This window comes from Protomyctophum bolini (genome assembly GCF_963924005.1).
Source record: "Protomyctophum bolini genome assembly, chromosome: 9".
NCBI lineage: Eukaryota > Metazoa > Chordata > Actinopteri > Myctophiformes > Myctophidae > Protomyctophum > Protomyctophum bolini.
The window spans coordinates 7,612,894-7,757,072 of record NC_137870.1 but is presented as its reverse complement, the minus strand read 5'-3'; the positions used below and the strand labels follow the sequence as shown (position 1 = coordinate 7,757,072).

The 144,179-nt window shown below is 43.3% G+C and overlaps 8 protein-coding genes and 1 long non-coding RNA gene across 10 annotated transcripts; 3 read left to right on the top strand and 6 right to left on the bottom strand.

Annotated features, from left to right (window-relative positions):
- Positions 1-5,976: 5,976 nt before the first annotated feature.
- Positions 5,977-20,272, top strand: LOC308321297 (uncharacterized protein). The gene is made up of 9 exons (XM_080772138.1): positions 5,977-6,105; positions 6,485-6,630; positions 7,520-7,638; positions 7,763-7,976; positions 8,252-8,376; positions 9,844-9,955; positions 10,149-10,350; positions 17,920-18,270; positions 19,247-20,272. Exons 1-9 carry the CDS (start codon positions 5,981-5,983, stop codon positions 19,392-19,394), a joined length of 1,542 nt encoding a protein of 513 aa, XP_080628264.1. The 5' UTR covers positions 5,977-5,980; the 3' UTR covers positions 19,395-20,272.
- On the bottom strand, positions 11,278-13,002 carry LOC308320841 (DNA polymerase lambda-like; the record flags this gene model as incomplete). Its single annotated transcript, XM_080771531.1, has 1 exon — positions 11,278-13,002. One exon carries the CDS (start codon positions 13,000-13,002, stop codon positions 11,278-11,280), a length of 1,725 nt encoding a protein of 574 aa, XP_080627657.1.
- Positions 20,273-38,251: 17,979 nt separating the features above from the next.
- Positions 38,252-40,765, top strand: LOC308321977. The gene is made up of 3 exons (XR_013964669.1): positions 38,252-38,356; positions 39,343-39,456; positions 40,630-40,765. It is a non-coding gene; the product is annotated as an uncharacterized lncRNA (long non-coding RNA).
- Positions 40,766-46,296: 5,531 nt separating this feature from the next.
- ints4 (integrator complex subunit 4) lies at positions 46,297-84,131 on the bottom strand. Of its 2 annotated transcripts, none has more exons than XM_080772173.1 (25): positions 83,983-84,131; positions 81,995-82,192; positions 81,316-81,436; positions 79,858-79,964; positions 78,439-78,544; positions 77,616-77,701; positions 77,007-77,057; positions 75,132-75,220; positions 74,217-74,337; positions 73,869-73,940; positions 72,993-73,167; positions 72,171-72,376; positions 71,355-71,497; positions 70,475-70,590; positions 68,942-69,075; positions 67,754-67,920; positions 56,311-56,404; positions 55,825-55,905; positions 54,898-55,028; positions 53,785-53,844; positions 51,969-52,128; positions 49,926-50,069; positions 49,060-49,180; positions 46,531-46,807; positions 46,297-46,468 (listed from the first exon to the last, which is right to left on the bottom strand). In XM_080772173.1, exons 1-24 carry the CDS (start codon positions 84,034-84,036, stop codon positions 46,620-46,622), a joined length of 2,925 nt encoding a protein of 974 aa, XP_080628299.1. In that variant the 5' UTR covers positions 84,037-84,131; the 3' UTR covers positions 46,297-46,468; positions 46,531-46,619. The 2 variants fall into 2 exon arrangements, with proteins under 2 accessions (XP_080628299.1, XP_080628300.1); XM_080772174.1 differs by having other exon boundaries at positions 46,297-46,463.
- Positions 61,947-63,507, bottom strand: LOC308321041 (ER lumen protein-retaining receptor 3-like). The gene has a single exon (XM_080771824.1). The coding sequence runs from the start codon at positions 63,079-63,081 to the stop codon at positions 62,422-62,424; it is 660 nt and encodes a 219-aa protein (XP_080627950.1). The 5' UTR covers positions 63,082-63,507; the 3' UTR covers positions 61,947-62,421.
- A 745-nt stretch (positions 84,132-84,876) lies between the features above and the next one.
- Positions 84,877-92,753, bottom strand: kctd14 (potassium channel tetramerization domain containing 14). The gene is made up of 4 exons (XM_080771690.1): positions 92,613-92,753; positions 89,102-89,326; positions 87,718-87,852; positions 84,877-86,559 (listed from the first exon to the last, which is right to left on the bottom strand). The coding sequence occupies exons 1-4, from the start codon at positions 92,664-92,666 to the stop codon at positions 86,239-86,241; spliced, it is 735 nt and encodes a 244-aa protein (XP_080627816.1). The 5' UTR covers positions 92,667-92,753; the 3' UTR covers positions 84,877-86,238.
- Positions 92,754-94,661: 1,908 nt separating this feature from the next.
- Positions 94,662-102,466, bottom strand: rps3 (ribosomal protein S3). The gene is made up of 7 exons (XM_080772180.1): positions 102,395-102,466; positions 100,559-100,689; positions 99,700-99,793; positions 98,562-98,656; positions 97,449-97,636; positions 95,917-96,117; positions 94,662-94,735 (listed from the first exon to the last, which is right to left on the bottom strand). Exons 1-6 carry the CDS (start codon positions 102,422-102,424, stop codon positions 95,921-95,923), a joined length of 735 nt encoding a protein of 244 aa, XP_080628306.1. The 5' UTR covers positions 102,425-102,466; the 3' UTR covers positions 94,662-94,735; positions 95,917-95,920.
- A 478-nt stretch (positions 102,467-102,944) lies between these two features.
- Positions 102,945-119,594, bottom strand: LOC308321296 (pregnancy zone protein-like; the record flags this gene model as incomplete). The annotated part of the gene is given in 27 exon segments (XM_080772137.1): positions 102,945-103,092; positions 105,525-105,594; positions 106,294-106,399; positions 107,043-107,111; positions 107,248-107,338; positions 107,536-107,657; positions 108,180-108,422; positions 108,922-109,103; positions 109,414-109,579; positions 111,298-111,369; positions 111,506-111,677; positions 111,796-111,871; positions 112,024-112,200; positions 112,406-112,489; positions 112,658-112,709; positions 113,010-113,131; positions 113,352-113,478; positions 113,770-113,995; positions 114,297-114,422; positions 114,424-114,575; positions 115,144-115,293; positions 115,467-115,612; positions 115,814-115,877; positions 116,348-116,569; positions 116,864-117,046; positions 119,332-119,352; positions 119,562-119,594. Coding segments are annotated over 27 exon segments (3,402 nt in total).
- A 1,881-nt stretch (positions 119,595-121,475) lies between these two features.
- Positions 121,476-133,001, top strand: LOC308321295 (pregnancy zone protein-like; the record flags this gene model as incomplete). The annotated part of the gene is given in 28 exon segments (XM_080772136.1): positions 121,476-121,649; positions 121,739-121,898; positions 122,072-122,124; positions 122,432-122,452; positions 122,616-122,781; positions 123,246-123,271; positions 124,051-124,230; positions 124,329-124,550; positions 124,855-124,921; positions 125,138-125,283; positions 125,470-125,619; positions 126,241-126,431; positions 126,433-126,522; positions 126,829-127,054; positions 127,393-127,528; positions 127,904-128,025; positions 128,322-128,373; positions 128,583-128,651; positions 128,856-129,032; positions 129,184-129,259; positions 129,378-129,549; positions 129,682-129,753; positions 130,762-130,927; positions 131,202-131,386; positions 131,952-132,173; positions 132,320-132,444; positions 132,650-132,740; positions 132,891-133,001. Coding segments are annotated over 28 exon segments (3,648 nt in total).
- Positions 133,002-144,179: the final 11,178 nt, after the last annotated feature.

The following is a 144,179-nucleotide window of genomic DNA, read 5'->3' as shown; positions in this document are numbered from 1 at the left end:
TACAGTACATTTCAAGCACAAACTCAATACAAAGACTGTTAACTGTGAGTGGACGACCCAATTAAGCCTTACACTTGTTTACAACAGGGTCCACATTGTTCAATTCATCAAAACATTTAGAGACAAACAAATAGACACTTCTATGTAGTTAAAGAACAGAACAGGAATTCATCATATAGGAAGCGAAAAGGGGAAAAAAGTATATATACAGTGAGGGGAACAGGGGGATAAAAGAAAAGAAAACGAAAGACAGAGTGTAGGGCGCCTGCACACAACACCATGCGTTGATGCCATGTGTGCATATGTGCAGGCACCCAACACCACGTCCATACAAAAACATAGTACAATCCATAGTACAAAGACAGAGTGTAGGGCGCCTGCACACAACACCATGCGTTGATGCCATGTGTGCATATGTGCAGGCACCCAACACCACGTCCATACAAAAACATAGTACAATCCAGATACAAATTCAGCTTTTACAGAGGCCAGTTTCGAATTGCAGCCATCCGTAGGTGCCCTTTGAGAGCAGTTTTGAAGGAGCCAAGGGATTCACATGTCTTAATGACTGTTGGTAGGGCGTTCCACATTTTGGTCGCATAGGAGCGAAAAGAATTTAGTCCCTTGTTTGTGCCGAATCTGGGTTGTACATGGTTTGTTGCACTCCCTCTGGTGTTGTGGGTGTGGACTTCGTTTACATTAAGGAAGTATTTAGACAGGTACATGGGTATCTTGGTGGTGTATCTAATCTTGTGGACCAGACCCATTGCAAGATGCTGTACTCTGTCGTCGACCCTAAGCCATCCCAGCCTGTCAAAGTGGGCAGGGGTGAGGTGGGTTCGGGGGGTGAGGCCAAGTAGGAGCCTGACCAGTTTGTTTTGGGAGGTCTGGAGCCTTGTTTTAAGGGCCTTTGAGGTGCTGTGGTACCAGGAGGTGGATGCATAGTCAAAGAAACCTTGTACAAGGGCTCCTGTTAAGGTCTTCAAGGTGTTTTTGTCGACCAGTGAGGAGATCCTGTAGAGGAATCTTGTTCTTTGATTTACTTTTTTGATTACGTTGGTGGCCATCTTATCACCGGAAAGATTGGCCTCCAGGATGGAACCTAGGTAGGTAATTTGATCCTTCCGTGTGATAATGTTGTCACCCACTCTAACCAAGAAGCCATCTGCCTTTTTGAGATTACTATTTGATCCGAAAAGAATGGATTCAGTTTTTCCCAGGTGTAAGGATAGTTTGTTATCAGTGAGCCAGGTGCAGATTCTACCGAGTTCAGAGCTGAGGGTCTTTTCAACCTGCAGTTTGTTCCTGTCCGAGACCAGCAGTGCTGAGTCGTCTGCGAACAGGAACAAGTTGCAGTCACAAGCTGAAGTCATGTCGTTTACATATATTAGGAACAGTAAAGGCCCTAGTATGCTTCCTTGTGGGACGCCACAGCTCACTGGGAGGGGGGGGGACAGTGTTCCGTTCACTTCCACCATCTGTTCTCTCCCCTCCAGGTAGGATTGCATCCAGCTCACTGATGTGCTATCAAAACCAATAGCTTTAAGCTTGTTAACCAGTATGGAGTGGTTCACGGTGTCAAAAGCCTTTTGGAGGTCCAGCATGACCATGCCGCAGTATTTTCCAGCATCCACCTCGTGTTTGATGTGGTCGCTCAAATAGAGAAGGCATGTGTCAGTGGAGTGGGATGTTCTGAAACCAGATTGGAACTCGTACAACAATTTATTAGTGGCAAGATACTTTTCAACCTGTTCATAGACTATTTTTTCCATCACTTTCGAGATGGAGCTTAGAATAGAAATAGGGCGGTAGTTGCCGGGTTCTAATTTGCTCCCTTTTTTGTACAGGGGGGTTACTTTGGCCAGTTTAAAATCTCTGGGGACCTGTCCTTGTTTGATGGAGAGGTTAACTATGTGGGTGATGACTGGAGCTATGGAAATGGCTGAGTCTCTGAGAAATTTGGAGGGAATATTGTCATGGCCAGTGGCCTTGTGGGGTTGGAGGGCACTCAGTTTCTTAAGTACCTCCTCAGTTGTTACCATTGACATTTTAAAATCATCTTTACAAACACCTAGGTTTTTGTAGAAGCCTTTGATGTGCTCTACACCAAAACGCCCAGAGTGGGAGGGCAGTTTGTTAACCAGCATTGTTGCAATGTTTGTAAAGAAGATGTTCAAGTGATTGGCTACATCAACCTTGTCAGTGATGAGGGTGTTATTTGATTTGATGTTTATGTTAGTAAACCTGGTTTTAAGTTTCTGACCACAGCCTAGTTGGTTGTTTAGTAGCTTCCAGAGCTCCCGAGGATTGTTTTTGATTTCCTCGGCTTTATCATTGATAAAGTTACTTTTGGCTGATTTGGTCATGGCAATTACACCGTTTCTTAGCTTGTTAATTCACATTTTCAAATGCTTTTAAACCTTAATGATATGGCTCAACAACCTACATTGGGATTAAACGGGTTATGGCTGCCTTGAAAACACATATTTTGTTTGTTTGTTGGTTGTTCATTTTGTAAAGCGCAGATATTTCATATTCCATCATAATTGGCTAACATTGGCTTTCACATTTTGCAGAATTGGCCCATTTTTAACAAAAAGCATGAACGCGGCATGCAATTTACGTGAAATCTTTCACAGACTTTCCTACTAGGCTGAGGAATATATCCCACCCATTTCACATTGGCCTGTTATAGCACCGCCAACAGGTGGCTTTTTGCTAAACACATTTTTGGAACAAAATGCCTCAAATCATCCAATTGCCAATAAATGGCACCCTTTTCACATTGGCCTATTATAGCGTCACCAGGAGGCCACAACCTGACTTGCCCTGGTGGAGACCTGTGTCCCGAGGGGCACTTTTTCTAGTTATTATTATTATTATTCCGAAAATAACATTGACAAGTTGGTACAGTTAAGGCTAAAAGGATAATTTTGTCTCAAAACCGGCTTCATTTATTTATAGGCTATCATCAGACGTCCATTGTGTGTGAAGATTTAACTCACATTGTCAAAGAACATTATAGGCACACACACACACACACACACACACACACACACACACACACAATACACAATACTACGAGAGTCTAAATCTTAGGCTATTTAATGTAAAATATAAATAAGATGCACTGCTTACCCTGATGCCCATGGTGTTAAACAGGCCCACAGGCCAGTGTGTGTGTGTGTGTGTGTGTGTGTGTGTGTGTGTGTGTGTGTGTATGTAAATCCGTAGTTTTCATTAAAGAAGTGATTTATAATGTTAGTCAGGCCTACGGCGTGTTTGTATAATGTAATAATCCGTAGTTTTCAATAAATCAGTGTTTTAAACCAGGTTGTGACCGAACGCCATCCGTTCCCTATGTTCGCTCCTCGTTTACTTGAATTACTTCCTGTTTACGTTGAGCGACGCGTAATTCCGGCTGTCACCGGATGCGCCCCCGACCTCACTACCGCCATCTATGGCCATATTTGGGAACTTTCGACAGCATTCCACAGACTTCAGTCTACTGGAATGTTCATGAACCCAGAAATGGTGAATAGTATAAACTTTTATGATTCAAATGTCATCTAGATTAATCTTGGTTGCTAAAAGTTGCACGAGTAATTAGCATAATATGTATGTAACCATAACATCCTGTATAAGGCAAAAACAGCCTATAGATGACATTTGAATCATAAAAGTGTATACCGGTAGCCTACTAGCCTAACCAACATTTCTGGGTCTAACATGGGATTTACATGAAAATTGTATTAACAGATTATTTTCTCTAATCGTGTTAATATTTGATGATGATTATATATATATATTTCTTTATTCATAGATGTGTATATTTGTATGTATTTAAATGTTCTGATGAATTGAAAATGGAGGACCATGATGTAAACAAGTTTTTGTGCTTTTTCTGGTTTTATCCTCTTTCTTTACCTTCCTTGAACTGTACTCATTCTACAAACGGTTAATACAATTTGCAATCAAATCAATCTGCCATTAAATATCTCTCTCTCTCTCTCTCTCTCTCTCTCTCTCTCTCCCCCCCCCCCCCCCCCCCCCTCCTCTCTCTCCCCTCCTCTCTCCTCCCCTCTCTCTCTTTCTCTCCCCCTCCTCTCTCTCTCTCTCTCTCTCTCTCTCTCCCCCCCCCTCCTCTCTCTCCCCTCCTCTCTCCTCACCTCTCTCTCTTTCTCTCCCCCTCCTCTCTCTCTCTCTCTCTCTCTCTATCTCTCCCTCCCTCGATTGAACACGCTGCAGGACGTTTTTGTGATTCATTCATCTGACATCAGATTTTCCAAATCTGAATTCATCTGATCATTAATATAGGGCTTGCCCATCAACCGAGCATCGCTTCACTTTACACTGCAAGTTACTGCCATGCCATGTTGGATAACTTTCATATTTAAGAGACAACTTTTTGAAATACCGGTAATTATTTACTATAGGCTATTATTATGAGGAGAAGCGAGAAACCGTTCGATCGAGGAGGGTTTTTTCTTTTTACACTTTGACATATGCGTCACTGTCACACACTCACCAATTGGGTTTCACTTCTCATCTGCACAGTTAACTCGACAACAACTATAACATCTGATCTGATCTGCAAGTGAAGGTAGGCTAATATGGAAATGATGATGTATCGATAACTCTCGATCTGTTACAAAACATATTAGGCTACTATAATTGATTCAGTCAACAGACTAAATACGCGTGTGTGTGTGTGTGTCAGTGTGTGTGTGTGTGTGTGTGTGTGTGTGTGTGCGTGCGCGCGCGCGTGTGTGAGTGCGTGCGTAAAGTGCGTAATGTGGCTTTTCATCGTCAATTTATTCTATTCCAATTTCCGAGAGAAAGGTTAGAATGTTACAGTATCAGTATGGACACGGACCCGACTGTGGTTCACGGACTCACAGGCGTGTAATTTCTCTAGTGTTTTTTGGGGGGCGGACCGGGGATCTGGAGCTAAAATGTTTGGGAACCAGGCAGTCACCTACTGCTCTATACATTGGCATGCCGCATGACTGCAGGGTCTTTCATGTGTCAACGTGTGTTACAGACAGTATAATGTGACATGATGATGGGAAACGTCATGTGTGTGTGTGTGTGTGTGTGTGTGTGTGTGTGTGTGTGTGCATGCGCACACACATTAATTTATTCATTCCATGATTCATTCCAGCATCCTTCACTGCAGCCTGTCTGTCTGTGATATGTGACATCACCATCGGACCTGTCTGTCTGTTATATGTGACATCACCATCGGACCTGTCTGTCTCATGTGATATGTGACATCACCATCGGACCTGTCTGTCTCATGTGATATGTGACATCACCATCGGACTGGGCAATGGAGAGCGTTCATTGAATGGAGAGCGCTCTTCGTCCCATAGGGGATGAAGAGGAGTAAGTACCATCGGAGATTCAGTCTTCATGGGAGCGGCGCAGGGACAACAGCTGTTTCTGTGGACATCATATATTCAGGGACAACAGCTGTTTCTGTGGACATCATAGGAGCAGTGCAGGGACAACAGCTGTTTCTGTGGACATCATATATTCAAGGACAACAGCTGTTTCTCTGGACATCATAGGAGCGGCGCAGGGACAACAGCTGTTTCTGTGGACATCATATATTCAGGGACAACAGCTGTTTCTGTGGACATCATATATTCCCTTCTTCAACACACCGAGGAGATGGAACTGAACTGAACTGAACTGAAGTGAGAGGCAAGTGACATTATATGGGTTTTCTATATTGTCTCTAAATGTTATGATTAATTGAAAACGGTGGACCCTCTTGTAAACAAGTGTAATGCTTTATGGTGTCGCCCACTCACAGTTAACAGTTTTTGTATTGAGTTGTGCTTGAAATGTACTGTAATTCTGCAAACATACTTCAATCAATCAATCAATCAATCAATCAATAAAACATTGGCTAACCTTCTTTTATGGCAGCAGTTGACAGATCTTGCTGCCACCGCCAGTCATGATGCCCTTAATGGCGGGACACCGTCAACACCCCCACCGCCACCGTCAGCCTAAACTGAGGAGACTGAAGCAGCTGACGTACCTCAGTCCTGTCCTCACTGTCCTGTCTCTCACCCTGCTGCTCTGGGTGTACACGTAAGGATGTAACACATCATTTAGCTGCGGGTACCCCTTGGAACTCCCTCAAGGACCCCCTGGGGGTCCCCGGACCCCACGTTGGGAACCACTGATTATTATATTATTGTGTAATCAGCACCAGGATAGTAACCTAATTTCTGTTCACACACACGCATGCACACACAGTATTGTATATGGGGGAAAACACTCCAAGGCTGAGCACACTCCGAGCTTTTAGCAAAGCCACTATTTGGGGATTTAGCATTGGGGAAGGGGTGTTCCCCCACTAATGTTGCTATTTTGGTCACCTGCCTAAATGCCTAAAGCAGGCTATCAGCCATGCTATAAGGAGATAATAAAATGAACTCAGATGTGTCCTCGTTAACCCAACGTACAGCCCTGCTAGATCGTCCCTGTTTTGGAGCCAGCACTACAGATCTACCCTCCAGAACCAGAACCCAGCGACGCAGTACTACAGATCCACTCTCCAGGGTCAGAACCCAGCGACGTCACCTCCGAAATCTGTCCCACGACAAAAAACAGGTGATGTCTGTCTAGTATTGCTTGTGTTTCTCAGCTGTCAGTTGTTTTCCAGTTGTTTTGTTTCCAGAGACACGTACGTTTGATGTATGTATTTAGTTTTGACTAAAAGTGGGGTCCATTTCGGTTGCCATTGTGGTGTGATGTGAAGTGGCTGGAGGTGTTTCATTTCATTAAGAGTGTAACATTTTGTGCAATTTGCTTTGTATTTATTTCAGCTGTATAGGATGTGAAAGCACACTCAAAACGAAACTGAATGCAAATTGCAAATAGATCCATAAAGTTCTACACTCAGATTACGGGCGGCTGTGGCTCAGGAGGTCCAATGATCCGTGTGTTGGCGGTTCGAATCCCGGCTCCTCCTCCTGTCCACATGTCGAATTGTCCTTGGGCAAGACACTGAACCCCGTGTTGCCTCCAATGAGTCGGTCGGTGTGAGTTCGCCACCGTCGGTGTGGGAATGTGGGAAGTGAGGACACTGCCGTCAACTGTTCGCCGCTTCACCTCCCAATGTATGAATGAATGAACCGTGGTAAAGCGCTTTAAGGCCCGGACGATTGGCTCAACCATCTGGGCACCTAGGCTGCCAAGCCAGCCTTATGGCGTGCCGTGGGTTCGACTCCCGAGCCCGGCGGCCTGTGTCACTCCCCATCTGTCTCCTCCTTTCCTGTCGGACTACTGTTTCCTATCAATAAAGGCATGAAAAGCCCTTTTCCAAGCGCTTTGAGCACTTGGAAAAGTGCTATAAAAATGCAATTCATTAGATACGTATGTGGCACATGTTGACGTGTATGAGAAAGAAAGGGCTGCACATTTATTTACTTAACTTTGTTTGCAGAAGGTCTATCATTTGTTCTATTTTGATAACCACGTCATGACAACTGTGTTATAGACACCCCTCTGCGGTTCAATGCCCACCCGCGTGCAGAAGGGCTGGCCCTAGTGGCCGTCAACGGGACACACACACTGCTGCTGTCGGCGTACGTGGAGCACCGAACACCCAGGCAAGAGGTCTGCACGCACGCACACGCACGCACACACACAAGCACACACGCGCAAGCACACTGGTACAAATCTACACAGAAACTAGTGGTGACTAACGTGGCATGTGATTGGACTTCTCTCGTGGCCTCAGGTCCGCGTCATCGCCGTGGCTCCGCGGACCGAAGCCGTGGCCTATTACTGCGTCCTGTCGTGCCGAGGAGGACAGCGGAGGATCTCCGTGGGCGACAGCGTCTTCCACTCGGACCACTTCGGCTTCGACTACGGGACGGTGGACATCCTGTGCCCCGTCCCCGTGGGGTGCCGGGCCCCGTCTCACGTCGCCGTGACTTCTATTGGGGCAGACGGTAGGTTAAGCAATATCACACCAGAGGGTGTGCAACACCGCCATTAGCCCATTTAGACCTGAGGGCGATTCTAAATAAAGGCTTCTAAATCCTAACCGTTTTCTGAAAAACCTGTGTTTTTCTATGACATCAGTGGTAACGATAGTCTTAAAGTATCAAAGAGATGCCTTCAATTTGCCAATTCAAATCTCGCATGACATTTTGAACCAATTACGGGGACACTTTTACGCATTTCCGTAAAACATCCCCTGCCACATTGTTTGTTCCTCTTCCAGTGAAGGTTGAAGAACAGCATCCAGTGTTTCTGGAGGTGTTGAACCAGGAGATGAGAAGTGACTCCTTTCCTCACAACTTCACCGTCTGCTTCTCCACCATGTTTAACTTCACCAACGTGCTGCAGGTATAGTTGGAATTATACACTTTTCTATTTTTGTGAATTCTGAACATTTTGAGCACCTCCACCTCCACAGTTCCTATAAGTTGTTCGCGGGAGTCATATTAGCCGAATATTGTATACTTTTTCTCCACTACAATTATTTGAAAACATTAGGTACGTGTTACTTCGTAACTTTTGACCATTATTACAAAACATACATTAACCTATTCAGCCACATTTCGGCCATTTGAAAATTGCAGATCTACAAGCTCGGGGCTTGAAGATCTGCTATTTTCAAAAGATTTTTGTATACATTTGAAAACTGGTGAAATCAATACATACTGGATAATGGGTACTTTCTACTTTTGGTACTTCAACTACAATTTGATACCAATACTTTGGTACTTTTAATATGATACCAATACTTTGGTACTTTTATTCGAGTGAATTTAGAATTGCGGACTTTTACTTGTAACAGAGTAGTTCTACATTGCAGTATTGATACTTTTACTTAAGTAATTAAAAAACATAAAAAAACTGACATTACATTCCAGTAACTGCATTGTCAAAGAAAGCTGCAGGTGATGTGAGTGATTGACAGTGTGTGGTTTTGACCTTCCAGCTGGTGCAGACCATGGAGATGTTAATATGTTGAGATGTTGACTCATTGACAGGGTGTGGTTTCTTCCAGCTGGTGCAGACCATGGAGATGTTAATATGTTGACTCATTGACAGTGTGTGGTTTCTTCCAGCTGGTGCAGACCATGGAGATGTTAATATGTTGAGATGTTGACTCATTGACAGGGTGTGGTTTCTTCCAGCTGGTGCAGACCATGGAGATGTTAATATGTTGAGATGTTGACAGTGTGTGGTTTTGACCTTCCAGCTGGTGCAGACCATGGAGATGTTAATATGTTGAGATGTTGACTCATTGACAGTGTGTGGTTTCTTCCAGCTGGTGCAGACCATGGAGATGTTAATATGTTGAGATGTTGACTCATTGACAGTGTGTGGTTTCTTCCAGCTGGTGCAGACCATGGAGATGTTAATATGTTGAGATGTTGACTCATTGACAGTGTGTGGTTTCTTCCAGCTGGTGCAGACCATGGAGATGTTAATATGTTGAGATGTTGACTCATTGACAGGGTGTGGTTTCTTCCAGCTGGTGCAGACCATGGAGATGTTAATATGTTGACTCATTGACAGTGTGTGGTTTCTTCCAGCTGGTGCAGACCATGGAGATGTTAATATGTTGAGATGTTGACTCATTGACAGTGTGTGGTTTCTTCCAGCTGGTGCAGACCATGGAGATGTTAATATGTTGACTCATTGACAGTGTGTGGTTTCTTCCAGCTGGTGCAGACCATGGAGATGTTAATATGTTGAGATGTTGACTCATTGACAGGGTGTGGTTTCTTCCAGCTGGTGCAGACCATGGAGATGTTAATATGTTGAGATGTTGACTCATTGACAGTGTGTGGTTTCTTCCAGCTGGTGCAGAGCGTTGAGATGTTGAGACTACTGGGGGTGAGCAGAGTGGTGATCTACAAGACCAGCTGTAGTCCACAGGCACAGAGGATTCTGGACTACTACACACACACAGGTATAGCGTGGTCATCACGCACGCACGCACTCACTCACGCACGCACACACGCAGGACTACTACTACTACTACACACAATATGGGTACAGAATATGGTTTGTGTGAGGGTGTACATTTTTGAGGGGCGGTAGCATAGAGTTATATTATAATAGAGACGTCACCGGAAATGGTACGTACTTCTTTCTCCCCTAAGGTCTGGTGGAGGTGATTCCTTGGACCATGTCCAGCACTCTGAACGTGTCCTCCGGCTGGCAGCCCGAGGACAGTCCCGGCCAGATGCATTACTACGGCCAGATCCCTGCCCTGAACGACTGCGTCTACAGATACATGTACCAGACGCGCTACGTCGCCCTGCACGACATCGACGAGATCATCCTGCCTCAGCACGTGGACAGGTATGTCTGCGTGTGTAAATACGAGTAAGACGCGCAAACGCGGGAAGCGAACGCAGCTCGTACATTTTTGGGTTTTGGACGTATAGCTGCTTTGGGGACTCCTTATATGGTGCCCCTTTTGTGCCCATATATGGAGCTGAGTGGACCTGGCCCCTTTTGTGCCCATATATGGAGCTGAGTGATTGCTTATGCAACACACTCCATATTTGGATAGCGGGACAGACACACAGACAGACAGACACACACACAGACAGACAGACATGATCTGCTAGGTCTCATAGTAAGTGCTCACTGCGTTCGCAATCATAGAGTAGAACCCATTCTGACCTGAGATAAGATTCTAAAAATGTCTGTTTGAAAATGACAGTTTTCAGAAAAAAGCTGTGTTTCTATGTCAGTCGTTGTTCGATTTTTCAAAAATAGCAGATCTATACAAGCTCGTAGCTCGAGCTCGAGCTTGTAGATTTTTCTGCAATTTTTCAATAGCTAAAGCATAACGTAATGCTAACACCAAAAGGGGTTCCTGCCCAAAAATGGGATAAAGAAGGATAGAGACGCTTTGGCATGGGTCAGATCAACATACTGTATGGAATGAATTCTGTACTGGCCATATATGGAGCGTGTCTTGAGTGTACAGGGTTTGATGAGGTCAGATCAACATATGGGATGTCAAAACATGAAGGAGAGGTGGGGATGGATCAACAAATGGAACGTCAGAGCAGGTCAGCTCCATATATGGAGATCTAAGGCTCCCCCAGAGTTAGTGTCAAACTAAACCCTTCTGAACCCCTAATTGCTCCCGATGTGCAGGTTGGTGCCTTGCATGGTTTCCTCCGCCATCGGTGTGTGAATGTAATGCACAGCTATTATGTAAAGTGCATGCCTTGGATAAAGGCGCTGTATAAATGCACCATTTATCATTTAAAATCACCAGTCCCTTTCTTGAGGTTCACGGAACGGAATGCCCAAAAGGCAGAAAACATCCTTCTCCGTAGACGTAGGAAGTGGAGTGCCGTCACATATCTTCACGGTACCTCGACGCAACACGTCTTTGTTGAGCGAGCGCTCCGATAGGCTCATGGACTTGGTCTTGGCCAGGGCCCTCATGGAGCGGTTGAAGTGCGCCGAGCCGGTGAAAGACACGAGCGAACACGCCAGCTGGTCGTAGGGCACCGCGATGATGTCGATCCTGCGATGGCGGCGGTCGTCGGCTCCCCCCGGCAGGCGGCACACGCCCATGTACTTCCTCCGATCCCCGCCGTTCTCCTCGCCACTCGCCAGATCGTCCGTCAGGAATCCGCTCTGACGGAGAGCGCGTAGCACTTTGCGCAAGATCCCCTCGTGTGACTCGCCGTCGGGGCGAGAGATGAGGACGTCGACGTCACCGCACGTGGCCTTCCCGCGGCGGTACGAACCGCACGCTACGACCAGCAGGCCCGGGTCCGCGGCCAGGGCAGCCTCCCTCACCACCGCCTCGATGGAGGCCGCTTCTTCCCGCGGCATGCGATCCAGAAAGTCGTCGTAGTGCTCGAGTCCGATCCTCTGAGCGTTGCTCGGGTTAGCCTTCGTGCGGACATCTTCCAAAGTCCGAAACCCCCGATGATACCACAGCCGCGCCGTCTCGGCTCCCGCACCCCAGACGTTGGTGAAAAGTTCAAGAACGGCCGCGGCTTCCCCGATGTGATCCAGCCTGCGGAGATGACCGCTCTCCGCGATCTCGGCGACTTTGTCGGCCATTTTCTTCCCGATTCCCGGGATTTGACGAGCCTCCCGACGTGACGCGATGAGCTTGGGATGAGTCTCGAGTGCGCTCACGGCTTTAGAGTATCCCAGCGCCCTCCACGTGTCCCCTCGGTTTGCGTAAGCTTTGGCCAATACTTCTAATTTATCTGTGATGTGCTTGTTGTGGTTATTGCTTTTGGACCGAGAGGAACGGCAGCAGACCCACTTGCCGCACACGGGCCTCGGCTGATGTCCAGTGCTTGGCCCGGGATGGAGACCGGGTCCGGGGGTCTCCTCTTTGGAGCGTTGGCCGGTCATCAGAGCAAGCAGGTCAACCTGCGAGACCGCGTCTTCTTCACTTAACTGCTCTTCGTCATCTGAGAACTGCAATGCCGTGCTTTCCTCTGGTTCCGCTCGATCCAACAGTGGCTCCGCTGCGTCCTGTGTGGCAGGAGAGTCGCTGAACAAGTCCTCTTCTCCATCCCTTCTGTGTGTGTCATGGTCATCCCTGCACGACGGAGAGATCAGACTGTAGTCCGCTACGCCGAGCAGCCGTTTCTCTGCGATGCACGCACTCAGCCAGGTGCACTTCACCAGTTGAACCGCGGGTGGCGCCGTCTTGTCCCATTTCAGTATGCGGAGGGCCCTGCCGCGGCCCATACCGTTGTCTACGATTACGTGAGTGACGCTAGAAGACGTCAAACTTTCAATACGTCCTCCGTTCTGCTGGATCAGTCTTTCAAAGATCTGGCATCTGGCGTTACCGATGCCGGCAGGGAGGATATGTACCGTCACACTGCTGAAAATGTTGCCCGTGACACGAGTTTCGTCTGATTTAGTCTTTGTTGGGGTCGCATCCTTATTCTCAGTCAGTCTGGCTCTTTTAACGTTAGGGAAAGCTTTCACCATCCCACCACGGCGAGGCTCCATTCCGTCAAACGGAAAGCCGTCTGTCCCACTCCCAAAAGAAAGTACAAAACCGTGAGTCCTACCTAAACACCCTAATCTCTATAACATACAAACGTGGTGTAGAAAAAGCGACACACTGTTTTAATGAGGCAGTCTCACTACACTGCACATGAAAATCTAACTCTCTAGCGGTGCATAAGGAAGGACTTGCAACAGAAAATACCGGGGAAATAATTCACCTGACTGTGCTTCGACTTCAGTTCCTTCCGGAAGCCTATACTTTGGTCCAAACAACAATCACTTTCGGACTTTTCAATCACTCCCCATAAGACAACAAAGCATGTACCTCGTTTGACATTGTGTACTTTAGACAACATGGGTGGCGGTGCATGGTCATTTGTTAAACTAGTAATCTATCTAAGGGTCCTTTCATGTGGCCAGTCTGTGATGTCAGTCATCTATGATGACGTCTACATGACATCACGTATTGGGCATGGTGTCAGCCTGACTCCACTGCCAACTATACGCCAACTATATATATGACGACTTCCCATTCTAAAGTTTATTGAAATGAAAATTCAAAAAATACATTGAGGTACTTCCTTCACCTACTTATCAGTGAAGCTAAGATTAGACACGCACGCACGCGTGCGCACACACACACACACACACATACACACACACACACACACACACACACACACACACACACACACACACACACACACACACACAGAGAGAGAGAGACCCTCTTCTCGGCACCTCTTACGAGCCACGCAGTAAAAAGAAAAAAAAATCACACTGAGGGAAGTGAGGGATGCAAACTGAATCTGAATTTGTATCAGCCCACATGACGTCTTGCGTCAACAAACATTAAAGTCCATAGACTCGGCTGGCAAACGATTTACGTAAGAGTGCTCTAAACAAACATTACAAATCCCATAGACTTGGCTTCAATAGCCATGCATTGCAGGGTCCTCAAAAAACGGTCCTGGTATGAAATGTCGTTTTTGAGAGGCGCTAGCCCCTCCTATGCCCAGCTTTGCACGACGGAAATTATTTGATTGGCTGAGCATGGAATGTGATGTATGATGATAAAGAGCGCCCCTCACTTCACACATGTGTGATTTTTCCTATTCCGCCTACTGGTGGTTGTGGTGCTTTGAATAATTTGCTTTTGCTTAAATGATTTAATGTGTAAAAAGTGTGATTTTGTTATGATGAAAGTAAATGGAATCCCTACTTCCAGTTTCTCAGTTAGGAGCACAACACCAGCAAGATGAGGTTGAACACAACATTTGGACCGCAATTACTGAATATAACCACTCGGTGTCGCCCTTGACTCAGGAGTGTAACATTATTGTGAAGAGGCAAAAATCTGACACAAGACTTTCTTTGAGTCCTTGTTTTTTGTGATTGATTGATTGATCGAAGTATTTAACAGTTTGCAGAATTACAGTACATTTCAAACACAACTCAATACCAAAACTGTCAACTGTGACTGAGTGGACGACCAATAAAGCACTACGCTTGTTTACAAGAGGGTCCACCATGTTCAATTCATCATAACATTTAGAGACATACAAATACACTTCTATATAGCCAAAAAACAGGAAAACATCATCATAAAGGAAAACATATAGGCCTACAGTGATGGAAAAAGGGGTGGGGGGGGATTCAGATTTTCCGGGGGGCAGTTTCAATTTGCAGCCGTCCGTATAGGTGCCCTTTGAGAGCAGTTTTGAAGGAGTCAAGGGATTCGCATGTCTTAATGACCGTTGGTTGGGCGTTCCACATTTTGGTGGCATATAGGAGCGAAATGTATTTAGTCCCCTGTTTGTGCCGAATCTGGGTTCCACATGGTTGGTTGAACTCCCTCTAGTGTTGTGGGTGTGGACTTCGTTGACATTAAGGAAGTATTTAGACAGACACAGATTTCTTGGTGGTGTATGTCTGTGAATTATGTGTGTTGAAATCTCAGAATGGAAAATCCCCAAAATTGTAATGAGTTCTATTTATGTTGAAATGAGTTATAATGGTCGGAATGTGTATAGGGCTGAAGTGGTTAACCCATTCTGAACGGGAACCCATTTTGGTGTTAGCATCATGTTATGCTTTAGCTATTGAAAAATAGCAGATCTACAAGCTCATAGCGCGCCACCGAGTGGCGCGCTACGAGCTTGTAGGTCTGCTATTTTTGAAAAATCGAAGAACGACTGACATTTTTAGAATCTGATCTCAGGTCAGAATGGGTTCATCAGACCAGTGTGTGTCCAGTGGAAACCTCGTATGAATCTGATCTCAGGTCAGAATGGGTTAATGTATGTTTTGTAATAATAATCCAAATATACCAAGTAGGCTGTAGTTAGTAAACTAAAGTTTTCAAATAATTGTAGTGAAGTAAAAGTACAATATTTGGATTCGAGATGTAGTGGAGTAGAAGTGAAAGTACTGGAAATTGGAAATACTCAAGTAAAGTACCTCAAGACTGTAATTAATACGGTACTAAAGTAGGCCTAAGTGATATTTTTTGGTTAAAACAAAACATATTTAATAAAAGGTTAAATCACTATATTGTGATAGTAATCATTGCTATAGAGTGTTTGTTCAGTAACATGGGTCTCCCTGTCTCTCCAGCTCTTTAATAAACAGAAAATACATTTTCAGGTAGGTGACAACATTTCAGCCAATCAGGAGAAAGTAGCCATGTATCATCTTAATTTTTATAGTGCTGCAGTTCCAAATTTGCCTGCTCGTTTCTTTGTGTCATCACTCACACAATTCCACTTGTTCAATCTGTATACTGACTGCATTCTCTATCCTGATTGGATAAAATTGGTATCCCGACCTGAGAATGCATTTTCTGTTTAATAAAGAGCTGGAGAGACATGGAGACTCCTGATACTGAACCAACACTCTATAGCAGGGGTGCCCACACCTGTTTGACTTGAGAGCTACTTTCAAAATGACCAGCTCAACAAGATCTACCCATTATAATAGCATTGCTGAAAATGTCTTTGGAATAGCAGCGCTGGCATTACATTTAAGACAAATGCACTTGGAATGGGAAATAGAGGGGGAGAAATGAAATAGAGTTTTTTAATTTGTAATTCTACCAACAATCGGTTCGGTAGTGTCATATCCCTAATATGTATGGCATGGTGTAGTACAGTTGAGTTTTGGTTTTGCACCCCATGCCTACTGACAGGAAATATGCTGAGCTGTGTATCGGACGGTTATTCTCTTGAAACCACATGGTTTCATGGAAATCATCCACCCACATTTCTTATCTCTTTACACAACTAACCAGAGGCGGAAACTCCGTGGGTTCAGAGGCGCGATTGAACCCCCTGGCATTTTGGCAAAGGCGCGACTGAACCCTGTACTGAACTGCAGTAAATTATGCACCCACCGACTGTCCACTGAAATTTCCCCTCCCCAGTGGTCATGTTGTCATGCACGTAGTCACATACCTTTACGAGGGGTTACAAGATGCCGCATTCAAATGCTAATAAGGTGGCTTTTGTTCTGCTGCCAGGTAGAGAGTACAAATGAGTACAAAACTCGTTTTTTTTCCACCGCTGGGGGGGGGGGGGGGGGGCGTGGCTGCTTGAACCCCCTGCCGTTATAAGAACTTTCCGCCACTGCAACTAACAGTAATAAAACAGGGGAGTAAATTATGCCTCTCAATCACACATCATGATGATATCAGATTATCTAATTGTGAAAGTACAACGTTATGCGATAACCAGCATTGCTGTGTCTACCTGTTATTACTTCATAAAAGATAACAAACACTTTCAGTTTCATGATATGGTGTCCTGACTCAGGAGCATCCATCCCATTTCGGTCACTGGAGGAAGACCAGGGTGTGGCAAGTGAGCTTGGTTCCAGACAAGAGCTTGATAATGGGAACTGTAATGACGATTTCCTGTATTAGCAGGTAGCTGTCAGTGGGCTGGTGTAAGTTTGGGGAGGGAGTCGAATGCTTGAGCCCAGTATATTTAGGGTACCTCTTTTTATATTGCTTGGAAGTATATTATTATATTACATTATTGAAAAAACAAACTGCAAAACAAACTGTAGAACATATGAAACACATCTATTCATACTGTACAGCAGGGGTTGCCCACACTTTTTTGATTTGCGAGCAACTTCAAAATGACCACCTCAACAAGATCTACCCACCAAAAGAAGTGGTGAAAATGTATAGCAGCGCATTTGGGATGGGAAATAGAGGGGAGGAAATGGAATTAGTAGGGTTTTTTTTAAAATATATAACTAACTTGATAATGCAACTGACGTCTGTGCTCAACACTCTTAACAAAGTATTGCATTGTGGGTTTGAGCTGACAGGCCCTTTTTTATGTCAATCAATCAAGTCACCTTAATTTAAGTGTCAGATGCCAATTCTTTTTTAAATTATATTTATATATTTTATAGGGGCATGCCATGTGGTCTACCTGCACAGCCTTTGTGATCTACTGGTAGATCACGATCTACCTTTTGGGCACCCCTGCTCTATAGCAACGAGTAGGCCTGCAGTAGGCCTACTATCACAATATAGAGCTTTCTAGCACTTATTTAAGTAAATGTAGCCTACTTAGTTATTCCACCACTGATCTCTTAACACGAAGCCCGCCAGAACCGTAGGCTACGTTTTCCAGGGTTTATATTCTGCATGTTTTGATCCGATCGAATCGTTAGCTGCCGCTCGTTAGCATAACAGTCAAAGTGGGACACTCAGGGTCGAGTTTTTTCACTACCGACCGAAAGAACAACAACCGGTCAAGACACCACACACAGCATTTTGTCATTGTAACATCCGGTTACGGATATTTGGCTCTTCAAAATAAGGGTCGTGCGCGATAAACCCTTGGCAATGCGCGATTAATTAATCCTGGAGGGCGGACGGTTAACTATGTTTATCACCACCAGCTGGCCAGAGCTCCTCCCACTGCTAGAGCTGCAGTACGGCACAGACGTCGGCTATATGTTCCAGAACTACGTGTTCTCCACGGCCGTCACCGTCGCCTCCTCATCGACTCCTCCTCCTCCTCCCACCTCCTCCTCCTCCCCACCTCCGCGTTGCTGCCCCCAGTGGCGGGGAGTGTCCGGGGTCAACATCCTGTCCCACCTGCTCTACGAGCCCAACGACCAGCCCTTCACCAACTTTAAGATCATCGTTGACCCACGGGCCGTGTTCAGCACCAGCGTCCACGGACTGCTGGACTCCAGGAAGGGCTGCGTCTGGGTCGACAACGCCCTTGCCAGGATGTACCACACCAGGTGAGGATGCACGATCACCAGGTGAGGATGCACCATCACCAGGTGAGGACTCTCCAGAGCTCCAGTGCAGAGACATTTAACAGCATGTTCTCTCTCTCCTCTCCTCTCCTCTCCTCTCCAGAGCTCCAGTGCAGAGACATTTAACAGCATGTTCTCTCTCTTCTCTCCTCTCCTCTCCAGAGCTCCAGTGCAGAGACATTTAACAGCATGTTCTCTCTCTCCTCTCCTCTCCAGAGCTCCAGTGCAGAGACATTTAACATTATGTTCTCTCTCTCCTCTCCAGAGCTCCAGTGCAGAGACATTTAACAGCATGTTCTCTCTCTCCTCTCCTCTCCTCTCCTCTCCAGAGCTCCAGTGCAGAGACATTTAACAGCATGTTCTCTCTCTTCTCTCCTCTCCTCTCCAGAGCTCCAGTGCAGAGACATTTAACAGCATGTTCTCTCTCTCCTCTCCTCTCCAGAGCTCCAGTGCAGAGACATTTAACATTATGTTCTCTCTCTCCTCTCCAGAGCTCCAGTGCAGAGACATTTAACAGCATGTTCTCTCTCTCCTCTCCTCTCCTCTCCTCTCCAGAGCTCCAGTGCAGAGACATTTAACAGCATGTTCTCTCTCTCCTCTCCTCTCCTCTCCAGAGCTCCAGTGCAGAGACATTTAACAGCATGTTCTCTCTCTCCTCTCCTCTCCTCTCCAGAGCTCCAGTGCAGAGACATTTAACAGCATGTTCTCTCTCTCCTCTCCAGAGCTCCATTGCAGAGACATTTAACAGCATGTTCTCTCTCTTCTCTCCTCTCCTCTCCAGAGCTCCAGTGCAGAGACATTTAACAGCATGTTCTCTCTCTTCTCTCCTCTCCTCTCCAGAGCTCCAGTGCAGAGACATTTAACAGCATGTTCTCTCTCTTCTCTCCTCTCCTCTCCAGAGCTCCAGTGCAGAGACATTTAACAGCATGTTCTCTCTCTTCTCTCCTCTCCTCTCCAGAGCTCCAGTGCAGAGACATTTAACAGCAGAGCAGCTGGTGTACGACGGCCGACTGCTGACCTACAGCACACGTCTCATCCCTGCCGTTAACGCTGTGCTCAGACACACTGGACTTGAACCACTGGACTATAGCCTGGTGCAGCCATAACAGCCTTCATCTGCCTTTGCAATGCATATTGCCCCATGAGGCAGATTGAGTCTCAATTGTGGGGGGAGACTTCACGGACGATGTGGTGACGAGCCAACCAGATTCGTCTGGAACCAGGCTAGAAGAACCAAACAACGTGATCCAGTATGAGAGTGACGACACTATAGCGTTGACTCCCGTTGTAACAATGCGGAAGTGCTCATTCTGTCTCAATGGGATAGTTCCAATGTTTGGAACTATAGCCCATAGCATAGCACCCCGCTTTGTGGCGAGATCAAAGCGTGTCGCGACTCTCTTCTACGGCTCTGGAACCAACCAGGGCCCAGTATGCAAAATTTGGGGACGGGACATTGCAGAAAAAAATCTAATACTGAGAGGGATGAGGCTAATATCCACGACAAATATTAGTATCGCTACGCGAGGCTCCCACTAGACCACACTGGACTGATAGCACTGCACCTCACCGAGTAGCAGAGAGAGAGAGTGTGAGTGCATGAGTGCGTGCGTGTCTGCGCGTGTGTGTGTGCGTGTTAAACTGTCCTCAGGGAACCCCGACTATCAGCTACTGTCACTTGCGAATGGATTTGAATCTTTCTCCCCGTTATACTGGTGCAAAAACAATACCTTTAAAATGGTAACGAAGTCTGAACGGTGCATGTCTAAACCAATACTTGGACCCTTGGTCAGAATTGATTGAAAGGATAGCCAGCCCCCCCCCCTCTCATTTTGGAGGAGGGCCTATACTGTATGTATACATACACATGCAAATAGAATATTGCACACAATACAAATACACCACTTAACAGTTTAAAGTGTATACTTCAGTATATAAATATGAATAAATACAAAAGCATCTATCCAGCATGAAATGAAATGATGAGTCAATAAATGTGGTAAATGGTGAATTTACATAGCGCTTTTATCCAAAGCGTTTACAAAGATTTGTAATTTTGTACATTACCTTCAGTCATTCACATACATTCACACACCGATGGCGGAGAAACCCATGCAAGGCACCAACCTGCACATCGGGAGCAATTAGGCGTTCAGAGACTTGCTCAAGGACACTTCGACACTATCCCACAGGGATCGAACAACCGGCTGCTCTACCGCTTATTCACTGCTGCCTCATATGTTAAACTTGTATCACAACAAAGTCCTTTATGTCAGAATCATAAATGGACATATAGTTGAACAGTTGACATTGGCCTGTGGCCATGCACGACCGTTTCTTTTCAATACAAAGTGTGTGGTATTGATGGTTGAAATGCAGGGTAGCTCAGTCGGTAGAGCCCTCGCCTTTGGACCGCAAGTTCATGGGTTTGATCCCGGGCACCATCAACTCAGCGAATGAGTAGCATGGCTTGGTGCAGCAAGTCGTGCGGGAAGTACTGGGAGCTGATTGAGCTGATTGTAACAGGGATCAGAGAAGAAAGCAGTAAGGAGGATGAAACTAGCTGGCCACTTCCACCAACACCAAGAACTCCCGGGCAAAAAGCTTGTACTGTTGGAACCAAGACACGGGGCATCGATCAAAGCACAAATGAGCTGGCCAGATGTATGGAGAACCGAGATGACTGGGGACGCCGATGGAGGGCTCGTCTGAGGACAACGTACAGTAGAGAGAGATGGACTCAAGATTATTCTCCCGTGGATCGGTACCGTCACAACTTTGACTTTGGCGTGCGTTTAAACTTTAAAGCATCCTCGTGCACAAGAAAATGGCACCAAGCGCTGAAATGTGCGTTGCGATCAGGTCAGGTATAGATCAACAGATTCATAATATGTTATCTCTGCATTAAATGCACCTTATCAACCGTTAATAAGACGTTGGAATAGGGCCACACTGGCCATATTGACGTTGTTTTCAGCGATGACGCTCGGCTGTGTTCACTTGGAACGCTCGCGGGCCGGTGCAGACATGTCGGGGGAACGGATAGTATAGGGGGGACTAATATTTACAATTCTGTGCTTATTGGTAAGCAACTCGAACAGCGCTGAGTCGGCTCTGGCGGCCGTCCCAACGCCTCCGTCATGGTCACAGTCACAACGAGCAGGCACTCCCTAACCTGTCAGACACTTTCCCAGTATGCTCCATTCCAAGGTCCTGATAACACACACCTTATACTCTTGATTATAGGCTGATAACATTCAAAGCGGGTGCGAAGATACTGGTCGTATCAGGAACCGGTGGCGCCAGTTGGCAGATTACAGGTTGCCTATACTGTTATATTATAATAAGGCTCCATTAATACAATAAATCTATTCTACATTATAGTATTGCTCAATTGCATCTCTCTCTCTCTCTCTCTCTCTCTCTCACACACACACATGCACACGCACGCACACACTACACAGCTATCATCACCCTATCTGCACTCAAAACATGAAAGTCAAAACATGACATTCTCAAGGTCGACCGAGGATAATGCGAATCAATTGAGTTCAGAGATGTTAACAGCTCGCACACATTCTGGTTGCACAATATGTCTACAGTTCATTTCAGCATGACGACACTTATATCGAAACCTAAGTGAAGCTCTGTCTGCACCTGGACATGTGCTTCCCCTATAAGTTCTGAGGAAATGGAAACCTAAAGCAGTGGTTGACAACGTAATTGTACATTTTCCGTGCCATTTGAGAAAAATAAATATTGACATGGTTTGGATAATCATTGTGGTGTTTTTTTTGTCTTACACAATTGCTATAGTAACCGTTACAAAGTCACTTTACTTATTAAAGGTCACAAAGTCATGCTATAGGGAATTATAGCATAACATCTTTCGCTCCCAATCTTCCTGCAGTCTGAAAACGCACCTCTTCAGACTCCATCTTAGCCCATAGCACTTGCCATAGCACTTGACCTAGCCTCGACCTCCTACAGGCGTATGAAAAGACTCAACTAGCATTTGTATGGACTTGGAGAGCAGTTTATGTAGACTTATAGCATTTTATGTAAACATAGCACTGTATAGTATATACATGCATAGGTTCATTATATAGATTTGCCACTGTTAGTTTCAAGATTGTATTAAAAAACTTCACACCCGTGTGAAGTGAGGGCCCCTATCTTGTCATTATACATCATCTCATTCCGGCCAATCACATTCTAATCCTAATTCCAGATGAAAAACTGGCCATTCATTATCAATGGCATTTAATGTTTATGTTTTAGGACAGTTTTGACAGTTTTTGTGTACATGTATACTAGGAGCTGGACATAGGAAGGGCTAGCGCCCCTCAATAATCACACCCCGTGTGAAGTGAGGGGCGCTCTTGTCATCATGCATCTTGTCATCCATCACATTCCGGCCAATCACAATTGTCGTCCTCACTTGGCGTGCTAAGCCAATCAAATCATCACTATGGGGTGCTCAGCCAATCAAATCATCGCCTTGGGGTGCTCAGCCTATCAAATCATCGCTATGGGGTGCATTCTGACCTGAGATCAGATTTTTTTAAATGTGTTCTATATCCTGACAGTTTTCTGAAAAAGCTATGTTTCTATGTCAGTCGTTCTTCGATTTTTCAAAAATAGCAGACCTACAAGCTCGTAGCGCTCCACTCGGTGGCACGCTATATGAGCTTGTAGATCTGCTATTTTTCAATAGCTAAAGCATAACATAATGCTAACACCAAAAGGGGTTCCCTCCCAAAATGGGTTAAAGAGGGTAAAGCACAACCCTCGACTGTACTTCAACCAAACAGATTGCTTCCTCGAAACGACCTGTAATTGAGCCAGCTATAGACATCTGCAGAGCCATAAATCTCAGCAATATTACACAGCAGAATTACGTTACCTGCAATACACACAACATATAACAGTGATATTATCGTGCCAAAGATTGGGAAAAAACTACGGAAGAGCGTGTACACGATGGGGAAAAGAGCAAATTGGCAGGAAATAGAACAAGAGTGGCAAAAACAAGGACAGGCAGAATAGTATAAAAGGCCTTGGAGTTTGAGACTCCATGCAGCCGAAGGCTCTGCTCCTATTTTACTCTGCACGATTATGAATAAACTCCTACTAATCAAACTTTCTATGTTGATCTGAGTTTCTCTATAAGCCTGTCCAAGTGTTCTCCATCTATCTAGTTGTAACCACACTACTTTTGTGTGACATAGACATTAATTATGAAAAAAGTTGCTTATGCACACTGAAGATTCTTGACGTTTCTTCACTTGAGATGACTGATTTAACCTTGATCAAGTCCATGCACAACAGGTGCACAGCCACACCCAGCTCTGAGTCCAGTTCTAGTTTGACTCAGGCCAGGTGTGACTGCTTAAATCAGTCATCCTCCCTCTCACACCAGTGTTATTACTCTGTGTATGTCCGAGCACGGAAAGCTGCAATACCTATAGTGGCCAGTACAGTACAGTACAGTACAGTACAGTACAGTACAGCACAGTTTAAAGTGGCCACAGTAGCCTACAGTACAGCAGAGTAAAGTGGCCAGTACAGTACACTACAGTACAGTACAGTACAGCAGAGTAAAGTGGACAGTACAGCAGAGTAAAGTGGCCAGTACAGTACAGTACAGTACAATAAAGTGGACAGTACAGTACAGTACAGTACAGCAGAGTAACGTGAATTAAGTTTAGAGACGTTAGCTCGCACACATCCGGGTTGCACAATAGCCTATTGTCTACCGTTTATTTCAGCATGACACTCGTATCGAAACTTAAGTGAAGCTCTGTCTCCACCTGGACATGTGCTTCACCTACAGTAGAAGTTCTGAGGAAATGGAAACCTAAAGCATTAACCCATTCTGACCTGAGATCAGATTCATACGAGGTTTCCACTGGACACACACTGGTCTGATGAACCCATTCTGACCTGAGATCAGATTCTAAAAATGTCAGTCGTTCTTCGAATTTTTCAAAAATAGCAGACCTACAAGCTCGTATCGCGCCACTCGGTGGCGCGATATGAGCTTGTAGATCTGCTATTTTTCAATAGGTAAAGCATAACATGATGCTAACACCAAAATGGGTGCCCGGTCAGAATGGGTTAACACACACACACACACACACACACACACACACACACACACACACACACACACACACACACACACACACACATGTACACACACACACACACACACACACACACACACACACACACACACACACACACACACACACACACACACACACGCCACACCCTTCAGGTTCAGGTTCATTTGTTTGTTTGTTCCCTTTGGTTTACAGCAAGGCATAACACAGGCAGGTAACATGAAACACAGTAAAAAGGCATGCAGTAGCCTACACATAGAACAATAAAACAGGATGGCAGTTCAAGGTACAGTATAGTGTAACATTGAAAATCATAACATTTGCCCGATAGGAGGAGGAGTTACAGGCAGGAAGGAGAACGTATTATTGCGTGTCTACCCCATCTGTAGACAGGTATTAAAAGCTGTACCGTTGCCCAGTTCTTCAGATGGACAGCAACATGCATCTAGTCACAGTTATCCTTGGGGTTCTGCTTTTCCCAAAAGGTAAGTGTTTTTTGGATGCTATGTTGGGGTTTAACTTTTTTCTTTTTTCATTCATTCATTCATTCATTCATTCATTCATTCCACCCACATTCTGTTCGATGTCTCCTCAAACAGCTTTCACAGCATATTTGTATCTTTTGAGAAATGTGTTCATGATTGTTAGAAATTGTTCAGAAAGTCCTAATTCCAATGTGTGTAAAGTTTACATTAGAGTTCAGTCGTAACCTCTATCCATGACGTCGCCCACATGTTGTCTTATAGCTCTCTCTGCCTTGAAATGCTACGAGTGCATCCCGGGGGGCACAGGAGCCTGCACTGAAACCCAGCGGGACTGTGCTGCTTCCCTGCAATGTGGTGCAGCCACAGCCAGGACATCTGCGGGTATGTGATTATAAGAAGAAGAGCTACAATGAATAGAACCTTCATTTAAAAGCCACTTTCTAGTACTATTAAGACATTATTTTGCAGTGGGTTTGATCGATTGATTGATTGATTGATTGAATTGATCACCTGTTAAAGGGATCATTTCTTCTCCCTTAAAAGGCCTGCTGGAAAATGGATTTTCAGGCCTGTTTTAAAAGATGCCGTAATCTGCATTTTTTTGAGGGAAGGGGTCAGGGCATTCCACGCTTGGGTGGCAGCCAGGGCCGGCTGTAGCCTGGCCCACTAGGGTGGGCAGGACGAATATATGGGGGTCCATCCCGCACGCACCGCATAGCGTAATAAACCCCCGAAATGGAGGGGCAGGTGCTCAAGTGAAGGGAAAAAAAGGGCACCTTGTGGAGCATGTGGAACCACCGGTTGCCTTAATAGTGTGTGAGATTTATAGATTTTGGGGCATAAATAATATATTGGAAGCTTTTAATCCAGAATTGATCAATGTCACCATGGGCCACATACTGTACAAAACAAAAATAACAAAAAACGAACATTCAAAAGGGCACATTGCTGTCCAGAGGGGAAAAGGGCAGGTGCTCTAGTACCACCCAGTGTCTTATGTGCACGCCACTTCCTGTCGGTTAACAGCACTTGGCAAACAGTGTTCAGATGGGTTCAATTTATCTAAAAATGCTGCCCACCCAATCAGAACTGATAAATGGTACTGATATTTTGTGGTATGTTTTATATTGGCTACAAATAAATATTCTCCATAACTTTTGATTGGGTGGGCACCGCACATTTCGGTGGGGTCTGCACACCCCTGTCCCCTCCAGAACCAACCCTGGTGGAGAGACTGGGAGGCCCCTGCTACTGAAATAAACACACTATGGCAATGATTACCGGAATATTGGAATACAGAGATATTTAGCATTGATTAAAAGTAAGAAATCATAAATGAATGGAGAAAAAAGAAGAAAAAGGAAAGAATATACTGTGTATAAATTGAATTGATAGTCTGTCCAGCGCTTCAGTGAGGTGGAAGTTAAAATGCGAGGCCAAAACAAATGTATTATGGAATACTGTAATCAAGAAATTGTTCATTTTTATTGACTGTCCACGTCAAACGGTGAATATAAAAGGGCTTTTATTGCAGATGATTAAAGTACAGTGTCCTTTGTCCTTTTGATAATCATGCTTTTATATTGTTCATGCAGTATAAATGAATCTGTCCAACAGCAACACAGTTCCCTAAAAGATGATCGTCCGTGCCAACTCCATTCACTGCAATAAAAGTCTTGCTTCACTGCCGTCCTTTGACCATGCACTGATATTCACAGTTTGACGTAGGACAGTTAATAAAATTAACAATTACTTCATTACAGTAGTTTGCACACACACACACACACACACACACACACACACACACACACACACACACACACACACACACACACACACACACACACACACACACACACACACACACACACACTCCATAATCTTTGATTGGGTGGGCAGGATGCACGTTTCCACCCTTGCCCCCTCTTAGAACCGGCCTTGGTGGCAGCACTGGTTACCGGTTGTGTGTTTCATAGCCTAACTAAGTGGTAATATGTAGGGCTAAATATGTTGTTTGTTTTTAGGTGGGATGGACGTGGATGTCAAAATGAAGTCTTGCATGCCGTCTGCCGAATGTGGTCTCAGTGGCTCTGTTGACTTTGGAATCAGTAGCACAACAGCTGTCAGCACGTGCTGCTCCACTGCCCTCTGCAATAACCAGTATCCCTCACGTAAGTACCTACAGCACACAGACGCCCGTCTGAAAAGATCTTGTGCCACAAACACCCAGAAGAGAATTACTTTTAATTTATTTCAAGATTGTATATATTTTTTTTAAATCACACCCGTGTGCATGATGATGATTAATTTAAGAGTACATCGTACATCATCAATCATGCATCATCTCATACTGGCCAATCAGAATGCCTTTTGCCTGTGATTGGTTAGCTGATTTGCTCGTTTACATTTCAATGTCAATGGCGTTTTAATGTTTTGATGTTTACATTTTAATTGACGTCATATCTCTCCGTTCATTGTCAATGGTAAATATTGAGACACGTGGGGAAAAAAATCTGCATATGGCCCCTCAAAAAAAATCACTCCCGTGTTTTAATTTTTTACACTATGATGTAAAACTGGCCATTCATTATCAGGCTTTTAATGTTTTTGTTTTATGACAAAGTTTGTGTTTCCACGCCCACTAGGAGCTGGACATAGCAAAGTCACACCCCGTGTGAAGTGAGGGGCGCTCATCATACATCGTCATACATCCATCACATTTCGGCCAATCATAATTGTTTTGTAAACGCCATTGACAATGAAGGGAAAATGTACGTCATAATGTGCCTCATTACGTCATATTGTCTTTTTTTATTGTTAATGGCGTTTAATGTTTGTGTTTGCACTGTTTGTTTTACATCACCTAGAGACATTGGTGTATGTGACCATTTTAAAATGTAAAACCTATACAGCTCCTGTATGTAATACAGTAATACTGTAATGTAAAACCTATACAGTTCCCAGCTCCGTACCCAACGGTAAGAAGTGCTACACCTGCCTAGACGGCAAAGACTGCTCCTCCATCCTGCCATGTTCTGGTGACGAGGATCGATGCGTCTCAGCCTCAGGTATTGATTGAGTGATTGATTGATTGATTGATTGATTGATTGATTGAGTGAGTGATTGAAGTATTTATTAACAGTTTGCAGAATGGGTACATTTCACATGAAAGCACAACTCAATACAGAGACTGTTACTGTGGACGACACACTGATAAAGCATTACACTTGTTTACAACAGGGTCCACCTTTTTCAATTCATCAGAACATTTAGAGACGTACAAATAGACACTTCTATATAAAAAAACAGGAACTCATGTAAGGAGGTAAAAAGGGAAAGGAAACATACACAGTGAGGGCGAAAAGGGGTGGGTGGGGGATTCAGATTTTACGGGGGCCAGTTTCGAATTGCAGCCGTCCGTAGGTGCCCTTTGAGAGCGGTTTTGAAGGAGTCAAGGGATTCGCATGTCTTAATAATGGCTGTACATGTGTTGGTAGGGCGTTCCACATATTTGGTGGCATAGGAGCGAAAACAATTTAGTCCCTTGTTTGTGCCGAATCTGGGTTGAACAACAGCAACTCTAGGGCTTCAGAGTTCAGATCCACTAGCCTGGCTAATAAGTTAGACCGAATTAGCCGTTGGCACAAGAAAATAATTGCCTACCACACGCTGACGCTTCTCCCGTCTAGCCGAATATTTCACATTATTCTTCAGCTCAGAAGAACGTTCAATAAAGCAATGTTACACGAGAGGGTGTGATTTACCGCCGTTAATGATACGCCGGCGTTGCTGCAGGAACGATAGGCGAGCCGACAGGCGCCTTCAGTAAGGAGCGCAGAAAAAGTGCCATTAATGACCTTAAAGCACTACAGTTATCCTTAAAAGGTTTCATGACATTAATTTAAATTATTTCTTCGTCTTTATTTTAGGTTTTATGACCTCAATTACACCCAAACAACCTGAACTTTGAGCATTCAGTGGATTTTCTCTGTGTCTGTGAAGCCTTTTGAGCTGCAATGAAAACAGGCAAAACTGTGAAAACAGTGACATCTGCTGGCAAATCCCATTGTCACATATGGGATTTGCTGGCTCTTACATCACACTTGTTTGAGCCAGAAAACCCCAGACCACAGAAAACCTACTGAATGTTAAAAGTTCAGGTTTTTTGGGTGCAATTGAGCTCAGAAAACCTAAAAGAATTACAGAAATTACAAAAACTTTTTTTATGTCACAATCCCTTCCTGAACTCAATTTCATTATAACTATAGATATTCGCTAATAGGTGCTCATTAACCAACACATAGGCACATAGGTGAACACGGACATTGCTGTTCCTTGGAGTGGTTGCACCACTCAAAAAACAAATCAGATTGCTTCCTCGAAACGACCTGTTGTATAATTACTCTGTTTCTCTAAGACATGGAGCGTTAAGAATACAGTTTGATTTATGTCTGTTCACAGTGAATGACGGAGGCAGTGAGATGACCTTGAAGGGCTGCGTCTCAAAGAACATGTGCGACGGCGTGTCGTCGGTGGCAAAACTTCCAGGCATGATGATGTCAACCTCAGTGAGCTGCTGTGAGGGTGACCTGTGCAACAGCGCTACAAGCACCGCCGTTAGCCTGTTGCTGCTGGCAGCACCACTGGTCTCTTTTGCGCTGTTCAACTGAGACGCGCTCCGATATATATATATATTTTTTTTTCTTTCCAAGGACCGAGCCCCGATCACCGTTTGTTTTTCTCACGATCGGGCAGAGTTCCGATCTTGTGCGTATAAGGGGAAAATTTGAATATTTCCAAAATTATTATAATTCCAAACCCACGTCAAAACTGTCCCCGTGTGAGTGTGGGGAGGAAGAGGAGAATAGGCCTGTCACAAAGATACAAGACTATGTCTATATTATACTATACATCGGATTGACTTTTATACCACTTAAAAAGTATTAAAGATCGGTTTCCCCAGTTCGGGTAAATTGACGATTACCGATCGTCAGTGAAAACTGTCCCGATCGATGGCCGATCGATAGGTGCACCTCTAGCCGTTTCACGGCTTCAGTTTGATGCTAATCTCCTAAAAATGACAAAAACTTTTTTTTAATGTCACAATCGCTTTCAATGTTTTTCAGTCCAATTAAGGGCCCCTTTGCTGAGAGAGAGAGAGAGAGATGAAGCATATAGGACACCCACTATACAAATCTGTGTTGCGGATTAAATTTAAACATTTTTGGAGGCAAACTTTGTGTGCTGAGTTAATAATGATTTAATTTGTGTTAAGTTTTTTTCTGTCTCACTTGATACTTAATGTTGTATGTAAAACACTTTGAATGGCCTTGTTGAAATGTGCTACACCAGGCGTGCCCACACTTTTTTTTACTTGATCTACCCACCAAAAATTATATTATCCCATTGCTGAAAATAGTTTAAAAATCTACCTGTGGGGGCTTTGGAGTGTGTCTGTGTGTGTGCTTGCGTGTGTGAGTGCACCTTAGACAGGCCCGAGTGCGTGTCAAATATGAACACAAAAATTGGTGTCCCCAAGTTTTTATGCTTAGGGTTAGGTTTAACATTAGACATCTTAGGCGGGTAAAAATATGGTTTGACCCTAAAAAAAATTGTAACAAAAGGTTTCTCAACTGATTTATGTAGTATTAGGTGTCCTAAATAACATACTAAAAGTTTACCAAAGTTTGACCACCCGAAATGTGTTTTTTCAAGATGGCCGCCGCCAGTTCTTAAAATACCATTACTCCTCCATTATTCATCCTAGAAAAGTAATGTTGGTTATGTTTTGGTTATCTAGGAATCCATATGAGGTTATAACAGTGTAATAGGACATTACCCTTTTCTATAATGCCGTAATGCCCAGGATTGGTGAATTCATCACCTATACAACATTCACATTCTGTTGAAGCTTTCAGGAGATTTATTTTGATACCATAACAATGAGGAATACATTCATTATTACTGGGCGGTACTGTCATATGATGTGACATTTGTAAAAGCATGGCTGCCAAGTGATAGACCCATTAGACTGGGAATATTACACAAATCATGGAAGAAATGTACAGAGAAATGTCTGCACTATTTTATTTGTAAAGGTGTCTGGCAATAATAATAATAAAAATATGTCCCCTATAGGGTAGTGGTTCCCAAACTGTGGGCCGGGACAAACATTGTGAAAATAGGCGATCTATAAAAGCTCACAACGCTGAGTGTCTTTGCACCAAACACACTCAGTAGGACCAATTGGCCACTTGTCTGGTCTATGGGGAAGATGGACTCCTCAGTGGGGATACAGTGGAGAGAAATGGCCCCTCAATGAGCCCTCATGGGCCTAGACTAGAGGGTGTGCAAGTCAGTCCAGAGCTATCACACATGTATCTTGGTAGGCAGGTGGTGGAGTGTGGCATGGATAGGGTTCAGTTATGCTTGTCACAGACATCTTCTTATTCCCGAGACTGTAGTAGTTGTGTGTGTAAAATTAATTTCACATTTACTTTGTGTTTGGTACTGCTGGCAATAACCTTGAGCCCTGGGCTCCAGTCTCGGTCTCCCCATAGAATCCCAATCTAACCTCCCTCCACGCTGTAGCCCTGCTGCTATCCAACAAACAAGCATTGCTGCCTTCCAATGCATGGCTTTTTAAGTCATGTGGCAGCCAAGACTATGGACTTTAATGTTTGTTTAGGGCACACTAAATGACAACATAGGATGCCATGTGGCCAATATAAATACAGTGGGCGCCCCTAATTTCGTGTTACACCTTTTGCATTTTCGTACTACAGTAGCTGTTCTAGAGGAGAGGGGAGAGGGTATTCTGCGCCATAATGATCAGTCACTGGGGGTAATATTAATGGTCAGACTCTCCTGTGAGCCAGTCCGACATAGGGACACCCCTGTCTGCCTGACAAACAATCATGCACCACGTGGAGGTCTTAGAACCACCACTATGTGGGTCTGACCCTTCTGTATACCTATGCCCACTCTAAGCGCCTATAGCTCAGACCTAGGAGCCAGCAGGAGGTCCATTTGGGACCAGCATGCATAAGAACACAGTTCTGACAGTCTTGCAACATGTGGAGGTCTTATAACCACCATCAGTGGAGACTGTCCTCACTACCTAGGCTAACTCAAGAGGTCCTATCTCGGGAGTAAGAGCCAGCATGGTCCACATGGGACCAGTGGGACTATAAGCCAGGCGACATATAGGAACACTCCTCCCAGCCTAAGCTAAGTTCCTTAGTTTCTACCTCCTCCACACTCCGTTCCCCAGCATGCCGTGACCCCCACCTACATGAGTGAGTAGATTAATCTTGTGACTCATGTAGGCGTATTTATTTTGAGATGTTTCCTCAATGTAGACATACAACTGGTGCAAGTTTCAACATCCTTTGCAGGAAACTATGGCATTGCATTTATTGCACTTTGCGTGCTCAGCCTCAAGAGTCATTTCCCTCTCTTTAACCACAGTGTTAACCACACTCGCAAAGTGCAATAAATGTGATGCTGTGGAGTAGGAAACTGCGAGACAGGAAACCCAGTTTGTGTAGAGGAGTTTACTGATCTTCCACATACAATACAGACACTCATGTAGTGAGAACAACAACAACACCGGAACCGGAAGCACTGAGTCCTCCATGTTTCCCCCGTGCTCTTAAAGGCACCATAGCCCTCGGGTGAATGTCTCTCGCAGTCTCTAGATGTGGGTCACCACAATGCCATAGTTTCCTGCAAAGGATGTTGCAACTTGCACCAGGAAACATCTCAAAATCAATACGCCTACACGAATAACGTTAGAAAATAAAAACTACTTTTCTACAGAGCTTTTTATTATGACTCGACGTCTTTCTGTCTGAATAACGTTAACTAAAAATCAATTTCTCTGCACTTATTTTTACAACTTATAACCAACTCAATTGCTTTTTTTAGGTGCATATACATATACCTCCATAGATTGATTACTTTATAAACAGTTTGCAGAAAAAAGCACAGGATCATAGCCTACAGTACAATAAAAAATTATATTAAATTAATTTGTCACCACAACAATCATTATTGCAATGTGTACTGTATATTTAATATACAGTACAAATTTCAACAATGATATTGTCGTGGCGGCTAGCTGGTGGTGGTGAAGTTTAAATAATAGTGCCAACTCATAATTGTAAAGTGCAAATACAATAATTTAATTTGTGTTTATTAAGTACTTGGTTAGGTTAGTTATAATATAAGCATAATATATGTCAGAAAAAAGGGAAAAAATAATATTAGGAACCGCTAGGAACCGGAACCGTTAAAGTCCTAACAAATCCCAACCCTAGTCCGGACCCCCCTTTACCTCTTCACCCAACCCCACCTATCATGCTCCCCTCTGCACCCGGTAGAGACTTAGGTTCTGACTACTCTGCACTAAGAGTAAATAATGCAATAGATTAGTTTTGGGTGGGTGTCAAAGATGAATTATTTAGTTTGAGCCTAATTTTATCCACAGATCCAAATATATATAATATTTCAATATTGCAATCAGGAGTAGGCTAATGTCTATCAACTGACAATATTCTCTGCCACAACCTTCTGAATTACTGCAAATTGTGACTATTAGTTTTGTTGTGTTTTGAGGATATCTTGAAACCTTATTCCAAAAATATATATAAATATTTAGATATTTATTAAATATTTAGTTTAGTTAACTTGAAATCGGTGACTATTTCAGAGGGTTTTAACCGTCACAAACACAATATTGGATTTCACAATTATCTTATTGTATCTCTGCAATTTGGACAAGTTCAATGGACTCCTAGACCCCAAAAACATAGGGTTAGACACAAAAAGTACTTGTCTAGGATGAATAATGAAGGAGTTAGGCTATTTTAATGGTTTTTAGGCCATCTTGGACGCCATCTTGAAAATAACACCTTTCGGGTGGTCAAATTTGGTAAACTTTTAGTATGTTATTAAGGACACCTAATACTACATAAATCAGTTGAGAAACCTTTTGTTACAATTTTTTTAGGGTAAGGTGCTTTTTTTTCATATATTTACCCGCCTATCTATCCATTAGGTTAGATCAGTTATAGTGTGTGTGTGTGTGTGTGTGTGTGTGTGTGTGTGTGTGTGTGTGTGTGAGTGTGTGCATGCATGCATGAATTGCATTATGCACCCTCTTTGAATATGCCACTCACGTTGAATAAAGATTTTAATAACGTACGTTTGCAAGACTGGAATGCTGTGTTATTCTGAATGATGCAGACAACACAACACCCATGTAATGGAATATTAATATTTGCATAGTTTCACTTCATGTGTCCTTCATTTCCTTCAATGCCGCTTTCTTGTTCTTCCATTTTGGATGACTGATGAATGTTGGTTTTTGCCGAATGTTCCCCTATTTTTAAGACATGCCAACAATAAAGATGCAAGGCTGCTGCGGTTAAACTAACAATCCAGATGTTATGGTGGTATACACTTTCAGCATGTGGCGTAAAAACAAAGTATTGCATTGTGGGTTTGAGGCAGGCCCCTTTTGATGTAAATCAATCAAGTCACCTTCATTCAAGTGGCATATGCCACTTGAACAATTTTTTATTTAATTTAAATTATTTATATTTTAGGCCAGGGGCATGTCATGTGGTCTACCTGCACAGCCTTTGTGATCTACTGGTAGATCACGATCTACCTTTTGGGCACCCCTGTGCTACACAAATACATTTGCCTCACCTTGTTTTTCTGCCATCGTCCAGTAAAATGAGGCCTAATGGCTACGTTTACATGGACAGTTAAATCTCCTTTTCATTCAGAATAAAAGTTAAATCCCATTAAAAGTTCTCATGTAAACACCTACAAAAACTTAAATCAGAATGAAAATGGTCAATCTGATTTAAACTTGGATCTAATCCTATTGAAACAATTGTGGACTCATGTAAACACTCATTCGGATTGAAGTTCATTCTGGTCTTTCTGTGCATGCTTGTTTCCATGTAATTGGTATGGCTATATTATGCTCTTGTTTTGCGATTAATTATATTAAGAAATTATATTAGAAACCTCTCATAGGCTACAGGATAAATCAAATATGAAGTAATACGGCATAAAAGTGTTTTTCTATTATTATTATTATTTTGTTTTACTGAAATGTAGTGTAGTAAAAAGTAAAACAATTGGAAAGTAAAGTAGAAATACCTAAAAATTGTACTTTAGTACTAAAGTAAATGTACTTTCCACCACTGGACGTAAACATATCCGCCCCGCCCCCTATCCAATCAGAAGCCTTCCCAGCCCCAAACCTGATGTGGAATGAAATAATGGGATTTAAAAGTATTGTCCATGATGTAAAACACTCATTCGGAATGACCTTTCCCATGTAAACACGCAGCAAAAAACATTACTTCTGAATTAATTCATTCTGAAGTTTTCATTCTGAATGAAAAAGCCCTCATGTAACCGCAGCCACTCAAATTAATGACTTGCGTGTTGCTCCATGGACCAGAATTAAACACCATCATTCAACCAATATGGCTTTTCAATGCAAAACTGTGTTCCTGACCTTAACATCATTGGACTGAAGCAATACTTCAGGTTGTTATTGTTGACACCACAACCACAATTAAACTAAAAAAATATTTTTTATTTAATTTTTTTACAAAACTGTCTATTCTCTCTAAATCTACGACACTCTCCGTGTTGTGTGTGTGTGTGTGTGTGTGTGTGTGTGTGTGTGTGTGTGTGTGTGTGTGTGTGTGTGACTGTGTGTGTGCTAAAATAGTGGTTTTGAGACCTGTCTAACTGTGCAATGTAGGCATAAGTAAATACAGTACGTTACTCAAGTACTGCACTTAAGTGTGTATGTAATGTATATGTACTTGTGATGTATTTTTAAGGTATTGTTTCGTTCAGTGTGAGAGGACCTCAGTGTCATTTTGTTTTAAACCCATCATGAATCTCAAGAGGTGTATGATGGGTATTTATCTGTAAAATACCCTAAAGACTATATCAAGGACTGTATAAATAACTAAAAAGATAAGACTTCGATAGCTCGAGAGCTCTGAGCTCCGAGCTGAAATAAATAGGAGAACACTGTTTGAAATGGCCAAATGCATGCTGATTGAAAGCAGTTTACCAAAAGAATTGTGGACATATGCAGTAATGACTGCTGCTGTTATTCGAAACAGGTGTTTCAACAAGCGTGTAGGACAGACCCCATATTATATGCTGACAGGAAAGAAGCCAAACCTTTCGAGAATGAGAACATTTGGGTCCCCATGCTATGCATACAAGCAAGACAAGAAAAGGTTGGATTCACAATGTGAAAAGGCTATCTTTGTAGGCTACGACAAATGCAGCCCAGCTTATTTGGTGTTTTATCCTGACACAGGGAAAGTACTTGTAGCTAAACACAGATTGGTAAAGTTCATTCAAAAGAGTGTCATTGTGAGTCAGACACAAACCGAGCAAGAAATGGAGGAGGATGGTGGTTGCAGTATAAGGGGGGCTGTAAACTATCTACCTAAAGTTAAGGAAACCATGGTAATCCCAAAAGAGACACAAAAACAAGATGCAGAGTCAGAGATGAGTGATCTGGTTGACATTCAGGCAGGTGAAAGTAGCCAGAGTAAAACTTATCCAAAAAGAGAAAGGAGACCACCTCAATATTTAAAGGATTACGAGTGTCGAGCAAAATCTGATGACCAGGGAAATGTAACCTTTGATTATTGTTATGGAGTGATGAGAGAAAAAGATAAATTTCTGAAAAGGGAACTCATTGTTGCAAAGCCAATGTTGGCCAATTTATGTTGTCCAAACGAAACAGACCTGGCCACTGTGTCTAAACACAGGAAGACATACGAGAAAGCATTTCCTGTGTTGCACAAGTTGTATGTGACAGCCCTTGTAATTGGTGTGTCTTCAGCTTCATGTGAGAGTTCCTTCTCCACACTGGCACGTGTCCTAACCCCATATACCGTTGCACCATGTTGCACGAAAGAAAAAATAACTTGGTCATCTTGGCAAATGAGAAATCTATAACAAATACATAGACATGGATGAACAACAACAACCAACCCCAGTACTTGAGTCAAAGTACGACTCAAGTGGAATATTATCTGTCAAATGTGTACGTGAGTTGAAGTACTGGAGTGCTTTATTTTACAATAATGTAAGTGCGCAGGCCTTTAAAACTCTGTCTATATTAAAATGTAGACGTTAAAAAAGAAACTGCGAGTTTGTTGATCTGCTAGTTTCACTATTTGAAATATAAGGCTTAGATAGGTAGTGGAGTCAAAAGTATGTCAATAGTATCATATCATATCATATCAAGCCTTGTACCCTATTCTGAGAGACTTCTAGACTCCACCTTGTTGGAGCCTTTGCATGCTCTTACTGGAACTGGGACAGACTACGCAACTCTGAAAAGGGAACTCATTGTTGCAAAGGCAAAGTTGGGTTGTAACTTATTATTGAGGGGCGTATACCTATTGTGTGTCTACCCCATTTGTAGACAGGTATAAAAGCTGTACCGTTGGCCAGTTCTTCACTTGGACAGCAACATGCATCTAGTCACAGTTATCCTTGGGGTTCTGCTTTTCCCAAAAGGTAAGTGTTTTTTGGATGCTATGTTGGGGTTTAACATTTTTCATTCATTCATTCATTCATTCATTCATTCATTCCACCCACATTCTGTTCGATGTCTCCTCAAACAGCTTTCACAGCATATTTGTATCTTTTGAGAAATGTGTTCATGATTGTTAGAAATTGTTCAGAAAGTCCTAATTCCAATGTGTGTAAAGTTTACATTAGAGTTCAGTCGTAACCTCTATCCATGACGTCGCCCACATGTTGTCTTATAGCTCTCTCTGCCTTGAACTGCTACGAGTGCATCTCGGGGGGCCCAGGAGCCTGCACTGAAACCCAGCGGGACTGTCCTGCTTCCCTGCAATGTGGTGCAGTCACAGCCAGGACATCTGTGGGTATGTGATTATAAGAAGAAGAGCTACAATGAATAGAACCTTCATTTAAAAGCCACTTTCTAGTACTATTAAGACATTATTTTGCAGTGGGTTTGATCGATTGATTGATTGATTGATTGAATTGATCACCTGTTTAAGGGATTTAAGGGATTTCTTCTCCCTTAAAAGGCCTGCTGGAAAATGGATTTTCAGGCCTGTTTTAAAAGATGCCGTAATCTTCATTTTTTTGAGGGAAGGGGTCAGGGCATTCCACGCTTGGGTGGCAGGCAGCACTGGTTACCGGTTGTGTGTTTCATAGCCTAACTAAGTGGTAATATGTAGGGCTAAATATGTTGTTTGTTTTTAGGTGGGATGGACGTGGATCTCAAAATGAAGTCTTGCATGCGGTCTGCCGCCTGTGGTCTCATTGGCTCTATGAACTTAGGAATCACTAGAGCAAAAACTGTCAGCACGTGCTGCTCCACTGCCCTCTGCAATGACCAGTATCCCTCACGTAAGTACCTACAGCACACAGACGCCCGTCTGAAAAGATATTGTGCCACAAACACCCAGAAGAGAATTACTTTTAATTTATTTCAAGATTGTATATATATTTTTTAAATCAAACCCGTGTGAAGGATGATGCATGATGATGATTAATTTAAGAGTACATCGTACATCATCAATCATGCATCATCTCATACTGTCCAATCAGAATGCCTGTGATTGGTTAGCTGATTTGCTCGTTTACATTTCAATGTCAATGGCGTTTTAATGTTTTGATGTTTACATTTTAATTGACGTCATATCTCTCCGTTCATTGTTAATGGTAAATATTGAGACACGTGGGGCAAAAAATCTGCATATGGCCCCTCAAAAAAAATCACTCCTGTGTGAAGTGAGGGGCCCTATCTTGAGATAAATCATCTCATTCCAGCCAATCACATCCAGCTTTTAATTTTACACTATGATGTAAAACTGGCCATTCATTATCAGGCTTTTAATGTTTTTGTTTTATGACAAAGTTTGTGTTTACACGCCCACTAGGAGCTGGACATAGAAAAGTCACACCCCGTGTGAAGTGAGGGGCGCTCTTGTCATCATACATCGTCATACATCCATCACATTACGGCCAATCATAATTGGTGTCCTCACTTTACTTGTCTGTCCTCACTTTTTGAGGGGTGCTAGCCCCTCCTATATACAGGTTTAATGTTTGTCTTTAGTTCAATGTTTGTTTTGTAAACGCCATTGACAATGAAGGGAAAATGTACGTCATAATGTGCCTCATTACGTCATATTGTCTTTTTTATTGTTAATGGCGTTTAATGTTTGTGTTTGCACTGTTTGTTTTACATCACCTAGAGACATTGGTGTATGTGACCATTTTAAAATGTAAAACCTATACAGCTCCTGTATGTAATACAGTAATACTGTAATGTAAAACCTATACAGCTCTTGTATGTAATACAGTAATACTGTAATGTAAAACCTATACAGCTCCTGCCCGCTCCTTCTTACCCAACGGTAAGAAGTGCTACACCTGCAACAGCAAAGACTGCTCCTCCATCGTGTCATGTTCTGGTGACGAGGATCGATGCGTCTCCACAAGAGGTATTGATTGATTGATTGATTGAGTGATTGAAGTATTTATTAACAGTTTGCAGAATGGGTACATTTCACATGAAAGCACAACTCAATACAGAGACTGTTACTGTGGACGACACACTGATAAAGCATTACACTTGTTTACAACAGGGTCCACCTTTTTCAATTCATCAGAACATTTAGAGACGTACAAATAGACACTTCTATATAAAAAAACAGGAACTCATGTAAGGAGGTAAAAAGGGAAAGGAAACATACACAGTGAGGGCGAAAAGGGGTGGGTGGGGGATTCAGATTTTACGGGGGCCAGTTTCGAATTGCAGCCGTCCGTAGGTGCCCTTTGAGAGCGGTTTTGAAGGAGTCAAGGGATTCGCATGTCTTCGCTGTGTGTTGGTAGGGCGTTCCACATATTTGGTGGCATAAGAGCGAAAACAATTTAGTCCATTGTTTGTGCCGAATCTGGGTTGAACAACAGCAACTCTAGGGCTTCAGAGTTCAGATCCACTAGCCTAGCTAATAAGCCAGACCGAATTAGCCGTTGGCACAAGAAAAAAATTGCCTACCACACGCTGACGCTTCTCCCGTCTAGCCGAATATTTCACATTATTCTTCAGCTCAGAAGAACGTTCAATAAAGCAATGTTACACGAGAGGGTGTGCTTTACCGCCGTTAATGATACGCCGGCGTTGCTGCAGGAACGTTAGGCGAGCCGACAGGCGCCTTCCGTAAGCAGCGCAGAAGAAGTGCCATTAATGACCGTAAAGCACAACCCTCGACTGTAACAGTTACCCTTAAAAGGTTTCATGACATTAATTTAAATTATTTCTTCGTCTTTATTTTAGGTTTTGTGACCTCAATTACTGAATGTTAAAAGTTCAGGTTTTTTGGGTGCAATTGAGCTCAGAAAACCTAAAAAAAAGAAATCAGAAATTACAAAAAAAATTATGTCACAATCCCTTCCTGAACTCAATTTCATTATAACTATAGATATTCGCTAATAGGTGCTCATTAACCAACACATAGGCACATAGGTGAACACGGACATTGCTGTTCCTTGGAGTGGTTGCACCACTCAAAAACAAATCAGATTGCTTCCTCGAAACGACCTGTTGTATAATTACTCTGTTTCTCTAAGACATGGAGCGTTAAGAATACAGTTTGATTTATGTCTGTTCACAGTGGAATACGGAGGCAATAAGATGACCATGAAGGGCTGCGTCTCAAAGAGCCTGTGCGTGTTGTCATCGGAAGAACTTCCAGGCATGTCAGCCTCTATGAGCTGCTGTGAGGGTGACCTGTGCAACAGCGCTACAAGCACCGCCGTTAGAGACATTGGTGTATGTGACCATTTTAAAATGTAAAACCTATACAGCTCCTGTATGTAATACAGTAATACTGTAATGTAAAACCTATACAGCTCTTGTATGTAATACAGTAATACTGTAATGTAAAACCTATACAGCTCCTGCCCGCTCCTTCTTACTTCAACGGTAAGAAGTGCTACACCTGCAACAGCAAAGACTGCTCCTCCATCGTGTCATGTTCTGGTGACGAGGATCGATGCGTCTCCACAAGAGGTATTGATTGATTGATTGATTGAGTGATTGAAGTATTTATTAACAGTTTGCAGAATGGGTACATTTCACATGAAAGCACAACTCAATACAGAGACTGTTACTGTGGACGACACACTGATAAAGCATTACACTTGTTTACAACAGGGTCCACCTTTTTCAATTCATCAGAACATTTAGAGACGTACAAATAGACACTTCTATATAAAAAAACAGGAACTCATGTAAGGAGGTAAAAAGGGAAAGGAAACATACACAGTGAGGGCGAAAAGGGGTGGGTGGGGGATTCAGATTTTACGGGGGCCAGTTTCGAATTGCAGCCGTCCGTAGGTGCCCTTTGAGAGCGGTTTTGAAGGAGTCAAGGGATTCGCATGTCTTCGCTGTGTGTTGGTAGGGCGTTCCACATATTTGGTGGCATAAGAGCGAAAACAATTTAGTCCATTGTTTGTGCCGAATCTGGGTTGAACAACAGCAACTCTAGGGCTTCAGAGTTCAGATCCACTAGCCTAGCTAATAAGCCAGACCGAATTAGCCGTTGGCACAAGAAAAAAATTGCCTACCACACGCTGACGCTTCTCCCGTCTAGCCGAATATTTCACATTATTCTTCAGCTCAGAAGAACGTTCAATAAAGCAATGTTACACGAGAGGGTGTGCTTTACCGCCGTTAATGATACGCCGGCGTTGCTGCAGGAACGTTAGGCGAGCCGACAGGCGCCTTCCGTAAGCAGCGCAGAAGAAGTGCCATTAATGACCGTAAAGCACAACCCTCGACTGTAACAGTTACCCTTAAAAGGTTTCATGACATTAATTTAAATTATTTCTTCGTCTTTATTTTAGGTTTTGTGACCTCAATTACTGAATGTTAAAAGTTCAGGTTTTTTGGGTGCAATTGAGCTCAGAAAACCTAAAAAAAAGAAATCAGAAATTACAAAAAAAATTATGTCACAATCCCTTCCTGAACTCAATTTCATTATAACTATAGATATTCGCTAATAGGTGCTCATTAACCAACACATAGGCACATAGGTGAACACGGACATTGCTGTTCCTTGGAGTGGTTGCACCACTCAAAAACAAATCAGATTGCTTCCTCGAAACGACCTGTTGTATAATTACTCTGTTTCTCTAAGACATGGAGCGTTAAGAATACAGTTTGATTTATGTCTGTTCACAGTGGAATACGGAGGCAATAAGATGACCATGAAGGGCTGCGTCTCAAAGAGCCTGTGCGTGTTGTCATCGGAAGAACTTCCAGGCATGTCAGCCTCTATGAGCTGCTGTGAGGGTGACCTGTGCAACAGCGCTACAAGCACCGCCGTTAGCCTGTTGCTGCTGGCAGCACCACTGGTCTCTGTTGCGCTGTTCAACTGAGACGTGCTCCGACCCACACCCCCCCCCCCCACACCTGCTGCCCGGCTGAACATATTTTTCCTGCTCTAAGGCAGCCCTTCAAAAGAAGCGTGGCGTTAGAATCAGTGTTTTTTATCTGTCTCAGACCCAAAACCAACCCCACCCCCACCCAAGTCATTTCGTGCCTGCACAATGCAACTGTAATGTGTGTGATGATCTGCCCCTACCCCCCCCCTCCCTCTCTGTCATTACCCCCCACCCCCCCTATCCCCTTTCTGAAGATGTCCTTTATAAGGCAGTAGGTTCGCAACTTAGGCTTGTACCATAGGTCCCTACACCAGTTTTCTTTGTACCTGGAGAACATTGTATTTCTAATTTGTTGGACATTACATTGTAATCTATTTTGAAAAATAAAAAACAAATCATTTGAATAAAGTAAACTTCTCAGTTCATTTGTCCAGGGGTGACCACCTCTAAGATCCCAGTTAAAGATCTTTTTGGTGAGTCTCTCCTCAGACATCTTCACAAGTCTATTCCATAGCCGTATCATTTCGCATTTGTGTCTGATGCTTGGAGGTTCCCATCCCATATCCCCGTTAATTGCTAGCAATGGAGTCAGTTTATGGACTCCCAGAAAGGATCTAATAGCTCTATGGTGCACGTTGTTACAGCTCGCATATTCTCGGCAACCCCAAACACCAGAAGCATAGTCAGACACCGGACATACGCCTGATTCGTAAAGTTGTGTGTAAGCATTGAATCCTAAACGTCCACAGTGTTTAACTTTGTTCATGACAGAGCCTAGTGCCCTGCCCGCTGACTGAGCTAGGATATTGACAGCATCATTAAATGTCATGTGCTCATCTAAGGTCAATCCAAGATACTTGTACTGATCAGTATAAGACTTCTGTGTATTGCTTTCTGTCTGAAGTGTACTATTTGGGTTTTGTCCTGGTTTGCTTCCAGTCTCCATTTCCAGCACCAGTCTGCGACAATATTCAGCATTAACTGCAGATCGTTCTCCTGTTCAGAAAGTAAGACTATGTCATCGGCATATAATAATATGCTCACTTTTTGATCGCCAACTGTAATTCCCAAGCCTGAATCTTTGATTTTGAGGGTGGGTTTTACCGTGCGTGGTTACACTAACTGGAAAGCGGCACTCGAAAATGGAAGGGGACTGCAGTAACAGAGTGCATGCCTTAGGTCCGATCCATTGGTCCCATCGACTACCTACCCCAAACCCTCACCCTAACCATAACCGCGAGCACGGGGCAGCACACCTAAACCTAACCCCAACCCTCGGACCAATGCGCGTCGGAGCATTGCTCCGTCGGATCATAGTATGCCTCCCGCAGAAACATGTATCCAGCCACAATCATATACAGGCTACAGCGACCTGGTCCAGAGAGGCGACCGGGGCGACAGTTGATAGTATGCCGGTAGGTACAGCACTTGAAAAGAACCGGCACTATGGTAAAAGCATTGGAGATGTTATTAAGTTTCTCTGTGTTAACGAGTTGGGGCTCCGTAGAACAAAAGAAACCTTACGTGACCACACTCACCACAGCGATGCTGATGATGATCATGATGACATTGCTTCTGGTCTTTTTTTAAATTATTTGAGTACACCTTAGCGAAGGATAAGAAGCTAGCTGCTATTGCTAAGAGCATGAATAACAATATAGAGTACATACACATCTAAGGGTATTCAAAATGAAGCCAGCATGGTTCTTGCAGAGATACAGACAAAATATTCAAAAGCTGACTCTGCAGGATTCTTTGTACTATATATATTGTACTTTTACTCACACTATTTATTTGAAAACTTTAGTTACTAGTTACTTTGTAGATTTAGATTATTATTACAAAACATACATTACCCACTTCAGCCCTATATACATTTTGGGCATTTGAAAATAGCCAATCTACAACCTCACCATGTGTCACGATGCGACGGATTGTGAGCTTGTAGATTTGCTATTTTCAAAAGATTATTATACATCTGGAAAGGGGACATTCTGCACAATGAGTACTTTTACTTTTGGTAGGCCTACTGTAAGTACATTTTGAATTCCACACTTTTAGTTCTAACAGAATATTTATATGTTGCAGTATTGCTACTTTTACTTAAAGCTGCTATAAGCAATAATATCCCCAGAGGTCCTTGAAGGGCTTCCAGCTATACAGATACTGATAACCCCACCATCACCCCCTCTCAGTCTCTCAAAAGATCCTTGCTCAGCATCCTCGACAGGGCCATTTCAGAAATGGAAAACAGATTCTCAAAGAAGAATTTAGACCTAATGACAGCCATATCAAGCCTTGTACCCTATTCTGAGAGATTTCTAGACTCCACCTAGTTGGAGCCTTTGCATGCTCTTACTGGAACTGGAACAGACTACGCAACTCTGAAAAGGGAACTCATTGTTGCAAAGCCAATGTTGGCCAAGTCATGTTGTCCAAAACGAAACTGACCTGGCCACTGTGTCTAAACACATGAAGACATACGAGAAAGCATTTCCTGTGTTGCACAAGTTGTATGTGACAGCCCTTGTAATTGGTGTCTTCAGCTTCATGTGAGAGTTCCTTCTCCACACTGGCACGTGTCCTAACCCCCTATACCGTTGCACCATGTTGCACGAAAGAAAAAATAACTTGGTCATCTTGGCAAATGAGAAATCTATAACAAATACATCGACATGGATGAACAACAACAAACCAACCCCAGTACTTGAGTCAAAGTACGACTCAAGTGGAATATTATCTGTCAAATGTGTACGTGAGTTGAAGTACTGGAGTGCTTTCTTTTACAATAATGTAAGTGCGCAGGCCTTTAAAACTCTGTCTATATTAAAATGTAGACGTTAAAAAAGAAACTGCGAGTTTGTTGATCTGCTAGTTTCACTATTGGAAATATAAGGCTTAGATAGGTAGTGGAGTCAAAAGTATGTCAATAGTATCATATCATATCATACCATATCAAGCCTTGTACCCTATTCTGAGAGATTTCTAGACTCCACCTTGTTGGAGCCTTTGCATGCTCTTACTGGAACTGGAACAGACTACGCAACTCTGAAAAGGGAACTCATTGTTGCAAAGCCAAAGTTGGCCAAGTTATGTTGTCCAAACGAAACAGACCTGACCACTGTGTCTAAACACATGAAGACATGTTCTGGGGTTTGACACCCCAAGTTATGTCTGCCCACCTTAGTGGGGCTGGCTAAATCCGGCCCTGAAACTCAGTGCAGTTTCTGCCGGCCGTTAATTGGGCCACATCAGCATCACGTTCTCATTCACATGATTCACTTCATCCAATCACACTCATCACATATTCATACTGGCAATTTAAACTGGAAGGTTGTACTGCTCAATCTGCTTGCTTACTTGGTGCTGCACACACTGATACTGCTGCGCTGCTGCCTGCTTAAACTGTTGCTGCTCACCCTCCTCCACCCTAGCTACCACCTGCCTCACCCTCCTCCACCCCAGCTACCACCTGCCTCACCCTCCTCCACCCCAGCTACCACCTGTCGTTTTGGATCTGCTGTTTAGGTACGGGGGATTCGGAATCCCTATGGTTGTGGCTGATGCGCTTGATCAGAGTACCTAAAAAGCAGATCCAATTCATCGCCAAACCATAATAAATATATTGCTCATTTTATATTCAATATATATATATATTCCATCCATTCTTGAGTTGTCCTGACTGAAGTATAGGAACCATTCATTCAAGGAGCTCTAGATACAAAACATCAAAGCAAGAAAAATAATGTCTCAAGTAAACGAAATTACTTGAATCCAAAACCATAGTTTAATAATACTGCACATACAAAGTGTGATCATTGTGTCTCAAAACATAACACGAACCAATTATATCTGGATTTTTTTATTGTTTCCCCTCCAAAAAAAAAAAAATGTTTCGCTCACACCTACTTTATAACTAAAAAACATGGCATGGATGCACCTGGGACGTATCCTCAGTGATTTATCCTGAGGTCAACGGGGTTTCAGGTCTCCCAACATCACACCCCTCACTCAGGCGACCCAGCCGGGAGTGACCAAGTCCCGACTTACATCCCAGTAGCTACCCTCAATCAGTCCCACTAGGGAAAAACCAGTGGGACTGATTGAGGGTAGCTACTGGGACACACCTAAATAACATAGGAACTCTGTCTACAGCGTCTAGACCAGGCAGACTGAGAAATGTAAAAAAGAAAATGTCTCGTTATGTAACAACTAACTAGCGTCTGGCGGGTTTGGGATGGATGAACACTTTGACCGGCTTGCTGAAGGGGATGGTGCCTTCTATGGTGCCCTCCGGTGGCGGGAGGCTGTCGGTGCTGTCGCCCCAGCCTGGTTTGGACGAGGAGGAGGAGGAGGAGGAGGTGCTGTAGGCCAGGAGGAGCCTCACCTCGATCTGACTCGGCTCTGAGAATGAAAGGACGAGAGAGAAGGAGGGAGGAGGTCACATGATGACAGATGAACCAAGAATATATCATGATAATGTGTGGCCAAATTTGACTGAGGGACTGCCATTGGATCTTTCATATGAAAGCAGGGAATCATAGCTTCAAATTGACATATAGGTCGTTCAGTTTGACCCACCAGTTTTTGAGATATGCCATATAGAGTAATGTCTTGCAGAGAAACAGCGATTTGACAAAACAGGCTTGACATTAAGGTTCACTTCTGTGGACTCACCTAACATTAACATTACACCTATAGCTACATGTTTAAGCATTTATTTCATATTTGCATGTCGATTTCAGCTCTGACACTTATTTCAGACATGAGTCTAGTATGTGAAGAGTCTGCCAGTGCTATAAACTCATTTTGGATTAAAAAAATTAATACATTAATTAATAATAAAGAATTGTCAGGTGAAAAGCTGGAGGTTGCGCGATGGCAGGCTCTCAGTCAAATCTGGTCACATATATTTGAAGTATTTGAAGAATCAACATTAGCCTGTTATGTCTCCTAGTGGTACCAACACCAATACAACATCTTATCCAGGACAACACATTTGTTTTGGGTCTGAGAGGCTGAATCTCATCAAAGAAATCTAATCTGATAAATAATGTTGACCCTAATTTATGTACCACTTGATATTGTACAGTATATGTTGTGATATTTATTGTACAGTATATGATATATGATATTGTACAGTATATGGTATACAGCTTTTACACCCCCCAAAAAATGTACCAATAATTGGGATTACCATTCTATGCCTAAATAACCGTTTAACACACCCAGTGCCAGTGACTCAATAACCGTTACATTCACCCAGTGCCAGACGTGATTTTCTGTTTTTTTGTCTTACCTTTTAAGTACCGGTAGTCACAAAATGTTTATGTCCACTACACGTCCAAAATTACAGTTCCTCTCACTGGGTGTCAACGAAAATAGAAACGCGACTCAAACGGCCGTGTCTATCCACCGTTGTTCCTCATTGAAACTTCCAAAAATGACCGACCAGGAAGTGAAGCTGTCCAGGAGGCGAATATTGTGTTCATAGGTGCAGAGTCCAAACATCGACTTGTGATTGGTTGTCAGTGATGGCGTAGGGAGCGCTCTGCTGTGTTCATCTTCACCGCACGCAAGTAAATGTAACCCTAACCTCACAAAAACTAGGCCTAAACCTAACCTTTAACCTCACGAAAACTAGGCCTAAACCTAACCTCACAAAATCTACCTTATTGTCCAAAAAAGTAGTTTGTGGTTGTTGGAAAAACAGTGGTAGCAGTGGGATTTGAACTTGTGAGGTATGGATTCAAAGTCTTATGCCTAGACCACTAGACCAGCGAGGCGGCTCTGTGTCTGTATTAAATACAGACACAGACACACATTAAATACAGATACAGACACGCTGTATTACAACGTGAGTAAGCCCGCGGGCGCTCATTACCAGCTACTACTAAGCAGAGCTGCTGAGCGCATGTGAAAGAACGCAGACCACCGCTATATATATTGTTTTAGCGATCACATGACACCCTAAACATTTTTCTCTCATCTTTCTCCCATGTTTTCTTCTCTCATGTTTGACCAACAATTTACGTTTATTGTTCATTTGGTGCTGGTCACCAAATGAACGGTTCATGTTGTGTTCACAACATGAACGGTCATTCAAATGACATGATGATGACGTAAATTACGGACATGACTGGAACATCACATGGCTGTATTTAGGTGTGACTGGGATCTTCCTGAAGAAGATCCCAGTGATTGAAATGTTGAATTAATAAACCAGTGGAGCTGAGTTATTCCTTACCAGTGTTGCGGACTATTATTTCTCTTGTACTGCCATTTGTCCTTATTGACATAATTGCCCAGACTCTGCTTCAACAAAGATGGCGAACCAAACCGCAAGCACGGGAGCAGCAAATCTTTGACCGCTTGTCCGACCGTTGTGTCCGCATAGCGGTCCGTTGGTGTGTCTAATCTGCGTGTGCATCTCTGACCGATTAGCCAAAATGTTAGATAGACCCTGACGAAGACCGTCTAGGTCGAAACACGACAACAATGTAATGTTTTTGTTCACATGACTCCCTGTTTTCATATACCTAGTTGTGTGCTGAAGTCGCACACCAGGAATGGCAGATCGACAATACAAGCTCAGAACATGTCACCACGCACGCGCGTGCATGTGTGTGTGTGTGTGTGTGTGTGTGTGTACAGACCTGTCCAAGCGGTGTGTGACAGGTACACCTGTGTGATCAGTCTGTGTCGGTTGGGTCCAGGCTTCCTGAAGTCTCCGGGTTTGGGTTGGATGACGTGAGACTGCCCGTCTGGATACAGAACCTACGGACACAGAGAGGTGTGTTTAAACATGCTACTGTAAATGTAGTCCAGATACAGAACCTAGGGACACAGAAGGGGTGTGTTTAAACATGCTACTGTAAATGTAGTCCAGATACAGAACCTACGGACACAGAAGGGGTGTGTTTAAACATGCTACTGTAAATGTAGTCCAGATACAGAACCTACGGACACAGAAGGGGTGTGTTTAAACATGCTACTGTAAATGTAGTCCAGATACAGAACCTACGGACACAGAAGGGGTGTGTTTAAACATGCTACTGTAAATGTAGTCCAGATACAGAACCTACGGACACAGAAGGGGTGTGTTTAAACATGCTACTGTAAATGTAGTCCAGATACAGAACCTAGGGACACAGAGAGGTGTGTTTAAACATGCTACTGTAAATGACAGACTAGTGCATTACGATGCAGGTTAATTTTAGATATAGAACACACACACTCACAGTATATCAAAAAATCAAAAATAACTAATTGCTTGTTCCCGGTTATAACTGGTTCATAACTTCATATGCAGACTGACCTGGACTTTAACAGTGTTCTGGGGGTTTATTAAAGGGTTAAAGGAACCTACCTGGACTTTAACAGTGTTCTGGGGGTTTATTAAAGGGTTAAAGGAACCTACCTGGACTTTAACAGTGTTCTGGGGGTTTATTAAAGGGTTAAATAAACCTACCTGGACTTTAACAGTGTTCTGGGGGTTTATTAAAGGGTTAAATAAACCTACCTGGACTTTAACAGTGTTCTGCGGGTCCTGCATGTGTTCCAGCGTTGCGTCGATGTCTAGCGCCACCACCAGGCCACTGATGAACTTCAGGGGGTTGTCAGACTCCCCCGTTGGCTCGATGATGGTCGCCGTCGCCCGCTGGATCTGTTGGCATTAAGACACAGTCTGTAAACTACACTGGATCTGTTGGCATTAGGACACAGTCTGTAAACTACACTGGATCTGTTGGCATTAGGACACAGTCTGTAAACTACACTGGATCTGTTGGCATTAGGACACAGTATGTAAACTACACTGGATCTGTTGGCATTAGGACACAGTGTGAACTACACTGGATCTGTTGGCATTAGGACACAGTCTGTAAACTACACTGGATCTGTTGGCATTAGGACACAGTATGTAAACTACACTGGATCTGTTGGCATTAGGACACAGTATGTAAACTACACTGGATCTGTTGGCATTAGGACACAGTGTAAACTACACTGGATCTGTTGGCATTAGGACACAGTCTGTAAACTACACTGGATCTGTCGGCATTAGGACACAGTCTGTAAACTACACTGGATCTGTTGGCATTAGGACACAGTCTGTAAACTACACTGGATCTGTTGGCATTAGGACACAGTCTGTAAACTACACTGGATCTGTTGGCATTAGGACACAGTCTGTAAACTACACTGGATCTGTTGGCATTAGGACACAGTCTGTAAACTACACTGGATCTGTTGGCATTAGGACACAGTCTGTAAACTACACTGGATCGGTCGGCATTAGGACACAGTCTGTAAACTACACTGGATCTGTTGGCATTAGGACACAGTCTGTAAACTACACTGGATCTGTTGGCATGAGGACACAGTCTGTAAACTACACTGGATCTGTCGGCATTAGGACACAGTCTGTAAACTACACTGGATCTGTCGGCATTAGGACACAGTGTGAACTACACTGGATCTGCTGGCATTAGGACACAGTGTGAACTACACTGGATCTGCTGGCATTAGGACACAGTCTGTAAACTACACTGGATCTGTTGACAATGCATTAGGACACAGTGTAAACTAAAGGATCTGGATCTGCTGGCATTAGGACAGCAGCTACAAACGTCAGATTTTCTTCGTACAGCTTCATGTTGCCGGCTCCCATTGGAAATGAATGGTAGACTGTATGCATTTGCATCTGCCTTAATCTGAACACAGCAACACGACTGACCTGTTGGTGCAGCAGAGCACTCTGTCTCAGTAACTGACCTGCTGGGGCAGCTGACCTCAGTAACTGACCTGCTGGGGCAGCTGACCTCAGTAACTGACCTGCTGGTGCAGCTGACCTCAGTAACTGACCTGCTGGTGCAGCTGACCTCAGTAACTGACCTGCTGGGGCAGTAACTGACCTGCTGGGGCAGCTGACCTCAGTAACTGACCTGCTGGGGCAGTAACTGACCTGCTGGGGCAGCTGACCTCAGTAACTGACCTGCTGGTGCAGCTGACCTCAGTAACTGACCTGCTGGGGCAGCTGACCTCAGTAACTGACCTGCTGGTGCAGCTGACCTCAGTAACTGACCTGCTGGGGCAGTAACTGACCTGCTGGGGCAGCTGACCTCAGTAACTGACCTGCTGGGGCAGTAACTGACCTGCTGGGGCAGCTGACCTCAGTAACTGACCTGCTGGGGAAGCTGACCTCAGTAACTGACCTGCTGGGGCAGCTGACCTCAGTAACTGACCTGCTGGTGCAGCTGACCTCAGTAACTGACCTGCTGGGGCAGTAACTGACCTGCTGGGGCAGCTGACCTCAGTAACTGACCTGCTGGGGCAGTAACTGACCTGCTGGGGCAGCTGACCTCAGTAACTGACCTGCTGGGGAAGCTGACCTCAGTAACTGACCTGCTGGGGCAGTAACTGACCTGCTGGGGCAGCTGACCTCAGTAACTGACCTGCTGGTGCAGCTGACCTCAGTAACTGACCTGCTGGGGCAGCTGACCTCAGTAACTGACCTGCTGGTGCAGCTGACCTCAGTAACTGACCTGCTGGGGCAGTAACTGACCTGCTGGGGCAGCTGCAGGTGCAGCAGACCGCTCTGTCTCAGCGTGGTCTGGAGGATCTTCACCTGCTCCACGGGCTTACTGGACGACAGGCGGGGCAGCACCTCCAACAGCTTCTCCACGAAGCTGTCCTGGAGGTGGGGCAGCTCCGTCACGAAGGACCTGCAGGGTGGAGACAAAACACGTCTGGTTGGACAATGGAAAACAGAACAGCTCTTACCGGTAACTAGCCCAGTGTAAAACGTATTGGCCGTAGATTTACAATGTAGGCATTTAGCAGACGCTTTTAATCCAGAGCGATTTACGGTAAGCAAGAACACCACATGGTAATAATAGATCAAATACATAGAAATGGTCATCTAGGGCCCCACACTCTGCAAAATCAATATCCACATTTAAAACTCGCCTGAAAACCCACCTTTACGTATGTTAAAGCCTTTTCTTAACCGTCATTATTGTATTGTTATTAATTATATTTCTATGCCTGCCATTGCATGGATTGGTCTTTTGTTGTTCTCTTTTGATGTAAAGCACTTTGTGACTTTGTCTAGAAATGTGCTATATAAATAAATCCATTATCACTATAAGGAAGCTAAGAACCTAACATCCGTAGTATGTTAGGTAGAATATCTGTACAGTGACGTTATGAGTAATAAGTATACACTATAGACTAGAGTGCTATGTCTACATGCAATGCTATACATCTAAATGACAGAAGTACAGTAGTATTTTGTATTTGTATTTATTTATTCAGCACAGTATAAAAAACAGCACGGTGAACATATAAATATGAGAAGGGTAAGGGGTGCTAGGCTGAGGCAAAAAAGCCCAAGGGGCTTATACGAGGCCTCTACCTATATACATTAAAATGAAACATTGTATATGAGATATAGAATATCCAGAAAACATGATTGCAGTATAAAAAACATAAACAAATCTGTAAAGTAGGCCTGTAAAGTCCTCGAGGCTATAGGGCAAGTGCTACGGGCTACAGGTTTTCACACTACGGCGGAAGATGGGGAGTGAGTCTGCAGTTCTTTTTTTTTTTTTTTTTTTTTTTATCCCACGATTTTGTAACCCAGTTTTCTTTTTCACCCAGTGCCAATTATCTAATGTAATCCTGGGCGCTACACTTCCTCTGCCAACCTGGGGGGGGGCAGCGGACTGACCTCATGCCTCCTTCTATGCATGAGGAGTCCAAGCTGCTTCTTTTCACCTGACAGAGGGGAATTTCCCCGGCCGGACGTAGTGCGTGGAAGGGACACGTTATTCCGACCAGTTCCTTTCCCCTCCATCAGGCGCCCCGGCTGGTCAGGGGGAGGTAGTTTTAGAGACCAGGATTACTGCATGTTTTTGTGAGGGTATCTACCCTAGGGGACACATACAAACTCCACACAGAAAGGCCCTTTCGCCAACCCCCGCCTCGGGTATGGGCACTGATGACGCGGAGGAGGGAACACGCCGCCAGTGCCCACAGCGTCCCCAGCGGGAATCGAACCCAGGACCTTCTAGCTGTGAGGCGACAGCACTACCAACTGTGCCACCGTGCCCCCAGAGTCTGCAGTTCTGATTGCAACGGTGAGTTCATTCCATAGTTTGGAAGTGAAGTGTCCTTGAGCGAGACTCTGAACCCCTAATTGCTCCCGATGTGCAGGTTGGTTCCTTGAATGGTTTCCCCCGCCGTCGGTGTATGAATGGGTGAATGTAAATGAATGCACAATCTATGTAAAGCGCCTTGGATAGAGGCGCTATATGAACGCACCATTTACCATGTATAGTTTTGGCGCCAGAAGAGCTCCAGTTTGAGAGAGACGTTACCTTTGAAAAGACTCCACGTCCTGCATAAACCTCTCACAGCTGCTGATGAGAGGGTCCATCCTGGAGAAAAGACACAAGCATGACGATTATTCATTCACGTGACCTTCCCCAGTAACGCTCATTTGTGTGTGTGTGTGTGTGTGTGTGTGTGTGTGTGTGTGTGTGTGTGTGTCAGAAAATGTTTTTTTTTAACTCGTCAATGTACAGCACCAACCCTCGTCTGGTGTGTACAGTAAGCATCATATAGTACTGAACAGTTTTGTTTTCGTTGACTAAAACTAAGATGAAAAATGTTCGTATGCTATGGTGACTAAAACTGAGAATAAATATACTGACAATTTCATCAACAAATAAAAACTAGACAAAAAATGTTAGGAAGGGACTAGTGGACAAGAGATCCAGTATATGTCATTTTACACTTGGTTGCATGCTGAAAATAGCACATCTACTATTTGTAGATCGGCTATTTTCAGCGAGTGTAAAAACAGTCATTACGACGGCATTGAGGCCCGCCAAAACACATTTTAGTCGACTAAAATCAACTGTAGATTCAGTCGACTAAAACTAGACTAACACTAAGTGATGTAATGTGACTAAAACCAAATGAAAACTATTCAAGAGACTATGACTAAAACTGCACTGGTACGGAATACCAACCCTCGTCTGGGGCGTACAGTAAGCATCATACAGTAGTAAACAGTACTGAATACCAACCCTCGTCTGGGGCGTACAGTAAGCATCATACAGTAGTAAACAGTACTGAATACCAACCCTCGTCTGGTGCGTACAGTAAGCATCATACAGTAGTAAACAGTACTGAATACCAACCCTCGTCTGGGGCGTACAGTAAGCATCATACAGTAGTAAACAGTACTGAATACCAACCCTCGTCTGGGGCGTACAGTAAGCATCATACAGTAGTAAACAGTACTGAATACCAACCCTCGTCTGGGGCGTACAGTAAGCATCATACAGTAGTAAACAGTACTGAATACCAACCCTCGTCTGGTGCGTGTGTTAAGGATCATACAGTAGTAAACAGTACTGAATACCAACCCTCGTCTGGGGCGTACAGTAAGCATCATACAGTAGTAAACAGTACTGAATACCAACCCTCGTCTGGTGCGTGCGTTAAGGATCAGCTGCAGCGCCTTGGCCTGGAGACGAACGTGATGGATCGTTGCCACCTGTCGGCTCTCCAACCCGCCGTACATAAACTCGAGTTTATACGTCTCCTCCAGGATCTACACATGCACACACACACACACACACACACACACACACACACACACGTTAATACTTGCAACAACAAAAAAAAGCAAAAACAATCTTGCTGTCCCGTCGCTAGTCGCACTAAAATAATTCATGCCTGGGATGATAGGCAATCCTCCCGCAATAGATTTGGTTGGCGTTTGCTAATTTCCGATAATCCGGTCAAGCGCCTAGGGTATTTCTTTCCCTTGAAAAAGGCTCCTAAGGCTGCAATAGCTGGGCACAGCAATGTACTGTATTGATTTCCAACTAACGTGGGCAGTCAAAGTTTTTAATGGGTTTACGATAATATGGTTACATGCCTAAACTTAAAGTAAAATAAGTGTTTAATGGGTTTACGATATATGGTTACATGCCTAAACTTAAAGTAAAATAAGTGTTTAATGAGTTTACGATGTATGGTTACATGCCTAAACTTAAAGTAAAGTAAGTGTTTAATGGGTTTACGATATATGGTTACATGCCTAAACTTAAAGTAAAATAAGTGTTTAATGGGTTTACGATGTATGGTTACATGCCTAAACTTAAAGTAAAATAAGTGTTTAATGAGTTTACGATGTATGGTTACATGCCTAAACTTAAAGTAAAAGAAGTGTTTAATGAGTTTACGATGTATGGTTACATGCCTAAACTTAAAGTAAAATAAGTGTTTAATGAGTTTACGATGTATGGTTACATGCCTAAACTTAAAGTAAAATAAGTGTTTAATGGGTTTACGATATATGGTTACATGCCTAAGTACAAGAAGCACTACTGTGCTGCTCTGACCTGTCGTGCTGCTGTCGTGCCTGTGGCGTTCCGCTTGACGCAGAGAGGGACGGCCATGTTCCACAGCCTCTCCTGTAAGGCCTGACCACAGGACGAAAAACATTAAACATGTACAGTCTCTCCTGTAAGGCCTGACCACAGGAAGAAAAACATTAAACATGTACAGTCTCTCCTGTAAGGCCTGACCACAGGACGAAAAACATTAAACATGTTCCACAGCCTCTCCTGTAAGGCCTGACCACAGGACGAAAAACATTAAACATGTTCCACAGAACCCTAGAACGCTAAACATCCTTTTTGTCAAACCATCACTAAACATGGGTATATTTTACCCAATGTAAAATATTCCATAAAAAAAAGAAATTCTCATCAAATTATATTGAAGTACAGCAATACATGTATGGCAACCTGAGCCAGAGTCGTCCTATATTCAGCGCACTACGTATAATAATAATAATAATAATAATAGTATGAGCCATATCAAACCTTCATTAGCAGCAGCTGACAGCGGAGGTAGGTTGCACAGAAGTCAGCCGCTCCGGCCAGCTCCGTCTGCAGCTCCCCAAGCCTCTGGAGGTCCCTGACAGACAGACAGACAGACATCACGTTATCCATTGTGATAAGACTTATCTCTTATGCGTTTCGGTGGTGAGGTGACCACCGAACTACTACATGACGTCACTGAGCCGCGGTGAAGAGCGAAAACCACCGCCACCGCTCCAGCCCTTCTCTCCGTTTTTACTCACCACCGCTCAACGTTATGTCAGCTCCGGTGGTCACCTCACCACCGGAGTGGTGGTCACCTCACCACCGAAAATCCAGACTATGAATGAGCCTTTAGAAGTTTAGAGTCTTATCAGACTATCATTTAATATATATCGTCGCTGTCTGGCAGAAACCAGGAAGAAAATGTATTTAATTTAACTGAAGACAAATGTATAAATAAGGGGGAAAAAATAAAAAAAAACACACCAGCAAGAAATGAGAATAGGAAAAGAATGTCTGCCTTTGTGTGTGTGAATGTGTGTGAATAAGGCGGCCTTATATATGTTTCAATCGTTTTCGTGAAAACTCAAGCCTCCATGGGCCTCCCCATTTTGTTGACCAGGTGCTCCACTGTTGCAACAAATATAAACAGGACTTGGAAAAGGAGTCTTCAGGCTAAATCTGTCGACAATATTTTCTGATTAATTTAAGACGTGGGACACACGTTTGACATTAGATATTTATTGGAAAATATAAATTAAAATGAACTGTATATTGTTTGCTATATATGTTGTTGACAATCTACTTTCATTTAGTGTATATTTTATGTGATTGTGACAGTGTTTTTTGGCAGTTTGAAATTGTGACCACTTGCTGGGGACAGGCTAAATACAGGCATTTTCGGGTACAGAGCCTGCTTTTAACTAATTCAGATGGAATATGAAAAAATATATAATTAAATTAATGTCATAAGAATACACAACTGTATTACATACAGTATAACTTTGTTTGTTGTTTGTTTTTACGAATTAATTTATTTTGAACATAAATAAGGCTCTTATGTGTGGGACATGTTTTTTCCACTTTTGTCCCTCATCTCAAGAATGAGTGATATACGGGGAGGCGGCCTTTTTTCCCCGACAGCATTCTAGCCGACGGGGCAACGATCCCATCCGCAGCGGGGGGGACATTCAAGCCGACGGGGCAACGATCCCATCCGCAGCGGGGGGACATTCAAGCCGACGGGGCAACGATCCCATCCGCAGCGGGGGGACATTCGCTGCGATGCGAAAAAGCGATGGTCCGACATGCGCTGCTCCCGTGCTTGCGGTTAGGGTTAGGTTATGATTGAGGTTTCGGATCAATATGCTGTCGGAAAAAAAAGACCTGCACCCGATATACGTACACGCGTGTGGGTATATATGGATAGGGTGGCCTGGCTGGGCGTGTGACTTGACTACCGCCGCCTGAATGATTCAGCCCTGCAGCCCTGGTGTGAGATATGATCTGGACAACAGATAACAGATAACATTGACCACTTCTCCTTTCTTTCCTAATCTTTTTTTGTCATCAGACGGACAGCTTGGTCATATACTTTGTTGACGTTTTGTTAACTCATCCTCCTGCTGTTAAAAGTAACTAAGTACATTTACTCAAATACTGTACTTGAGCATAATTTTGAGGTATTTGTACTTTAATTGACTGTATTCCAATTTCCAATACATTTACATCTACTCCACTACATCTCAGAGCCAACATTTGTACTTTTACTCCACCACAATTATTTGAAAACTTTAGTTACTAGTTACTTTGGAGATTTACATTTTGATTAGAAAAACATACATTACTGTAACCACTTAAACCCTATACAGTACATTTCGACCATTTGAAAATAGCTGATCTACAAGCTCACAATGCGTCACGATGCATTGTGTGCATTCTGCAGTTGGTGTTTTAATCGGATAGGTCCGGAGATCATGTGTGCCGATTTTTGTGAGATTTGGACAAGGAGGAATGGGCGTGAGTAAGACTATGGACCAGACCTACCTGCTTTCTCTGCACCATTTAAGGCTGTTTCCAAATGTTAAAATGTAAAAGACCAATATTATTATGGAGAAAACAAGATGTTAAGACCTCTAAACCAAATAGAATAACGTTTATGCGTTGTTTATGGCTTCTGAATGTAGGTCTTTTAACATGTAAAGTCTATGGAGTGACGTCACGTCAACACCACTAGGTCTAGAAAGGGGGCGGGGAAGGGCTGTGAGATAGGTTTAAGGCTCATACATAGTCTGGATTTACGGTGGTGGGATGACCACCGAACTACAACATGACGTCACGAGCCGCGGTGAAGAGCAAACCACCGCCACCGCTCCAGCCCTTCTCTCTGTTTTTACTCACCACCGCTCAACGTTATTTCAGCTCCGGTGGTCAGCTCACCACCGGAGCGGTGGTCACCTTACCACCGAAAATCCAGACTATGAATAGGCCTTTAAGGGTTGGGAGAGGGTTAAGGTTGGGTTTAGGTGTGCTGCTGCCCCGTGGGAGGTTAGGGTTAGGGTTTGAGATATCGGACCAATGATATGTCTGGCTTCAAGCAAGAGAGAGAGAGAGGTGGAAGCAAACGCAGGTGGATGACATCACAGCAGGAAGGAGTGAGGACTTAAAAAAAAATAACACATATGCTCCCAAAACGATCTATTGCACAAAACATTACAAAATAAAAGTGTCAATAAATAATATGTGAGGGATCTTTGGTGGAATGCATTCATTCAAGTGAGTCCCTTGTTTGAGCCGAATCTGGGTTGTACATGGTTTGTTGCACTCCCTCTGGTGTCGTTTACATTAAGGAAGTATTTAGACAGGTACATGGGTATCTTAGTGGTGTATCGAATCTTGTGGACCAGACCCATTGCAAGATGCTGTACTCTGTCGTCGACCATAAGCCATCCCAGCCTGTCAAAGTGGGCAGGGGTGAGGTGGGTTCGGGGGGTGAGGCCAAGTAGGAGCCTGACCAGTTTGTTTTGGGAGGTCTGGAGCCTTGTTTTAAGGGCCTTTGAGGTGCTGTGGTACCAAGAGGTGGATGCATAGTCAAAGAAACCTTGTACGAGGGCTCCTGTTAAGGTCTTCAAGGTGTTTTTGTTGACCAGTGAGGAGATCCTGTAAAGGAATCTTGTTCTTTGATTGACTTTTTTGATTACGTTGGTGGCCATTTTATCACCGGAAAGATTGGCCTCCAGGATGGAACCTAGGTAGGTAATTTCATCTTTTCGTGTGATAATGTTGTCACCCACTCTAACCAAGAAGCCATCTGCCTTGCTGAGATTACTATTTGATCCGAAGAGAATGGATTCAGTTTTTCCCAGGTGTAAGGATAGTTTGTTATCAGTGAGCCAGGTGCAGATTCTACCGAGTTCAGAGCTGAGGGTCTTTTCAACCTGCAGTTTGTTCCTGTCCAAGACCAGCAGTGCTGAGTCGTCTGCGAACAGGAACAAGCTGCAGTCACATGCTGATAATGTACAGCACCAGATTTAATTGTATATTAGTGAAGTATTGTATCTATAAGTAGATGATGTACATAACCAGATTTAAGTACAATACTGTACATGGGCTGTACTGTACTTAGTTACTTTCCACAGCTGTATTTAATACCTTGAACATGATTCAGTGTTTCTATAAAAATCAAGTAAACAAAAACATTGAAAATATACAGTAGGCTATATTTTCTAGTGTTTCTGTTTTTTTTGCAATCTGACCATCTGCAATATTCCTCACACTGTCACACACTCACTACTGTACATTTGTTGATACTTTAAACTTCTACTCCACTTGTACCTCAGAGGCAAATACTTTTTACTCCACTACAGTTATTTGACAACTTTAGTTGCTGATTCATTGATTGATTGATTGAATACTTATAGGACCATTAATTTACTACTATGAAAGTGCAGTCTAAGTTGCAGCTGCGTTGCGATAAGAACAGATGGCAACCATTCTCTCTAATAGAAAGTGGGCGGCTGGTGGATTGGTTATGGGAGAAGGACAATTAACCAATTCTGGGCGGGAACCCCTTTTGGTGTTAGGATTATGTTATTCTTTAGCTATTGAAAAATAGCAGATCTACAAGCTCATAGGTGGCGCGCTACAAGCTTGTAGGTCTGCTATTTTCGAAAAATCGAAGAACGACTGACATAGAAACATAGCTTTTTCAGAAAACTGTCAGGATGTAGAAGACATTTTTAGAATCTGATCTCAGGTAAAGGAGTGAGGATTGTGTAACTTTGGACAGATGTTGAAGCTACAGATAAACTGTGGTCACCTCTAGCTTCCGTTTGTATGGGGGGGGGGGGGGGGGGGGGGGGGGGGGGGGGGGTTTGCACAACCTGTGTTTGAGAATTTAAGTTTTGTACTTCCTTAATGCTATCTATGAAGGCATTGTGCCAAAACCAGCCACAGGCTGACATGGTGATATATTTTTGAAAAATCGAAAAACGACTGACATAGAAACATAGCTTTTTCAGAAAACTGTCAGGATGTAGAAGACATTTTTAGAAACTGATCTCAGGTAAAAATGGGTTATGGGAAAGGGCTCGATTAAAAGAAAACAAACGTTTCAAATGTTGCTGTTTTTTTCAAGGTTTTGGGGAACCCTGTAAACCCACTCCAGTTCACTAGAACTAACATGAAGTTACAATGTTAGAGCCTCAGGACCAGCAGAGAGGTTTTGGGAGGTGTCCTGATGTACTTCCAACCCCCTACTCCCCCCCCCCCCCCCCCCCCACACACACACACACACACACACACACACACACACAGAAAATTAAAAAAATATATATATATATGAAAGATTTAATATATATAATATAATAAAAAACGGTGTGCATGCATACACATGTGTGCGTGCGTGTGCATTGTTGGTGATACATAATAAATCACTTGATGATACAAAACATTACATTATCCAGTGCTACTGTACATAATTACTTTGCCAACCCTCTGCACAACCCATACAGCATGCTACTGAGGGACTGAGGTAAGATTCATTACTCGTGGAATCACACATGAATTAATGCACATGCGCACGCATGTGCATTCATTCACACATTGTTTGATTAAAACTCCTTATTGATTATCATCATTGTGTAACTTTGTAACTTGGTGTTGGTTCTCCATAATGGACATTCGTGTGAGGATTGTGTAACTTTGGACAGATTGCACAACCTGTGTTTGAGAATTTAAGTTTTGTACTTCCTTAATGCTATCTATGAAGGCATTGTGCCAAAACCAGCCACAGGCTGACATGGTGATATATATATATATTTTTTTTTTCTTTTTTTTTTTTCTGGCATTATTTTTTATGGGTTCCCCAATTCACATGGTTACTAGAATTGCTCATGATCGCTCATGGTCCCTGGCAATATTATTAAAATTTGCAAAAAAGATTAGAAAACATTTGGGTATTCTGTAAAAGCTAGACACGCCCATAGCCATACAGGTATGAGTATACCATGTCAAAACTAAAGTACAGGAAGACATGTATTTTAGACTACCTGAGGGTTGTACGATATGCTAAACAAACCATATTTACAGTTTTTTTTTAGTGGGTATAACTATAAGCATTGGCTATGGAAACAAGATAAATCCCACATAAACTGCATTTAATGGTCTTTAAACTGGAGTCTATCTCAGCATCCATGGGTGAAAAAAATAAAGCAAAGAACAAATGCACAATTCATCATTTCTGCCGTCCCAAATCATGTTTAGGTTCTACATGCACACAATTGTAGTCACTTTTGAACTCTATATAAAAAAAGAAAACATACTGTACATTGCAATAGCTTTACCACTATAGCTACTGTATGCGTGCACTCACGCAAGCCTCTAAACATTCTCTCTCTCTCACACACACACACACACACACACACACACACACACACACACACACACCTCATCTTGACCTACACACAATCATGGCCCGATAGGCCATTAGTCCCACCGCTCACAACAGTTGATTGGCATGGTACTGTACACTATGTGTTCCATTGCATAACTGTGTAGTAGCAGAGGCACAGAATGGTAGCGGTTTGAACACAACAATGGCGGCACATCTCGTTAAACTGGCACCGGCAGACTCATCTTTCCACTCCCTCGAAGAACTTCTATCTCACCCTTTGTGAAATAAAGGTAGAAGAAGTCGCAGTAGAAGATGGTCTGCACCACGCCGGACACCACCGCGATCTGGTCCAGGAAGCCCTCGGTGTGGTAGCGCCACACCCAGTTGGCCAGGTAGAGGGCGCGGTACAGACCCAGGAAGAACAGGTAGTGGGTGGTGATGGACTCCGCCTCGCCCGTCTTGGTGATCATGAAGAGCTGAGGCATGATGGCCACGGCCTCCAGGAAGATGGAGAAGGTCCACAGGATCTCCAGCGGAGTGAAGGCGTGGTTCTCCAGGAAGGACAGCCCGATGACGGGCACCAGCAGGAACTCCGCGCGGAACGTGTCGTTCTCGGAGTCAAAGGTGTTCCTGAAGCGCATGTAGATCAGGTAGACCGTAGCATAGGCCAGGCCCAGGAACACCACTTTCATGACTGTGTTGTAGATGGAGATGAAGGCAGTGAACAGGTCCAGGTATCTTGTGGTGAACACGAGCGCAAACAGCACCTGAGATTTCCCAGAGATACCAGAGCAGGATTTGGACTTCCATATCTTCAGGAACAAGATAATGATTGCTATGAGATGCGACACGTCACCAGCTAGCCGAAAGATGTTCATTTTTGCAAATCGTGTGCCCTACAAAAAGCCGTCTGAAAGCAGTCTCCCAAAAACAAAAAGTCTAAAAAAAAAAAAAATCTGCTGTGAATTATAAATAGAAGCGCTGCTAACTATATACGCTACTTTATAAAGCATAAGCTATGCTAGTCCACAGAGCTTCCCTCAACGACGCTCGTTCCGTTCGCGATCAAAACGCAATCAAATACATTCCCTGCAAATTCGGAAACAGCCCAGGCGAATTCGGCCGCATGAGAGAATGGTCCAGGAAAAAAAGTTGTTGTGTGTACTGTGTGGGTGACGTGGCTGCTGACAGCCGACTCCATCCATCCGTGTTCCAGGCTTTCCAGGGGCGGGGAGGACGTGATCTGTTTGGCTGGTCATGGTGATATATTTTTGAAAAATCGACTGACATAGAAACATAGCTTTTTCAGAAAACTGTCAGGATGTAGAAGACATTTTTAGAATCTGATCTCAGGTAAAGGAGTGAGGATTGTGTGAGGATTGTGTAACTTTGGACAGATGTTGAAGCTACAGATAAACTGTGGTCACCTCTAGCTTCCGTTTGTATGGGGGGGGGGGGGGGGGGGGGGGGGTTTGCACAACCTGTGTTTGAGAATTTAAGTTTTGTACTTCCTTAATGCTATCTATGAAGGCATTGTGCCAAAACCAGCCACAGGCTGACATGGGGATATATTTTTGAAAAATCGAATCGAAAAATCGAAAAACTGACATAGAAACATAGCTTTTTCAGAAAACTGTCAGGATGTAGAAGACATTTTTTGAATCTGATCTCAGGTCAAAATGGGTTAACAAACTAATTAATTAAATCTGAGACTTAAGTTTCCAACTCATAATGGCATGCTGCCCAAAACGCAGCCTGTGAAAGAATGAAGAGAGAGCATAGTGATATATATCGATTTTCAAGGGGGGCTAGTGTGTGATGTGAAATGTGAGCTTTAGTCATATTCCATCATATTCAAGTGCTTTTGGAGAGAAATGATAGTCATTTTCACTGTAGAGGGGAGCTGTGTGTGACTGTGCCCAGGTGATGATGGTCGTTGATGCTCATCAAGGAAGGCAATTATGTTTCTGCACTGTCAAAAGTAATGCTACTTTTTTTGCAATGTAGTTTAATAAAAAATCTCAGGGGGGAAGATAAATTATATAAAATTAAAAAAACGGTAATCTTTAAAATATATATGTTTTTTTAATATCGTGAAAAGTCATATCGTGAACCTCATATCACTGATACTAATCGTATCGTGAGTTGAGTGAATTGTTACATGCCTAGTCCCTTCCTCCGATTGCCTCTGGCTCCACCCTCCTCCAATCCAGCACTGCAATGGCATAATATCTTTCACTAGAATTCCTTTGATGTTTTAGACTAGAGATATGTTGTTCAGTTCTAGCCAGGCCGGGGTTCACAGGTCAGAATGGGTTAAGTGAAAGTCTCAATTACTTTAGACCACTGAGTACAAACTGTTGTAGCCATAACCACTTTAACGCATTAACACCAGGAAAGCATGTGTCATTTTAGATTCAAGCGTTCAAAAATAGAAGTTATTCAAGTCGTCACAGCTTGGTGCTGCCATGCACGCTGACGCTACGCGAGCTTGTACATCTGTTATACAAGTGAGCTTGTACATCAGTGATTTTCACAAGTGTTGCCTCTTTCTTATGTTATAGTATAGTTTGTTGAAAAGGAAGGGATGTCCACACAACTGTACGGACAACCCTTCCATTTCATTGTACGTACATTTCTTGTTCAGCACCTGTAGAATTTCTGGAGATGTGCGTGCTTCCTTTTGGCTCCTATCTATAGTATAGTTTGTTGCATTAGTTTTGATGCAGTAAGTGCTTTTTTGTAATTATTTTATTGGTATATTTCAATTTGCTGTCATCTGTGAACGGTAGCCCCCAGGGGAGATTCCTGACCATATCTGAAGTATTGTGCAGTTTGTAAGTATTGTTTTTTTTTTTATACAGACGGTCCTTTATAGGCTACCCATAGGCGGCCTTATATATGTTTCAATCGTTTCAATTGAAACAGGCCTCGAGCCTCCAGGGGCCTCCCCATTTTGTTGGCAAGATTTAAAAAATAATAAAGCCCCGAATGTCTGCGGAGTTTATTTCTCCTGCCTTCTGTGTGATTTATTTATCCTTCCAAGCCCACTATCCTGCGTCTATACTACATCCTGTAGTTCACTTAATAAATAAAAGTATTGTTATAAGCAGCTTTTATTTTGAAGAGGAAGAGGAAGTTGTTTCGGTTGTAGCCAGCTGCCATGACAGTCTACTCGACTAGAAGTGCCGGGTGGTAGTGTACAACAACAACAACAACATGCTTTTAACCAAAGTTCATGAAAACCGCATGCGTCTATGACTTAAACAATGTAGGCTAAACACTTTGGAATGACGTTAAACATGGTATATCCTCCGTGGCGGCGTATAGGTGAGTACTAGTTAACCCATTCTGACCGGGCACCCATTTTGGTGTTGGCATCATGTTATGCTTTAGCTATTGAAAAATAGCAGATCTACAAGCTCATATCGCGCCACCGAGTGGCGCGATACGAGCTTGTAGGTCTGCTATTTTTGAAAAATTCGAAGAACGACTGACATTTTTAGAATCTGATCTCAGGTCAGAATGGGTTAATCAGACCAGTGTGTGTCCCGTGGAAACCTCGTATGAATCTGATCTCAGGTCAGAATGAGTTAATGAATTGATAAGTTTCATAGTATGATTCGTCATCAACAGGCTGCTGTTGATGCCCCCTAAAATGAACAGGTTAATACAGCCTACAGGATTCTCATTCTGTTACTGTCACTGCCTGCAAGGATGGCCGCCGTGCCATTTCTTATAAACTATCTAATTCATACGTGGGGTCGCCGTGGGTCCACGTGGAGTTGTTGTTGTTGTTGTTCATGCGCCACGGTGCGCGGCGTGGAGAGGGCATCGGAGCGCAGAGCAACAGCCTAGTAATAGTATGGCATATTGTCTGTACTCTCTGCACTCTCAATCTGTCCAGTCCTAACGTGTATAGGCTGCCGATTGTGGCGAATTATATTCGTTAATAAAGAGAGCGCTGTAAAGGGGACATTGCCTATGGTCAGTTCATGGTGTGCATCATTCTCGTTTTTAACCGGGCCGTGATAATGCGGCGCAATGACGGTAGGCAGTAGCCCTAATACAATGTAACCAACTTGCGCAAGCATTAAAAAAATGGGTTTTAATTGTCAGGTAGCGGAAAATAATCAAATTTAAATAATCTAGCACTGGCAGCGCTGACAGTTGCGATTGCATCATTGTATAGCCTATGCTGCCTTCCAGTTATACCTTAACCCAGGGGTGCCCACACTTTTTTTACTTGAGAGCTACTTGCTAAATGACCAGCAGAACAAGATCTACCCACCAAAAATTATATTATCCCATTGCTGAAAATAGTTTAAAATCTACCTGTGGGGGCTTTGGAGTGTGTCTGTGTGTGTGTGTGCGTGCGTGCGTGAGTGCACCTTAGACAGGCCCGAGTGCGTGTCAAATATGAACACAAAAATTGGTGTCCCCAAGTTTTTATGCTTGGGTTAGGTTTAACATTAGACATCTATCCATTAGGTTAGATCAGTTATAGTGTGTGTGCGTGAGTGAGTGTGTGCATGCATGCATGAATTGCATTATGCACCCTCTTTGAATATGCCACTCACTTTGAATAAAGATTTTAATAACGTACGTTTGCAAGACTGGAATGCTGTGTTATTCTGAATGATGCAGACAACACAACACCCATGTAATGGAATATTAATATTTGCATAGTTTCACTTCATGTGTCCTTCATTTCCTTCAATGCCGCTTTCTTGTTCTTCCATTTTGGATGACTGATGAATGTTGGTTTTTGCAGAATGTTACCCTATTTTTAAGACATGCCAACAATAAAGATGCAAGGCTGCTGCGGTTAAACTAACAATCCAGATGTTATGGTGGTATACACTTTCAGCATGTGGCGTAAAAACAAAGTATTGCATTGTGGGTTTGAGGCAGGCCCCTTTTGATGTAAATCAATCAAGTCACCTTAATTAAAACTACTTTTTTATTTAATTTAAATTATTTATATTTTAGGCCAGGGGCATGTCATGTGGTCTACCTGCACAGCCTTTGTGATCTACTGGTAGATCACGATCTACCTTTTGGGCACCCCTGCCTTAACCCATTCTGACCTGAGATCAGATTCATACGAGGTTTCCACTATGGACACACACTGGTCTGATGAACCCATTCTGACCTGAGATCAGACTTAAAAATGTCAAGTCGTTCTTCGATTTTTCAAAAATAGCAGACCTACAAGCTCGTAGCGCGCCACTCGGTGGCGCGCTATGAGCTTGTAGATCTGGTATTTTTCAATAGCTAAAGCATGACATGATGCCAACACCAAAATGGGTTCCCGGTCAGAATGGGTTAAAGTAAAAAATGTTTAATCAAGCAAGCTGCTTTTGTGTATTTTTCTACTTGGCTGTGTATGCTATTCATGCTTTGAAGTCCGATAATACACACTGACAAAAAATATATATATATATATAAAAAATTTTTTTTAAATAATTCTGAATTATGAATAATTATGAATTATGATACGGGGCCTCGCGATCATTAAGGCCGCCCCTGCGTGCGTGCGTACCGTACCGTATGGTGAAGTCCAGCAGCTCCTGTGCTCCGGGCGCCTCCAGGTTTTGGATGGTGCTGACGCGGTTCAGGCTCTGCTGGAGGAAAAGCTGGGCCGACTCCACGGAGCCGGACTCACTGCTGGCGTCCACCGAGTCTAAACCACACACCTGCTGTCTGCCCGGTAACTGTAGGAGGAAGGAGAGACGACACTTAGAATCACTGCTGAACATTTGAACCAGTGCATTTTCAATGATATCAAACGAGAGAAGAATATTCTGATTTTTTTTTTACCTCCAAATGCGAAGAGTGACAATGTCCTTGACCAGAAGTTGGCAGAATGCACTGACTGGACTCAGGCAACAAGCCCAGCTTTAATGATCTTAAATTCCTTTATTTTAGATTGGGTTTTTTTTTTGTTGTCACTGTGTAATACTTTTAAAACAGTTGTCATGTTGCACACATTCCTAAAATTCCTGATATTTGCGCCGCCCTCGTTGAAAAAACAATGCATTTCAAATTCCAGCTCGTCACTCTCCAGGCTGCATGAACAGCGCTCGAGCGCCGTTTTCTGCCCCTTCGATGACAGCACTCTCTCTAAAAAATCTCTGATTCGAACCAGAGTAATATAATAAGAGAGTGGCGACACTAGCGTTGACTCCCATTGTAACAATGGAATGCGGAAGTGCTCATTCTATCTCAATGGGATAGTTCCAGCCACAGGAGCAATGTTTGGAACTATAGCCCATGGAGTCACCCACTTTATTAGCGAGATCAAAGCGTGCCACTACTCTCCTACTCCACTCTCTGGTTTGAACATACCGAACAAATGGGAAAACATTCAGCTTCGGGTTTAGGATTAACCCATTTTGGTGTTTTAAACATTATGTTATAATTTAGCCAGTGAAAAATAGCAGATCTACAAGCTCATACGAGCTTGTAGGTCTGCTATTTTTGAAAAAAAGGATTTAGATTTAGATTTAGATTTTTTTTAATGTTGAGGTCAGGCCTAAATGGGGTTTTAAGCATTCATGGTCCTTTATCACCCTCAGGGGGGGGGTACCAGGTGATACGGTGTGTGTGTGTGTGTGTGTGTGTGTGTGTGTGTCCTCACCCTCAGTGGGGTACCAGGTGAGACGGTGTGTGTGTGTGTGTGTGTGTGTGTGTGTGTGTGTGTGTGTGTGTGTGTGTGCGTGCGTGCGTCCTCACCCTCAGCGCGGGTACCAGGTGACTCAGGCTGTCTCGGAGGTAGGCGTAGTGTCTGAAGGTGTGGTCAGAGAACAGGGCGGGCATGGTGGGACAGGACTTGGCTGCGTTGAAGACTAGAACCAACACCGCAATGTCTGGGATCCCACAGGGCAAAGGTCAAGGACAATGTCAACATAATGGAGCTCATTCCCCCCAGATTGGGAGGTTGGGCACAAACATGGGGATGAATTCCTAATATTAATAATATTGGATTGCATTTTTATAGCGCTTTTCCAAGTGCTCGGAGCGCTTGCCTGGACTTCAAAATTAGCTGTGTTTTCTGTTTCTATTTTCTGTTTCTATTAAAGGTAGTATTTGTTGTAATGTATATGCTCCCATATCTTATTTTAATTGTATCCATTATAATCTGTATTCATTTTAAAGTGCACTGTTGCACTGTTGCCTTGCCTTTACAACGGTTCATTCATTCATACATTGGGAGGTGAAACGCCATGCAGCGTCCTCACTTCCCACACCAACGGTGGCGAGCTCACACCGTCTGGACACGTTGACAGGAGGAGGAGCCGGGACTCCAACCGCCGACCCGCGGATCATTGGACGACCAGCTCTACCTCCTGAGCCACAGCCGCCCTTCACCGCTATGCCACCAAAATGTGGAATGCTATGCAATACCACCGCTCATCAAAAAGTGCGACTCCCTATACGAGGGGTCTTAGGGTCCTATAATCGCCATGATATACTCCTTATCCATAAACTCTTTGCCTTTTGTTTGTTTTTACTATATTTTGAAAACATTTAAAAAAAAATCAACTAGCCCAGTGGTTCCCAAACTGTGGTGCGTGTCGTGCACCCCTTGTGGTGCGTGGGCGCCCTCTAGGGGGCGACATGAAAAGGCTAAAAGTGGTGCTATGGTTTGATTTTAAATATATTAACATATTATGGCAATATATGGCAAGTACAGTACATGCAGAATATAGTATATATGCTGCATATGGTTCATATATGTGGATAAATAGGAAATGTATGTCTCTTATAGCTTATGCAATTTATATTCAGCTAGGTCAGGAGGTAAAAGGGTCATGACCAAAAAGGTTTGGGAACCACTGATTTACAAGCCGATCATGGACGAAAATAGGACCCTATGGGCTCCATTTTCGTCACCGCTAAACCCCTTATCCCTAAACTTCTTTGCCTTTTTTTTTTACTATCTTGCAAAACATTTTTGAATAGTTAAAATGGCCAGTCTACAAGCTCACAACGTGTCAATGTAGATTGGCTAGTTGAACTATTCAAAAATGTTTTCCAAAATAGTAAAAAAAAAAAAAGGCAAAGAAGTTTAGGGATAAGGGGTTTATCGGTGACTAAAATAGACTTGGCTGGCAAACGATTTAAATCAGAAGTTCTCTAAACAATCATTATAAATCAAATCCCATAGACTTGGCTGCCATATGACGACATAATCTTCAAAAGCCATGCATTGGAGGGGCTAGCACCTGTGAAAAATAAGCGTTTTGTAGGAAGTGTGTAGGATACAGGCTGGGTCGTCCATGTCAGGCTCAGGCGTATCGAAGTAGGGGTGCGTACTGAGCAGCTCTGGGACCAGAGGCAGGACCAGGGTGGGGTGACGCTCTCCCACAAACTTCAGGCACCTGGAGAACAATCACAGTGGTGGAGAAAATACTCACATTTTTGCCAGGTGCCCGCACGACTACTGACGACCTTAAAGACGACTCTAAACCATAGACTGTAAAAAGATATGGACAAAGCGTTCCCCGGGTCTGATATGGACGTAAAATGAAGCCTGTCAGTCCTTGAATTGTAAGTCACCATCTTTCTAGATCCGTTTGGGCCCAGCTGGCCATTGGCTGGCCCAGACAACGAGGCGGGACTTCCCCCCCCCTTCTTCTTCGTCTGTAACGGTAACCACGCCCCTCAGAACCTACTCGACTTTATGGTCATTTTTTAAATAAATGGGACCATAATTTTCCAAAAAGAATATTATGACATGAGAAATGAGACTTTAAACTAGTGACTGGAAGCAGAAAGTATTCATGACCATGTTTATTACGGTAATACAGTCTAGGTGAAGTTGGGCACAAATACATGGACCTCTATTGGAGATATGGTTTTTTTTTTGGGCCCAATGACAGCGCCACAACAGGCCATTATATGAACTTTCAGGAAGTCCCGATTTCCTTAGTGGCTTCACGAAATATCTGTCTGACTGCCCCCCTGCTCTAAACACTAGCGACCTAGTCCTGATTGGCTGCCTTCACACACAAACACACACACACACACACACACACACACACACACACACACAGGTGTCAACAGCACACACTCTCTTCCAGACAGAGTTGCGGTCGGTGGGGTACTTACTTCCAGACAGAGTTGCGGTCGGTGGGGTACTTACTTCCAGACAGAGTTGCGGTCGGTGGGGTACTTGGTGAGGTTTTTGAGCAGCTCCAGCAGGGCCAGCTGGATGCACTCTTTAGTGGAGACGTTGGTGTAGCACAGGAGCTCATGGAGGGCCTCCCTGATGTCCCGGGACGAGTCCTGGAGATTACAGACACATGTTATTAACACAGGAGCTCATGGAGGGCCTCCCTGATGTCCCGGGACGAGTGACGAGTCCTGGAGTGTAGATACATTATTATTATTAACACAGTAAGTCGTTTAGAGCCTCTCTGCTGTCCTGAGACGAGTCCTGGAGAGAGACGATGCGTTCACACGGGCAGATGCAAAGATACAGTCTACCATTCATCGTCAATGGAAGCCGGCGACATGACGACGCAAAGACGCACCGATGCATGTAGCTGCTCCAAAAATGACAATGAAAGGTAGACTGAATCTTTGCGTCTGCCCGTGTGAACGCAACATACTGTAGGACTCACTGTAGGACTCACTGTTAGGGCAATTAAACGACAATCGGTCAGTGTGTGTGTGTGTGTGTGTGTGTGTGTGTGTGTGCGCGTGTGTGTACCTCCAACACAGCCAGCACTGTATCCGGTTGGTCCTCTCTCAATGTGTGTGTAAGAGTGCGTGTGTGCGTGCTCCACACATACATTGATGTGTGGAGATCTCCCTCAGTGTGTGTGTGTGTGTGTGTGTGTGTGTGTTCTCTTACCTCCAACACAGCCAGGACAGTGTCCAGTTGGTCTACTCATAGAGTGATGTGTGTGGAGATCTCCTTCAGAGTGTGTGTGTGTGTGTGTGTGTGTGGTCTTACCTCCAACACAGCCAGGACAGTGTCCAGTTGGTCTTCTCGTAGAGTGATGTTTGTGGAGATCTCCCTCAGAGCGTGGATGGACTGCAGACGGACCTCCTCTATCTCGTCGTTGAACATGTCCACCAGGAAGTCCAGGCATTTCTCGGCGAAGCCGGCCGACGAGCACGCCAGCAGGCACAGGGCTTCTACGGCCGCGATGCGAACCTCTACACAACAAAACACATGAAGTCAGCAGGCACAGGGCCTCTACGGCCGCGATGCGGACCTCTACACAACAAAACACATGAAGTCAGCAGGCACAGGGCCTCTACGGCCACGATGTGGACCTCTACACAAGGGGAAATTATAATCCCCTCCCTCTTGAAATCGCTCAGACAGGAGACAATGTCAGACTGAAGCTTCAAGAAAGCTACAGTCTGATAATCAGGCTAGGATAATTATGTTAGTAGACACCCTTACAAACGCATTGGTGAAGAACATTCTTGGTAAGAAATGTATTCCCATTATTCCGATAATATTCCCTGACTATATGAACAGGCCTTTAGACAAACACATATCTCACCATACACCTAAAACTGGACTATAAACAGGCCTTAAGACAAAACATATCGTACCATACACCTAGAACTGGACTATAAACAGGCCTTAAGACAAAACATATCGTACCATACACCTAAAACTGGACTATAAACAGGCCTTAAGACAAAACATATCGTACCGTACATCTAAAACTGGACTATAAACAGGCCTTAAGACAAAACATATCGTACCGTACATCTAAAACTGGACTATCAACGGGCCTTAAGACAAAACATATCGTACCGTACATCTCGTCCTCCAGGCCGTGGACGAAGGCTCCGCAGGCTCCCGAGGCCATCAGGTTAACGTTGTTGGTGTCGACCCTCTCCTTGGGCGCGTCGTCGGCCCACTTCCTGCCCGACGAGAACTCTCCCGACGTGTACAGCTCCTTGGCTCGCTCGTGGGCCGTGCGCTTCCTCTGTGGAGAGAGTCACGTGATTCAGAAACAACCAATGAAACGCTTGTGGGCCGTGCGCTTCCTCTGTGGAGAGTCACGTGATTCAGAAACAACCAATGAAACGCTCGTGGGCCGTGCGCTTCCTCTGTGGAGAGAGTCACGTGATTCAGAAACAACCAATGAAACGCTCGTGGGCCGTGCGCTTCCTCTGTGGAGAGTCACGTGATTCATGAACAACCAATGAACGGTCCGGGTGGAGACGTTTAACTCATAGAATCCCGTTGACGTTATTGACGTAATTAATCGCAAAATCCAGCACAACCGTTGATGTTATTGACGTGTACGCTACGCTACGCTACGCTACGATACTTTATTCTGAGATGGTCACACTGAAATGTGTCTTGTGCCCAGCGGCCTTGTATGTAAATATCACATTTGACAAAACAAAATAATTACATACATAAAAACATGAATTGTCCACAGCTGAGTCTAATCCTGCACGCCAAACTCCTGATTAAGCCTCAAAGTCGACTGATGGACAAAAGACCTCTTCAGTCTGACCTTATTGTTGCTGGGACACCATGTCTCCTTCCTGAAGGTAGCAACATAAGTATTCTCCATACAACACATGGATAGTGTTTGAGAGGTGATGCTAACCTTAGGATGCTGCTATCATACGTTATCACGTGTGTGCGTGCGTACGTGCGTGTGTGTGTACTCACTCTGAGGTCAGACATCAGCTTCTTGTCCAGGGTCTGCTCCAGGAAATGAGGACTAACTTGCGTCATGGAGCCCTGCGCACACACACACACACACACGCATGCATGCACACACACACACACACACGCACACACCCCTTGGTTTAACCTTTTCTTTTTTTTTATCAAGTATAGACAAATCTGTGGAGCGGTTCCCTGTAGGCCAGGTGTAGGCAATCAATGCTGAGGTGTCAAGCTGCACTTAATGGACACCCCTCCATGGATTTGTCTATAGCTGTACCAGTCCAGTAAGAGTGTGCGTGCATGTGTACGTGCGTGTGTGCATGCGTGCGTGTTCCACGGTCTCCTCACCAGAGTCTTGGCCGCCTGCACTCGGACCATCCAGGAGCCGTCACTGACCATGTGACTGATCTTCGCAAAAGAGTCGTCCACCATACGGATCTCCTCATTGGACGATGGGATGGGTACGATGCTGATTGGACAGGGCATAACAACGAGGCACCAATCAGCATGAAACAGAAATGTGGTTTTTCATTAAGAGATGTTTTGTCTGTCAAAACAACCTCTGTTTTATGAACCTGTGGAACTTTTATACTTCCCGTTTTCTTTTAATGTTCTATATTTCTTTATTGTCTTGGTAGTCACTTATTGTAGTGGTTACAATCCATCTTTAATGTTTCTTTTGCACCGTTCTCTTATGGTTTTGGGCAAACCACTCGTTGTTGTGCCATTACAAATAAAACTGCTCAGATGTCACTATTCACTAGTCACTAGTCACTTAGGCAGCCGTGGCCGAACGGTTTGCGGAGCGGTCTTGATATCGGAAGGTCGCTAGTTCGTATCCCCGGACAGGCACGTTAGAATGACCACCGCTGAAGTGCCCTTGGACAAGGCATTGAACCTCTCTACCATGAAATGTTCTATGAGCAGGGCCTGGCTGTAAACAAGTTCTTGAGCTTAGTCCAGTTACCCTGGGTAAACATAGTACCTTTCCTTTCCTTTTACTAATAATATAATAATAATAATAATAAAACTTTATTTGTATAGCACCTTTCATGACATGAAATGCAGCTCAAAGTGCTTTACAGAGCAATGGAGAAAAAGAAAAGAAAAGCAAGGCAACGCCATTAAAAAACAAGCAGTAATGCAATACAGTGAGGACATGAATAACAAAAAAATAAAAGATCAATTAAAAGCAATGTTGTAGAAGTGGGTCTTGAGCTGTGCTTTACAAATGTCTACAGAGGCTGTCACTAGTCGACTTACCTTTCTGGGTAGAGTTGGCTGAGCACCCACACCATCTGTACTGCTGCGGAACGCACCTGTTCATAGTCATCCTTCAGTAGCCTGCAGGCCTGCGCGGACACACGCACACGCGCACACATTATATTAATGTGTTACCGTTCTCATTTAAAAACCTTGTTCAAACTTTAGCTCAGCTGGTAGCTACTAGCTCGGTATAGGGCAGCTGAATCAGAAATTCAGGCCAGGAATAAATCTGGGTCGGGAAGTGATTGGTCATCACTCGCCCAACACCGCTGACGTGCCCTTGAGCAAGGCACTGAACCCCCAACTGCTCCAGTGGAGCTGCTTAGTGGCCAACAGTATAAGTGCTGGTACTGCGGTCAGCTCCCAGGTTTTAATGTGTGTGTCTGTCTTTGCAGGGCGTTGCGGAAAATGAGCACTTTGTGCTCAGCTACTACCCTGGGTAAATAAAGGATAAAGTATGTAATTAAGTATATGTAAGTATAGAGCAGTGTGTATGTGAAGGAGTGAACTACAGTTAGAGCAGTGTGTGTGTGTGTGTGTGTGTGTGTGTGTGTGTGTGTGTGTGTGTGTGTGTGTGAAGGAGTGAACTACAGTTAGAGCAGTGTGTATGTGAAGGAGTGAACTACAGTTAGAGCAGTGTGTATGTGAAGGAGTGAACTACAGTTAGAGCAGTGTGTATGTGAAGGAGTGAACTACAGTTAGAGCAGTGTGTATGTGAAGGAGTGAACTACAAGTATAGAGCAGTGTGTATGTGAAGGAGTGAACTACAGTTAGAGCAGTGTGTATGTGTGAAGGAGTGAACTACAGTTAGAGCAGTGTGTATGTGAAGGAGTGAACTACAGTTAGAGCAGTGTGTGTGTGTGAAGGAGTGAACTACAAGTATAGAGCAGTGTGTATGTGAAGGAGTGAACTACAAGTATAGAGCAGTGTGTATGTGAAGGAGTGAACTACAAGTATAGAGCAGTGTGTATGTGAAGGAGTGAACTACAGTTAGAGCAGTGTGTATGTGAAGGAGTGAACTACAAGTATAGAGCAGTGTGTATGTGAAGGAGTGAACTACAGTTAGAGCAGTGTGTATGTGAAGGAGTGAACTACAAGTATAGAGCAGTGTGTATGTGAAGGAGTGAACTACAAGTATAGAGCAGTGTGTATGTGAAGGAGTGAACTACAAGTATAGAGCAGTGTGTATGTGAAGGAGTGAACTACAGTTAGAGCAGTGTGTATGTGAAGGAGTGAACTACAAGTATAGAGCAGTGTGTATGTGAAGGAGTGAACTACAAGTATAGAGCAGTGTGTATGTGAAGGAGTGAACTACAGTTAGAGCAGTGTGTATGTGAAGCAGTGAACTACAAGTATAGAGCAGTGTCTATGTGAAGGAGTGAACTACAGTTAGAGCAGTGTGTATGTGAAGGAGTGAACTACAGTTAGAGCAGTGTGTATGTGAAGGAGTGAACTACAGTTAGAGCAGTGTGTGTGTGTGTGTGTGTGTGTGTGTGTGTGTGTGTGTGTGTGTGTGTGTGTGTGTGTGAACTACAGTTAGAGCAGTGTGTGTGTGTGTGTGTGTGTGTGTGTGTGTGTGTGTGTGTGTGAAGGAGTGAACTACAGTTAGAGCAGTGTGTGTGTGTGTGTGTGTGTGTGTGTGTGTGTGAAGGAGTGAACTACAGTTAGAGCAGTGTGTGTGTGTGTGTGAAGGAGTGAACTACAGTTAGAGCAGTGTGTGTGTGTGAAGGAGTGAACTACAGTTAGAGCAGTGTGTGTGTGAAGGAGTGAACTACAGTTAGAGCAGTGTGTGTGTGTGTGTGTGTGTGTGTGTGTGTGTGTGAAGGAGTGAACTACAGTTAGAGCAGTGTGTATGTGAAAGACTACAGTTACCTGCTCATAGACGATCTGACTGATCTTCATTCCTCTCTCGTGCACCTGGAGCTGAGAACAACAACAGAAATCAACAGTAATCAGCTTTCGATTTAGACTTCCATTATTCCTGTAGTTTCATCTTTTGGACGCTGCCATGATCCATATGGAGAAACTTCCATAACTTCAGTGGTAAATTCAATTCATGCTACTTTTAAGTCAGAATAGCATAGGGAAAATAGAATCCAGCACAACAGACTTATAGTTGCGCATGGTGTTGCGTGCAACAAATGGGAGATATACAAGCTCACAGCACTCGTGACATGCTGTGAGCTTGCAGATCTGCTATTTACTGTCTGCGCAGCAGTGCACACGAGTCACGCCACCGGCACACCAACACTTCAGTATCGCAGTGTCGGGTTACATTACATTCAGCAGCGTGTGGTGCATTCTGAGCAGCTGATAGATGTAAATATTATTTGAGTGTGAAAGGAAGCTTGGTAGTTTGGACTTTGGCGAGATCTCTTGACTAGTAGCAAGTAGCTGCGTTTTGCAGATGCGTATTGCTTGCGTGCGTGCGTGCGTGCGTGCGTGCGTGCGTGCGTGCGTGCGTGCGTGCGTGCGTGTTACCATGGCTTTGATGGCTGCTGTGCGGACTCTGGGATCCTGGTCTCTGAAGTAGTCGCTGATGACACTCTGGACATCTCTCACCATGTCTGACAGAACAGAACACATTGTACAAACCCACGGTTCAAGAAAACAGAAAACTGAAGGGCAGACTTTCTTCCTTGGCCTACTGGGATTGTGCGTGCAATTAAAATTTCTAATCAAATGAGCTTTATTGGCATTGCCAAAGCAAGTGTCAAAATATATAACAGTTGACTATATACATTTGGAAGCATTTTGTGAACAGAGCTATGTCACATTGCATTTTCCTGAAAGACATATCAATGGTTCTCAAACTTTTTCATGTCAAGGACCCCCAGAATTATGTGTACCGCCATCTGAAATGATGTTGTTCCAGGGACCCCCCCAGAAGCAAAGATACGAGTTAAAAAATGTTTGCTGTGAAAAAATAATTATATTGAAAGATTTGCACCCCTTTTTTTCACGATTAAAAAGATCTACAAGCTCAGATCTGGTATTTTTCAACAGCTAATGTATAAAATAATGGTTAAAAGCTAAAAGGTGACACAGATGGGTTCCGGCTATTAAATGGGATAACTAACTCACCAGCGGACGTGCCCGGTGGTCTTTCAGTGATGTAACTAACTCATCAGGTAACTAACTCACCAGGTGGTCTCTCAGTGATGTAACTAACTCACCAGGTAACTAACTCTCCAGGTAAATAACTCACCAGGTGTTCCCTCAGTGATGTAACTAACTCACCAGGTAACTAACTCTCCAGGTAACTAACTCACCAGGTGTTCCCTCAGTGATGTAACAAACTCACCAGAGGGTCCCTCGTTGTCTTTGGTCAGCGGTCTGTCCACGGTGCCCAGGAAGCCCAGGAGCTGCAGGCACTTGTTCCTCACCCCAAAGTAGGTGTCCGACAGGTGCTGAGAGAGAGAGACCCACATGAATACAGGTGCTGAGAGAGAGAGACCCACATGAATACAGGTGCTGAGAGGGAGAGAGACCCCCAATAAATTACAATGTAGGCATTTATCAGACGCTCTTAATCCAGAGCAATTTACAGTAAGTAAGAACAACACATGGTAATACATCATATACATAGAAATAGTCATCATGAATCATACATAAGCTAAGAACTTAACAGTGGAATATCTAAACTATGCATATACTATGCTACGTCTCTACATAAAATTATATCTAAATTACATAATTTTGTCTTTGCATACGCCTGTAAGGTCGTCGTGGCTACGGAAAGTGCTACGGCAAGTGCTATGGGCTAAGATGGAGTCTGACGAGGTGGGTTTTCAGACGACGGCGGAAGATCGGGAGTGAACCTGCAGTTCTGATTGCAATGGGAAGTGCATTCCATCATTTTGGAGCCCGAAGGGAGAAGAGTTTGGGACGTGTGGAGCTTTAAGTGTTTTTAGTGAAGGTACTTCCAGCTTCCCTGTGTTGGCTGGGTGCTGAGAGAGACCCAGAATAATAAATACAGGTGAATAAAAGATAATAAAATAAATACAGTGGATTTTTACAGCGGTGTGAAGAAATAATAACGATCGACTAGTCTTACTCTCTCTATAGTTGTACTGTAGCTCAGATGTTTATTTAACCTTTAACGAGTAAAACACATTGAGACCGAGTCTCTTTTATAAGTGGGAACTGGCCAAGAGGCAGAAATGAAATTACACTTCAATACTACATCGTACATCATGTCACATTTTGGAACAGCAAATAAAAACATCCATGATAAACCTCAAAGTACCTATGAAATAAATACAACAAATCACCAAAGTGCAAATCTTTTAGTAGCAGGGCAAAATACACAATGTACAAAATATAAACAGATATGATGATAAATATATACTAAGGCATGAACATACAGTAGGCTAGTACAGTACATATCCAAGCATGTGCAGGTGTTGGACTGTACATCTAAGATGATCCTTTTGAAACCTCTCAAAGGAACTTTCAAAGCCAATTTTAGTGTGGACTGTAGGTCGTTCCACGACCAGGGGCCAAAGAAAAAGCGAAACACTTTTACCCGCCTCAGATTTGAATGCTGGTATTACACACTGTAGACAAGCATTTGACCTGAGGTTTAGACCATTTTGGACCAAGTCAAGTTATGGATGCCTTTATGAATGGCTTTATAAAGAGACCAGTGGCCAGTTTTTTTGCGAGCTGAACAAGCAACACAAGAAATTGTGTCCAAAAAGTGCGTGCGTGCGTGCCCTACCTTACAGGCCACCTCTATCAGCCTCTGCCTGATGACAGGGCTGTCTGGGAGCTGGGAGCCGATGGCCAACAGAGTGTCCAGGAGCTGGGCCAGGACCTGGTGGGACTCTGGGGACAGAAAGGACCAGGGGTCATGGCCATGGAGATGACATGGCGACTCTATGGCCATCAGAGCCATAGAGTATCTTAAACCCCAGGGGGGTCCAAGAGGGAAAATCAAAAATATCGGAGTTGGAACCTGAGACCATGACCAGCCCCATTTACCCGCTGAGAGCTGTTCACGAGGTGGACAGCCGCTGCCCTTGCCGGCGGGGGATTGGGGCTTAAGAGGTAAGACAGAGTTACGACAGCCCCGTTCACTTCACGGGGCCAGTCCAATGGCGGCTCCTCTACTTCTACATAGACTTCTTCTATTGGCGAAGAGCTTTGCGAAGAGTGACAATGTCCTGGACCAGAAGTTGGCAGAATGCAGTGGACTCGGACAACAGCCCAGCTTTAATGATCTTAAATCCCTTTATTTTAGATAATTTTTTTAGTAATAGTACACCATAAAAACATTACAGAGACTTTAGTTGTCACTGTACAATACTTTAAAACAGTTGTCATGTTGCATACATGCCTAAAATTGGTGATATTTGCGCCACCCTCGTTGAAAACCATGTATTTCAAACTCCAGCTTGTCACTCTCCAGAGCTGCATGGACACTACAGCGCTCGAGTGCTCAGTTTTCTGTCCGGATCTGTTCCATTATTTTGTTAGTTTCGTTGAACTATAACCAGTAAGACGCCCTGAGGGCGAGAAGCGACCTCGCCCTTGGGTGACGGCAGACTGATGGGCGAGCGCTGGCGCTTTGGCACGGGGGGGTGGGGGTCAGATCAACATATGGAATGAATTCTGTACTGGCCATATATGGAGCGTGTCTTGTGTGTACAGGGTTTGATGAGGTCAGATCAACACATGGAACGAATTCTGTACTGGCCATATATGGAGCGTGTCTTGAGTGTATGAGCTCAGATCAACATATCGAATGTCAGAACAGGTTAGCTCCATATATGGAGATCTAAGGGTTTGAGGTCAGATGTAGAGTTGCTGGCCGGCTCCATATATGCAGATCTAGGTGATGATCCAGTCGTCTCCCTGGTTATCCAGGGTTAGATGAGGTCAGTGTCGTGATCTTCATATATGGAGATGACCATATATGGAGGCATGACATGTCACGAGGCGTGATGTCACGAGGCGTGACCATAATATGGAGGCGTGATGTCACGAGGCGTGACAATATATGGAGGCTTGATGTCACAAGGTGTGACCATATATGGAGGCGTGACTAACAGGAGATGCAGGTTTTCATCGTCGCAATAACCTTGCTGTGTGTGTGTGTGTGTGTGTGTGTGTGTGTGTGTGTGTGTGTGTGTGTGTGTGTGTGTGTGTGTGTGTGTGTGTGCGCGCGTGTACGTACTCTCATTGCTGAGGGTGTTGTTGACGACATCATCGACGATGCAGTCAGGGTTGAAGCCCGGCGTCTTAGACAGCCGACCCAGCAGGGCGGCGATCTTCAGACGCACAGAGCTGTCTGGCTCCTGATAAGACAGGAAGAGAGAGAGAGACAGATAGTTACATCAGTTACATCACACACACACACACACACACACACACACACACACACCCCCGATTGCCTTATTGGTGAGATATTGTATGTTCTGTGATCTAGATGAAATTGAAAACGAAGTTCACTTTTTGCTTTACTGCTCTAAATACGAATAAGATGTCTTCTATGTGTGGGGATTTCCTAGATTTAAATGGAGATATGTTTTGCCAAAGGGACTTTCGTTGTAGCAGATTGTATTTGTCAATGTTGGGAAAGGAGACAGAGTACTCTGTATACATCTGAGGTGTAATATAATGAATTATGTAATGTAAACATGCTGTAAAATGCATAAATGATGTAATGTAAAACATGCTGTAATTGCAAATGTGAAATGGTGTCTTATAAACCCATGAGGGTTGGGCACAAGGTGTGCATGACACGAAAATAAATAAACAATCAATCAAAAATCAATCAATCAAATTGGCCCGGCCTGCACCCACTGCAGAGGTGCGTGTAACTAAATAGGTATGCTCTTAAAGCGACAGCGTACCTTGTAGTAGTGCTCGAGCAGCACGCGCACCACGCTCTCGATGCTCTCTGGCTCAACGGGCTTGCGTGCGAACAGCAGCAGGCACTGCAGGGCGTCCGTGGAGGTGGCGGCCTTGCAGAGGTCCACGTGCAGCGCCGCGGACTTACTGGGCTTGGACAGGCGGAGCTTCTTGGACGGAGCCTCCTCGCCGTGGGGGATCTGTGTGTGGCGGGGGGAGGGGAATCAGAGGTTGGAGGAAGAGGTTATAGCGCTGCACGATTAGCCCATTCAGGAGGACTGAGACCAGATTCTACAAATGTCTTCCAAATCCTGACAGTTTTCTGAAAAACCCCATGTTTTCTATATCGGTGGTTCTTAATCCATTTCATGTGAAGGACCCTAAAAATATTTATATATGTAATTGGCCGCCAAGGCGCCAACCCCCCATCTGAAAATACATTGTTCCAGGAGCAAAGATTTGAGTTAAAAACGTTCGCTCTGAAAGAGGTATATTCAAAGATTAGCGCCACATTTTAAAGATTTTTCAATAGCACACTGTACAGTACAGTACGGCTGCAGTGGCTCAGGGGTAGAGTGGCCGGATATGGTGGAATATGACATCAGGGCACCCATTCAGGGCGGGAACCCCTTTTGGTGTTTGAAGCTTCAAACAAACTCAAAGATTCATTTCAAACTCACATCTTTGAATATATATTCTTTCAGAGCGAACGTTTTTAACTCAAATCTTTGCTTCTGTGGGGGTCCCTGGAACAACATATTTTGAGATTGGGGTCCGGGGGCATTTACATATCATTCTGGGGGTCCTCGACATGAAAATGTTTGAGAACCACTGATATAGAAACATGAGGTTTTTCAGAAAACTGTCAAGATTTAGGGAGGTGCATACTTAGTTTAGACTAGTCATTGGTTAGACATGGGTTAAGGTTAGGTTTAGGTGTGCTGCCCCGTGGGAGGTTAGGTTTAGGGTGAGGGTTTGAAATGGGTTGTAGTTGTAGGACTAATGACTGGTCTAAACAATGACTAGTCTAAACCAAAAACTGTCTAAACTAAGTACTGCACCCGATTTAGGAGACATTTGTAGAATCGTCTGATTCTTCAGGTCTAAATAGGTTATAATAATAGTAACTTTATGTAATACTAACCGTGAAGTTCTGTCCCTCAAATAAATGTCACGGTTTGGATCTCTACCTCTCTATTTCTCTCTATTTCTCTAATGCATGTCAAACCGGGGGTGCTTGAAATTAAAGAGCCGTAAAAAGCTTCTCTTATGGGGGGTCCGCGGGCCAATTAGTGTCAATTTGGGGGTCCTTGACATGAAAAGGTTTGGGAACCACTGGTCTTGTCAGCCACAGTGACATTGCACAACAGGCAGTCCAGGGACTCTCGGTTGAAAACAAGCACCAATACGGCAATGTAGTTATACTCTCATTACTCTGTTACTTATAAGTTACAAGTAGAAGTCCTGTCTGTGTATGCAAAAGTATCAGCGTCAGAAATGCTAAATATAGGTACTTATAACGTACCAAAAGTACTCATTGTGCAGAATGTCCCATTTCATTAGTTCAACTTTCCTACATCAACAAGTTTACACAATTAGAGAATGTGTAACATATGTGTTATGTATGTTGCCTGTTATCTGACACTCCTAATGGTGCCAACATCAACACAGCATCATGGAACTGTGGACAAAATCTCACAACCATATCAACAACAAAATATTCTTTAGTTTTGGGTCTGAGGGGCTAAATGTCAATGTCAATATCAAATGGTGGTCCGTGGCTCAAATGCCGAATAAATAATGGATCTTGATGTGAAAAGGGTTGAAAACCACACTGTAATAGGCATATCCTAAGATTTAGACACTCGAGGTATTTTTCGATTCTGACGTCTGCTAGTCTAAATCTTAGGCTAGACAGTATATTGTTGTCAGACGTTTAAATAAATACATTCTGTGAACTAAAGAGATTAAAACTACATCATTTACTCACCGTAACAGTTTTGGAGAACTCCTCATAAACTCTCCTCTTCAGATGTGCAGCCATTATTAATGAAATGTTGTGTAACCATAGACATATAACTTATATGGTGTAAAAGGCTAGCTGGCTGCTAGCTGGCTGCTAGCCTACGAAGCTAGCAATGAGCTAGTACAGTGTTTGTCCCCCCTGGCTTCCCGTAGAGGTACGAAACGCGATTGTTCCAGTCTGTTTCCCAACCACTGGGTCTGGACCCATTTATGGGTGGTGGACACATTTTTATGGGTCCCTTAAATATTATATATATTTTTTTGTTTTCTTCATTTCGTTTTTAAATTAATATAATTTCAAAACATTAAAAAAAAAATATATATATATAGTTTTCAAATTAAATGATTTTTCTGTGTAATTTCTTGAATATTAGAAAACAGCCGATCTACAAGCTAGTGCTACGAGCAAGTGTAGCAAGTGTAGTGCTTTATGGTGTCGTCCACTCACAGTTAACAGTTTTTGTATTGAGCTGTGCTTGAAATGTACTGTAATTCTGCAAACTGTTAATAAATACTTCAATCAAAAAAGCTGATGTGTTTGTTGTGACTGACTTGTAATGGACACAGAAAACCTGCTGTTCAGGCGCCATCTAGTGCCCATCAGAAGACTCTACATGTGTGTAGATGTCCCTAAATTCTTAACATAGCATTAAAATAAACACACACACACACACACACACACACACACACACACACACACAGCTATAGAATTGCGCCAAAATGTTTATATACATTTTTAAACAAAAACAACAGCTTTGAAAAATAATTTTATACAAAACTTTAGTGACCTCTTCTGTCTATCTCTCGTATTTTAAAATCATAGACCTTGTAAGGCCACTTAATTACAACAATGGTTTTCATTATTTGAAAAGTAAGGATGATCCATTATGACTTATGAGCCCTTCGATAATTCATTCAATAACACAGAGGTTTTCAACCCTTTTCATTAAGGTCCATTATTTATTGGGAAATAAAAAGTAATTCAAAACGAAATGTAGTAAACAACTAATAAGGGACCTACAGTATATGTTTCTTCAACTGCTTTTTCATCTGGGCGATCACCACCAGATACCAATATGAGCTTATGGGACTATTCATAATGGCCTTAGTCTATACAATGTAGGAATTTATAAGATGCTCTTAAGCCCTTCTGGGCGGGAACCCCTTTAGGTGTTTTAAGCATTATGTTATATTTCAGCTATTGAAAAATAACAGATCTACAAGCTCATAGCACGGCACCGAGTGCCACTTTAAAATGTTGGGCGCAAATCTTTGAATATATATTCTTTCTGAGCGAGCGTTTTTAACTCAAATCTTTGCTTCTGGGGTGGGTCCCTGGAACAACCTAATTCAGATGGGGGTCCGCAGCCAAATACAGATAGTTCTGGGGGTCCTTGACGTGAAAAAGGTTGAGCACCACTGACATAGAAACATACGGTTTTTAGAAAACTGTTCCAGAGAGACTTACAGTAAGCAAGAACAACACATGGTAATACATGAAATGCATAGAAATAGAAATCTGTGATCATAACTAAGTAAAGTAAGAACCTGTCATCCGTCTAACAGTAGAATATCTGTACGATGAAACTATGAGTATACAGAATGATATGTCTACATAATATGCTATCTATATTACAGATACAGTGCACTTCACACGGGTGTGATTTATTTTTCTTCATGTCTCGTAACATCTAAAAAGAAACCGGTCACAAGATGTATTTAACTTTTATCTGCCACATGACGTCCCACGTTGTTATTTAGTGCCATAAACAAACATTAAAAGTCCATAGACTTGGCTGTTAAAAGTGCTCTAAAAGGGACATTTTCACCGCTGGAAGAAACTGCAGTCACTCAATGTTAATAGTATTTGTAGTAGATAACAGTAGCACAATTTTAAATTTTCACCCTATGTCCAGAAAGTCTGTGTGTTTGACATGGGTTTGACTGCATTGCTGTATTCCTACAATGACCATAATGCTTTCGTGCACTTCCCTTCCTTGCGGAGAGGGGAAAGGGGGGGGGGGGGGGGGGGGGTGACTTGTAGTCCAGGTAGGAAGTAAGACGATATTTTCATGACAAACTTTGGTCATGAACATGGCGCCATGAACAAAATATCTAAAAAAAACACATATTACACACATAAAACCCCCAGGAAAGTGTTTCTCCTTGTGTCCTAAACATCATTAAACAAACTCTAAGTGAAATATAAGTGACTTTGTTATCACCACCAGGTGAATATGACCTTGTGGAAGTAGTCGTAGCTCTTGGCCAGAAAGCCCCGGTCCAGGACGTGAGGCAGGATGGACACCCGGTAGCCCCGGCTCTCGATGTCCATCTTTATGCAGTCCAGGAGGTCCAGGACGCTGGGGGGCCCCGCGGCCCCCTTCCAGGGGCCGAAGGTCACCACCGACTGCTTGTCGGCCTCCAGGCTGCCGATGGCGCTGTCGTACAGGGCCAGGTCCTCGTCGGTGCGCAGCACGCACACCAAGATGGTGGAGCGGCGAGCCGCGATGGCCTCGGCCCGCGCGATGCGGATCAGCACCTTATATGGAGAGGTTTGGAGAGGGAAAGGTGAGGAGGTAGTGGGACGATGAAGGCCTATTCATAGTCCAGTTTTAGGTGATAAGGTGACCACCGAAAACTACAACATGACGTCACGCTGCGGTGGTCAAAGCTCACACAAACACATCTCTGGAGTATGAATAGGCCTCGAGGCTTCTACTGGAAATGGAAACTGGGGCTTTTTGTGTTATCCTTTTATCATAACCTTTGACTGTACTATCTGTACTGTAAAAAAAAAAAACTGCTAATAAAGTATTCAATCAATCAAGAGGAGATGGTTAACCAGTGACAAAATAAATCCAATATCAGACAGAATTCAACCCTATGCTTATAAATACGTAGCATGTGGCTCGGCTCTAACACGACTGAGTATATTTGCAGTTTAATTAATTTCCAGCTATTCATTTTTGGAGAATGGGTGGGAATATTTTCTATTTCCCACCTTCTCAAATATTCTCTTGCCAATTTCCCCCCACACACTCATTGCAGCGACAGAGTTCACAGCTCTGTGCGGCATCCAACACTCGACCGCAGCCAATGATATTGGTTGGAGCGTCCAGCCAATGATATTGGTTGGAGCGTCCAGCCAATGATATTGGTTGGAGCGTCCAGCCATTGATATTGGTTGGAGCGTCCAGCCAAGCTGAATGCATCTTTAACTTTACCTGGCCAACCTACAGTACAGTAGTGTCCCATATGGAAATATCTGAATATTATACACTGAACTGTTCAACTCTGCCCTCTTGCAGTGTACACTACCTCAATGTTCTCCTTGTAGTGTGGGACTCTGGGTAATGTAGTACAATACTTCAACGACTGTATCCAGACAGTCGAGTCACGAAGATGCCAGATGCCGCGAGCGGCAGGAGTCTCTTCCGGGTTTTTAGACGCACAGGCCAGATTCCCGGAAAAGCTTGCCCCAGCGGCATTCTGCCGCGTGGGTGGAGCTTCATTTCCATCCACCAGCTGTCTAAAAACCCAGAAGAGACGCCGGCAGACAGCTTCTTTTGGCCACGCATGGAAGTTCAGGTGTGCCCAGGCTGAGAGTTCTCCTTGTAGTGCGGGACTCTGGGTAATGTAGTACTCTACCTCAATGTTCTCCTTGTAGTGTGGGACTCTGGGTAATGTAGTGCACTACCTCAATGTTCTCCTTGTAGTGCGGTACTCTGGAGAGGAACTGCTGCCTGGACACCGTCTCTCCAAAGAGCTGGGGGGTCTCCTCCAACCGCTTCACCAGGGGGTATATGTCGTAGTGCATGGCCTCCCGGTGAACCTATGAACACACACGCATGACTTTCACATGTTACACAGGTGCGACATGTATCGTAATCACATTAGTGTCCCTGTAGATTTTTGACATTTCCAGAATATAGATGCTAGTTTCCATCAGTGCTGCACGATTCTTGCTCAAATGTGAATCTCGATATTTCCTCCACGAGAATTGAGATCGTGATTCTAAATTCTTCCATGAAAATATTCATTGTCTTTAGTCTGTGTAGTTGCTGAACATTACTACTTTAAAAATGTGTCACCTGGAGCCATAACTACTGTGACTTTAAACATACGACATCAAAGTGCTCGACTTAAACCTCTCTTAAAACTCTCTCTTGTAGCAAAAACATAACAGCTGAAATGAATTGGACAGCCAAACTAGTGCTGCACCATTCTTGCTCAAATTTAGAAATGAGATCGCATACAGTAGGTGTCTGAATCTAGATCTCGATATTTTTTCTATTAACTGTGCAGCACTAGTTTCCATGTGGTTAAATCGATGCTTTAGGTGAAATACCTGCTGATTTTACTTTGAGGTGTTAAGGTGGTTGCACACTAGGCGCGTTTTTCAGGAAAACCGACGGAATCCGAAAAACGCAGCAGTGTGCAGGGACCTTTAAACTGCATTATCTTGACTATAATGCAGTGAAAAGGAAATAGCAATACAAATGAAAATGCTATTCTGGGTCTCCAAGGCTGAAGCTAAAGAACAGCTTAACGTCAACGAAGTCCATGATCACACCAGAGGGAGTTCCACAAACCACGTTCAACCCAGATTCGGCTCAAACAAGGGGTTAAATTCGTTTCGCTCCTATGACACTAAAATGTGGAACGACCTACCAACAGCTGTTGAGAAATGTGAATCCCTAGACTCCTTCAAAACCGCTCTCATAGAGCACTCATGGGCGGCTGCAATTCGAAACTGGCCCCTGTAAAAAAGTTAAAGACCCATACACGTTTTTTTTCCTGTTTTTGTTTTTGTTTTGTTATTAACTGTATATATATATATATATATATGATGATTTATTTGTTTGCATAGAAGTGTATATTTGTATGTCTATAAATGTTCTGATGAATTGAAAATGGAGGACCCTGATGTAAACAAGTCTTAGTGCTTTGTCCGGTTATATCCTCGTAGCAGTTTTTGTATTGACCTGTGCTTTTGTTGAACAAACTGTACACATTCTACAATCTGTTAATACAATGTTCAATCAATCAATCAATCAGCTACTGACATGTACCGTACAAACCTCCAAGACATTAGCAGTGGGAAGGCGGTCCGTGCGCAGGAACTCCAAAATGGCCCCGAAGTGTGTCCCGTCCCGGTCGATGAAGTAGCGCCCCTCTCTGTCCGTGCGCAGTTTGGGCTGTCCGCTGAACACGCCGGCCAGCTTGGACTCGGGGTGTTTCCTCAAGGTGTTCAGAGACGTGCTGAAGAGGTGACCTCCGATGTTCAGCTGGACCACAGGAGATTGCTGCAGTAAAAAATAAATACAAATACAAATCTCACCCGTGTGAAGTGAGGGGCGCTCTTATCATCGTACATCATCCATTCATCGTCAATGGGAATGTCCAATTGTGTTGGACAAAAATAGCCGATGTGCTCGTCTACTGTATGATGTAAATTCTCCATTCATTGTCAATAGGAATTTAATGTTTGTGTAAGACACTATAGCTGAATATAGGAGGGGCTAGCGCCCCTCAAAAAAAAAAGGAAATCACACCCATGTGAAGTGAGGGGCGCTCTTATCATCAAACATCATCATACATCACATTCCATGCTCAACCAATCAAAACCTCACGAATGTCATTCCAGCCAATCACTTTTTACTTCAATATGTACTTATGCTCAGCCAATCAAATTATCGCTATGGGGTGATGATCAGCCAATCACAAGCCAATGTTTGTGTTCACACAAACCCGGAAAGTCTATATACTGTTAACTATCAAAAATAAATAAAAAACTTGCCATATGTTCTCTATTGTTCTTTTCTTTTACATGTTGTGTTGTGGTACTGTAGCCGGGTGGAAACTGTCCAGAAATCTGGTTGTCTGGCTCTTGAAGGTGGTTAAAAATAAAATATATTATATTTTTTAGGTGTATAGTATTTGCCTGTATTGGGAAATGAGTGTGCAGTTGCGCACAAAAAAAGGAAATTGATGACATATAGTCGTTTGATAACGTGTGGAGGTTGTCACGGGGGATACCAGGTCCTCCGGCTCCTGGTGAATGACGCCGGACTGTTATAAGGGAAATCTCAAGTTCAACTCATACTGTATAATTGCACGCAGCAATACAGACAAACAATGTTCTACTTAGTTGGATCCATAAAATCAAACATGCCACTGTCCAAATAAAATACATATAGCTATATAAGTAGTACCCACCCAGTATCTAGCACAGAATGGGCGTCATGTGTATAAGTAATCTACACATTGGTTTACTCAACCTGATAAAAGCACATTCGTCACTGCACCACAGAGTCAGCCAAGCCAAGCGTGCCTGCATGGTCAAACGGCAACACCCAGGGAGGCTGATGGCCTACTGTATACCATGCTATATATTATATAATATATATGAATGCCTGTACTGATCAAAGGGCTTGTTGTTATTGTACAAGGACTGTGGTATCAGAGAGACCAGGGTTGAAACGGTTCCGTTTTTTCCCCGCCTAAAATATTGTGTTTCCACTGAAAGTCCAATTGGTTATCCCACACGACACAGCTGATTTTGTGACAACCAAACGTTAACTTTATTTGAAGCCACTTTCAAGAGCCATGCAGGTCACCAGATTTCAGAACCTTGTCCACCCAGCTATACTCTACACGACAAATTTGTAAAATAAAAGGAGAAAAGAAAACAGAGAAAGTAGGGCGAGTTTACAAGCTCGGGAGGAGTGCCACAAACCAAAACTGTACTAGACCAACAGACAGACTGTTATTTAACTTCATTTAAGGATGAGTAATTAATCAGCTCCATCCATTTGTCACTTAAGTTCTCACATTTCACTGTAATTGTTCTGTCCCCTGTACCATGTCTATTTGTCCTTGTGTTGTATTTGTATATGTTTTTGTATGGATAGTTTTATAACCACTTTTAACAGACTACAGATGAACATTTGCTTCTGGTTAACTCTGTTCCATTTACATTTGTAAGTATACTGTTGAACTATTGTGGCCTACTGAGTGTTCTATAGGAGCCCTTTTGAGCACTTGCAGAAGATGAATGAGAAGGCCAGGCATGCCCTTATTTCTGTATCATTGTATTAAGGACTAAAGTTACCGAATTCATGCATGATCACTCCAGCAGTGCTAGTCATCCTGCCGAGCTGAAGCTCACACCAGCAGTTCTTTCCAGCAGACAGTGCCCGATCTTGATCCCTGCCTCTCTCTCTGGGAGACCAAGCTCATGTATGGGTTTGCGTAGCCTAGGCCTAGGGCCTCACTCACACCTAAGACACACATGTCCTGTGTCTTCTGTGTCTTATGGCCGCCTCAATGCCTCTCCAATCACATGGGAGTCACATGGTTTCATGACACAACCTTGTCTTCTGCCGTCCCGCCCCCCATGCAACAAGGTTGTGTCAGGACACACTTGTTGTGACAAGTGTATCCTGCGTGTGTCTTAGGTGTGAGTGAGGCCTATGCGTACGCATGTGCATGTATTGTACAAAACCGTGCGCGTGGTGTGTGCACATGCACACAGTGTTTAGTCTAATTACTGAGCAGGTGACCATTTCTAAAGGATGTCAACACAATGCCCCATTGATCACTATGGCCGTGCGCATGGTGTCTCACCAGACACAAGTCACAAGTCCAGAGTTCCCAATTCCCATGCAGTCATCACTATGCACAGAATATTGCAACAGTATATTTAACCCATTCTGACCGGGCACCCATTTTGGTGTTGGCATCATGTTATGCTTTAGCTATTGAAAAATAGCAGATCTACAAGCTCATATCGCGCCACCGAGTGGCGCGATACGAGCTTGTAGGTCTGCTATTTTTGAAAAATTCGAAGAACGACTGACATTTTTAGAATCTGATCTCAGGTCAGAATGGGTTAATCAGACCAGTGTGTGTCCAGTGGAAACCTTGTATGAATCTGATCTCAGGTCAGAATGGGTTAAACAATATGGAATATTACATGATGATGTGGCTCCAATCCACAACACTATGAAAGCGGTCTCTGCACCTCTTCCAACTATCCCATTGAGATAGAATGAGCACTTCTGCATTCCATTGTCAGTGCTTTTCAGTTTTCAACCAGTGGTAAAGGATGGAGAGTTGGTAACCAAATGGACTATTGGATCTTTAACTCTTAAACCAAATGGACCCTTGCTGGTCCATTATTTTACACTCTCAAGAGTCAAAGTATTGTTAAACATTACTCAATTTACAAGTCTATACAATTAGTGAATATAGAATTATTTTGATCAACGTTTGCCTGTTATCTCTCCTAATGATACCAACATCAATACAGCATGGAATTGTGGACAAAATCTTATCCAACGACAACAATATTCTTTAGTTTTGGGTCTGAGAGGCTGAGAGGCTAAATGTCATCAAATGACAGGTGGTCCGTGGCTCAAATGCTGAATGAATAATGGACCTTGATGTGAAAAGGGTTGAAAACCGAACCGCTCACTGACATTTCCTTGCCGTACGTGTCACAGGTGCACCTGTTCACATTTAAAACAACCCGACAATGTTTTGGTCTTATATCGGTAATTGTTTTAACTTGTATGTTCTTAATCTTACCGGTGAGGCAGGAGAAGACTGCTTCCCTGGTGCCCTGTAGTCTGGAAGACTCATGATGTCGTCTCTTGGGTGATGACGTTAATCAGTTGAGTTTATTTATGTGAAGTTTAGGAACAGATTGTTTAAAAGTTTAAAAGTAGTCACTCAGGTATGAAAGTGAGGGGGCGTGGTTTAACCCGGACGTGTTGTTGCTGTCCGAGCGGAATGGGCTGCTGTAGGCTGTAGGTGTCATGTCGTCATCATGCAGAGGCGGAGCTAAATCCTATTATCAATGTGACTAAAAATTCCATAAATGAAATAATAAATATACCGGTATGCTCTTATCAAGTAAGATCATGAATGCGCGAGTGAAACACAGGATTCTTAAATAGCTTCAGTTTTAAGACAAATGTAGACGTGGGTTAGGTTAATGCTCATTCAGATGAATCTGGCATTTATTAAGTAAAAATATGTAGGCCCTATGCATAGAGTATATATACTCTAAGGCCCTATGCACCAATATTTTGACTTGAAATAAATCCCAGAATGTAATTTATTTTCTTAGCAGTTCAGAACAGATTGCCATAGTATCACCTAGGCTAGGGTATAAAAATCACACCTGTGAAGTGAGGGGCGCTAATATATTAAAGTCTAACTCGTGATGTAAAACAAACTGTGTCAAAACAAACATTAAATTCTCTGTTGTTAATGGCATTTAATGTTTGAATTATAGGGACAAGCTGACGTAAATGTTCCCTTCATTGTCAATGGCGTTTCTAAAACAAACATTTGAACTAGAAACAGACATTAAACCTTTATATAGGATAACTAGTCCTTTACTGACCCCTGGTGGGGGAAAAGCATATCTCAAATAAAGTCAACCACTGTGGGGACAGAATATTCGTTGAACATTATGAACAAAAACCAAACACAGGCTTGGTGACAGAATCACGGGTATAATTATTAACATGTGCTATGATCTGACGTGTATTAAATGTCTTCTCATTTATAGCTGCCCAAAGTACCGAGTCTTCACATGTTGAGACCTTAGACTAGAGTCACACCAGGAAGTCTTTATATAGGCCTACATCAACACATTTTCCATGGTATGATTTGCAGATTCTAAATTCACACATACAAAAAGAACAAATATAAAATACTTATCATTCTACAGTAACTACCCACCATTCATGCTCTGAGGAAATGTGTATAGATGTGTAGACTGAGTTATTAATTCTGGCCTTGATATTATAGGGATTAGTGATACATGGTAGTATTACTCATGCTTCTGCAAACACGAGGCAATGATTTTGCAATGAATCAGTCTGGTACCGAGGCCATCTCAGTCTTATCTTTATATGGACCCATTGTCTGAAATAAAGTTAATTCATCATCATCTAGCCATGCACCTGGTGGAGAGCAGGAGTGGACCTGGTGAGGCATAGGTGAGGCCCAGACAGGATTCAACACCGTCTAGTCCTTCCAAACTTTAGACCTCCCAGTCCCGGCAGAGTAGTTCGGATGCAGTGGACTGTGTGACAGCGTGGGTAGCTACATAAGTGGGGACTTGATCACCCGAGTGAGGGGTATGATGTTGCAAGACCCGAAACCCTGATGATGATACATCACTGAGGATACGTCCCGGGTACATCCATGTTTTTTTTTTAGTTCTTAGCCATATAAACTGTACACAAGCAGAATATAATTTCCATCGTAAAAATATAACTTAAACATGGCACTAAAATCAGGGTTCCTACACAGTTCCATACTTTGTCCAGACTCTAATTTCGGGCCCGCCGGTCGCTCCCCGGGCAAGCAGCGGCCGAAAAATCGAGGTATCAGAGTTCAAAATAATAATAAATAGGTTCAGTCGGAGCGACTACCGGCACGGGAACAACAAACAGCAGTAATAGTCTGGAAACAAATATCTTTCCATAGATTTTAAAAGAAATTCCATACTTTCATAGGAACCCTGTAAAATGCTCCGGCTTTAACACAGTAGCTAAAATTAGTGGTAAATTGCTTAACAGATCAGTGGTATGGTACAAAATAATCAATACAACAGGGTCATATCATCCAGATTTTTTTATTTTTGTACACAAAAAACACAGGGTCTTGCTTCCATCTGGGGGAATAGAGAGCACCTGGAACAGAAAGGAAAAAAGATCATGAAAATCCATTTCACAAATTAGTTCACTTTAATAGTTAGATATTCAACTGCTAAAAAAAACTTTTGGATTAAAGCAAAATCCAACATCACAACTGAAAGATTTTGTATGGTCAAAAAAGATTTTGTATGGTCAAGTCCTGATGAACACTATGTGAGGTTATGTTTTAGCAACATTCCTGTACTGCCAACCAGGTGAAGAAATCAGACTGAAGCTTTTAATGCTTTGATTTACATGAAATACTTATGGCTGATGCTGCTGAACATAATGCTAGTTTGACCACACTTCAAATGCTCAAAAAATAATAACTAAAAACTGCGTATCTACCTACAAGCTCTCCATGCACCTGCTATGATGCATTGAAAGGTTGTAGATCGGCCATTTACGCTGGTGGTGGCGACTGAGAACTTTAACCCATGTTATAATGTTCTTTATCTTAGTAAACCCTTCTCAGACAAATGCCTCAAATGTCTTCAACTGAGAAAGACAGGCTGCTCTGAGGAACTGACCCAGAACCACAGAACGTGACCCTGAGCCAGAGACCCCCAGAACCAGACCCTGTCCCGTTCCGACTCGTCATCGTATCATCACTGAAGGGGAGGAGAACAGACTAAATAAAACTGGTTGGTTTCAACAGTGGACTGTGTTGAACTTGTCCACCATAAAATCCAGTGCTAACTTTTACAGCCTCAAAATGGCAAAAGGGACTTTACATATTTTGAGTATCTCCGTTCATCCAGTTAAGTGTAACTGGATGAAGTGTATACAGGGCATAGATCTGCACATTTCTAAAGTGGCAATTTAAGGACTTTTAAGATCTTGTGCATAAGATGGAGGAAAATAGCCAATGTACGAGCTCACAACAATGGTTGTGAACCCTTGCCCTAGTGGCCTAGTCGTGGATGATTATGCAGCATCTAATTTCTACATTACACCAGCGTAAAAGACACATTTTATTTAAAAAGAGCCCTATATAATTTTGCCACAAACAATGGCACAAACAGACCATCTACAAGCTCACAGCACTTTTTGAAAGATTCTTTGTCCAAAATGGGGACACAAAGTTGAAGTGGTTGAATGTTTAGGTCCAAGTTCTCTACCATCTCTTCTTGGGTACACCCGTACCCACCGTTAAGCAGTGGGTACAGGTCACTTACCCTTTTATGCAGTGGGCACGGGTGTGGGTGGCATGACGGGCGCGTCAGGCTTGACCCCCTTCTGCTCAGAGATGGGTGTGGTGGGCAGGGTCTCCTCCTTGGGCTCCACGATGCTGACGTGGTCGGGCAGGGGCTTCTTGGGACCCATCTTGCCGCTGGGGTCCCATGGGAGCATGATCTTCACCTTGATGCCCAGCACACCTGAACAACAAGATGATGCAACCTTTTACTAAACCTTTCTAGCAGGCTGAGACACTGCCCGACACTTGTCTAGAATAATAAAAATTCTACCACAGGTCGTTTCGAGGAAGCAATCTGATTGGTTGAAACAGCCTTCTAGCCGTGGGTTAAACCAGCACTGTTCACCACCTAATCAAAACAAAGAATTCAGCTGCTCTGTTCTCCCAGAGCGCTAGCAAACTCGGTGGCTAGGCTAGCTAGTTTCTTGGGAAGGTTGTGGTCGTAGTGACTACATCGGTCATTAAAAATATATATTTTTTCAGCGATTTTAATAGTTTTAAGGGGACTGTGGTAGAATTGCAATATTACACTCGAGGGTGTGGGTTAACGTGATTATTGCCACTTCAGTGATGCTTGCGGAACTCGACTCCGTCTCGTTCCTGACCGCATCACTGTCGTGGCAATAATCACGTTAACCCACACCCTCTCGTGTAATATTGCTTAAGTCACACATGCCATTTTATAACCACATCAACGTATTTATCCAATATCAGCTGGTTCAGAAGTTGCATTGAAGTTTAAACTTCTAGCTTCCTTTCCTTTTTAGAAATAAAGTACAATCTCTTTTAGCCCTTCTCAGACAAATGCCTCAAGTTATTCAACTGATAAGACCGGCTGCTCTGAGGAACTGACCCAGAACCACAGAACGTGACGCCGAGCCAGACCCCCAGAGCCAGACCCTGTCCCGTTCTGACTCGTCATCGTATCATCACTGAAGGGGAGGAGGTTTCTATAAAAACTCATCTGCAGTCTAGTAAAGCTTAGAGGGTTGAAGTCAACTAAGCACAGCATGTGCTAGCAAAACAGTGCCCAATCTCGGAGTATCCGAATCAAAATTCCATTCAAAAAGGTCATAAGAAGTGGCATGTGTGGGCATTTTGGGAGAATATTTTCTCTTAACTATAAAAGCATGCATCTTACAACACATTGAGGATCAGTAATCAAACACCCAACACTCAGCATGGACTCGTGTGACCCTTATCGTTCTGAAGTCTGACATACCATGTCTTTGATGCATACTTTTCTCAAATTGCAGGTGAAAGTAGTGCTGCACAATTAATGGCAAAAATACGCTTGAGATCTAGATTCAGACACCTATGCGATCTCATGTTGTGAAGAACGGTGCAGCACTAGTTGGCTGTCCAATTCATTTTAGTTACTCTTATGTTCCATTTATGGAAAACTCAATTCTAGTGGAGGAAAAGAAAAAATCGAGATTCACATTTGCGCAAGAATCGTGCAGCACTAGGTGAAATACAAAAGAAAATAAATAAAATCTGGTTTATACATACCCTGTCTGAGCAGGACGTGACGGACCGCTGTGTCGACGTAGTAGTTGACGGGGTCTCCACTGTGGATCATCAGGCCGTCCACGAACTTCATGGACTTGGCCCTCTGGCCTCTGAGTTTCCCAGACACCACCACCTCACAGCCCTTTGCTCCGCTCTCCATGATGAAACGCAGCACGCCGTAGCACGCCCTGCACCGTGGGAGAAGGAGAAGGCAAGAAAGAATGAGGCCAAGATAAAATCTCTGCACCGTGGGAGGAGGAAGAGAAGGCAAGAAGAATAAACCCATTCAGATCAGACACTAGATTCTACAAAATGTTTTGTTTCTACATCAGTGGTGCTCAGCCGGTTTCATGTCAAGGAACCCCAGAATTGTCTGCATTTGGCTGCAGACTCATCTGAAAATATTTTGTTCCAGGGACCTCCAATAAGCAAATATTTGAGTTAAAAAGATTTGCTGTGAAATAATTTATTCAAAGTTTTGGGCCACATTTTCACAATTTTTCAAAAATATCAGATCTACAAGCTCGTAGCACGGCACTCTGTGCCACACTATGAGCTCGTAGGTCTGATATTTTTAAATAGCTAAAGTATAACATAATGTTTAAGTACCAAAAGGGGTTCAATGTATCTGAACTTCCTTAGACCCTTCTCAGACAAATGCCTCAAGTTCTTCAACTGATAAGGACAGGCTGCTCTGAGGAACTGACCCAGAACCACAGAACGTGACCCTGAGCCAGAGACCCCCAGAACCAGACCCTGTCCTGTTCCGACTCGTCATCGTATCATCACTGAAGGGGAGGAGGTGGAGGCAATCTATAAAACATCATCTGCAGTCTAGTAGCTAGTCTAGTTGAGGGTTGAAGCGCAGTATGTGCTACAGAGTAAACAATCCCCCCACCCACAGTTAGTAGTGCCCCCAAGTGAAAGTCACATAGCCAAGAAATGGTATGGTTTTTTTTGGGCTGTGGGAGATGAGCAGAAAGAAGCCTTTACAGCACTGGTTTACAGTGGGGGTGGGGATCCTTGAGGGGGGTTTCCAGGGGTTGCCCAGTAAAATTAGAACACTTCATTCGGAAAATGAGGTACAAATACTAAGAGTGTATGCATATTTACCTACGCACGGCCAGACCTCCCAGCAGCTTGTAACGCAGAGACTCAGCCTGAGCGATGGCGCACAGTCCACGGGTTGCGACCTTCTCGGCATAGAGCTGTGAGAGGGGAAGAGCAGGACATGATTAAACTTCAATACTAGTCGTAGTTTCGACTGCACGGCCAATTCTCAACCGCCTAGAACTGTCCCCCTCAAAAGTAGACCAATCACATGCCAAGTCAATTTAAAGTTAAACTCATTAAAAGTGATTTATTTGCAGTTAAAGTTGTTATTTACAAACTTCCGTTTGGCCAAATGTGGCATAGACTTCAACACACTAACACGTGCACACAAGCAGAGAGATTATATAGTGTGATTTCACCACGGCATCGCTCACACAAACTGTACACATACCACCAATAACTCAATACTGGACAGAGGCCAGACAGACAGAAGCCAATATTTAGCCATTACATTGTTTAACTAGAGAAATGTGAGTTAGCACGTTGTTAAGACTTAATTGTGGAGCAAATCGAGGTGTGAAGATTTACCACCATTGCGCCAAAGACTAAGACCTCAATTTGCATAAAGCTACAGCCCTTCTCAGACAAATGCCTCAAAGTTCTTCAACTGAGAGGACAGGCTGCTCTGAGGAACTGACCCAGAACCACAGAACGTGACCCTGAGCCAGAGACCCCCAGAACCAGACCCTGTCCCGTTCCGACTCGTCATCGTATCATCACTGAAGGGGAGGAGGCGGTCGGCTTTGATTAGCCTCAACCACAGAAGCACTGCATCAACTCATTTAAACTACTCAACACATCTCGCATCCTTCCTACACTCGCTGAAATGTACAGGGTTCATGCGTTAAAGCACAGGAAATCAATGGGGGGGAAAACAGCTGAGATCATGTCAGCTCCCAAGGATTTTGTTGCTTTCGTTTTGCTTGCTTGCATGCATAGTATGGGATGTAATGATCGTTTAAAGATGACCAAAATCATGTCAGGCAGAAAGAAACCTCTTTCATTAATATTCTAACGTGTTTTTCGTAAATGAACGCCCTTCTTGAGCAATGTAAATATGTACCAAACTAGAGTATAAAAATTGACCAATTAAAAGATATATACAAAATGTGTCATCCATCCATCAGGGCAGTCTCACCTCCACACTGCCCTCAGGGAAGCCAAACCTCTTCTGCACGACAGCAGTCAACTCTCTGATGCGACGACCCTTCTCTCCCAGCACGTTCTGGGTCCTGGACAGAGAAAAGATACAATATAAATGCGTACAGTCGCATCCAAAGTTAGGACGAGTGTCATCATTTGTCCCGGCTTGGACCCTTCTCAGACAAATGCCTCAAAGTTCTTCAACTGATAAGACAGGCTGCTCTGAGGAACTGACCCAGAACCACAGAACGTGACCCTGAGCCAGAGACCCCCAGAACCAGACCCTGTCCCGTTCCGACTCGTCATCGTATCATCACTGAAGGGGAGGAGGTGGAGGCTTCGAGGAGCCATTCTATAAAATGCTGTCTAGTCATTCTGATGGTTTAAAGTGCAGCATACGCTAGTGAACAAACACGTACACAATGGGAACCCAACAGTTAGTAGTGTAGTGCCCATTGTGAAGTAGTGGTTTAACCCATTTAGACAATTCTACAAATGCCTATGTTTCTATGTCAGTCATTTTTATGTCAAGGACCCCCAAAAATATATATATATTTGGCCGCCGACCCCATCTGAAAATATGTTGTTCCAGGGACACATCAGAAGCAAAGATTTCAGTTAAAAACGTTCACTCTGAAAGTATATATATATATATTCCAAGATTTGCACCACATTAACGATTTTTCTAAAATAGCAGACCTACAAGCTCGTAGCTTGTAGATCTGCTATTTTTCAATAGCTAAAGTATAACAATGCTTAAAACCCCAAAAGGGGTTCCCGCCCCAAGACCATATACAGTTATGACGAGCTATGCTCGGTGTGTGTGTGCGTTTGTGTGTGCTCGCGTTGCCAACCTGGTAGCCAGGATGATGATCTCGGTCCTGGTGGGGGCCACACGCACCTCCACGCCGGAGTAGCCATCCTCGGCAAGCTCACGAGTCAGGAACTCGTTCAGCTCGGCCTTGAAGATACCGTCAGAGACGAACTGGGTGGAGGAAAAAAAACAACAAGCATCACTATAAGACCCTCGTAACAGCTTATTATGCATCCATCATAGAACGGGTGCAGGTCTTTTTTCTGACAGCATATTGATCCGAAACCTCAATCCTAACCTAACCCTAACCGCAAGCACGGGAGCAGTGCATGTCGGACCATCGCTTTTTCGCATCGCGACGGTCCCCCCGCTGCGGAGCGGACCGTTGCCCCGTCGGCTAGAATGCTGTCTGAAAATAGTCCGCCTCCCTCATAGAACACCCAGATTTCGCCCCCCCCCCCCCCCCAAATATATTCTATAAATGTTAACACTTTTAGGACTGAGGACCGATTCTACAAATACCTTCAATAAATCCTGACACAAGTTTCTGGAAAAAACTTGTGTACAAAAATTAATCTTAAATGGGTTCAAGAGCTTTTAAAAGTCATTAAGGAGGTTCTGATCTCAGTCCCATATCCGCTAGTTTCATCCAACAGTCACTAGAAAATGCATCATCATCGATCAGAAGAAACTCCATATTTATACCAATTATTATAATTTATATATTTTACGTATGGCTAGTTGAGACCTGGCTGTACAATAGGACACAATTAAAAATATATAATAATCAAGTACCGGTAGTGAAAGAAAAAAAAAAGCTGATCTACAAGCTCAAAAAGAGACACTTTTCTTCGCGTTGTGAGCTTGTACATCTGCTATTTTCACTAGTTTCTTTGGATCCCCGGGCGAACATCTAATAATCTCTTTTGGGTCACAGGCTAAAAAGTTTGGAAAGTTGTCCTGAGCAAAACTAATAAGAGTATGGAGAGCACAGACCCAATGATACAGACTCAATCATGTACTCTTCACGCGCAATCATGGATGCAATACATTATTTTGGTGAACAGTCAACATAATTAATATTCACTAACTTTCTGAGAAATAATTGTGGGGGTCCTTATAGACATGGAAAGGTTTGAGCACCACTGACTGACATAGAAACATTGAGTTTTTCCAGAAAACCGTCAGGATTTAAAAGATCTTTAGTAGAAACTGCCGGTCTCAGGTCTGAATGGGACAGTGTCATGCAGCCAGTGTGTGTGTAGCGATCCCTGAGCCTACATGTGTAATACTGTATAATGAGATGTGCTCCTGTTGTAAGAGTAACAGACTGGCTGTATGATTAGTCCAACCACAGTCTAGTAGACGAGTAGAGAATAATACACATATTAAGAACTTTACATTGACACAGAAAAGCCGCATCTGCAGCGATACTTTAGCATGAACTACTCACACACTGGGGTAGCTAAAGCTAACCAGCATTAGCAGTTAGCTCTCTAGCCAGAATAGATAGCGGTACCGTTCCACAACAACACCAGTCAATGGATACGAGACCAGACGACACCGGTAGAGCTGAAAACAACTCTACGGGACAATGTCGGTGGTTAATGCGGGGTGTGTGTGCCCCAGCAGCGGGTCAGTATGTTAAGAGTACCGCGGCCCCGGCAGACAGACAGACAGTCAGAGAGAGAGCCATGTTTGCGACGTGAGGAGACATCAGTGTGTGTGGAATAAAATCTGACTCAATCCTCAGCGGAGGAGCGGCGGGCGCGTCCATCAGACTGTGAACTGAACGCGGTACACTAGTATATAACGCGACGCGGTGACATTTTTTATGTTTTGCGAGGGTTAGTGGGTGATTAAAAAGGCTGCTAACCTTCCTCTTCTTGGAGATTTGCACCGCCATCTTCCAACAGGCCGTATACAGGAAAGGACGTGCAGCGGATCCGGAAATTTATTTATACCCGACGCGTGCTGCTTCCGTTGAACTCACTCAGCTGGGATTTGTAGTTTATCATCGGGAAAAATGTTACAGAACCACAATCAAGTTTTAATAACATTGTTCCAGTATTAGGCTGTTATAAAAAGGTATTGCAAGTATTAAACGAAAGAACAATATGTAATATCAAATCAGTGGTGTAATACTAATACAAACTATTACCATAAGCACATAGTCATAACATTACATAACATAATAACATAATACGAAGCCTACATGAATATAAACAGGCAATGGTACACAGTCTACACAGTACAGTACAGTACACACACTTTAAATATGAGTTTTTGAGTGGTGCAACCCCCGCGGTCCGAATATTGAAGCATTGTCCTGATTTATTTTGTGGGCTAGAATATTAGAAAAATGAACCAATATTTGATATTTGTTCAGAAACAACAGTCAGCAACACCACTGACACCAGGCCAAGTCAGCCCTGAAGCACCGGGACATAGTCGGTCATGTGCAAAGGGGATGAGGAGGCCTTTTGGGCTTGGGGAGAGTGAACCATCCTGGTACAAGACATCTCCAGCTCAGCGACGTGGTCGAGGAGGTACGCAGAGAAGAACAGGCTGCAACTTTGCAAGATGTGCAAAGGCTGTCTCACAAGGAAAAATATCTGCACAGGGGCACTGGCACTCATGGGGGTTAATCCGGCCCTGCTCTGGATCAGGAGGAGAAACAACAGCTGGGCTCCGAAATGACGCCTATAGGTCATGGTGAGGGGTTGAAGGGTATAGGGGCGAAGGGGGGCACACCTGGGACACCAGGAGTTGCTGTTGAACCCGTGGGCCTAAGTCAATGAAACACCGAAGATGGAGGGCACCCGCTGCCCACATACCTATTCTGCAAACTGGTAATCAATCAATGCCCCTGCGCCCCTGAAAACTGTGAATCACCTGCCCAATGGTGGACGCCTTGCAGAGATGTCATGGAGTCTTGGATGAACTTTGTTCATTGTCACGCTAATGACAGGCTCTGGTGCCACATATACCAAACCAGTAAGTCACTGCACTTACTTATAGACATTGCCTCACCCAACTCTTTTGTTTCTGATGTTTCTGATGGATGGTATAAACGGATTGTAACATCCAGTCCCCAAGGCACTTAATAACATCATATCCTGTGTTTGTAAAACTTTGTTCAGAAACAAACATCAAAAAACTGAAAAAAACGTGTTTCTTTAAAGTCAATTCCTCCTGTGGATCAGGTTATACTAAGATCCCCTGACCCTAAATACACCAAGGTTTAGTGATGGTGTAACAAAAGTTGCGTTTAATGTTCTACAGTTATAGGAATTATATTTCATGAAATTAGCAATACATTGTGAATGTATTTTATTATGTAGATTTTCTTTTATATTCAATGTTAGTATCCACAATAAATATCTAAAACTATATTCATTTATTTAATTTTACTTTTTATTCGTTTGTGGAGAGTCGTTTAGACCTATACTGTATAAATAACAAACCAAACACATATTTGTGAATAGCCTACTTGCAATACTATTTTGAAACTGTTCACCATCTGGCGAAGTCAGGTAAAGGCGCCCGTCACATCTAACCTGACTTCGCCAGATGGTGGCGGTAATTAGACCAGTTTCAAAATTAAGGAATGGAGTATTGCAAGTATTCACAAATATGTGTTTAAAATAAATAAACATTGAATGTAAAGACAATCTACATAAAACACATTCACAAAATGTATTGGAAATTTCTTGTTTTAAATAGGCCTATAGCCTATGAAATATAATTCCTATAACTAAACCCAACTTTTGTTACACCATCACTAAACCAATTGGTATATTCCAGGTCAGGGGATCTCAGTATAATCTGATCCACAGGAGGAATTGACTTTAAAGAAACACGTTTTTTTCAGAACAAGTGATAGTCGATAGACCGTTATCACGGCCGAAACGTCGCATCCTGATTTAAATGGTGTTTTAACCAAAAAAAAAACTGTTGGAGCAAAGACTGTGTGCAGAGCTTCTTCTCTGTATGGACTGACACTTTCCCCACAATTTCGTTAAACTCACTTTGAATATCACTTTGCCAGAAATGTATGCGCACACCTTCTATAGATTTCATTAGACCCTCTCTTTTTGAAAGACGGTTAGGGATAAAGCTCCTTCTATAGATACTTCTGTTTTCATGAAATATGTAACACAAAAGTTCCCTCTGGAAATACACTAAATATTTACATGTTTATAGATTCTAAGATGTATTATGAAAAGCAAAAAAAATAAACTAAAGTTGTCCTTTAAATGTTTATGTATGATTAACGTTTAGAGAAAATGCATGACAGTTTGAAGAAAAATATATATACACTATATACATATACATAATAAACTGTATATGCCACACATTTAGACCAACTTAATTTAATGCAAACTTGTTGCTGTACAAATATACAGTACCTCACGTGTAGACAAACACATTCACTACCTTCAATGATAACACAACTTTATTATCTTCCATGATACATGATTCAATTATAGGTTGAAGTTGAGACGACGTTTCTCTTCAAGTACTCCACCTGTAAAGTAAAAATATCAATCTATGAAGACATTGTGAGCAATTAAAATATACACATATTATTAAAAGGGGGTTAAGCAAATGTTTATATATCTACCAAACATTTATTTATTTATCAAATCCATTAGTAATTTTCAACAGTGTCGATACAGTTAGACCAGCCCAGTTTGACCGGCATTAGGCTACGGACCCCCATTACATAGAGACCCTCAATTTATATTGTAAAATCAATGTTAAACTCTGAGTGTACAAATGGAATCAAATGGACCCTAATGGGTCAAATTTGTACACTCTCAGAGTTAGACCCATAAGGGTCCATTTGGAACCCCACTTTGGGAACCACTGTAGTAGAGCATGCCATGTAGAGCGATACTTATTGGTCAATAAATTATATATATTAAAAAATGGATGCATTTAGAAGATACACTTTTACTGTAAACACACATTGAGGAATAAATTAGTAAAATAGTCTTTACCTGCTGGCTACATCATGTATGGTGGCATTGCAATGACAAGGATAGCTGTATTCCGTCTCCATGTTGTCACCTGAGTGAAAACAAGACCACCATGAGTTTACTTCAGAGCAACAGGACAGAAGAGTCCTCCATTTGGTGTCCGTTAATCAGATATTGGAACAAGTCAAAACACAGATTTAAATTATGGGACAACTCAAACATAGATTGACCAACATCTTAATCACCATTATAGATCAATGCTCATGATATAATAAACTGCATGAAACTATAATCAAACCTATTCGATTTTCTCCAGGAGTGTCTTTGCCCAGAGCTAATCTTGCAATCTGCTGCTGCCAAATAAATGTCTTGTGCCAGTAGGTCAACATACAGTAGTACCTGCAAACCTCCTTCCACAGGTTTTATTATTAGTTATTCATAATGGAAGTAAAGGGGGACAGATCGGCTCAAACCGTGCCCAAATTTGGAAATGGCCGATATACTGTATGCAGAACACATAAAAGCAAAATGTGTCAATTTGCCTACAACACTAGGTCAGAATCTTACAATAATCTACTGTAAAATGCATGCACATCCTCAAATACTAGTACAGTGTTAAACCTCTCCTACATATGTCACAAATGTACTCACTCAGGGTTTAGTCACACATGTACTCACTCAGGGTTTAGTCACACATGTACTCACTCAGGGTTTAGTCACACATGTACTCACTCAGGGTTTATAGTCACACATGTACTCACTCAGGGTTTATAGTCACACATGTACTCACTCGGATGATAGTAATCGTAGATCTTGACCAGTGCTGGTTTCAGGTTCAGAACTGGGACAGTCGGTATGAGCTCCAAGGTGTGGTTGACAGGTGTGCCTCGTGTTAACTGTTGGCAGAAATGTAGTTCACCATACTATACCCTATGCCAGTGGTTCCCAATAGTCCTCCTTTGTCTTTCTATCGTACCAGGACCACTAGGACTGGTGCTTTTCCATCTTATTACACGGCTTGGTTGAATGCTCGATCCGGATTGGTCAATCGCTGAATTCAGTGGTATGTGATTTCTTCTTGATAATGACCGGTCCGCTCTATAACAGACCGATGTCTAATCAAAGCCTCGGGTGCACCTGCTGCACCCCGCTGATTTACTGTAGTTTCCAACATGACAGCCATGTATACACAGTCATTTACAGCTAAACATTGCTCTCAAAAATGGATTGATCAACTCACTTCCTTGTTTTCCGCTGGGCAGACACCGGCCAGCGCAACACTTATGGAATACTTTCATTACCGCAAGTTAGGAAATACCTCGTTCTGTTTTAGGGTCAATTCATTAATGTAATTAAGTAGCCGTGTAATAAGAGGGATAATGTCTGCCTAGGTGGTCATTGTAGGATATAATTCACCTTCAGGGTGACGCTTCACGTCGGAGGTTATAAACACCCCGTCTGTGAATTATCTCCCTAGACAGACATTATCCCTTACTTATCCTACCCCCCCCCCCCCCCCCCCGGCCCCCGCCCTCTCACCTCTGTTAGATACAGAAAGATGTGGTCATCCTTTTGCTCTAGAAGATCCACCAGCAGAGCCTTTTTCAGCTGTGAAGAAACCATATTAAACTGGTTAAAATATAACCAATACAGAGGTAATGGATGATACCCATGTGTTGGAACGTTCATGTCTACAAATTAAAAGTTCTCACCAAGGTCAAAAATGTTTATAATAACAACTCACCTTTTTCAAAGACTCTGGGTGTGGGATGAATCCAGAAAGCATCGCTACATCAACCAACACCATGTTTGTAGAGGTTTTATTTCCAGTATATCTGTGTGGGTAGAACATATGTTAAAACATCATTTCTAATTAAAGTATTTTGGGGGGAGGTTTTGGGAAGCTTTTGGATGTTTGAATATACAATAATATTGCCTATAATGTGTTCATAATTAGTGGGGATTTCCTTGTCGTCAATAATGGGTATATTTAACATGGTTGTGGTTCCATCTCTATACAGGTGATCCTTACAGGCTGTGTAGTTTCAGAGTCATTGTCCGTGTCAAGTGGCTGCTGCAGTTGGCCTCAGGTGTGACCTTGATGGACAAACTGCTTTCCTCAACTGGTGTCGGGATGTTGTACTTAAGAGACATCTGAGGAAATGGAAGAGGAATTCCATTTATTCCGTCATGAAGAGTAAATAAATGGCTAATTCTACATGGCTTGTTTTTAAGAAAAAGGCCATTTGTAATTACGTATAGGACAATTAATCAGACAGTCAACTTTATAGATGGATACTGTAGATTCCCGACGCAGCTGGGTTGTTCAGTATATTTATTATTAGGAGCCATGTGTGGATGCACTACCACGTCTATTATGTTTTGGTGACCAATGACCATGCCATGTTGTCTTGTCGTACGTTTGTCTTGTTTTTGTTTCAAAACTTGATTCAGGTTATGTGGTTTGTATTAGTGTCGCTTCCATGTTAGCATAGGACTATGCAACTTTTTATTTTATGCTACCACAATATTTTGTGTATGGACTCACAACATTTTGTTATCTTTTATATGTTTCATATGGGTGTGTCACATATACTGTCATTTGATTTACTGTATACTCTGAATCTTGAATAAACAAAACAGTGGAAAAAAAAACTTTATACATGGTGAGCTGACCTGCGCTGAGACACATGACCTTGACACATGACCTTGACCCTTGAACTCCAGGCTGTACACTCCTCCCCTCACAATGTGCAGCGCCTTCTCCTGGTAGAGCAGTCTGTTGGTCATATTCACATTGAAGATCTCTTCACCGCTGGAGGATTTGACCGTCAGAGTGCTGGAGTCCTCCTCAGGGTCGTAGTGCTCTTGGGTCAGACTGGAGAAGCGAGCCAGGGCCTGAATAGCCACTACCGTGTCCTACAAAGCACACAAACCACCTCTGAAATCAGTCTGCCACGTACAGAGCTTGTTGACCAGAACACCAGACAGCACCGTTTTCAGCTGATGTAAATCACTAGACAGGCTGTGTGGTGGGATTTCCATATTTCACAATTTTGAACAAAGTTCAGTCACAAATAAATGTCTGGTTCTCTTCATTACCACCGTATTATCTTTCAATAGAACCTCCTCCCTACCCATGCCACTGGCCAAAATGAATTGATGTATAATACTGCAGCATCAGATATATTTATTCTTATAGGCCTACTTGCAGTGGCTTTTATGTTTTACTACTTATGTGTATTACGTCCAGGAGAGTCACAACATAATAGTTACAAAGATGTGCGGTTTCAGAGATCACAAGGACCTGCTGTTTAGAACTTAAGAAAGATGAACCATTTAGAACGAGGAGACTACTCTCGCAAACAGTGCAACAAGGTGTGGACGAAGGCAGCATTTCATCCGATTTGAGCCGAACCTGTGTGGAGGAGAAGCCACCGTAGGAGTTCTGCTGGCGGGCCAACCACCTCACGATGCGAGCAGCATAACCCAGGTCTGGTTCAGGGCTGGCAAGCTTGGCCAGCAGCACGTAGGAAGTGATCTCTACGGATAGAGAGGCCGAAGTGTCGTCGGAGGTCTGAGACCAATGCAGGAAACCTCCTGGGGATGCACCAAGACACAAAACAAAAATCTATCAACTTTGCTGGTAAATGCACAACAATAGAGGGTATGCGCATGCATAAAGTGAGTGGCAGAGTTTAACATCTAATGTATATTATGGGCTGTCATGGCCATAAAGTATTTTGTCACTCAGTAGGCATTCCCGCATAACCTCTACACACACACACACACACACACAGCAGTAGTAATGCTTTACGCTAATAAAGTTAATTTTAGTCTCAACTCAAGTAAATACAGTTTGATAACAATCTTATCTAATTTTACGTTATCTAAATGCTTTCCGTCGCACCATCGCTTTTCAATGCAATCTTGTCCAGGCGATTAAGGAGCCGTGAGCTTGCAGTCGTGTCACCCGCCAGAGAGAAGACGTAGGCCAGCAGAGCTGTAGTGTAGGTGTTGGTCTCCATGGCCACATCGATGGCATCCTTCAGGCACGACAGACTCCCCACATGTTCCTACAGAGAGACAAGTAGGCCTTATACCTCCAGTGACATAAGCTAGCCTTCTCCAGGCAAATGTGCTTCATTTGAATAATAGCAGCACAGCATTCTCTGACTCTTATTGCATCAAAACCATGAGCTTCATGGTTCTCAGGACAATTACCTTAACAGACACCAAATGTATCCTTGACAATAGTCAAAATAGTCAGTATTATTGATTCTGAATTGAATTTTAATTCTCACATTAATCATGTTACCAAGATTGCCTTTTTTCACCTTAGAAATATTGCACGAATCAGAGGCTATTTGTCCTTGGACGATGCAAAAACGCTAATCCACGCCTTCGTTTTCTCTCGGCTTGACTACTGCAATGCACTTTACTCAAGACTGCCTAAAAAAACAACTGACAGATTACAACTCGTCCAAAATGCAGCAGCCAGAGTTTTAACTAGAACTAAGATGAGAGAACATATTACTCCAGTTTTGGCATCACTGCACTGGCTTCCGGTTGTTTTTAGGATTGATTTTAAAATTATTTTACTTGTCTATAAAGCTCTCAATGGCCTCGCACCTTCCTACCTAAATGACTGCCTGCCTAAATATGTCCCAAACCGCCCCCTAAGGTCTTCCACTGCTGGCCTGCTCGCGCTGCCAAACAAAATGGCAACTAAAAAATACGGGGAAGCAGCTTTTTGCTTCTATGGGCCGTCGGCATGGAACAAACTCCCACTGTACCTTCATCAGGCAGCCTCTGTAGACATTTTTAAAGCTCGGCTCAAGACCCACTTCTACAACATTGCTTTTAATTGAGTTTTAATTTGCACGTTCCCACACTGCCCTGACTGATTTGCTGCATGTGGTGTTTTTATTATTATTATTATTAAATGTCTCGTTGACAATAATAGTAAAGTTGGAAATTAAGATGCACGAGATGACTGTAAACGGCCCATTATTCAGTGTCAGAACTACAATATCTGCGGCATCATTAGGTTCAAATCCATATTAGAATAAAGCAATAAGCCACAAGAGGTCTCAGGTTACCGGGTATTTTATAATGGCTGAGAGGCGTAGTGAGACACGACGCATAGCGGAGTGTCTCCGACCCTTTCAGCCATTATAAAATACGTAAGTAAGCTGGGACCTCAAGTGGCTTAATACTTTTCTGAAACGGTTACAAACATGATGATCATATGAGTGCGGGCAGTGCTGAGACACCCCCACGGCCATTGTTTGTAATGCAATCAAGTGCTCTCCTTCCCCAGTTCAGCTACAGCTGTGGGATCAATGCAACACAGCATAGGAATGATATAAAGTGATTGAAAGTGTAGATTATCGTGAGATTTACCATGGCAACCAACCAGCCAATCAGAATCACGTATTGGGACCAACCGTTTTAGTATTTACCTGGCATGTCACCCGCTCTCACTTCCTGACCTCCCCTGAAATTAATGTTAAAAAAAAAAGTACTGACTGGCCTGGGCTGTGGCAGTGTGCCGCAGGTTCGACCCTCGATTCCGACAGCCTTTACTGCATGTCACCACCACCACCACCCCCCCCCCCCCCTCCTGTGATTCCATCCCTCTACACAGTGGTTCCCAAACTGTGGTGTGTGTGCACCCCTTGTGGTGCGTGACATGAAAAGTCTAATGGTGGTTCTATGGTTTTATTTTAAATATTACCATATTATGGTTACAATAAAGGCAAAAAGCCACAAAAAAATCATAAGTACTCACTGAAGGCAAATTCATCTCTAGGAATGTAGCAGTGATGTAAGCACTGAGAGTCACTTCATCCGACACGCCACCCTGCAGAGGGGAGCAATAATACAAAGACATGTTACAATCTCCCATTATGTTTCTAAAATATATATAATTATATATATATATATCTTAGAAACATTAACATGATACACTTCTTTACAGAGTGTGTACATGACTCTACCTTCAGTCTGTTGTTAAAGAGTTTTCCAGATTGTTCAAAACAGCCATCGGGTTTGCGTTTACTATCCAGCCAGGTCTTGGCTTGTTCTATGGTCGACTGTATGTTCAACTGGTCCAGGGAGTTGTAGAAAGACTTCGCTTGGACCAAAGTTCTCAGGACAAATGCAGTCAACCTGCAGACAAAGATATTTACACACGCGTGTGTTATCAAGACATTAGTTGAGGGTTGAATGATCATATCCCATGAATCAAAATTATACTGTAGCATCTTATATTTAATAATATTCTCACCAAGTGTTCTCTTCACCATTTACAAACGAGCTGTAGGCACCATTGCTGTGCTTGAAGTTTAGTTGTCTGTGGTAGCCTGAATATAAGTTTATTCATGATTATAAAGTCATGAAAAATACAGAGGAACACAGCATTGTGGGTGAGGTAAAGGTGCGTTGGGAGGGCGACACTCGATTGCTGGCCCTTGAAACATTTACTAAATTAAGACAATCCAGACACTTGACTCACCTCCGACCAGGAAGGGCAGGGCCTTCTCCTTGATGGCCGCTGTCAGCTGGTTTGTGTTCTTCAGGTATTCCAGGATGTAGACGTTGGGAGCTAAGAGCGCCATATTCTGTTCCCCACATCCATACGGCATCCTCAGCAGTCCATCCAGGTTCTTCATGGCACGGCCCAGGAGGTCGCCTGTCGTCAAAGAGATACTAGATTGCAAACACTGTATACACCCATATAGTAATGCAGCATATTAAACCCTCCAGTACATGTATGACCCTTGAGCATAGCATGAAGCCGCTCAAGTACATTTGACTGAACTGCCTCCGCAAGCTATACGCATCATAAACAGAAAACCTTGAAATAGAGTTAAAAAAACAAAAACAGGCATCTTTACCCAGGACGGATATAGAACAACTGGCAGATCCCGTAATCACATCCTCAGGGAGTTCTAGTTGGATGTTCTCTGTCAATGTCCCTCCTAAATATGCTAGACAGAGGAAAAAGATTTAACTCGGGTAACAAAACATGAACTCAGGTAACAGAATTGAAACCACCACCTCCGTCACAAACTCTGGAAACGGGAATAAGCAGGATTCTATATCTTTGAAAAATGTGTTAGTTCTGCCAGTCCTCCATGTACACTCACCTCTAGGACTGAAGAACCAGTTGTAGGTCCGTCTTACTTCTGTTCCTTCTGCCTGAAAAGGGAGAAAGGCAGACAATTCAATCCATTATCGGCCAAATGTACATTGAGTAAAGCAAATTTCACTTTCTAAAGTGCTGGACTATAACTGGCCAGACACCCCTAGTGGAACCAATAACTAAAGTGAATTTAAAAAAGTTTGACTGTAATTTTAAGTTATTTGGAGCAGAGGGCACACCAGATTGGACATGAGTTAGTCTTTGGAAACAAATAACTGTAGATTGTGGGTTTAAAATCTTAGAACCAATACATTATGTTAGGGAGACTGACACAACTCTGAAATTTCATATCGTACCTTGATTATCAGAGAGCGAGTGACGACATCAACGCGACCTCTCTCGGGTACACTGACCGTCTCGTTGTTACACGATACAGTGGACGCCACTGCCTCAGCAGTCACAGTCACATTAACAACGCCTGGAAACATACATTAGCAATGACACGTCAAACATCTGATAACATGCAGATCAGAAAGTTTCTTGAAAATAGACTGGAAGTTGCCTTCCGTGGGCAATGTGCCGTTTGATTATGTGTCATAGCTTGTCCCATAGGAAAGCCAAAGGCATTTCCATGAGTGTCGGTACAACGTTATTGCATGGTATTGATGATTTAAATTGTGCTAGAGTTCAGGTCTCACCTAGGACATAGACATCCATAGTCCAGTTGAAGGTCTTGCGTCCGTCGGCACAGACGCAGGAGGAGTACTCTTCACCAGGGATGGCTGAGAGAGTGTAATCTGATGAGTGGCTGGGAGTCGCTCTCACCTGATGGAATAAAAAAAAACAATGTGAAATGAGATGATTCAACCGTACTTGTATTCCATTAAAATATAACAAGCCAGGGCTCCAACTACAGTGTAGCTTCTTATAGATCTGGCCAACCTATAATTTTCATATGATTTCTACAGTATGACTTATTCCAGTATAACTTTGACTTAATATTTGGGCAACTTTTCAGCCCAAGTTAGCCACCAATGACTATTGTAAATATGTCTACACAGGTTTCCGAATGTACCAAAAGTTGCCACAAATGTACTGGTATTTACAATAAAGTACCATGATGCAGCTGGACAGATAGTTGAAGACAGTAGCCTTCAGAACAAATGTCTCTCCCCTGACGATGGAGTAAGGCAGGCTGAGCTCCAGGAAGAAGGGCTGGAAGACTTTGAGCTCCTTGGGAGGAGCGAGACCGAAGCCGCTGGAGGACAAGCAGAAAGCCTCTGTCTCCCATGTGGTGATGGTGTCTGGGACAGTGAGGGACACGTCCGCTTTTCCCGAGGGCCTGCATGGATGGAAGGACAGAAAAATATTAAACTATTGGACATACATGCTGGCTAATGAGAACAAGTTCTGATTGAACAAGTTTCTCACAAGTAACCTTCCATTTTGTGTGGCTTATGATATTCTTTCAACCTCCCCCAAAAAAATAATCTGCTGGCTGTGGTAATTTAGCTAAAACATGCAAAGTTTGTGGAATTGTAAAGACACCAACATCATAAATATAGCTTTGAAGTGAATCTTGAACTACTCAAATTCCATTTCAAACAATAGGATGTTTAACACTCGTAGCTCTGTGCACTCACCCCACTGCCACCAGGTCCCATATCCATGTCTCTGGGAAGAAGGAGCGGATGGTCTGTATGGCAGATCCTGGACCAACGTACTTAAGTAGGCCCCAGATGGGCACTGAGGGGAAAAAAACAAAACACTATATTCATGAATGCCAACAAGCACACTGAAATCGCACTTCTGTCATGCTTGTTAAATTTACTTGGGACGTCTTTGTGGTACTCTCTTCCCTTGAAGAGGACACAGGAAGGTGCTTCGATAGCCAAATTTGTTGCCATCTTCAGTCCCAGGTCCTAGAGAAAACATTAAATATAGCCCAGTAAATTGGGAGTGCATCCCTCAACAGGTAGTGAAAAAAAAATGTTACACACATTTAGAAATAGATGTTGTACATAGTCAACATTGTACATGATATTATTGCAAAGAGATACCATAAGCATTGTGAAAGCATCCTTTCTTTCATCATGTCCAACGTAGACACGACTTCTTTTTTGTCTCACAGGCAAACATTGTACAGGCCGCACAACATCGTCAAGTTCAATTGGAATATAGTTTGCTGTCTTGACTGGCAACCGCTCAAATATCTGTTCAAAAGAAAAGAGATTGTGAAAATCAGTTGTCAAAATGATCTGCGTCTTTTGTAAAATACAGGGTGGTAGGGGTAAACAAACAAAAGTTCCAAAACGGTGGACCGGTCTGAACGGCTCCAAGGAAAATGGAAAATTACTGGACCCAGTGTCATCTCCCCATGCCCCAGGACAGTGTCCAGAGTGGAGGTCTCATTCAGACATCCCAGATAAAGACAAGAGTGCGCCCGGCTTATAGTTACAGTCTGTCCCTGCATGCATAAGAAAGTCTCACCTTGTCTGCATCCAGCCGCTTCCCTGGCTCCTTGATGTGAACACTCTTGTCGATGGCACTGACACCACACAGCGAGCCTGGCATGGCCGACACCTGCAGTGTATTCTTCTCTCCGGGGATCGCCGTGGATGGAGAGAACTCCAGAAACACCTGGATTGTAAACAAAACATCACCATGAATGCAGACCTTGACGCGTGCAATGTGTCAAGCCCCAGGTTAGCCCCACTCACTTCTGACCACAGTGACCAGACAAGGTTACCCAGATGCCTTGAGATCACATGAACATTGGCACAAAAGAGAGCAGAGGCCAAACTTAAACTGACCTTATTACGGAAGCATTTCTCTGTGGTGAATTCTGCGCTGTGAGCAATGACCGTCTCACTGGGGAGGACGGCGTACACAAGCACCTGGAGCAATGGAGCCATTACTGGGGTGACATCCAACTTGAAGGAGATCTCACCATCGGTGACTGGAAACACAGCAGTTAAGGAAATTGGTAGTAAACTGTAGCTGCAGTATAGCTTAATATATTACTGCTGCAGCTTATATGCATTTCTGCTTATTTTTCTGAATTTTCATAACCTGAAGCTTTCAAACTAAATTCTGTTTAATTTCAAATTAAAGGAAGGTTAACAAAAGACAACGGCAATTACGTCCTGTGTAGACTTACTTGAACTATTCAGCACATCAATAGTTACTAGTCCTTGGTGGCGAATGGCTGCTCTGGATAAAATCTAGAGACAAAATGGAGATATACCGATGATACATATACATGTACATAAGTCCACTGCACATTTAGTTAATCGAAGTACTGAATGTGTACTATTGCCAGGGTGTAGACAACCACATGGCCTCTAGCTAATACACATATCACCACCATTTTATATCAGACATTAAGAGTTTCATTGGGAGGAAGATGCTCCCCCTTAGTTCTTACTTATACTTATGTAAACAACCTGTAAAGGGTGCATTCATTCTGGAGAACAAAATTACAGTAAGAACTTCCGTTTGGCAGTTCATGCACCTCGAAGATTTTCTAAGAAACCGGATACCTGCTCAATTTATTGTATGCTGCAGGACTTTATAGGCGTTCTGGTTTCTCACCCACAGACACTGTAGTCCCAGGTTTCCCCAATGTCTCCAGTAAACTTTATGCCAATTGAGTTCGCTGGCGTGCCCAGCCAAGCAGTGTGGTACTACTCACCAGGTACATCAGGTCCATGGGGCCTGCAGTCTCTCCAACTACAGTGTAGTGGATGGTTATGTCGTTTTCTCTATTGCAGATCAGTGGGTTCCAGGTCCACTTCACCTCCAGTGAGCTCACGGTCTTGGGGTCAACGGTGCCTTCCAGGTCCAGTCGGTGTTGCCCTTCCTCATAGTGTGGCACTCTGTACATATGGTACTGCAACTCTGGTGTCGCACTAGCCTTGATGTGAGAGAGAGAGAGAGAGAGAGAGAGAGAGAGAGAGAGAGGTTAAATATATAAATGAAGTCGGACAGTCGGTCAACCTGAATATTATTTTGTATACGTTCCCTTTTTAGACTTCCGGTGATGCTTCATTCATGTTCATTTTGGAACACTCGTTCCCTATGATCTGACACGCATAACCTTAGAGCTGCCATTTTCATAGATCTGGTGTAACGTGAAAATGGACTTTATTGTAGACTCCTGGGGGACTAGATAGATATGCACGAAATTGCATAACCAAGGCTGACTTACTGTGAGAAAGATGTCCTGTCCTGGGTCTTCCATGGAGTCTGCCGTGTTGAATGAGAAACTGGCCTCACCGTTGCGGTCAGTCTTGACGGTCACTATTGTATGCGCCGTTGACCGCATTTTACCCTCAAACAGGTACACCGTCATGTCAGGAATGGGTGCGTTATTCAAGTCACGTGCTTTGACCTGTTGGAAATAAACAGATTATACAGAGGGCATAATAATATGGCCAAATGTGTACAACTATACTATGAAGCATTTGGACTTACTTTTCCTTCAATCACTGATTGGTCCTTATACACCATGGGTGTTTCAATGAAGGAAAGATATCCAATACAATAAACTAGAGAGATCACTTTTTCCTGTGCAGACAGTGCAATACCTGTGGAGAAAACCCCATGTCATTTCAGTGTTAGAAACATTGATGAGCTACTATATAAGCTCATGGCTTCATTTTAGCTTGAAACGGTTCCAACAGTGTGAAGACTTGCCTGTTCCATCTTCCTCTACTTTTGCATTGAGTTGCAGTTCATCATCAAGAGACTTTTGGGCAGGTGTGGTGAAAGTGGACATATTGAAAGTGAAAGTCCCACAGCCGTTCGATAACATCTGTACAAGAGGAAAAGAAAATACATAATGTGTGATTTAAACATAGAGGACTGAGATTCTCCCCTTATATATTCCTTTTGTGCACCAGATAGACCTCAGAAGCCAATGGTTATAGATTGCCATAAAGTTGATGAGAGCATTTAGGCACATAACGATGAAAGCAAAAGCCAAAGCCAGGCAAAGCGTTGGCCAAGACCTAAGATGCAATTTGTGAAACAGTGTTCATAGACATGTAGTAGTTGTTCATTCTGTCTTCTTTTTTTTTGTCTTTGTAATGTAATGCATGTCCATCATTTTCTAAAAATCCAATAAAAATATTGAAAGAGATAAATGTTTGGTAGCCATAGACAAACCTTGCAATGAAGATAGTGTAACCGTTGCCTTTATGAAATATCTGTGATCGTTGATTGAATACTTTAGTGCAAGACATTAAGGCTAAAAACACAATAGTCTAGGTATGAGGTCATCATTTCTTTTGCCATCTTCAAATACAATCTCATTGATATTTGCTTAACACCGTCTTCTACCCTGAGCCATCTCAAACTAGCAAAATGTGTCGGAATTAGGTGGGTCATTCATGGGAAGTAGTTGCAGTTTGTTTTGGGAGGTCTGAAACTTAATTAGTTTCTAATGACGTTGAGATGTAGTGAGGTGAAAGCATAATCAAAATGGCATTGAATGAAGGCTACAGCTAGAGTCACAAGTCACCAGTGAGTTTAGAATGACCAATTTAAAATGCTAAACACATGCCATCTACAAGTTTGCAATTTTTGGGGTGTAGCTGCGTAACATTCTTCCAAGGAAGCCATGCTGAGTGCTGACTTATATGTAATCCAAATGACCAAAGTCAGTCAGTGGCAACTGAGAAACCCAATTGCCTTTACTCTAGTACCAGCGTTGCAAAATGTTCCATTTGTTTTCACTGCACGTCAAATATACATTATAATAGATCATGTTACCCGTTTACTCTCTTTATGACAGGGCACAGTCATGCCAGGAACAGGAACAGGAACATTAAGTCGATCAAGTGGTCGGCAGACCTCCACTTCTATCATACCAGGCACAGGCTGTCCATAGGTGTACCTGGTGAAGAGACGTACAAACTAATCTCTAAAAGGTAGTCAACCATAGCAGAAAATGTATGCATTTAAACTGCAAAAAAACATGTATATTTCAAAGCATTTAAAGGCGTTTTTTTCCCCATGCAGGGAAGTAGGCTTGCTGTAAATTATTATAAAGTTTATTTTCTGTGGGAAACCACAATGTGTTAAGTGTAGACAAAGAACACAGGAACATAAAAGCCAAAAGTTGATGCATCATACTTACGTTGCACAAACTTTAGCTGTAAATTCTTCTTGTTCAATGCTCAGCTTGTCATCCACTTCAAATTTGACATCAAATCTTGGCAAAACTGGGACAATTGTTGCACGTTTATGGTCATGAGTCATGACATTAATGTAAATGGATGCCCCACAAGTGAAAAGACATTTTCATATGCATGCTTAATGTTTAGATGATGGGTATGAACTCTTACCGTATTTCTCCACCTTGAAATAATGTTCCAGTTCCATGTCGTCAACATGAACAATAACTCTGTAGGGTCCTTGGTGGGCCTCAGGGTTCAATGGGTAAGAATGCTCCACAATGCTCTCATTAGACATTTGGTTCACCCACTGTGCAATGCAGTTACCATGAGCATCCTGATCAAACGACAGTTGTGGAGAGAAGAGGCAACGGACAACCATATCATCACAAACAAACATCATGTTGTCTACTGGTATAGCTCATCTGTAGTCGTACGACATCTGATTTGGTAATATATGCAGTGAATGTGGTTATATGTCAAACGCAGTGAGTCTTACCTCAATCTCTACCATCTTGTACTGAAAGATAGAAAAAAGACAATTATGTTAAACAGGAAACTATCATCTGTATCAGTCTCATCAAACACTCTGTGAATATGAATATGAATATACTGTAGTCGTCACACATGTACATTTATATCCACATTAGCGTAATAGCAGACAGAAAATATTTAACTGCGCGCGCACACACACACACACACACACACACACACGTAGCAACCACTCACCAGCTCATTGACAGGCGTGAACGTGGTATTCATGGTAAAGATTCTGAATTTCACTGAAATAAATGACATTGGATAAAATTATCTACAAAGGAATTGATGGAATAATAACATGGATAAATACTAAATGGGACAGCCGTCGACTCACAACTGATGACATTCCTTTAGTTCGGACACATGCCTTTGTAGTTTATAAAACTCTTACTCAACTTCATTTTCAAATTTAGTTAAATCTCATATTGATGAGACAGCATTTACCCGTTTGTCCAGGGAGGTAGATTGGTTTATCCGTTTGGATGAAAGTCATGTTTTTGTAGGATTTGAACATGATTTTCCTGACTTCTCTGGATAGGAAGGTTTTTCCTTCCACCACCACCCCGAGACTCAGCACCAGTTCATTCGTCACTGGACAAGCCTGTGGTGGATACAAGAAAAGTTAGCATTATGTTGAAATGGGAACAACAAAACCAAGTGAAATCAACTTTATTCTGTGCCAGAGGTGACCTGGAATAGTCCACGGTGGTGGAATGGTTTGTCTGTAGTCTTCTGGAAGATTGTTTTGTTCGAGTTAGGGTAAATTAGAAAGATGGTGATGGTGAGATTTTCGTTGGGCTGCATAAAATCCACGCAGAACATGGTCTCAGAGCCGGCCTGGATGACTGCAGGAATGGTCACCATGTATTGCCTATAAAATCATGGAAATGTTTATACATACATCGTTGTATTTGCTAAAAGCCTAAACAGTAAACTAAAATGTACCCTTTCAACTTTCAAGAACAAAATATCATCCAACCAAACAGACATTCAAATGAGCTGTGGAGTGGAGCTCTATATACTTACGGTCCTGCTGCTGCTTGACTGATACAAATCCAGGTTAAACAGGCAGACAGAATCCATGTCCATGTCTGAATCCTAGAGAGAGCCATGACTGAGGGATACAGAATCAGTTGTCTCTACTGCTGCCTGCTACATACACTCACACAGCAGTGAGTGAGCAACAAGGCCTGTGGTGGAGGTGAAGGCTGATTTAAGGGTAATAACAAGACAACTCACCCCGTTTCTGTTTTCCTCCCGGAATCTTCCCCAGTGAGGGGTGGGAGAGGCTGGACAGCAGACGGCTGGACTTTGAATTTCTCTAACTATAAACTTTCATGACAGCATAGCCTAAGTACAAATATAATGTATGAAAAGCTACTACAGTCTGTTCACAGAAGGAAATGTGGGGATTATCTGACGAGGTACTGTACCATTTGAGTGAGCAAAACCTTATACTAAAAATACTAAATTGTTTATAGGGTCAATAAAAGTAAAATAATATAGCCTTTCCACAGGAGTATCTTTTTATATTTTTTCCAAAAAGAATACAAACAGCCAATAGCATATTACAAAGTTATCCCCTCACTGATGAAAATTCCGGGAGGAAAAACAGGCAAGCACCGGGGTGAGTTGTCCAGTATTCGATTTGTGACTACCAGGTACACCTGGTATCAGGTACACCTGGTAGTCACAAATCACAGCCAGACCAGTCTAATTCAACAGGTGTGCACTCGTCTCAGGCAGCTTAAATCAGCCTTCACCTCCACCACATAGGACTTGTTGCTCACTCACTGCTGTGTGAGTGTATGTAGCAGGCAGCAGTAGAGACAACTGATTCTGTATCCCTCAGTCATGGCTCTCTCTAGGATTCAGACATGGACATGGATTCTGTCTGCCTGTTTAACCTGGATTTGTATCAGTCAAGCAGCAGCAGGACCGTAAGTATATAGAGCTCCACTCCACAGCTCATTTGAATGTCTGTTGGGTTGGATGATATTTTGTTCTTGAAAGTTGAAAGGGTACATTTTAGTTTACAGTTTAGGCTTTTAGCAAATGCAACGATGTATGTATAAACATTTCCATGGTTTTTTTAGGCAATACATGGTGACCATCCCTGCAGTCATCCAGGCCGGCTCTGAGACCATGTTCTGCGTGGATTTTATGCAGCCCAACGAAAATCTCACCATCACCATCTTTCTAGATTACCCTGAATCGAACAAAACAATCTTCCAGAAGACTACAGACAAACCATTCCACCACTGTGGACTATTCCAGGTCACCTCTGGCACAGAATAAAGTTGATTTCACTTGGTTTTGTTGTTCCCATTTCAACATAATGCTAACTTTTCCTGTATCCACCACAGGCTTGTCCACTAGTGACGAATGAACTGGTGCTGAGTCTTGTTGTGGTGGTGGAAGGACAAACCTTCCTATCCAGAGAAGTCAGGAAAATAATGATCAAATCCTACAAAAACATGACTTTCATCCAAACAGATAAACCAATCTACCTCCCAGGACAAACGGGTAAATGTGTCTCATCAATATGAGATTTAACTAAGTAACTGAGTAAGAACCACTAAGTTGGAGAAAGGAATGTCATCAGTTGTGAGTCGACAGCTGTCCCATTTAGTATTTATCCATGTTATTATTCAATCAATTCCTTTGTAGATAATTTTATCCAATGTCATTTATTTCAGTGAAATTCAGAATCTTTACCATGAATACCACGTTCACGCCTGTCAATGAGCTGGTGAGTGGTTGCTACATGTGTGTGTGTGTGTGTGTGTGCGCGCAGTTAAATATTTTCTGGAGAAAATGTATATGAAAACTAGAAAAGGGCTCTGGAGTGCAGGTATTCTATCCAATCAGCAGATGGCTGCTCAGATGGCAGACGAGACTACTCGAAGGGGGAAAATGCCATCTCACCTCTGTACTGTCTGTCTGCTATTACACTAATGTGGATATAAATGTACATTTGTGATGACTACAGTATATTCATGTTCAGAGTGTTTGATGAGACTGATACAGATGATGGTTTCCTTTTTTCTATCTTTCAGTACAAGATGGTAGAGATTGAGGTAAGACTCACTGCGTTCGACATATAACCACATTCACTGCATATATTACCAAATCAGATGTCGTACGACTACAGATGAGCTACACCAGTAGACAACATGATGTTTGTTTGTGATGATATGGTTGTCCGTTGCCTCTTCTCTCCACAATTTGTCGTTTGATCAGGATGCTCATGGTAACTGCATTGCACAGTGGGTGAACCAGATGTCTAATGAGAGCATTGTGGAGCATTCTTACCCATTGAACCCTGAGGCCCACGAAGGACCCTACAGAGTTATTGTTCATGTTGACGACATGGAACTGGAACATTATTTCAAGGTGGAGAAATACGGTAAGAGTTCACCCATCATCTAAACATTAAGCATGCATATGAAAATGTCTTTTTCACTTGTGGGGCATCCATTTACATTAATGTCATGACAATAAACGTGCAACAATTGTCCCAGTTTTGCCAAGATTTGATGTCAAATTTGAAGTGGCTGGCAAGCTGAGCATTGAACAAGAAGAATTTACAGCTAAAGTTTGTGCAACGTAAGTATGATGCATCAACTTTTGGCTTTTATGTTCCTGTGTTCTTTGTCTACACTTAACACATTGTGGTTTCCCACAGAAAATAAACATGTAATTTTAACTTATTTAAATGACATGTTGTTTACAGCAAGCCTACTTTCCTGCATGGAAAACTCCTTTTAAATGCTTTGAAATATACATAATGTTTTTTTGCATTTGAAATGCATATATTTTCTGCTATGGGTGACTACCTTTTAGAGATTAGTTTGTACGTCTCTTCACCAGGTACACCTATGGACATCCTGTGCCTGGTATGATAGAAGTGGAGGTCTGCCGACCACTTCATCGATTTAGTGTTCCTGTTCCTGGCATGACTGTTGCCTGTCATAAAGAGAGTAAACGGGTAACATGATCTATTATAATGTATATTTGTGCAGTGAAAACAAATGGAACATTTTGCAACGCTGGTACTAGAGTAAAGGCAATTGGTTTCTCAGTTGCCACTGACTGACTTTAATCGTTATGTGCCTAAATTCCCTCATCAAATTTATGGCAATCTATAACCATTGGCTTCTGAGGTCTATCTGGTGCACAAGAGGAATGGAAGGAGAATCTCAGTCCTCATTCACACATTATGTATTTTCTTTTCCTCTTGTACAGACGTGTGGGAACGGCTGTGGGACTTTCACTTTCAATATGTCCACTTTCACCACACCTGCCCAAAAGTCTCTTGATGATGAACTGCAACTCAATGCAAAAGTAGAGGAAGATGGAACAGGCAAGTCTTCACACTGTTGGAACCGTTTCAAGCTAAAATGAAGCCATGAGCTTATATAGTAGCTCATCAATGTTTCTAACACTGAAATGACATGGGGTTTTCTCCACAGGTATTGCACTGTCTGCACAGGAAAAAGTGATCTCTCTAGTTTATTGTATTGGATATCTTTCCTTCATTGAAACACCCATGGTGTATAAGGACCAATCAGTGATTGAAGGAAAAGTAAGTCCAAATGCTTCATAGTATAGTTGTAAAGTAAACATTTGGCCATATTATTATGCCCTCTGTATAATATTGTTTTATTTCCAACAGGTCAAAGCACGTGACTTGAATCACACACCCATTCCTGACATGACGGTGTACCTGTTTGAGGGTAAAATACGTTTAACGGCGCATAAAATATTGACTGTCAAGACTGACAGCAACGGTGAGGCCAGTTTCTCATTCAACACGGCAGACTCCAAAGACCCAGGAGAGGACATCTTTCTCACAGTAAGTCAGCCTTGGTTATGTAATTTCGTGCATGAGAAGGTTGTCATTTTTATATATATATATATATATCCATATTAACCTCTCTATCTCACATCAAGGCTAGTGCGACACCAGAGTTGCAGTACCATATGTACAGAGTGCCACACTATGAGGAAGGGCAACACCGACTGGTCCAGGAAGGCACCGTTGACCCCAATGCCGTGAGCTCACTGGAGGTGAAGTGGACCTGGAACCCACTGATCTGCAATGGAGAAAACAACATCACCGTCCACTACACTGTAGTTGGAGAGACTGCAGGCCCCATGGACCTGGTGTACCTGGTGAGTAGTACCACCGAACTACAACATGACATCACGAGCCTCTCTGTTTTTACTCCCACACCGCTCAGCGTTATTTCAGCTCCGGTGGTCACCTCGCCACTGAAAATCCAGACTATGAATAGGCCTTAAAAAGGGAGCATCTTCCTCCCAATGAAACTCTTAATGTCGGATATAAAAATGTGGTGACATGTGTATTAAAGGCCATGTGGTTGTCTACACCCTGGCAATAGTAGAAATTCAGCACTTCGATTAAATGTGCAGTTGACTAAACTTGTATGTGAATGAATCTCCATTTTGTCTCTAGATTTTATCCAGAGCAGCCATTCGCCACCAAGGACTAGTAACTATTGATGTGCTGAATAGTTCAAGAAGTAAGTCTACACAGGACGTAATTGCCGTTGTCTTTTGTTAAGCTTCCTGTGTTTAATTTGAAATTAAACTAAGTTGTTTGAAAGCTATAAGGTTATTAAAATTCAGAAAAAGAAGCAGAAATTCATATAAGCAGCAGTAATATACATTCATATTCGATTAAGCTATATACTGCAGCTACAGTTTACTACCAATTTCCTTACCTGCTGTGTTTCCAGTCACCGATGGTGAGATCTCCTTCAAGTTGGATGTCACCCCAGTAATGGCTCCATTGCTCCAGGTGCTTGTGTACGCCGTCCTCCCCAGTGAGACGGTCATTGCTCACAGCGCAGACTTCTTCACAGAGAAATGCTTCCGTAATAAGGTCAGTTTAAGTTTGGCCTCTGCTCTCTTTTGTGCCAATGTTCATGTGATCTCAAGGGATCTGGGTAACCTTGTCTGGTGGAGGATGTGGAGTCAGAAGACCCTTCAAATGTAGGGCTAACCTGGGGCTTGACACATTGCACGCGTCAAGGTCTGCATTCATGGTGATGTTTTGTTTACAATCCAGGTGTTTCTGGAGTTCTCTCCATCCACGGCGATCCCCGGAGAGAAGAACACACTGCAGGTGTCGGCCATGCCAGGCTCGCTGTGTGGTGTCAGTGCCATCGACAAGAGTGTTCACATCAAGGAGCCAGGGAAGCGGCTGGATGCAGACAAGGTGAGACTTTCTTATGCATGCAGGGACAGACTGTAACTATAAGCCGGGCGCACTCTTGTCTTTATCTGGGATGTCTGAATGAGACCTCCACTCTGGACACTGTCCTGGGGCATGGGGAGATGACACTCGGATAATTTCAATGCCACAGTCAGACTTTCATGAGCATCGGAACCGGGTCCAGTAATTTTCAATTTTCCTTGGAGCAATTCAGACCGGTCCACCGGTTTGGAACTTTTGTTCGTTTACCCCTAGGTCCCTACCACCCTGTATTTTACAAAAGATGCAGATCATTTTCACAATCTCTTTTCTTTTGAACAGATATTTGAGCGGTTGCCAGTCAAGATGGCAAACTGTATTCCATTTGAACTTGACGATGTTGTGCGGCCTGTACAATGTTTGCCTGTGAGACAAAAAAGACAAAAAAGAAGTATCTATGTTGGACGTGATGGAAAAAAGGATGCTTTCACAGTGTTTATGGTACAGTATCTCTTTGCAATAATATCATGTACAATTTTGACTATGTACAACATCTATTTCTAAATGTGTGTATCATTATTTTTTTCACTACCTGTTGAGGGATGCACTCCCAATTTACTGGGCTATATTTAATGTTTTCTCTAGGACCTGGGACTCAAGATGGCAACAAATTTGGCTATCAAAGCACCTTCCTGTGTCCTCTTCAAGGGAAGAGAGTACCACAAAGACGTCTCAAGTAAATTTAACAAGCATGACAGAAGTGTGATTTCAGTGTGTTTGTTGGCATTCATGAATACAGTGTTTTGTTTTGTTTTTCCCCTCAGTGTCCATCTGGGGCCTACTTAAGTACATTGGTTCAGAATCTGCCATACAGACCATCCGCTCCTTCTTCCCAGAGACATGGATATGGGACCTGGTGGCAGTGGGGTGAGTGCACAGAGCTACAACACGAGTGTTAAACATCCTATTGTTTGTAATGGAATTTGAGTAGTTCAAGATTCACTTCAAATCTGTATTTATGATGTTGGTGTCTTTACAATTCCACAAACTTTGTATGTTTTTGCTAAATTGCCACAGCCAGCAGATTACTTTTTTTGGGGAGGAGGTTGAAAGAATATCATAATAAAGCCACACAAAATGGAAGGTTACTTGTGTGATCATGAGAAACTTGTTCAATCAGAATGTATGTCCTGTCCAATAGTTTAATATTTGTCTGTCTGTCCATCCATGCAGGACCTCGGGAAAAGCGGACGTGTCCCTCACTGTCCCAGACGCCATCACCACATGGGAGACAGAGGCTTTCTGCTTGTCCTCCAGCGGCTTCGGTCTCGCTCCTCCCAAGGAGCTCAAAGTCTTCCAGCCCTTCTTCCTGGAGCTCAGCCTGCCTTACTCCATCGTCAGGGGAGAGACATTTGTTCTGAAGGCTACTGTCTTCAACTATCTGTCCAGCTGCATCATGGTACTTTATACAGGTTTCAGAATGTACCAAAAGTTGCCACAAATGTATTTGCAATAGACACTTTAGAGTTTAGAGACTAGTATACATGTATAACTCTAAAGTGTGTGTGTACACACTGTAGGCCATGTATTATGTTTAAATATTTACAAGGGCTAACTCGGGCTGAAGCATTGCCCAAATATTAAGTCAAAGTTATAATGGAATAAGTCATACTGTAGCGCTCATAGGAAAATTATAGGTTGACCAAGATCTGTAACCGTAATTGGAGCCCTGGTTTATATTTTAATGGAATAAATACGGTTCCATCATCTAATTTCACATTGGGTTTTTTTCATCAGGTGAGAGCGACTCCCAGCCCCTCATCAGATTACACTCTCTTAGCCTTCCCTGATGAAGAGTACTCCTCCTGTGTCTGTGCCGACGGACGCAAGACCTTCAGCTGGACTATGGATGGACTATGGATGGATGTCCTAGGTGAGACCTGAACTCTACCACAGTTTAAATCATCAACACTATGCAATAACGTTGTACACTCATGGAAATGCCATTGGCTTCCCTATGGGACAAGTTATGACATACTATAGCCTATAATCAAACGCTACATTGCCCACGGAAGAGAAAAAAGGACAAAGTACTCACTGAAGGCAAATTCATCTCTAGGAATGTAGCAGTGATGTAAGCACTGAGAGTCACTTCATCCGACACGCCACCCTGCAGAGGAGAGCAATAATACAAAGACATGTTACAGTCTCCCATTATGTTTCTAAAATATATATATCAAGAAACTTTCTGATCTGCATGTTATCAGATGTTTGACGTGTCAGACTCATTGCTAATGTATGTTTCCAGGCGTTGTTAATGTGACTGTGACTGCTGAGGCAGTGGCGTCCAATGTATCGTGTAACAACGAGACGGTCAGTGTACCCGAGAGAGGTCGCGTTGATGTCGTCACTCGCTCTCTGATAGTCAAGGTACGATATGAGATTTTAGAGTTTTGTCTCCCTAACATGATGTAACGGTTCTAAGATTTTAAACCCACAATCTACAGTTATTTGTTTCCAAAGACTAACTCATGTCCAATCTGGTGTGCCCTCTGCTCCAAATAACTTAACATTACAGTCAAACTTTTCTAAATTCACTTTAGTTATTGGCTCCACTAGGGGTGTCTGGCCAGTTATAGTCCAGCACTTTTGAAAGTGAAATTTGCTTTACTCGATGTACATTTGGCCGATAATGGATTGAATTGTCTGCCTTTCTCCCTTTTCAGGCAGAAGGAACAGAAGTAAGACGGACCTACAACTGGTTCTTCAGTCCTAGAGGTGAGTGTACATGGAGGACTGGCAGAACTAACACATTTTTCAAAGGTATAGAATCCTGCTTATTCCCTTTTCCAGAGTTTGTGACGGAGGTGGTTGTTTCAATTCTGTTACCAGAGTTCATGTTTTTCAATTCTGTTACCAGAGTTCATGTTTTGCTCCAAATTAAATATTTTTCCTCTGTCTAGCATGTTCAAGACATACATTGACAGAGAACATCCAACTAGAACTCCCTGAGGATGTGATTACGGGATCTGCCAGTTGTTCTATATCCGTCCTGGGTAAAGATGCCTGTTTGTTTTTTTAACTCTATTTCAAGGTTTTCTGTTTATGATGCGTATAGCTTGCGGAGGCAGTTCAGTCAAATGTACTTGAGCGGCTTCATGCTATGCTCAAGGGTCATACATGTACTGGAGGGGTTAATAATGCTGCATTACTATATGGGTGTATACAGTGTTTGCAATCTAGTATCTCTTTGACGACAGGCGACCTCCTGGGCCGTGCCTTGAAGAACCTGGATGGACTGCTGAGGATGCCGTCTGGATGTGGGGAACAGAATATGGCGCTCTTAGCTCCCAACGTCTACATCCTGGAATACCTGAAGAACACAAACCAGCTGACAGCGGCCATCAAGGAGAAGGCCCTGCCCTTCCTGGTCGGTGGTGAGTCAAGTGTCTGGATTGTCTTAATTTAGTAAATGTTTCAAGGGCCAGCAATCGAGTGTCGCCCTCCCAACGCACCTTTACCTCACCCACAATGCTGTGTTCCTCTGTATTTTTCATGACTTTATAATAATGAATAATCTAAATGCAGGCTACCACAGACAACTAAACTTCAAGCACAGCAATGGTGCCTACAGCTCGTTTGTAAATGGTGAAGAGAGCGCTTGGTGAGAATATTATTACATGTGTATACAGTATAATTTAGTTTGAGGTATGGGATATAATCATTCAACCCTCAACTAATGTCTTGATAACACACAAGTGTGTAAATATCTTTGTCTGCAGGTTGACTGCATTTGTCCTGAGAACTTTGGTCCAAGCGAAGTCTTTCTACAACTCCCTCGACCAGTTGAACATACAGTCGACCATAGAACAAGCCAAGACCTGGCTGGATAGTAAACGCAAACCCGATGGCTGTTTTGAACAATCTGGAAAACTCTTTAACAACAGACTGAAGGTATATAGTCATGTACACACTCTGTAAAGAAGTGTACCATGTTAATGTTTCTAAGATGTGTATATATATATATTTTTTAGAAACATAATGGGAGATTGTAACATGTCTTTGTATTATTGCTCTCCTCTGCAGGGTGGCGTGTCGGATGAAGTGACTCTCAGTGCTTACATCACTGCTACATTCCTAGAGATGAATTTGCCTTCAGTGAGTACTTTTTTTGCTTTTCGCCTTTATTTTAGAGGGCTAGAATCTCAGTAGGCTAACGGGAAATGGGGGGGGGGGGGGGGGGGATGGGGGTAAAGGCTGTCGGGATCGAGGGTCGAACCTGCGGCACACTGCCAGACTGGATTACCAGCCAAGGTGCCTGGACCACTGAGCCACGGCCCAGGCCAGTGAGTACTTTTATTTGTATTAATGCATGAATTTCAGGGGAGGTCAGGAAGTGAGAGCGGGTGACATGCGAGGTACATTCTAAACCGGTTGGTTCCCAATACGTGATTCTGATTGGCTGGTTGCCATGGTAAATCACGATAATCTACACCTTCAATCATTCCTATGCTGCGTTACATTGACCCCACAGCTGTAGCTGAACTGGGGAAGGAGAGCACTTGATTGCCTTACGAACAATGGCCGTGCGGGTGTCTAAGCACCGCCCGCACTCATGATGTGAATGTGTGGCTCCGGGAGTTCGGGCAGCCTCGTAAAAACATCAATCTCCTCCCATTTCCCCCGTCTGAGTAAAAACAAGGAAGTGTGGCTCGCTCTGGTGGGCGCAAAGTGTAGCTATACTTTTGTGAATTGGGAACAGTTTTGAGGTTAAAAAAGGGTCTGAGACACTCCGCTACGCGTCGTGTCTCACTACGCCTCTCGGCCATTATAAAATACCCGGTAACCTGAGACCTCTTGTGGCTTATTGCTTTATTCTAATAGGGATTTGAACCTAATGATGCCGCAGATATTGTAGTTCTGACAATGACTGAATAATGGGCCGTTTACAGTCATCTCGTGCTTCTTAATTTCTAACTTTACTATTATTGTCAAGGAGAAATTCGGTGTCTGTCAAGGTAATTGTCCTGAGAACCATGAAGCTCGTGGTTTTGATGCAATAAGAGTCAGAGAATGCTGTGGTGCTATTATTCAAATGAAGCACATTTGCCTGGAGAAGGCTAGCTTATGTCACTGGAGGTATAAGGCCTACTTGTCTCTCTGTAGGAACATGTGGGGAGTCTGTCGTGCCTGAAGGATGCCATCGATGTGGCCATGGAGACCAACACCTACACTACAGCTCTGCTGGCCTACGTCTTCTCTCTGGCGGGTGACACGACTGCAAGCTCACGGCTCCTTAATCGCCTGGACAAGATTGCATTGAAAAGCGATGGTGCGACGGAAAGCATTTAGATAACATAAGATTGTTATCAAACTGTATTTACTTGAGACTAAAATGTACTTTATTAGCATAAAGCATTACTGCTGTGTGTGTAATATAGGTTATGCAGGAATGCCTACTGAGTGACAAGAACTTTATGGCCATGACAGCCCATAATATACATTAGACGTTATATGTTAACCTCTGCCACTCACTTTATGCATGCGCATACCCTCTATTGTTCATTTACCAGTAAAGTTGATAGATTTTTGTTTTGTGTCTGCAGGAGGTTTCCTGCATTGGTCTCAGACCTCCGAGGACACTTCGGCCTCTCTGTCCGTAGAGATCACCTCCTACGTGCTGCTGGCCAAGCTTGCCAACCCTGACCCTAGAGCTGCAGACGATGCTGCTCCCATCGTGAGGTGGTTGGCCAGCCAGCGGAACTCCTACGGTGGCTTCTCCTCCACACAGGTTCGGCTCAAATCGGATGAAATGCTGCCTTCGTCCACACCTTGTTGCACTGTTTGCGAGAGTAGTCTCCTCGTTCTAAATGGTTCATCTTTCTTATGCTCTCCTATAGATCTCTGAAACCGCACATCTTTAACTATTATGATGTTGCTCTCCTGGAGTCTTCACTTTCACGTAAAACATAAAAGCCATTGCAACATCTCTTATCTGTGATGCTGCAGTATTATACATTAATTCATTTTGGCCAGTGGCATGGGTAGGGAGGAGGTTCTATTGAAAAATAATGAAGAGAACCAGACATTTATCTGTGACTGAACTTTGTTCAAAATTGTGAAATATTGAAATTGCACTAATCGGCTTTTTGCATAATATGCCCTTGCTGGTGTATCCCTCTTCCCCACTGTTAACTGTCAACTTCAAACGTAGAAGTAGGCTTGTAGAAAGATCAATCCCACCACACGGCCTGTCTGGTGATTTACATCAGCTGAAAACGGTGCTGTCTGGTGTTCTGGTCAACAAGCTCTGTACGTGGCAGACTGATTTCAGAGGTGGTTTGTGTGCTTTGTAGGACACGGTAGTGGCTATTCAGGCCCTGGCTCGCTTCTCCAGTCTGATCTTCCAAGATGACCCTGAGGACTCCAGCACTCTGACGCTCAAATCCTCCAGCGGTGAAGAGATCTTCAATGTGAATATGGCCAACAGACTGCTCTACCAGGAGAAGGCGCTGCACATTGTGAGGGGAGGAGTGTACAGCCTGGAGGTCAAGGGCACTGCATACGTCTCAGCGCAGGTCAGCTCACCATCTATAAAGTTGACTGTCTGATTAATTGTCCTATACGTAATTACAAATGGCCTTTTTCTTAGAAACAAGCCATGTAGAATTAGCCATTTACTCTTCATGACTGTAGAAATGGAATTCCTCTTCCATTTCCTCAGATGTCTCTTAAGTACAACATCCCGACACGAGTTGAGGAAAGCAGTTTGTCCATCAAGGTCACACCTGAGGCCAACTGCAGCAGCAACTCTCTGACACAGACGATGACTCTGAAACTACACAGCCTGTAAGGATCACCTCTAGAGATGGAACCATGTTAAATGTACCCATTATTGACGACAAAGAAATCATTATGAGAGGAATTATGAAGAAATTATAGGCAATATTATTGTATATTCAAACATCCAAAACCTCCCCCAAAATGCTTGAATTAGAAATGATGTTTTAACATGTTGTAAAAGATGTTTTTAACATATGTTATACCCACACAGATATACTGGAAATAGAACTACTACAAACGTGGTGTTGGTTGATATAGCGATGCTTTCTGGATTCATCCCACACCCAGAGTCTTTGAAAAAGGTGACTCACCTTTTTCTAAATTCTAAACATTTTTTACTTTGTTAGAACTTTTAATTTGTAGACGTGAACGTTCCACTTCCAACACATGGGTAAAATATAACCAATACAGAGGCAATGGATGATAACCAGTTTAATATGGCTTCTTCACAGCTGAAAAAGGCTCTGCTGGTGGATCTTCTAGAGCAAAAGGATGACCACATCTTTCTGTATCTAACAGAGGTGAGAGGGGGGGGGGGGGGGGGTAGGATAAGTAAGGGATAATGTCTGCCTAGGGAGATAATTCACAGACGGGGAGTTTATAACCACCGACGTGAAGCGTCACCCTGAAGGTGAATTATATCCTACAATGACCACCTAGGCAGACATTATCCCTCTTATTACACGGCTACTTAATTACATTAATGAATTGACCCCAAAACAGAACGAGGTATTTCCTAACTTGCGGTAATGAAAGTATTCCATAAGTGTTGCGCTGGCCGGTGTCTGCCCAGCGGAAAACAAGGAAGTGAGTTGATCAATCCATTTCCGGGTACTGCACCGCAACATTTTTGAGAGCAATGTTTAGCTGTAAATGACTGTGTATACATGGCTGTCATGTTGGAAACTACAGTAAATCAGCGGGGTGCAGCAGGTGCTCCCGAGGCTTTGATTAGATCCTCGGCCTGTTATAGAGCGGACCGGTCATTATCAAGAAGAAATCACATGCCACTGAATTCAGTGATTGACCAATCGGAATCGAGCATTCAACCAAGCCGTGTAATAAGATGGAAAAAGCACTGGCATAACTAGTATTATGACTATATATAGGGTACAGTATGGTGAACTACATTTCTGCCAACAGTTAACACGAGGCACACCTGTCAACCACACCTTGGAGCTCATACAGAATGTCCCTGTTCTGAACCTGAAACCAGCACTGGTCAAGATCTGGGATTCCTACCATCCGAGTGAGTACATGTGTGACTAAACCCTGAGTGAGTACATGTGTGACTATAAACCCTGAGTGAGGAGTACATGTGTGACTAAACCCTGAGTGAGTACATGTGTGACTGAACCCTGAGTGAGTACATGTGTGACTAAACCCTGAGTGAGTACATGTGTGACTAAACCCTGAGTGAGTACATGTGTGACTGAACCCTGAGTGAGTACATGTGTGACTGAACCCTGAGTGAGTACATGTGTGACTAAACCCTGAGTGAGTACATGTGTGACTGAACCCTGAGTGAGTACATGTGTGACTAAACCCTGAGTGAGTACATGTGTGACTAAACCCTGAGTGAGTACATGTGTGACTAAACCCTGAGTGAGTACATGTGTGACTGAACCCTGAGTGAGTACATAGTGTGACTAAACCGGACCGTGAGTACATGTGTGACTGAGATGTATAGGAGAGGTTTAACACTGTACTAGTATTAGGGGATGTGCATGCATTTTACAGTAGATTATTGTACACGTCTGACCTAGCGTTGTAGGCAAATTGACAATACATGCACTTTGCTTTTTATGTGTTCTGCATACAGTATATCGGCCATTTCCATATTTGGGCACGGTTTGAGCCGATCTGTCCCCCTTTATTTCCATTATGAATAACTAATAATAAAACCTGTGGAAGGACATTTATTTGGCAGCAGCAGATTGCAAGATTAGCTCTGGGCAAAGACACTCCTGGAGAAAATCGAATATGTTTGATTATAGTTGCATGCAGTTTATTATATCATGAGCATTGATCTATAATGGTGATTAAGCTGTTGGTCAATCTATGTTTGAGTTGTCCCATAATTTAAATCTGTGTTTTGACTTGTTCCAATATCTGATTAACGGACACCAAATGGAGGACTCTTCTGTCCTGTTGCTCTGAAGTAAACTCATGGTGGTCTTGTTTTCACTCAGGTGACAACATGGAGACGGAATACAGCTATCCTTGTCATTGCCACCATACATGATGTAGCCAGCAGGTACAGACTATTTTACAAATTGATTCCTCAATGTGGGTTTACAGTAAAAGTGTATCTTCTACTGTATAATTTATATATATAATTTATTGAAGTACATGGCATGCTCTACTACAGTGGTTCCCAAAGTGGTGTCTGGGGGGGATCCCCAGAGGTCCCAAATGGACCCCTATGGGTCTAACTTAACTGGGTCAAATTTAACCAAATTAGTGTACAAATTTGACCCATTAGGGTCCATTTGTACACTCAGAGTTTAACATTGATTTTACAATATAACTTGAGGGTCTCTATGAAATGGGGGTCCGTAGCCTAATGCAGCCGGTCAAACTGGGCTGGTTTATAATTGCAGTATAGCACTGTATCGACACTGTTGAAAATTAGTAATGGATATGATAGATGCTTAACCCCTTTTATTAATAAAATGTGAATATTTTAATTGCTCACAATGTCTTCATATATTGATATTTTTACTTTACAGGTGGAGTACTTGAAGAGAAATGTCGTCTCAACTTCTTCAACCTATAATTGAATCATGTGTAATTGGAAATGTATCATGGAAGATAATAAAGTTGTGTTGTCATGGAAGGTAGTGAATGTGTTTGTGTACACATAAGGTAGGCTACTGTGTATATGCACTTGCACAATTTGTACAGCAACACGTTTGCATTAAATTAAGTTGGTCTAAATGTGTGGCATATACAGTAGTTAGTTGGGATGAAAAAAATTGCTGTGGCATTTCAAACTTTCATGCATTTTCTCTAAACGTTAATCATACATAAACATTTAAGCTTACTGTATAATAGCCATGGTTCACATGACGCTCGTTCTTCACGAGCGTCATGGCGCAACTGCCTCCTGTTTTACGCGATCGCTACATTTACAGTCCAAACGTGTATATAAACATTCCGATTTGAAATAAAGTACTCGCCACATGTGCGACGGGTGTTTGAAATGTGTTGGTACAGGCGTACAGCGATTAGCATTGCTGCTTCCCGCGTTGTTTAATAAAAAGCATGACAGTCATGTTTCAGGTTTAACTGCATTAGAATGGCATTTACCAGACGCTCTTAATCCAGAGCGCTTTACATTAAAGCAAGAACAAAAAGCATGTAGTTTGTAGCTCGGGTCGGGGTGCCAGTCAGAGACTCAGTCCGACAAATAAGGTAAAATAACGGCCCCAACCACCGTACAAGGGATAGACAAATATATCAACCCCTGGAACAAACAGACACACAATAATACCATACAGAATCATAAAGGAAACGCGCACAGACGAGGACTTCATTTACCAGTTTACCAGAGTAGAAGTCCTAACCAGAACCATCTAAATACTACAGCATGCAGAGGAGAAGTCATAACAGAACCATCTAAACACTAGGCTACAACATGCAGTCATAACAGAACCATCTAAATACTACAGCATGCAGAGGAGAAGTCATAACAGAACCATCTAAACACTACAACATGCAGAGGAGAAGTCATAACAGAACCATCTAAATACTACAGCATGCAGAGGAGAAGTCATAACAGAACCATCTAAATACTACAGCATGCAGAGGAGAAGTCATAACAGAACCATCCATTCTAAATACTACCATGCAGAGGAGAAGTCATAACATTTGATTTTGGTTTCACTGTTGAATCAACAGTGAAATCAAATGTTCAAATGTTTTCTTGCAGACAATGTTCAGTTCCCACGTCAGATCGTGTGAACCAATATGACGCACCAATAATGTTCAGGCACGCAACACAACACCAATATCAGACAGTTTAATGAATGTTCCCCCCTGTCAAATAAAAGAACAAGTCAGTCAGACAATCACGATCAGAGCGCTGTGGAATCACTTACTGACAGTTGATGACGGTTAGCGTTTCCTCATCGAACCATCCGGGATGATCCACACGGTGTTGTCAGAACACCGGGCGTCGGACGAGCAGCCACGCTCCGTCGGGGAAATTACTAACGCTCACTTCTTAAGTTGGATGGTGTGGTGTTGACTATAGTCCCACAGCGGGCTACAAACTACGCAGTACGCACTGTTTGTCTCTCACAAGCCAGAGGTAGGCTACACACGGACCCGACGAGTTGACAGCGTCAGTGTCAACAGCAAAAACTCCTTCAAACGCGCTCCCGTTCCGTCCATTCATTCTCGTAGACTCGTAGCGCACGGGCACGTGACATAGGAGAGTGTTAAAGGAGCAGAGCGCCACAACCACAAGTTACACAAAATTGATATTGTAAGTAAAGTAGGCCTATAGTATGACAACTTAAAGTGACTGAAAATGCCAGCTTTTGGTTTACCAGTCAGTATAGTTGGCCAGCTAAGCTATATTCTGCTGGTCGGCCAGCTGACTGGCTGAAATGACCATCAATGAGCCATTAGCCATAGCCACTTGCCCAAATGTGTGCCAAAAATGATGACATTGTCATGACATGACATCTATGGCCGTTTTTAGCCCAAGGAGTGTTTTTTTGTGCAAAACTAATGCTTGGAATGGTTTCAGAATCATGAACCCCCTAGTTTGACATGTGACATGCTACAAGCATAAGGAAAGTTTGACAATGTTGCCTGCCATAGGATGTTAATCCTATAAACCCCTATAAAAAAAATTGCTCAATACTGACAGCCGGTCAGCAAGTGGATTCATGTATGTATACAGACAATAAAAAAGACTATATACCAAACTTCCCACTTTTAAACAAAAGAAGCCTGTCGGCTGCCGGACTATACCAAAACCCAAGTCTGAGTGAGCATGTTGTTCCACTGCCTGCACAATTCCTCAACCTAGGACTTGGAACATGCCCTAGACCTAGAGCCCTGTGAGATCATGATTTGAGTATGTCATGGCATTGTACTATACCAGGGGTGCCCACTCTTTCTTCTTTTTTTTTTACATGAGAGCTACTTTCAAAATGACCAGCTCAACAAGATCTACTCACTGAACATTATAATACCATTGCTGAAAATGAATAGTGCAGCTTGATTTAAAAGGAGAAAAAAAAGGCAAAATAGGTTTAAAAAGAAGCATTTACACACTTTGGTTAGATGTTTATTTTCAAGGACCACCCTGGTTATCAATGCTACTACCAGTCTACCACATGTTATGTAAGTGGTGAAATTGTAATGCAACAAAACATACCAAACAACAATGCTAAAAGGAATAAAACATACCAAAACAAACAATGCTAAAAGGAATAAAACATACAAAACAACAATGCTAAAAGGAATGTGTGATTTCATTCTTCAGCATGGGCATGAGCATTTCCATGGGCCATCATCACACAATGTACTTATTTTTTCCGCTGAAGGTAAAAACCAGCTGCCCATGGTGTTTACACTTGGCCAGATAATGTATCAACAGATGAAGAATGTAGGTGAACATAACAAAAAGCTCAACACAGGCTCGTCTTGGGTAACGGTGGCAAGGTTGGGGGGTGTCTTTTAGTAGCAATCGTAACTCTTGGTTCAAACTTCGAGTCACAGGAAAGTGTTCTCAATGACCAACATGTGGGGTTCCGACTCACTTTCCCCAGACTCACTCTCCCCAGCAGACGGAGCCAGTGGCTTGCAGCAGGGCTCCTTTGTGGGCAGCGAGCAGCACATTCTCCCAGCACAGGCCTTACCACAGGCAAGGCTACACGCCGGGGTGGGAGACAGAGAGGGTTGCTCTGTGTGGACGACGATGGGGCGGCTGCTGATGTCTCCACTGCTGTCGGAGGTTGAGGATGAAGGTAGAAACTCTGGTTGAACTGTGCAGCAGGTCACGCCCTGCACGCTCTGGCTGAACTGTGGTAGAAACTCTGGTTGAACTGTGCAGCAGGTCGTAGATGAAGGTAGAAACTCTGGTTGAACTGTGCAGCAGGTTACGCCCTGCACGCTCTGGCTGAACTGTGGTAGAAACTCTGGTTGAACTGTGCAGCAGGTCGTAGATGAAGGTAGAAACTCTGGTTGAACTGTGCAGCAGGTCGTAGATGAAGGTAGAAACTCTGGTTGAACTGTGCAGCAGGTCACGCCCACACTCTTCAACACATTCGTGACTCCAGAAATCAGATCGCCACATCTGGACATGATACAAATAATCACTTTAAACAGATTTGTAGGCACAACACAAATATTGAATGATATCTATCAAAAGTCTTTCCAGAGGAGAAAAAAAAGCATACATGAATTCTACAGTATTTACTGGAGTTAGCCTAATTATTTATGTTCTAAAGTTCCATTCTCAGCCTCAATTTAGTCTAGTAATGTTTCAAAACCATGCTTCTAACCCACATTGTGCGTATGATATATTTGTATAATAAATAATTAACTTGACAAAACAAAACTTGACTTGGGTTTTGGTGACATCCCACAGATTTCAGCAGAGTGGATATTAAAAAACAAATGCTTGAAAAGAACTTCTAATGTAACGACGACAAACAAACAAACAGCATAGCCTGCCCTACAACTTTAATAGTTTAGTACTTCCACCTGTGAGTCTGAAAGTCCCAGTGGCAGTGCACGTGCACGGAGGCCACCGTGCACATGTCTGTCAGCTGCCAGACGTGGAGGTCGTGGACGCCCTGGACGCCAGCAACACTGGAGATTCTCCGCTGAAGCTCAGACACACACACCTCTGGAGGGCTGGCCTGAAGCAACTGTAGACCATACCTGTTCACCTGGGGATGACACCTTATTCTGGTCAAAGGAGATCTGATTGATTGATTGATTAACAAGTTTGCAGAATTACAGTACATTTCAAGCACAAACTCAATACAAAGACTGTTAACTGTGAGTGGACGACCCAATTAAGCATTACACTTGTTTACAAGAGGGTCCACCGTGTTCAATTCATCAAAACATTTAGAGACATACAAATAGACACTTCTATAGGTACAAGCACCTGGGATACAGTATCTCACCTGTGGTAGAACTGTAGACAAGATCACTATTATTGCCAGCAGGGAGAAAACAGGATCCATGTAAACAAGGAGACCACATGACCAAGATCTTTGCGGGCACCACGTCGCCACAACCAGACGCAGAACCAGGGCGTTGGTGAGAGCCAGGATGGAGGTGACGAGACCCTGCGTGGCAGTAATGAGGGATGAACAGCAACCTCGCAAATGAACCCTCGCTACGGGATTCTCAGTTGGTTGATCCATTTTGAAGACGGGGGATGTTGGAGGCAGGTTTTGATTTTCTGAGGGGGAAAAAAACACAAATCATAACTGTAGGCCTACTGATAAAATGTGTAAGTACACCATTTATTGTTTTGCAGGTGTGTTGAAAAGCATCTATTAAAAGAAAATCCTGCACATAGTATAGAAACTATCTTGACTGCAAGAGCAGTGTGCAAGAATGTATTTTTAGTCATCTCTTGAGACTAAAAAAAAAAAAAAAAAAAAGATTTTCAAGACACAATGAGAAAGGGAAGGCATCACAGCTTGGAAAGACTTACCTGAATGTCCCTTAGTACCACATACCCTCGATATTTCACTGACATGTCCATTTCTATGAGAATCACACATGCAAGCGTCTGCAACTGTCACACCGTTTGGCCCCCCGTGGTCTTGGCTCTGTGCAGTGAGTGTGTCTGAACCAATACAGTGCAGGTTTGCTCTGTTACGGGGAAAAGAGGACGAGCCCTGTGGAAGTTCTGCAACGACGTGGGGCTCTTCTTGTGGTGGATTCTGAGTCTGGAGGAGTGAGGGCAGTGTTTTCTGGTCTTGGGCCTTTATAGAGTCACAGTCTAGTTCCAGGACACTGGAGGTTCCTGCGTTGCAGAGGATCAGGCTTCCTCCCTGGTATGTAGCATCCACAGCAGAAGAGAGATCGCCGCATGCCTCATCCACAACACAGCCCTGCTTGGCGTCATGTTTGGTTTGTTCCATCGCCTTGGCTGTAGGGAGTGGAAGGGAGGAGTGAATAACAAACAATTCGACATTCAGTTGTCTGATGTGAGTTGCAGCTGAATATACAGAGCTATACTTCAAAGTGGAACATGTAAGAGAAAACATCTGCCTAATGGTTAAAATAAGCATCCTACTTTTTGTTGTATTTAAACAAAATTCAAAGAAAAAAGTTCCAGCATGTGTCTCCACAGTAAGCTGAATTATACAAAGTGTGAATGGAGATTCTAGGTAAAAGTGTTTTTTTTTACGTGCCAATATTTTCCCCATTATGAGCCCCATAATGGGGAAAGCACTATATTTCTAAAACTATGAAACATTTCCAAGATTCCTTTTCAGGCAAACATGTCCACCGTAAGAGGAGTGCTCGCCCCTCTTTCTTAATGACATCTTATTGTTTTGCCCGTGATCTAGGCATGTCTTTACCATTACGGGGGCGTGGGGTCCAGACCAGTCCAGTGCTGACGCCCTGCAGCGTCCGACCCCACCTCAGTCCCAGCACTGCCAGGTTGTGGACCAGACTGAGAGCCCCGACCGCCACCAGATATGGCTGCTGCCGTACAGGCCGGGGCTGCAGGAGGTGGCTGAAGACCTCCATGCTGACCGAGACACACAGAGACGCCAGGACCAGAGCCGCCAGAAAAGCCCCCACCACTTGAATCCTGGCGTGGCTGTAAAAAAGACCACACAGGGGGGGTGTGTGCAGGGTGTGTGGCGTCGGGGAGGAGGAGGGGGGCGAGGAAAGTATACGGCTCAATGAAAACGGGCGAGGGAGGGTGGCTGAACCGGTGGAGGAATGTGAATCCAGAGGGACAGAATGCAGGTCCACGGCGTGGATATTGGAGAGGGCGAGTTGATTTAAATTAGGACCGCTAGGGTGGAGAGGTGGCCTGCTGCTGTCGGAACGGATCGACAAGCCGCACGCGATGGGCTGGACCGGGACGCGAGCCGGAGGAGGAGGAGGGTCGGTCAGCCGCGGCGCCGGGCAGCAGGGCGAGGGAGGGGGAGAAGGGCCCGGTCGGGTGGAAGGAGCAGCGGAGGAGAAGGAGCGTCCGTTGGGCACCGGTGGGAGGGGGGCGTCCTCCGTGCGGCCGCTGCGTGCGGGTGGAGGGAGAGACAGAGCCATGTGCATGAGGATGAACAGGGTGTTGAAGCCGTCCACCAGGTTGATGATGGAGTGGCAGTGTTGGCTGATCATCACCTCGCACAGCAGCAGTAGGAGCGTGGCAGCCATCCAGCACAAGTGCAGCGCATACAGCCTGTTTGGCCCCATATCAGCAGCTAAAGGGAGCATAATATATAGAGACAGAGATTATTACACATCAATTCATACTGGACGTCGTCTTCTGGACCCATATAGCTCCTCCATTTGGGTATTTTTGAGTAGTACAATTCCCACACATTGATCAGATTCATAAACCTATATGGCTGCATGCACAGCTCTGCATTATCTGCAAACTTTCACAATTCACAGTCAAGTGAGTCAACACTATACAACATGGAGATACAAACAGCTAGTGTGCAGTGAGAGAGAGCGAGAGAGCGAGTGTGAGTGTGAGTGTGAGTGTGTGTGTGTGTGTGTGTGTGTGTGTGTGTGTGTAACACTACATGGAGATATAAACAGAGTTCGAGAGAGCATGTATGTGTGTGTGTGTGTGTGTGTGTGTGTGTGTGTGTGTGCGTGCGTGCGTGCGTGCGTGCCATACTGTAGTACAGTAGTTGTATAATCCATGCAGCGGCAGCTCCTTCTATTAAAGCACCATTTCATTTGAATTGTCACAGTCAGTGTGTTTGCAGCACAAGTATAGGCCTATACGGTATACAGCATGCAAGTTCAGAACAGAAGCACTTTTGCCAATAAAGTAATTAGCTATAGGCTACTAAGGCTACGATTATTGTCAAAGTAAAAAAACAAAACAAACTTTGTTTTGTCAAAATAAAAAAGCACAATGATTTTCAATTGTTCTGAAGATGTATTAAAATAATAATATTAATAATGTTGACATTACCTCAGAGAAGTGGACGATCTCAGCCAGTATAGTAGGCTACGTAAAACTTCTGCAATCTTGTGCTGCTGTCGCGTTAGTGCGCAAAGTATTGTAGCCTAGTATCCAGCTCTCTCTCTCCCTCTCTCTCTCTCTCTCTCTCCCTCTCTCTCTCTCTCTCGCCCACCAATCACCCTCTGTCTTAATCGCAGTCATGTGAGGGCGAATTCGGATCGTCTTTTTTCTTTTCATTCAACCATAAATACCTTAAGAAGACAGGCGAAGCCCAAGCCCACCCACGACCCACCTTTGTAGCAATTTTATTTTAATGGACACAAATTTGAATCCCATGGTGGTGGTAAGATTATCATGTCATGGATTATAGCTCTGCTCGCGGACACACACTGGTGGACACACTGACTGGACACACATGGTGCTTCCTTGTCTTCTGTTCTGTGGTGCTTATAAGTTAAATTCAATTCAATTCAATTCAATTCAATTCAATTCAATTCAACTCAACTCAACTCAACTCAACTCAATCTTTATTTTAGACTCAAGGTCCATAGGCTTATCACATAATACACATAATACACAAAAACCGATTAGAACTCTTCACAGGGTTCTTTAAAATCACAATGACACAGTCAGACACTCAACAGACACGTCTTCTATAAACACAAGCGATTGTATTTATATTTGTGTAATTTGCTAGTTGCTGATGTCTGATGTGGCCTTTCAGTATACCTTTATGATGAGAGTCACTCGGTGGTGAATATTAGTGATATGTTTTGGTACAGTCCAGTGGACTGCAGACCAACAGGCCAGATATGGGTTGACGTCCCATTGACTCCTGTATCAACTTGTCTGCACATTCCTGAGGCGAGGCTGAGCCAAAGGAAAGGAACGGCGAGGATGCATTACTGTACAACGGTCGTTCCCAAACCTTTTCATGTCAAGGACCCCCGAATTGACACCAATTAGGCTGTGGACCCCCATTTGAAAAGCTATGCCATGGACCCCCATAAGAGAAGATTTGTATACGGCTCTAGCAGCGATTATCAACCACGTTTAATTTCAAGGACCCCCAGTTTGACATGCATTAGTCTACGGACCCCCCATTTAATGGCATTTATATCTCTGAGACCCTGATTTATATCGTAAAATCCATGTTAATTTAACTCTGAGAGTGTACAAATGGAACCAAATGGACCTGTTAGGGTCCATTTGGTTCCATTTGTACACTCTCAGAGTTACAGACCCAGAAGTGTCCATTTCGTTCCAAACTATCATTTAGCTGGGGACCCCCTGGAACTCCCTCAAGGACCCCTGGGGGTCCCCGGACCTCACTTTGGGAACCACTGCATTACATCACCTGCCTCTCTCCTATAAAGAACAGGTGTGTCATCATGACCCTCAGAGGTCAAGAACAGGTGTGTCATCATGACCCTCAGAGGTCAAGAATAGGTGTGTCATCATGACCCTCAGAGGTCAAGAACAGGTGTGTCATCATGACCCTCAGAGGTCAAGAACAGGTGTGTCATCATGACCCTCAGAGGTCAAGAACAGGTGTGTCATCATGACCCTCAGAGGTCAAGAACAGGTGTGTCAT

Excerpts from the sequence above, each read along its gene's own strand:
- LOC308321297 (XM_080772138.1), top strand. The coding sequence starts at position 5,981 with ATGGCGGGACACCGTCAACACCCCCACCGCCACCGTCAGCCTAAACTG. Across the intron at positions 7,977-8,251 it reads GACTTCTATTGGGGCAGACG|TGAAGGTTGAAGAACAGCAT; the intron begins GTAGGTTAAGCA and ends TTCCTCTTCCAG. Across the intron at positions 8,377-9,843 it reads ACTTCACCAACGTGCTGCAG|CTGGTGCAGAGCGTTGAGAT; the intron begins GTATAGTTGGAA and ends GGTTTCTTCCAG.
- LOC308321041 (XM_080771824.1), bottom strand. The coding sequence starts at position 63,081 with ATGAACATCTTTCGGCTAGCTGGTGACGTGTCGCATCTCATAGCAATC.
- ints4 (XM_080772173.1), bottom strand. The coding sequence starts at position 84,036 with ATGGCTGCACATCTGAAGAGGAGAGTTTATGAGGAGTTCTCCAAAACT. Across the intron at positions 81,437-81,994 it reads TGCTCGAGCACTACTACAAG|GAGCCAGACAGCTCTGTGCG; the intron begins GTACGCTGTCGC and ends CTGTCTTATCAG. Across the intron at positions 55,906-56,310 it reads GTCAGCTGCTGCTAATGAAG|GCCTTACAGGAGAGGCTGTG; the intron begins GTTTGATATGGC and ends TCCTGTGGTCAG.
- kctd14 (XM_080771690.1), bottom strand. The coding sequence starts at position 92,666 with ATGAGTCTTCCAGACTACAGGGCACCAGGGAAGCAGTCTTCTCCTGCC. Across the intron at positions 89,327-92,612 it reads AGTCTTCTCCTGCCTCACCG|CAATCTCCTGTGGTCCAGCT; the intron begins GTAAGATTAAGA and ends TTTTTACTGCAG. Across the intron at positions 87,853-89,101 it reads CCACTGCTAATGTCTTGGAG|GTTCACCGGGAGGCCATGCA; the intron begins GTTTGTACGGTA and ends GTGTGTTCATAG.
- rps3 (XM_080772180.1), bottom strand. The coding sequence starts at position 102,424 with ATGGCGGTGCAAATCTCCAAGAAGAGGAAG. Across the intron at positions 100,690-102,394 it reads AAATCTCCAAGAAGAGGAAG|TTCGTCTCTGACGGTATCTT; the intron begins GTTAGCAGCCTT and ends TCCTCCACCCAG. Across the intron at positions 99,794-100,558 it reads ATCATCATCCTGGCTACCAG|GACCCAGAACGTGCTGGGAG; the intron begins GTTGGCAACGCG and ends TTCTCTGTCCAG.